Below are 144,179 nucleotides of genomic sequence, written 5' to 3'. Positions count from 1 at the left end.
CGGCTTGTGGTGGAGTGTTCAAGACCATTGTATTACGCATTCAGGTTCTTTAATTGTTATTTAATTTTTAATGTTTTATTCTATTGTTTATTCATATTGCCTGCCTGGAATGAGTCTGTTTATGCATGATATAAATTCTTGTTTATTTAGCATGTCTGGCTAATTTGCCTAGGTATCGGTATGTAAAGTAAGCAGAATAAGGGATCGAGACTGAGTCGGTCTATCTAAACTTAAAATCAAAATCAATCTTTTTATGGTCTCAACTTACAGGTTTAATAACAAGATTTTTTACAAAAGTAAAAGACATAAAGAAGTTAAAATCAATAGAGCGAGAGTTTGAGATTTTAACTGGACAGTGTAAGTTAGGCATTAATTCTAGATCAGGGCGAGAGCAAGTTTTAGAGTTAATTAAATTCTGACCTTTTCCAAAAAGTATTTTTAAAGATTGAATGTGAGGACGAAAGTTAAGCATTTGGATTTAATTATATAACCTAAGTCAACAGAGCGAGAGTTTGAGATAAGGGTGTTTAAAACGGTCAGTATTTTCTTAAAAAGAGTTTCTGCAACTTTATTGTTTTCAAAATATGGTTTTTGACTTAATTATAAGTGACAGCAACATTAATATAAAATCATGGTTTATTCAACAGAGCGAGAGTTTGAGATAGAACCTTTAACCAATAAAGTTAACCGAAACGATTCATTTTAAAACCAAGAAACCGACAAAGACTTGATTCCCTAGTTTTGACGAATTACATACCGATATCCGTTTTATTAATATTTAATCTAGACATTAGTTTAGCTCTTAGTTTTTCCCCAAACAATCAAACATCTTCACCTTAGATTTACGTAGTAACTTTAGATAACGGTATATCGATTCATAAGTCCCTGTGGGATCGATATCTTTTAAAACTACGCGATAGAACTGTGCACTTGCAGTTTGTATCCCATTCTCGACTCACCCAGTCGAGCGATCAGGGAGTCCCATAACAACAATAGCAAGCACCTGATCATTTGCATATACTTGAAGACTATGTCCTGGGTATGACATATTGGGTAAATGAAATATCACCCATTTTTTATGTCCAAACCCCCAAGATTTTGACCAAGCTACCAGGAATTTTATGATGAACATAAAGATCATATACCGATTCGAAGATTAAGAGAGTGTTTTGTAACATCCTTTTTAACCCCACATGCAATTATCAAATATTTTAATTAAAATCACCACCACAAGAGTGTCACACACATCACAAACAAAATCATTCCCCGTTACACGGGTTACAACAAAACACATTAAAGTTAAAAGTAAAAACACATTATAGTAACCCACGATGGACGCCACTAGACTTGTCAAAAAATAGAGGATGTGTGATACCCCTAAGCTACAAGGGGTGACTATAGGCCTTAGTATTTTTCAGGTGGTTTAGGGCTTTCTCAAAATGGCGAGAAACCCTGTTTGGTGGTGTTTACAATGATGAGAGAGCAAGCTCACGTGAGGTGAGAAGCTCTTTAGCTCAATGGTGTATGTCGTGTGTAATACGATTTGTCACTCATAAACCCTAAGGTTGAGGTATTTATATAGGCCTATAATTCAGGGAATTTCAAAGAAGTGGCAACCGCTCCCTCTTGCCTGAGGGATATTGTTGACAATTTATTTTCTAGGGAGTCATGGCTTGACTTCGCACATGCAGTTAGTAAATGGATAAATGGTATTAACTACATGTTGTCCTTAAGGAGAAACCCCATGCCACGTAAAGGATGCATCCTGGGCGACATCTCATAAAAGTGACACTCTTACAAATATATCATTATAAATTATATTAAATAAATTTTACTGTATAAACGCACAAGTAACTTTCTAGTTCCTTATTGAAAATAATAGTGTAACATTCAGCAAAACAATGAGAGTAAAATGCTAATTCATTGACTTAAGGGAGAACGTTGTTGGTAAAAGTTTCATAAAATTTACACTAAACACGTGGCTTCTATATCCCAACAAAATTAATAAGAAAAAATAACCAAAATTAAATATTAATAAATAAAAATGACAGGTATCAAAATTAAATTTATTTAAAATAAAAATGACAGGTATCAAAATTAAATTTATTCAAAATAAAAATGAGACAGAGTTATAAATGCATCAGCATGTATAACTTATATCTATCTTATTTTATAATCAACTATCTCAAATTATGAACGAGTAAAATATAATCACACTACACTTTTATTTAATTCAAATTTTTATCTTTCTCAAATTCTTGTAAACAAAGTAACCACTACCCACATCAACTATATATCTAAGATAAAAAGATATATTTGATCTCTCAATATTACACTTTGCTACTTTAAAAATTACACTTCAAAAAACTCTCAATCTTAATTAATAAACAATAAAAATAATCATAAATACTACTTTCTCCTTATTTGATATTTCTACATCGTTTAAATAAAAAAGAAAATGTAAGAAGACATATTTCGATAGTGATAAATTTTTGGATTGTTCACAGATTATTTGTTAATGATTCATATGTCTGACTCGTTAACTTTTGTTAATTGAAAATATAGTTTTATTGGGTGAGAATATGAACTATGAACGATTTAGAGGGAGGAGGGGGTGAATAGACCTCTCAAATTAAAAATCGTTTCAAAAAATATGTTTATCAAAGTTTCAAAGATAGAGTTTATTTTGCATGACGGAAACAAATTAAGCATAAAAGAGATTATACTTATTGATTGAGAGATTCACAAATGTACTTAAACAATTTATAATATATCAAGTTGGATGAATTAATTACAAAATGAACAAACTAATCGTATTTCAAAATCATTTAATTTCACAAAAAATGTTAAAGAATTATTTTCAATCACACACGAGATTCTCCAATCACAATATTAAGTTTAATAAACATTAAAACACGGTTGAATTATCAATTCTAACAAAAACTACTATTTATATAGATTGCATGATTCGAATAATGTATAAGTTGTGATTCGATTCAAAAGTTCAGACAACTTCTTATTCTTTTCTATTTAGTTTGATTCGATTCACGGAATTTTGTAATTCGAATCACACATTTAAAACCTTAAAAATTAAAAAATTTCAAAGTTGTTTTAAAATTTTACTTGTGATATAAGTTGAATCTATCTCAATCATTTGTGGAACACCCAAAACTAGGGTGACATCTGTTACCGAAAGAATTCCAATTTTGTCAAAGGAAATTGTGAGTTAACATAAACTTAAAATTCTTGAAGATAAGACAGGGACATTAGACAATAATTGTAAAATTGACAAACAAGATAACATGTAAGATATGTTTAATACAATGAGCATGTGATAACTTCTAGCGCACAATAAGCTGATTATACTCAACAAAGTAACTTTTACGATTATGTTTTGTCATTATAGTAATAATTACTTAGTTTTTTCTCTCTCTATAAGTTATGGTTTTCACATTGATTAAATGGTTAAATACTTAAATTCTAAATCTTATTCTTAATTAGAAATAGACTCGAAATTTCTAGAATTTTAAGCCGGTGTTTTAGAATCTTTTAAATTGATTTTTTTACCGAGATAACCTAGTTTTTCGAAAAAAATTCCAAAATACTCCAGTTTTCAGCAAAATTTCCAATCTACCCCACTTTTACGAGGAGACGCCAATTGAATTGACGACTCCTCTTAAATCTTGAATGGAGGCGCCAATTCAATTGGCGACTCCCTTAAAAAAGCCTCAAATGACAAAACGTCCAACATGAAAGTTGTAGATCTTTTCAAGGAAATGAATTTGGACATAAATTTTGCATCATTTGGATTTTTTTATGAGAAAGTTATGGGCAGTTGAAGTTAGACTTCTGAGTTTTTCAACTGTTATCTGACCTATAATGTTTTGTATTATTGCATGTGTTTATTTTAGAATTATGAAATTTTGTCCAACATAACATTTGAAGTAGACATCTCAAATTTTGCAATGCACTTGGTCCCACCTTAAAATAATTAAAAATGAGTGAGTTAGGTCCTTGCGAACTTGACCCAAAATTAGGGTTTCTGTCAAAATGACCTATAATGTTTTGAAACGAATGATGAGCTTCCAAGTTTCAAATGGATTTTTGATGAACATGAAAGTTGTTCATATGGCGACTCAACTTAAAACTTGAATGGAGGCGCCAATTGGATTGGCTAGGGCAGGTGCCCTAGCCAATCCAATTGGCGCCTATGTGTAGGTTTTAAGAGTAGTCGCCAACTCAATTGGCGACTCCCTCATAAAATGCCTTTTTTGTCTTATAAATAGATGCGTTGTGTGACCAATTGTTTCACAACTCATATAATCATTTGGCTATCATGTTTGGTGTTCGTCGCCGATACGATAAGGTGATTTATGCGAGAGACAAACCTCAAATGCTAATGCTGTTTTGGAACATCACCACGTTCGATCAACTGAAGAGGGAGTTGGTTCGATGGTTAGACGGGAAAATACCAGAAGGGGAAAAAATCAGAAGTATTGAGAGACTTGACAGTATCTTTGGTTGGGTGCGAATGAAGACTGATAAGGATGCTAGGGAAATGATGTTCGGTCGAGACGACATTAATTTGATTATTGTAATCAGTTAGAATTATTTATGTTTTTAGATGTTTTGTACTGATGTTTGCTATGAAACTCGTTGTAACAAGAACTTAATGATATATAATGATTGATTGTTACAGAAATACAATGTTACAAAAAGCTTAAGATCTAGATGATGCTCCTTGATTGGGACAGTTGTTTTTGTTGTGTCCTGGTTGACGACAGATACTACATAATCTTATCATTTTATCTGTGGAATCCATCTTTGTTCTGATACGTGTGTTGTTTGGCCTTCCTTTCTTCTTTCTACGCATCTCTTCATTGTGCCAAACAATATCTCCTTCATATGGAGGCCAGTAATCCTCCATTGGTAGTACTGAAAAGCTTTGACTATATACATTCATGATGGTGTTGGCCTTGTACACATCAGATAAATGGGTGTAAGCGTCTTGACGAGTATAAACGCGTGCTGCAATGACATGGGAGCAAGGTATGCGGAAGGCCTGAAATTTTCCACAATCGCACCAACTTCTATGTAGTCTAACAGCGTAGGTTAAACTTGGTCTCCCCTCGTTGTTGCCCATTGTTTCCTGGACGCTGAAATTTTGTCTATGACGGTCAAAGACTGTTACAGCGTGTGTCATAGCTTTGATGCTCTCCTCTTTCATGACCTTCATGCAACAGTCACTGAATACTTGTCCGGACATTAACACTGCACTCCATCTTTCACCTCTGGTTGCGAACATAGAAGCCAACCTATAATAGGTTGATCTTACCAAGGCGGTTATCGACAGATTTCGAATTCCTTTGAAAACCCCGTTCATACATTCCATAATGTTTGTTGTCATGTGGCCCCATCGACAACCACCGTCAAATGCTCTTGTCCACTGCTCTACTGGTATGTTATTTATCCATCTCCCTGCGTCTTCATTAGACAGTCTAATTTCATCATGATAATATTGAAATGACGGTTGAGTTAAAGCATACCCAACATTCACCACCTTCTTGCGAAGATTCTTATCTTTTATAGCACGCATGAAGTTTTGTGCAATGTGTCTGATATAGTAGACATGTGTAGAAGGAGGATCATGCCATCTGTTGTCATGGTTGTTGTAGGCACTCTCAATGGCAGCATGTCTATCAGAAATCAAACATAGATTGGCTTGTGGAGCGACATGCGTTCTGAGATGTCGAAGAAAGAAACCCCATCCACCAGCCGTTTCACCTTCAACAAGAGCAAAGGCAATGGGAAATACATTGTTGTTACCGTCTTGTGCAACCGCCATGAGCAAAGTACCCTTGTATTTTCCGTATAACCAAGTGCCATCAATTTGCAAGATAGGTTTGCAGAAAGCAAAACCTTTGATGCACGGGTCAAATGCCCAAAAGAGACGGTGAAATATTCTATTACCTGTAGCACAGGTTCCGTCTAGCATCATTGCTGGCACTGTCTCCATAATTGCCACAGTTCCTGGGACATATGTTTTTAGTGCCCATAAAAACCGTGGCAATTCCTTGAATGAATCCTCCCAGTTGCCGAAAACCTGTTCAACAACCTTCGTCCTCGCAATCCATGCTTTCTTGTAAGATGGAGTATAATTATATGTTGTTCGGATATGGGATATAATTATACTCACCTTCACTAATGGGTCTTTATTTACCAATGGCAGAATGTCTTGACATATCAAAGTTGTGCTCAGTTTACGGTGATCTTGTTCAACGTTAGTTGCAACGCAACTGTGCGGTGGGTCTATTGAAGCGATCTCCCAAGAGTCATTTTTCTTCTTGTATGACGCAGCCAAACGAAACTTACAAAGCATGTTACGACATTCGATAACATACCTTCTAGAATCAGCGCGTTTCACTGTAAAGTCAGCAAAGTTGTTCATGTGGAATTTTTTGATTGCCAAAACACATTCTTCTTTGGTACAAAACATGTTTCCCACCTTTAATTCGCCTACTGGTCTCGGATACGGATTATAGAAGACACTGTCGGATATTTCATCGTCGTGAAGATCCATATTTGTCATATGTTGAGGAGGATTGTAGGCATGACTAGGAGGTATTGGTGGTGGTTGAGCATCATCTTCATCGTCGTTGTTCAGCATGTGATCAACCTGTATCTCGGTCTCCTCTTCTTCTTCATCAACAACGTCGACTTCTACTTCTGCTTCTGGGTTGAGTTCATCTGACCATTGTGCATCATCTGCATCATCTTCACCAGCTTCATCCTGATCGGTTAGTTGAGACTGTTGAGACGGTATACATGGTTGTAGAGTAATGTACAACTCGATACAATCCATGCCTGAATGTTCATGACTAACAAACATGTTTTCAACATCTTCATCGTCTCGTACCTTAAGGGGGAAAAACTTGCATTGACCATTCTAAAAACATATTGGATTTTGATATGTGATCTTTGACACAATACCTAATCCTATAAAGGATTGTATTCTTTTTTTCAAATGCAAAAAGGTTACATTTCTCTTCATTGTGATTCTAATGGTATCAGTGTTTCGAAAACAAAAACCATGAAGCTCAGACTCAAAAGTTTCACCGTTGCAGTGAACGTTGACACTATATAATGATGAAGATGACATTGTGGAGATGAAAACTATTTTCCTAATGCAGATGAATGTGAGTGAATTGTCTTGGATGTTGATAGTAAGACACTTAAATAGATGGTATCAGTGTCTCACATGCTAGCTAGTTCTGAGATGATGTGTCGGACATTCAAGCTACTTTGAGATAATGTGTCAAGCATGCAAGCTAGTTCTGAGATGATGTGTCTGTCATGCAAGATAGTGTGAGTTGATGTGTCAAGCATGCAAGCTATCAAGAAGTGACTCTTCAGCATGCAGGAGACAAGACAACCACGTGTCTGACATGTAAGCTAGTTCTGAGAGGATGTGTCAGTCATGCAAGACAGTCTGAGTTGATGTGTCAACCATGTAAGCTATCAAGAAGTTAGTCATCAGCACGCAGGAGCCAAGACAGCCACGTGTCAAACAGGTAAGATAGTCAGAGATGATGTGTCAACCATGCAAGCCATCCACAAGTGACTTGTTCCGCATGCAGGAGACAAGACAACCATGTGTCAGACATGCAGATGGTATCGCCAAATGGTTTGGCGCCTCCACTTAATGCTTGTACATGGTCGCCAATTGAAGTGGCGACCCCATGCAATCAGACCTCGAAACCAAGCATTCAGACCTAGCCTTGCATGCATGTCCCTATGGAGGCACCAATTTGAATGGCGACCCCTCTTTAGGATTGTACATGGTCGCCAAATGAGGTGGAGACACCATGCAAACACAAATTTTTGTGCTCTCATCCATTTGTCTATAAATACATCCACTCCTTTAACACTTCTTCCACACCAACATTCTCACTACTTCCTCTACAATACTTCTTTTACAATTTCATCTTCAACAACATCTTCCAATTTTATCTACACCAACTCCCCAACAATATGTCTTTACTCACAATGGGCGAAGCACACAGAGGAACAATTGCAAACATCGCAACATATATAAGTTTTTCTTTTGTTAACTTTTTATCTTTCTTCTTCACCAACCCCATTTTATTTTGAAATAACAACTAAGTTAAGTGTTATATTATTTCTATTATAGGATGTATCCAGGTTTCGAACTCGAGTCCACGAATTTGTCCCAATGGACCCGATGATTCAACCTTATGTTGAACTCGCCGGTTTTGGTCATATTAGCAAGATTATGTCTTGGTCTATAGATAACAAGTTCATTCTAGCCTTATGCGAAAGATGGAGGCCAGAGACACACACATTTTGGTTTCCAACCGGTGAGTGTACCGTGACGTTGGAAGACGTCTACATGCTTTTAGGACTACGAATTGAAGGCAAATCTGTTAATGGTAAGACCAACTATGCAAATTCAATTTGCATGGAGATTTTAGAAACTGATTTGTTACATGATAATGCTAGAGGTCAAGGTATACTACTCTCACGCCTAAAGTCATATTATAATAGTTTATATTTAGATGAGCATTCTACCGAAGATGCTCGAATAATAAAAACTAGGTGTTACATTATGCTGTTATTAGGATCCTTTTTATTTCCCGAAGGTAGTGGTTCTAGAATGCATATTATGTACTTATCTCTACTTAGACATGTAGATAGAATAGGTAGTTACAGTTGGGGATCCGCTTGTCTAGCCTATCTATATAGTTCGTTGTGCAAAAACTCCCACAAAGACACATCTACATTTTCTGGATGTGCTGTTTTGCTACAAGCATGGGGTTGGTCAAGACTACCGTCTCTAGCACCGGTCAATAGCAACCCTTTCATTTTTCCATATGCAAAAAAGTAAGTTGTTTAAATTGCTATATCTTTACTTACTTCCTTAAAGTTTATTACCTCAAACTAATTTTTTTTAACTTTTTGGTGTAGATGGTCGGCACGTGGTATGAGTTACAGCAGATGTCCGAGACACTGTATTACTCAGTATCGCAACCTATTGGATCACCTTCGACCGACAGACGTAAGCTAAATAACTTCATTATTTCGTCATATTATCTTAACTTTTTCTACATTCATTGTAATCCTATCTTCTTTAACATTTCAGTTCATTTGGCGTCCATACCTTAATCTGGATCATGACCATGAGGTCAACGCCGAAGATGCAACCGTATGGACAACATGCACACCGATAATACGGTTCACAACTGTGGAGATGCACAACACCGATCGTGTGAAGCTGCAGTTCGGTATGGTCCAGAATATCCCAGATCCCCCAGCTAGCCTAGGAGAATGGCATATGCGTAAAGTGAACGACCAGTGGAACTTCAACCCTTGGCAAACCTTCGCAAGATCGGAGTGTCGCAAGTGGAAGCACCGTCATGACCATGTCTTAACTGACGCAGTCATGCCAAATGAGGTAAAACCAAGTCGTACTTATATGGCTTGGTACAGATCGGTTGGTTTTCAATTCATCGTCGATGATATGTACCTCTACGACCCACGCCAGACAAGTTACACACAAGAAGGATCAACATCTAACCCCCAACAACATTCTCAACCCGGTTACTCACAACCCCCTATCCGTCAAACTTTCCGTTCCACAAACACACAAACATACAACCAAAACATGCCATTCACCCAACCCCAATACCAAGAACATACCCCATACCACCACCAACAAATTGACCATCAACCTCAGACCGAACATCGCTTCGCACCCACACCTTCACCCTACCAAAGTCGCCTTAGCCAAAACACTAATCGCCCCTCCTCCTACCGTAGCCAAGAAGCCCAAACATCACAAAATCAAAACATCCCACAACCATATCTCTTCCAAACACCCCAACAACCTTTCCAACATTTCCTAGACGCATCATTCACACCCATGTCTCCCTTCAACCGTCCCGGTCGCCCATCCATTAGTCAACCACATCCCAACTTCTCTAGCATGGGTCATGAGCTCAGCTACGCCGCTACACCATCATTGAATACTGAAGACTATGCTGACTTGGCTGAATACCTCAACGGATCTTCTCCTGTAGGAGGTAATGACGCTCCTGGCCCCTCAGATGAACAAACATCGGTGCAGAATCGTCAACGTGGGTTAGGGCTAAGGGTTAGGGTAGCTAGGGGATGTGGGACCGGAGGTCGGTTAGGTGATCCCGGTCATCACCATTAGGTTTCTTTGTGTAAACTCCAAATTTTATTAATATCAAGTCGTATTATATCAAATTTATCTTTCTGTAAACTCCAAACATTAGGTCTCTTTGTCTAAACTCCATTTTGGCAAAATTCACATACACATGTTTTGACTGAAACCCTAATTTTGGGTCAACTATCCAAGAACCTAACTCACTCATTTTTTATGATTTTGAGGTGGGAAAAAGTGAATTGGAAAGTTTGAGATGTCTACTTAAATTTTTATGTTGGACAAAATTTCACAATTCAAAAATAAACACATGTCATAATACAAAACATTATAGGCCACAGAACAATTGAAATGTCAAAGAGTCCAAGTTCAGTTGACCTTACATTTCTAAAAAAAAATACAAATGATGCAAAATTTTAGTCCAAATTCATTGTCTTGAAAAGATATACAACTTTTATGTTGAAGGTTTTGTTATTTGAGAGTTTTATCATTCAAACAGAAGGGCTTGAAGTTGGTCCCTTTTGGCAAAATTCACATACACATGTTTTGACAGAAACCCTAATTTTGGGTCAAGTTCGCAAGGACCTAACTCACTCATTTTTAATTATTTTGAGGTGGGACAAAGTGAATTGGAAAGTTTGAGATGTCTACTTAAATTTTTATGTTGGACAAAATTTCATAATTCAAAAATAAACACATGTCATAATACAAAACATTATAGGCCACATAACAATTGAAATGTCAAAGAGTCCAAGTTCAGGTGCCCTAACCTTTCTAAAAAAAATACAAATGATGCAAAAATTTAGTCCAAATTCATTGTCTTGAAAAGATCTACAACTTTTATGTTGAAGGTTTTGTCATTTGAGGGTTTTATCATTCAAACAGAAGGGCTTGAAGTTGGTCCCTTTTGGCAAAATTCACATACACATGTTTTGACAGAAACCCTAATTTTGGGTCAAGTTCGCAAGGACCTAACTCACTCATTTTTAATTATTTTGAGGTGGGACCAAGTGCATTGGAAAATTTGAGATGTCTACGTCAATTGTTATGTTGGACAAAATTTCATAACTCTAGAAGAAACACATGCGATAATACAAAACATTATAGGTCAGATAACAGTTGAAAAAATCAGAAGTCCAACTTCAACCGCTCATAACTTTCTCATAAAAAATCCAAATGATGCAAACTTTATGTCCAAATTCATTGCCTTGAAAAGATCTACAACTTTCATGTTGGAGGTTTTGTCATTTGAGGCTTTTTAAGGGAGTCGCCAATTGAATTGGCGCCTTCACTTAAAACTTACACATAGGCGCCAATTGGATTGGCTAGGGCATTTCCTCTTGCCAATTGACGCCTCCATTCAAGATTTAAGAGGAGTCGCCAATTCAATTGGCGTCTCCTCCTAAAAATGGGGTAGATTGGGAATTTTACTGAAAACTGAGATATTTTGGAATTTTTTTCGAAAAACTGAATTATCTCGGTAAAAAAACCTTTTAAATTCTTTTTTTTTTTAATTTCAATTCAGAATACTTTACATATTTAACAAATTTACCTTCTAAAATATTGTTTTTTCATTTCTTTTTATTTCTCCGTTCAAGTCTCATAAAATCTCACGTCATTTACATTTCAAATCATTTACATCACCGTACCAATATTTATTTATATGAATAGATATGATTTAGGGTACTATAGTATGTGTTTTAATATCCGTAATTAAATTTTTTTTATACTTAAATTTATATATGTGTTGACATCAACTTTTATATTTGTCTGTGTATTCTATGGATATTTAAGTATCGTTGCTATTACATGTTATTCGCAGTTATAATAAAAATAAATTTATTAATTAAAAAATATTATATTATTTTAAATTTTTAATAAAATTAATAAAAAAATTAAATATTTTATAATTAAATTATAGAATAAACAAACATTTATATTAAAAAGTAAAATAATTTAATTGTGATGTATTTTTTAAAAAGACAAATATATATTTTTTTATAGATGGTTTAAATTAAAAATATTTAAATATATATTATGTGGATATGAGGCAAGTAAATATTAAAATATATATATCTATATTATTAGCCACTTATTTTAATGGACAATTATAATTATATGTGACCGTACCATGTTATAAATTTACCAATTACAAATATTTTTTTTCTATATGCATTAAATATAGACATAATTGTCATCCCTATCCTAAGTGTCTTGAGGCCACTTGTGAAGAAACTTGAAAAATAAAACATTTGTGTCAAAAATACAATTAAAAGAATAAAGTTTAAGTGTTTAATAATGTCGATGCATAATTTTTATTATAAAATTTCTACATCCAGCTCACAAGTTAACATAGTTCTATTTTTTATTTCTGGCTCTTATTTGACCACCATTTTATCTTTTATTCAAACCATTTTTATTTCAGGCTCTTTTTATTTGACCATCATTTTACCTTTTATTCAAACCAAACCTTGAAACATTGTCTTTCCAATTTTGACCATCAATATCTATTATTATTTTTCTAGACGTCCACATGTTCATTGATCAAACATTTATTTGTATATTCAATTTAATTAACTTTTCTTAAAAAAACACATAACTAAATAATAATATAATCTATAAGATGAAATAATAATGATTTATCATAACTATAAAAAGATATTTTGACACCATTTAAATATTTAACATCCTGTATTTATCCTGTGTAGATATAATTTTATTTTTTAATTAGTTTTTTTCTCTTTCATTAAATTAAATTAATAATTATAAATACTTTATTTTTATACTGTGATGAAATAGTTGGCGTCAAATTTTGAATATTCAACTAATACTATTTATAAAAAAAAGAGGAATTATATTTAAATATTTAAAATTACACATCAATACAAACACACGTATAAAAATGAAAGGAGATTGTCTCATCCTTTCAAAAAAATTCAAATTTAAAAAAAAAAAAATCAATGATAGAATGTACACTTTATTCTATCGAGTGAACTTTTCAATTTCAAAAGGTAAAATCCATAATAGACCACAAATTATAGTAATATGGTGTAAGGTGTCCAAATATATTTCCTGTAAAAGAAACTATGACCATAACAACTTTCAATATTATACATATATGATATGATATAATATCCTTTGGTGATTATTATATACATTAAACGAGATGCAATAGATGGGATCTTGAAAGAACGAGCTATTTGTGCGGGAAATTATTAAATTAAGTTCTATTATGCCATAGCATCTCAGTTTAACAACTCCTATAACCACTTCAATTTGTCTTCTAGCTAGACTTTTAATTACTTAATTCAAAAAATTTAAAGGGTAGATCGTGCGTCATGGATAATACATCATATGATTATATGTATGAATACAGCATGCTGTTCTTAGTGAAAACAAGATAAGTTAGTAGAATACAAACTTCAAACCCTATTTCGATGCTTAAGAATATCCGTTCTATCCTACATAAATTATGTTATTTACGTTTAAGTCTGTTTTAAATTCCTGCAAATAATTTTTCATTTTTAGTCATGTGAAAATATCCATTTTCATTATTTTTCGTTGCAATTGTAAATACGTTCTTTTTTATTTTTTATTAATAGTTTTTTTATTGTACAAAGTTTGTTCATATCAAACTTAATTCTTGTTATGTTATAAATAATCTTGTTATATTCATTTAAGTATTTATTTAATTTGAATAACTAAAATTAATATATTATACAATATTTAAAGTATTAAAAATAGCTTTATATATATATATATATATATATATATATATATATATATATATATATATATATATATAATCATAAAGGAATATATCTAAATTTATTGTTATATAATTAATTGTATGTCACGTGTAAATTTGTGAAGATAACATTAATATACAAATAACTAATTGCAACAAAGAAACTTTAGACCGTTTACTTTCAATGTTTTCTGTTTTAAATTTCGTTAGTTGTTGCTATATTCATCTTCAATTTCTTAATTAGAAATTTAAACCAAATATAAATTAAAAAAAAATTGAAAATGTTTTCAAAAGTAAATTTAGCCATAGAAGATTGATTAATTGGTGCGATGACATAAAACTTCTTCAATTTAAATGGAAATCCAATTCAAATCCAACTCTAAAAATGAAACAAATTAATCTCTACAGTTATGATAAATATAATCTTAAATTAGAACATATTTAGTGCGAGAATGTGCTAGCCATGTGCCGTGTTGGCTTCCTTAACGAGAGTCAGAAAAAAATAATTAATATTTTAGGAGAAATAAATGGATCAGAAAAATAAAAGGGATTAATACAATACCTAGAGTCCTTTTAGGAGGCTGTACTAAAAAGTAAGGCCACTTGAATAAATTAATGATGTATAAAAATGATCTAATACAAAAAAAAGCAAAGACAAAATTTAAAAAATAGAGAGCGGGGAAATAAAATATACATCTATAATTGACAAAGCCAAGTTGGAAGTCACATACTATATACTTTAATGCAAGACGTACCATTTGTAGTATATAACAATGAACTCTCTAATCTAAATTTTATTAATAGTATTTTGATGAGACTCTGTCAAAGTAAACTACTGAATAAAATATTCTCATTAGAATAACATGAAAGGGCAGGGCAGTTAACAACGTAAATGTCGGGAAAATTAAGACTATATACGATGTTCCCAACATATCCCAGTGGAGATGCACATTTTTGGCAAGACATTGACCATTTACTCGTCAATATAATCCTACTATCTAATCGAAATTTTTTACTTCATTCTCCAACTTTTATCTTTCTACCTCTATAGTATACACGTTTTGACTAAATTGTTGCCATATAAATGTGTTATTTATTCAAAATTTTAACTTTATTTAGAAAATTTCCAAATTAGCGAGAGAAAATAATATCAATTTTCAAAAGTCAGAAAAGCTACCAAATATCTTATCTCAAAATTATCTGGTACACACATTAAAAAACCGAAAGTCTTACAAATAAATTATTTAGTTTGATGTTTTAAAATTTCACTTCGGAAAAATTTAACAAAAGTTATTTAGTAAAAATAAATAAAATGTCGAATAACTTATCTCATAGTTATCTAAGGTGCACATATTTTTTGGTATTGAATATCTTTGATAATAGACATCTGACTTGAATATATTTTTTTAAATTATTAATGTGTTTTTTGTTTCTTTATGCTAATGGCGCGAACCTAAGTACGTGACGGTCGGATCCTAGTACGTGTGTAGGATGGGGTACTCGATAGGTGATGGTTGACGAGGATAAGCATATATATGCATCTCTATCTGCTTCACATTCGTTAGAATTTTCAGGAGGTTGTACGATACGTCTCTTTTAGTAAAACACTACGCCAAAAAGCGCTTTTAACAGCGCATCTTAGACAGCGCTTTTAAAAGAAAGCGCTGTCTAAGGTTAAAATTAAAAACAAACACGGAAAATGTTCCAAGAAAATAATAAAAGCGCTGTCTAAGGGGGGGGTCTTAGACAGCGCTTTCTAAAAGCGCTGTCTAAGACCCCCCCTTAGACAGCGCTTTTAGAAAGCGCTTATAAATATAGACTTTAGACAGCGCTTTTGGTAAAGCGCTGTCTAAAGTCTTTAAATTAAAAAAAAAATTAAAACCAAAAGCGCTGTCTAAGGGGGGGTTTAGAAAGCGCTTTTGGGAAGCGCTGTCTTAGGCATACCTTAGAAAGCGCTTTACACAAAAGCGCTGTCTAAGGTCTTATTAAAATAAAATTTCAGACCACAAAAGCGCTTTCGTGTTCTGTTCTTTTGTTTTCCCTCTTCACTCACCTCAAAAACTTACGCCATTTCCACAAAAGCGCTTTTGTTTTCCTTCTTCTCAACTCACACAATAACCCTACCTTCTCACTCTCGGCGGCCGTGCTCACGTATTTCTCTCTGGAAACAAACCCTAAATAACTTTGGTACCGGCGGCGCGTATTTCTTCTCACTATACCGGCAACGAAACAAACCCTTCCTTCTCACTGTACCGGCGGTGCTCACGTACTTCACACCTTGGTAAGTCTCTTTCTCAAACCCTAAATAACTTTGGTACCACATGCATGTTGAAGTAGAGGTAATGACTACATTGTATTCATTCTTGCATATGTGAATGTTTATGGTTTGTGAGTGATATTTGATTTTATATAATGTGTTATAGATGAACATTATGTGTGAAAACTCTTGCCCCATTTTATATTTTTCTGTATTTTTCTGTATCACCAATGTTGGTTCTGTTGAAAACTCAGTCATATTTTTCTGTATCACCAATGTTGGTTCTGTATTATGTGTGAAAACTCAGTCATATAAAATGACCCAAATTTTGAGATTTTGAAGTTTATTCTGTTGCCTTAGGGTTGAATGTTGGTTTTGAAGTTGAATCAGTTAGTGTTTAGGGAATTAAAGTGTTAGTTTGAAATATTAGTTAAGTTAGTAAGTTAGTGAAAAGTAGTTAGTTGGTTATTGATAATATGATTGTTAGTTGAGTTGATTCGATAGTTAGCTATGAAACTGTTAATTATGTGTCAGAGACTGTTAGAGATTAATTAGAACAATTTTGTTAGTAGGACTGTTATGAAATTTGAAATGTGATTCAGTTAGTTATTTAGGAAAGTTGGTTAGTCATGTTTGAATTGGCAAATAAAGTTAGTAAGTTAGTTAATATTGAATGGACAAGGTTTATTAGTGTATTTTGAAATCAGTTATTGAAATGCTAATAGGAGTTAAAGTAGTAGTTAGTGTATCAATTTAGTAACTCATGCTAGTCTGAAAAGAACAAGCTACAAAGTTTGGTGACAGGTGAATACTAGTTAGGATGTTAAATGGATTTTGGTGAATGTATTTTGAAATCAATTTGAATGTTCATTGAAACTACTATGGAATAATAGTTTTGACCAGTTGAATGTTCAAAGATACTACCTTAGTTATGTATTTTCGTCTGGATTAATTGTTTACTTAAATAAGTAGGAAAACCATGGATAAAACATGGATCTGTGCCGATCGAATGACCAAAGAGTACGAGAGTGGGGTTTTGGAATTCGTTAAGTATGCTGTTCAACACGCTGAAAACCCCAGACGAATGCATTGTCCTTGCTTGCGTTGTTGTTATATTGGTAAGGTTGACGCACATGGATTGAAATCGCATTTGCTGAGGCATGGAATTGATCAAAGTTATCAGTGTTGGATATTTCATGGTGAGAAAATTAACGAGAATGTTGAATCGAGTGGAAAAAGTAGTACGACCTATGCTTCATACGACAAAGACACGGAAACAAACGATTGTGATCGAGTTGAAGAGATTGTAGAAGCACTGGAAGAAGATCTTCATGATTGTCCTGAAATGTTTGAGAGGATGGTAAGCGATGCTGAGAAACCGTTGTACAAAGGTTGCACTAAATTCTCAAGACTTTCTGCGGTATTAAAGTTGTACAACTTAAAGGCGGGCAATGGATGGTCGGATAAAAGTTTCACAGAGTTGTTGGCCCTTATGAGAGAAATGCTACCGGATGATAATGTTCTTCCTAATCGAACCTATGAGGCAAAAAAAATGTTGTGCTCTATTGGCATGAGCTATGATAAGATACATGCTTGTCCTAACGATTGCATTTTGTTTCGTAACGAATATGCAATGTTAACTGAGTGCCCTAAATGCGGTTTGTCTCGATATAAGAAAAGATTATCTCCCGCAAAAGTCTTATGGTATTTTCCGATAATTCTGAGATTTAGGCGCATGTTTCGTAGTGAAACCGATGCAAGACATCTTACTTGGCATGCAGATGAAAGAATTATTGATGGAATGTATCGGCATCCGGCTGATTCACCACAGTGGTCGAAGATTGATAATGATTATCCTGAGTTTGGATCAGAAGCAAGAAACCTTCGATTGGCATTATCTACTGATGGAATGAACCCACATGGTCTTCAAAGTATCTCACATACCACATGGCCTGTGATTCTTATGATTTATAACCTACCTCCGTGGCTATGTATGAAGCGTAAGTACATGATGTTATCTATGTTAATCTCTGGGCCTAAACAACCAGGGAATGACATAGACGTATACTTGACACCTCTGATCGAAGATTTAAAGATTTTATGGGAGAACGGTGTGGAGGTTTATGATGGATATAGGAAAGAAAGTTTCAATTTGAGGGCGATGTTGTTTGGCACAATTAATGATTTTCCAGCATACGGGAATATCTGGGTATAGCATTAAAGGTCAACGTGCGTGTCCTGTTTGTGAAGACGGAACCGATACGATTCGATTGGAACTTTGCCAGAAGAATGTGTTTCTCGGTCATCGTAGATTCTTACATTCTAAACATCACTACCGTGGGTGGAGAAAAGCATTCAATGGAGACACCGAACATCGTAGAGCTCCACCCGCATTGTCAGGTGAACAAGTTTTTGAAAAGGTGAAAGATGTGCGTACTGAGTTTGGCAAGCCTTTTGCACATAAGATTGTGAAAGGTGGGTGGAAGAAAAGGTCGATATTTTTTGAATTGCCATATTGGAAGTCTTTGTACGTGAGACATTTTCTCGATGTTATGCATATTGAAAAAAACGTATTTGAAAGTGTTATCGGTACATTACTCAATATAAAAGGCAAGTCTAAGGATGGCCTTAAAGCAAGGGAGGACATGTTAAAAATGGGAATGAGAACTGAATTAGCACCCGTGAAGAAAGGAAGACGAACATATCTACCACCTGCTGCTTTTACTTTATCTAGAAAGGAGAAAAAAAATTTGTGTAAGTCTCTGAGTGAAGTTAAGGTTCCAGAAGGATACTCATCTGATATCAGAAGACTTGTTTCTATGAAAGACCTCAAGTTGAAGAATTTGAAGACACATGATTGCCATGTTATAATGGAACATTTTCTACCGATAGGTATACGTTCTATTTTGCCAGAAAAAGTAAGAAGTGCCATAACTAAATTGTGTTTTTTCTTTAGGTCAATTTGTAGTAAGGTGATCGATCCCGAGATCTTACCAACACTACAAAAAGAGATTATAATTACCTTGTGTGAGCTTGAAATGTATTTTCCTCCGTCTTTTTTTGACATAATGGTTCATTTAGTTGTTCATCTTGTGAAAGAGACACAGTTGTGTGGACCAGCTTATATGAGATGGATGTACCCTGCTGAACGGTATATGAAAATATTAAAAGGGTACGTGAAATCCCGAAGTCGACCAGAGGGTTGTATTGTTGAACGATACATTGTTGAAGAAGCTGTTGAGTTTTGTACTGAATATTTGTCTAACGTTCAATCGATTGGACTCCCCAGAGCTCAGATTTTCGACAAAATGGAAGGTAAAAAATTAATTGGGAATAAAATTGTGACAATATCAAGGGATGAACGAGATCAAGTTCATTTGTATGTTCTGCACAATAATAATGAGGTTGAGCCATATGTTGAAATGCACAAGGATGTACTCCGAAGGTTAAATCCGAACAGAAATGAAAATTGGATAGTTATAGAGCACAATCAAAGTTTCATACAATGGTTGAAGGATCATATTTATTTGAAGCGCTCTTCAGATCCTTCTTCGGTAACAGAAAGGTTGAGATGTTTGGCATATGGTCCAAGTTTGCATGTGTTTTCTCATAGCGCATATTCAATTAATGGATACACATTTTATACCAAAGAACAAGATGATAAGAGTACTATGCAAAATAGTGGTGTCACCGTGCTAGCTGAAGCAATGCATATATCAAGTATGAAGGACTTAAACCCCAAATATGCAAATTTGTCATATTTTGGAGTTATTGAGCACATTTGGGTGTTTGATTACGAGAAGTTTCAGATTCCCATCTTTGGTTGCAAGTGGGTGAATAGTAGTGGCATACGAATGGATAAGTTTGGATTTTTGCAAGTTGATCTTACTAGGGTGGGGTACAAAGATGAACCTTTTATTCTAGCATCTCAAGCTAAACAAGTGTTCTATGTGAATGACCCGAAGAGTACAAAATGGTCTATAGTGCTTTTCTCTAACAAAGTGACTGATGATAGCGGTGTCGATCAATGTGATATTGATGTTGAGAATGAGTCACGCATTAGACGGAATGAGTTGAATAGAAATGATGAAGTTGAGGATCTTATACCGGATGAGTCATATATAAGAAACGATCATAATGAGGGAATTTGGATCAATTCATCCGTACGCATTGCTAAGAAACAAGTGATTAATATTCCAACAAAGAAAAGAAAGAGATGTTAGTGACTTAGTAGGTAAATTATCCATGGTTTCTTTATTTTTTGTTTTCATTTGTTTTGATTATAAGTTATATGTGGTAATGCATGATTTCATTATATTTTTGTATTCAATTGCTTTGATTATAAGTTATATCTGATAATGCATGATTTCTTTATTTTTTTGTTTTCAATTGTTTTGATTATAAGTTATATTTGATATTTGATGGTTTCCTTGGTTTATTACAGGTTAGACATGGCTGATGACCAACATGAGGAAGTTAGTAAAGTATCCGCGGAAGAAGAAATTCGAAGAGGCATCACAGTAATGCGAAGGGTGGTCCAAGGAAGATCTCGAGGCATCATACTAGATGTCTCTTGGAACAACCAGGGACAACTTATAGAACCTAATGGGCATACCTTAACTAGTTTCATCGGTGCACTAGTAAGGAATGAAATTCCCATTACATGTGATGATTGGAGAAATAAAGAGTTGAAAGAGTCCAAAGAAAAAATTTGGAGTGAGATAAAGGTACAATCATTTGGCCCTTAATTATACGGTATCAATTATGTTTTTTCAATTACCGATACTAACTATCAATCTGTATGTTTTTCTTAGCGATGTTTTAACATCGAAGAAGAAAGAAGAGGGTTTTGTATGAAATTGGCCGGAAAGCTTCTTAGAGGGTTTCGGACATTTTTATCATCCAAGTTCCTTAAGGATGCGGATGGTAATTTTGTGGATGCGGAGCTTCCTAAAAATATGAAAGTTTGATATCGGCTGAAGAATGGGAAGCTTTCAAATCCAAAAGACAAGACCCGACTTTTCAAAGAATAAGTGCTACAAATCGGGAAAGAGCATCAAGTCCCGCATATCCGTACCGAAAAGGACGTGTCGGATATGGACGCTTAGAACAATCCATGGTAAGTATTTATAAATTGCGAAAATAAATTTGTTCATCATATATTAGTTTTATCTGATCAAATTGTATGACTTAATGTGTAGCTGCAGAAGGAGGAAAGTTCAGAAACATCTCTTCCTGCACATGTTTTGTGGAAGGAAGCCCGTGTGGGCAAATCTGGAGTTCCTCAAGAAGACGTTTTAAACGTATACCAGAAATGTGTAAGTATAACATTTTTTCATTAATTGAATAACATTTTTATACACAAATATTTGACAAGTATACGGTATTCATCTGATTTTTCAGGAGGAGCTATCTCAGTCTCTATCTCCCGATGATACTAAGAGCATACTTAGTCGGGCATTAGATGTCCCTGAGTATTCTGGTCGGGTGAGGGGTAAGGGATTTGGAGTCACTCCGACCTCCCTCAGTGTTAAAAAAGGAAAGGCTCCTAGTAATCGGGAGCTTCATGCAAGATTGGAAGCCATGCAAGCTGAGCTTGATGCATTGAGGAGAGAAAGAGATGCTAGCGCCTCAACGGTATACAAAGATGCTTCGGACAAAAACAGTATCAACTGTACCTTTCAACCGAACATTCCAGAGGTAATTACATATAATTGTCTTAAATTGAACTATTTGCTTAAATTATGTATTTGACATATATACACATTAGCGATTTCTTGTTATTATTGGTTTTAGGGCATTTCCCATTGTCAGCTGTATTTGTCGTCACCATACTATCGGATGGTTGGCAAGGGAAAAGTGCATAACGTTAGCGGAGTATTACTCCACACTAGAGAGCTCCCTGCTGGATGTTTGAAGGTATCAGTTGATATTGCAGTTGACCCGAATGCAGCATTACCATATCCTAGCGATGATTCGGATGCAACAACTGTGCACGAAGCAGTAGGTTCGTTTGTTGCATGGCCGACAAACCTCATATGCGTAGGATATGAGGTATGCTTAAAACTTATGTTAACTTTAATGTGTATATTCAAAGTTTAAAATTTATGCTTAAAATTTTACTTACATATTTTCCTTGATTATGTTAAATAGACTCCCACAAAATCCAAATCAAGAAAAGAGGTAATATACAATTATATGACATATATTCATGGAAGTTGTTACATTCTTAATTTGATCTAACTATTTATATGACATGTAGGTTCAAGAAAATGAGGTTAGCAATGCCTCCGCACAACAAATAAAGGAGGTTAGGAACGCCTCCGCACGGGTAAAAAGTTCTGGTGCTAAGAAGACCGTAGCTAGGAAAAAACCTACCACCAAGTATAGGTCGTGCCTCAGGACATTTATAGAGATGACCGATATACCGACCGGAGGTGTTCGGACTATACATATGGAGGAAGGGATTTTCGGCTTTGATCACGACCAAATGATTGGTAATGAAGACTTCATGCAAGTTTTTGGTCATGAAGAAATCGGCGTCAACGTTGTCAATACATATATTAGGTAAATCCGGTCTACTTTGTTTTATTAATTAAACAACTTATGTTAATGATGTTTACTTTATGTTAATCCGGTTTACTTTATGTTTCAAAAGAGGTGTTAATGATGTTTTTATATTAGGTTTTTGTATGACAAAATGATGCGCCCCAATGATTTGGACGAGTCATTCGGATTCTTAGCACCCGCGAGCATCAACTTAGGTTTAATCTTAAATAGACCGGATACCGTGACGGAGTACGTTCTTCGGATCCTCAATGACAATAAAGATGCGGAGAAGTTGTTTTTTATACCGTTTAATACCGGGTTAGCATTTCATTCTAAATTCATCTATTATAATTATTTTCCAAGTTACCATCTAACATTTGCCTAATCATTACAGTGGACATTGGTTGTTGCTCGCAATCAATCCTATCCGAGAAATTGTGTATTATCTTGACTCGTTAGGAAATGATTGGACAACATACCCGGATATGAAGTTCCTAATTGACACGTAAGTGAGAATGTACAAAATTTTTCTTAGTTTATGTGAATTGTTCTAATTGCTTCATTTTTATTTTATTAGCATCCTACAAGCTTTTCGGGCCCAACGAGATATCCAAACCTCAAGGAGGGGCGCCAACCGCATTACATGGATTAAAGTGGCGGTATATTTTTAATTACCACATTTTTTATTATATTAGTGATGACACTTGATAAAACTTAGGATTTATAATCTATATTTTTTTTTCATGTAGTGTCCTCAACAACGTAATCAAATAGATTGCGGGTATTTCGTGTTGAGGTTTATGCGGGATACTCTTGCTTTGGGCCGATTAGTGATTCCCACCGATGTATGTATTTCTAACTTATGAGTTATTTTTATATTTACACATATCTCATATAATTAAATAGTTGGAATTAATTCAAAATATGTTATATTATTATGTAGTACTTTGAGGAATTCAAGTGTGCATTTTATACAAAGGATCAAGTGGACGAAATCAAAGAGGAGTGGTGTCAATTCATGATAGAGCTCAAAGTTTTTTCATAAATTTGTGTAATTAATGTGTACATTTGTAGTATATGTAATGACTTGTAAATGTGTACATAAATTTGTATATATTTTGATACATTTAAGGCAAAATTGGTTTGAATTGGTATATATATATATATATTTGTTAACCAAAAATTGGTAGAAAAAAGGCCAAAATGGCATGTATAAAATGTGATAACTGTCTGTCAAAATCTGGTTGAAAACAGGTACAAATTCTGGTTTATAAACCTGGAAAAAATGTGGTTTTAAACAAAAGCTTCAAAAATTTTCGTATACATTAGACAACGCTTTTGTAAAAAGCGCTGTCTAAGGGGGGGATTAGAAAGCGCTTTAGGCAAAAGCGCTGTCTAAGGGGGGGGCTTAGACAACGCTTTTTGAAAAGCGCTGTCTAAGCCCCCCCCTTTAGACAGCGCTTTTGCCTAAAGCGCTGTCTAAGGTATACCTAAAAAAATTAAAATAGGGGGGGCTTAGACAGCGCTTTTTGAAAAGCGCTGTCTAAGCCCCCCCCTTTAGACAGCGCTTTTGCCAAAAGCGCTGTCTAAGGTATACCTAAAAAAATTAAAATAGGAGGGTCTTAGAAAGCGCTTTTGGCCAAAGCGCTGTCTAAGGGGGGGGGGGGGGGCTTAGACAGCGCTTTTAAGATTTAAACAAGCGCTGTCTAAACCTTTAGCAGCGGAGGCTTAGACAGCGCTTTAAAGCGCTGTCTAAGGCTAAAAAAAGCGCTGTCTAAGGTCTTGTTTGGCGTAGTGAAAGTACAAACATCATGTTGCTCGTCATTTATGGTTCGGTGAGGTAAGTAAATGTGAGTCACTTTATTTTAAATAATTTTTAATTTTAATTTTATATTATAATATATACTTTAAATTATTTTAGAAGAAAGGTCCGAAGAAATAATTCAATGTTATTGGAGACGAGAGCAAGCTTTTAGGATGAGTTTCACACTGTCTCCCACCTGCGATAGAGAGGTTGTTGAGTGACTCTGATATATCTTCACTCCAGAGAATCAATTTGTCGAGGATAGACCAAAGCATGGTGTCACCATTTACAAAGAGATGACATCCAGGAACATCGTCATTTCACATGTCATCTGGTGAGATGACCATTACATTATATGATGTATCTTGTCTACTTCACCTTCAGATTAGGGGTGAGTTCTAGGCCACACCATGTGTTATTGAAGAATATATTGTTGGTCTTGATGTTGATTTCTTTGGAGTACCATTGGAGGAGACAATAGTACATGTAAATCGTTACATTGTTTCTTATTATAAGCTGGAGTGGATGTATGAGTTATTTACATGTCATCGATCTGCTTCTATATGGGACTATGATGCTAGAGCCTATATGATGATGCCTGTAGGTTGCACCATTTTTTCCAATAATACTTTTATTCTTGTCGAGGCATGGTATTTACTACTATTTAGGGACTTAGTTGGATGTAAGAGATATAGTTTGGGAGCAACTGCGTTGGTCACACACAATATATATATATATATATATATATATATATATATATATATATATATATATATATATATATATATATATATATATATATATATAATATGCTTCAATGTTTATTTACAAGCAACTCGACGAATATCCTAATCTGCTACATATATTTATTTTTATTTAGTTAATTATTTTTTATTGATAATATTAATTTTGTAATAATGTTGGATTCATAAGTATTTTCTAATTGTTGAAAAAATAGGAGAGAATTGGAATGAAACTAATGGTTGTGAACTTTCGCGGGGTATGAGATAGGCATATAAACAAGGAACATTAAATATGGATGAATTGAGACCTATATTACATGAGTTGACACCTGCTGGTGTCATATGGCGCCTATTCTAGAGTCATAAAATGGCGCATCCATTTTATGATATATGTCTGTATATGGGGTGTCTGTATATGGGGTGTCTGAACTGGGGTGACAATTGTTCCATACTTTCCTGACTGATGTATACACTAGTTTGGATTTAAGAAGTATGTTTCACCCCCACCTCCATATTATATGACACATGATATTGATGTTGAGTGGATTGGTTATCATTCCAATGTCTTTGATGTGATCTGCCTGATAGAGGTGGTTACCACTCTATATGTGTACATGGCTTATTTGAAGATTGAGATGCTTGATCAACATACTCATGATATGAAGGATCCATATTCCATTGATTTCTTTCCTTTCTTCTTCACTCTTGCTTGAGTTTTTATTTTTCTAGGTGGTGGGCACATTGAAGTCATAGTGGGGTAAGCAATTTAACAAACCCTACTTTTTAATGCTCTTTTGACAACAATATCCAATGATATGGATCTTTTCCACAATGCATATATTACACTAGTCGTATCCACATATTATCCATCATTTGCATCAAATCTAACTCAACTTCCATGCTTAATTTTCTCCAATGGACATGAACATCATTTATTAGTATCAGTATAACTCTAAGTGTATATCTTACTAAATCACAAGCACAAGGTAACCCATAAGATGTTCTAAGAACACAATTACATATTTTTTTGTTGGTTCCCACATAATCAACCATCAATAACTCTTCAACAATACGACTTAAAGCAACTCGGGATACTGATCCACGTAAATTACCCATAAAATAGACTAGTGCGTGCGGGCTTAACTTCATAAAAACTTTCCTGAAAAGAAGCTTTAATGTTGCTCAATTGCAACTTGAAGTCGCTATTCATAAGATCCCAACATTTTCACAATTCACCTATATTGTTTCCCAACACCTGCTTTAACTTTCAACCAATAGACTCAACCCTAAAATGAAAAAAAAATCAAACTAGCACATAAAAAATACAAACTATAAATATTAATTATACATACTTATTAGTTATGATGTTACCCAAATGTAACACTCGATTGATTCATGCTCCTAAAAATTTATGCTTATGAGGAGTCAACCATGTGTCTTTCACATAATCAATAAATTCAATACAATTAACACATGTCTTCTCAAATTGTTGCAACCGTTGATGATACTCAACCTCATCACGAGTCATTTCTTCTTATGTTTCAGTAAATTGAGGGGTAAAATAATTTTTGAGTTTATTAAATCTAATGTGGATTGCTCATTTCACTAAATCCTATATTGAACATATAACTTCTAAAAATTGGTTAGAAAAATAAATGTATGAAAAATTATGTTATATTTGAAGAACAACTTACATTAATTATAATTTTGAAGTATTCTGCAACTCATTATTCTTCTCACGTTGTGTTATGGTTAAAATCTCCAATATTTCAGGTTCTTTATTCAACACTTCTTTTTCTACTAATTCATTCTTGAAAATTTAGAATTTGATGCTTTAAAAAATGAACAAATACAGAAGAAAGTTGAACAAAGACTAGAAGTATTTGAGAGATTTTAACAATAAAATAACGTAAGATGAATGATGAGTTGCAGAATGTTAGAAAATCATTAATCACTCTAAGATAAGTTTCAGATACAACATAATTTTGTATATGATTATTTCCAAAATCAATTTACTAGGTTATATGTTCAAAATGGTGTTAGTGAAACAAACAATTGATATTAGATATAATAAACTCAACTAGACGTAACAAGATGAGAGTTTCACAAAGAATCACAAAAAACATAATCTCAATATCAATATCAACAACAAAAACAACAAGAAAACGAAAACAACCTCTAGGATTTTGGGTCTTAACAACAAGAACAACAAAATCGAAAAAAACAACATCAATAACAGCAACAAAAACACTAGGGTTTGGGATCTCAACAACAACAACAACAACAACAATAACAACACCAACAACAATATGACAAAAATATTAATAATGATGTTTGACATACCCGGTCTCTGAAGAAGAAGTAAAATAAAATGATATGAATCTCTAAAGAAGAAAAGAGAGTCATAAACACATGACACCTTCATATTGAAGATAATATGTGTTTATGACTCACGTTATTTATGATTCTATTTGTGTTGTTTAGACAAATGAAATTGAATGCTACAAGGTAAAATTATATATATATATATATATATATATATATATATATATATATATATATATATATATATATCAGAGAAACATATTCACCTCGATTGGTAAGAAAACTAAGGTGAAAAATTGCGTACTTTTAAATTAAAAATAAAATATTCAAGAATGCTTCACTTTTAATGAGATAAAAATATAAACTGAGGCTGTTGGAATTCGAAGAATGTACATTGAATATGTTTACCCCTCGGTTTTCCAAATAACCAATGGAGTGTCTAACTCCCTAGAGTGCAAACTATTATTTGGCACTTTTAGAGACACAATGTTACGAGTTAATAAATATAAATATATATATATATATATATATATATATATATATATATATATATATATATATATATATATATATATATATATATATATATATTTAAAACACAGCGTGCATCCAAGTATTTGATATCGACTTTTCAATACATGAAGTAAAATCGTCGTCATGACATGTATTATTTGTAATAGTGAAGAAGTTGTAGAAGGCATAGAAGTATATTGGGTTGAAACACCATTAAAAAAATGGAATTTATGAATATCGAATAAAGAAAACACACAACCCAAACTGAACATACGATAAAGCAAAAGCAAATCGGTTAACAAAAATGTTATATGAGCCAAAACAAACCTCAACCGTTTGAAACAGAACAACTATGAAAATTTATAGAAGGCATAGAAGTTGAACGGTTGGAAACATAATTTTAAATGAATTTTATAAATATTGAATATAGAAAAACACACAAGCAAACTGAACATACAATAAAATAAACCAGTCAAGAATGCATGTGTTTTGAGTCAAATCAAAGCTCAAAGTGTTCTGAGCCAAAGAAAACTCAATGGTTCGAATCCAAAAACCACGACTTACCTTGTATCTTGCAAGGAAAATGATGAAAATCCTGAAACAATTAAGATTCAGTTTCAATGAAAAAGAAAGTACGACGAGTATGCTAAGAAACGAAACAAAAAACAGAAATGAAAAGGTTCTCAAGAATAAAATATGAATCAAAATGAGATAGCAAAGTTCATTTTTTTATCTATTTTGAATGAAGAAAATTTTCTGTGGCTATAACGTTTTTGAGGTTGAATGAAGCAAGCAACAAGAAGAGTGAGAGGATGTGAGTAAAAGTGAGAATGAAAATATTATTCAAATGAAGTTGAAGTTGAAATGGGAACAAGTATTAGAAAGAAGATAAATTGTGGATACACGTGGTAGATGAGGATTAAATATAGAGGTGAAATAAATTGATGATTTGATATCGACTATTTTTACATTTTTAATGTGTAAAATAAATAAAATATATAACTAAGATCATAATATTGAAGCAAGGTGACTAAATTGCCCAAAACTAAACAAATATTAACAATAACAAAAATATTTCCTGATAATGAACAAAAGACTGTTTTTAATACATAAATTATCTATCCACTATAATTACATACCACTGTTAACTCATAACAAATTTTTTCAATTTTTTTCTCCAAAATAACCACATTTAAAAGAGGATGCGCCAGATGAAGCGGCGCATCCCATATGGATGAAGAAGAGGCGACCAATGCATTGGCGCCTGCATTGGTAGCTTCATGAGGAGGCGTCAATGCCTCTGGTGCTTGCATGGTGCCTTAAGAGGAGGCGCCAAAGCCTATGGCGCCTGCATGGTGCCTTAAGAGGAGGCACCTAGCCTCTTGGCGCATGCATTTTATACCTCCTCTGTATAAATACCTCGCCTTGGATGCAATATTTTTCACACAAAATCATCCCCTACTACCATATTTCTCTTATTCAACTCCACTCTCCTTCAACGCATTGTGCTTTAACCATGTCTGTATATATTCAAAAGAGAAATGCTGATGTAATATTTTCTGCCATTGCGTCTCCGATAAAGATTCGTCTCTAGAACACAGATACGTTTGAACGTCTTAATCGGACGTTGAACAGTTGGTTAGATGGAGAAATTGGAGATGGTGAAAGGATTAGAAGAATACAATGGCTTGTGTCCACATTCAATCAAAATGGAGAAGTGCGTGAATGGATGGATATTAAGACCGACCAAGACGCTCGTAGGATGATGCATTACATGTTCAAAATTGTTTTGATGGTTGTAATCGCATATTTCTTGTATTCTAGTTATTTTAATTATTTGTGTTATTGTTTATGTAATGGTATTTTCGTCACAGACTTCTAATATGAAATAAATTTAGTTTTTCATATATTGCAACAGAGGTACATGTGAATTTATCTGGTTGTGCTCGTTCCAACACTATGACAGTTATTACGATTATGACCTGGATGACGACGTGAACTACATAATCTAACCATTTTGTTCGTCGTATACATTTCGGTTCGAATGCGGGTGCTGTTTGGGCGATCCTTTTTCTTCCTTCGCATAACTTCGTTGTGGCAGACGATGTCCCCTTGATATTCTGGCAAGTAATCCTCTTTTTCTACTACAGAAAACTAATTTTATAAACATTTGATAGGCTAGTGACTTTGTAAACATCAGATAGCAAGTAGGATGGATCTATTCAAACCTTTGAACATGCCACAATAGCATGGGAGCAGGGTGTACGAAAGGCTTAGAACTTTCCGCAATTGCACCAACCTCTATCTAGTTCGACTCTGTATTGTCCCATTGGCATGCCCTCATTGTGATCCATGGACTCGACAATACTATACCAACCTTTAGTATGGTCAAACACCGTGACTACGTGTATTTTTTCTTTGGCAGCTTCATGTCTAATGAATTTCATTGAAACATCACTAAACAACTTCCCAGATTGCAACACTGAACTCCATTTGAAATGTCTGCTCTCAAATAACGCCCCTAGCCTGAAATATGTTGCCTGCACCATAGTGGTTATAGGTAGGATATAAATGCCTTTGAAGACAGAGTTCATTGATTCCACAAGCTTTGTTGTCATGTGGCCCCAATATTGACCGTTGTCGTATGCCCTAGTCCACTTCTCCAATGGAATACTATTGATCCATTGTACTGCATCTTCGTTTGACAATCTTATTTCTTCGCGGTAGTGTTTGAAAGAAGGTTCTGATAATGCGTAACCTTCATTAACAACCTTCTTCCCCAACGTTTTATCTTTGATTTCTCGCATGAAATTCTGAGCAATATGTCTAATACAGAAGACATGCGTCAAAGGGGGATTTTGCCAGCCATTATCAATTTTATCATATGCACTGATGATTGAAGGGTGTCTGTCAGAGATCAAACATAAGTTAGGCTTAGGTTCAACGTGCAATCAGAGATTTCTTAGGAAAAAACTCCATCCCTCAGCAGTCTCCCCTTCAGCAAGGGAAAAGGCGATTGGAAAAATGTTGTTGTTGCCATCTTGTGCCATTTCCATCAGTAATGTTCCTTTGTATTTCCCGTACAACCATGTACCATCAATTTGTATAATTGGTTTATAGAAAGAAAAACCTATGATGCATGGTTGATACGCCCAGAAGAGACGGTGGAATATTCCATTTCCAACAGCACACGTCCCGTCTGGTGTATACATGGGCAACGTTTCCAACTTGACAATAGTCCCTGGAGCATACTGTTTTAGAGCCAACAGGTATTTTGGAAGTTGTTTGTAAGACTCCTCCCAATTGCCAAACACTTTTTCAACAGTCTTTGTCCTAGCTATCCATGCCTTCCTATATGATGGAGTGTACTCATACTCTGCCCTAATATGCGAGATTATTGTACTCACCTTTAACGATGGATTGTCGCCAATGACAGACAATATTTCATCGCATGTTAGCTGAGAGCTTAATTTCCGATGATCCTGCATTGGGTTTGTCAGCATGCATGTGTGAACTGGACCCATGGATCCAATCTCCCAAGACTCGCTCATCTTCTGGTACGAAGCTGACAACCTAAAAAGGCAATGCTCATTCGGACGCGCTATTGTAGTCTATCGCAATCCATTGGACCACATTCGACCTAACGATGTAATACTCCTACACAGCTATATTTTATTTTAAAAATACTTATCAAATTATGTATCATCTAATCGTTTCGTATTGTTTTATAGTTTATCTGGAGGCCATATCTGGGTCTTGATCATGATGTGAACCATGACGATGTTGCTGTTTGGACAACAGAGACACCGATTATCTGGTTCACTACTGTGGAAATGCACTAGAATGACCGGGTCAAACTGCAGTTCGGCATGCAACAACATATTTCAGAACCTCCCACATGTTTGGGGAATTGGCATAAAAAAAGAGTTGATGCACATTGGGATTATTCAGACTAGAGAGACTTTGCAAAAGAGATTTGTCGTCAATGGAGGAATCAACGACAACACATCTTAAACGAACCAGTCATCCATGGTGCAAGACCAACTCAACAATATATGGCATGATTTAGGTCGGTAACAACTTAACAATTTGTGTACGAGCCGCGGTATTTGATGGATCCACGCCAACTAGCTTCGTCATCATACGCCCCACAACAATTCCCCGCCCAACACCAATGTCAAACCACCCAAACCCAACAACCAACCTCACAACATCAACCTACCACATACACACAACAACCAAACATCCAACCTCGCAACCCATTTATGCCATTCATCCAACAACCAACCATCCCACGTCACAATCCATTCATGCCACTCACCCAACCACAAAACCAAGAATCAAACCCTACCCACCAACAACAATACGCTGCAACCCCAACAGTTTATAACCCAGATGATTCATATGGGTCACTTCATCGTAGCCCCCAACAAATGACCACTCAAACATCTCATCACCAAAACACACAACCATTATTTAACTATAGTACGTCCCAGGAACCATTGCTCCGTTTTCAAAACGATTCAATGTCTCAATTTGGGCAACTATACCGTCCGCACTCCACCCAACCCCATCGACCTAACTACGATGACATGGGCACCGAACTCCATTACGGAAGCACCATTGGCCAGAGCCTATTCGGATATTGGGAACAAATGATGACACATCTGTCAAATACCGCTGGAACTTCCGCCAGACCTTCACATCAGCCATCATTCGACCAGGTCAGCACACAAAGACCCCAAACACCTTAGGAAAATCGTGGGAGACCTCAGAGACAAACTAACACACCTGGATGTGGAACAGAGGGATGTTTCGATCGGGCGGGTCATTAAATTTTTGTCAATCCCATGTCACATTTATTATATCATGAATAAAAAAATTACTTTTACATTACTTTTTATTATGTGATAAATAAAAAAATTAAAAATTAAAAAAATAAATAAAGGGTGTATGTGCCAGATGAATTGGCGCATACACCACATGTATCATGCAGGCGCCAAAGGCATTGACGCCTCCTTATTAGGACCAATGCAGGCGCCAAGGGTATGACGCCTCCTCATGAGGCTACCAATGCATGCGCTAATGATTTGGGCGTCTCCTCTTGGTCTATTAGGGGTGCGCCGGTTCATCTGGCGCATCCTCTTTTAAATGTGGTTATTTTGGAATTTTTTTTGAAAAAATTATTATTTTGGAATTATTTTTGAAAAAATTGATTATTTAAAAAGATAAATCTGAAAACAAGTATTGAAAAGAAGAGAAATTGTGGATACAAGTTAGATAAAGATTAAATGTAGAGGTGAAATAAATTGATGGTTTGATATAGACTATTTTGACATTTTTAATGTATAAAATAAATAAATTATATAACTAAGATCATAATATCGAAGCAAAGGGGACTAAATTGCCCAAAACTAAATAAATATTAACAATATCAAAAGTATTTCCTGATAATGAACAAAAGATTGTTTTTAATACATAAGTTATGTATCCACTATAATTACATATCACTGTTAATTCATAACTACCCTATTGATATTGTTAGTATTTGTTTAATTTTGGACAATTTAGTCAACTTGCTTAGATCTTATGATCTTAGACAGATAGTTGATGCAACATCAGCAATAGTTGTTGGCTTTCATAGGTTCCACACAAGACTAGATCACTAGCTAAAACACTTATAATCCTTAACGTGTTAGGTTTTGTACGTTTCATCATAAATAAATATTTTTAGTTTATATTTATGGTATTAATGCAAATAATTTAGTAAAAATATTATTATTATTATTTATATTTTTAAATCCGTGTAAGATGATCCTATAGATTTACAAACATATATAGTATATAAGTTTACGATATATTTTTATATCATTTGTTCTTTATGATCTAAGTACTGATTTAAATACTATAAATTTAATTTAATTACTTACCCATACAAAAAAACTCATGTACTATCCATTACTTTTTTATCACCGAGTCTTATTAATTTGAATGGATATATTTTTTGTTGTTTAATTACTTCTTTCAAGATATACATGAATCACATGCTTTGAACTCCCACTCACCTTCCAAAGTAGTAAATTTGAAGTTTAAAAAGAAAATGTTGAAAAGTCTACAAACTACAAAGCACTAAATTAAATTTTATCTTTTGAATACTTGATTGATATACAGATTTTAGAAAAATGATTACTAATTTACAAGTGTGTCCTAAATTAGTACTATTATTATTCACTATTCACATGTGGCAACCACAAGCCGCCCCTATAACCCTATAAATAAAGGCACATTTTGTTTATACACAAGCACAAACTTCAAACACATATAGCTCTAAAATCAGTAAGGGAAAAAATATGAACTCCCTTCGTCTCATAGCCACAGCTCTCTGCTGTGTTGCAATTGTTTCTGGAGGATTAGCTTCCTCCCCAGATGCACAACTTGACCCTAACTTTTACAGTCAAACTTGCCCCAAGTTGCAGTCTATAGTATCTAAAATCTTATCCAAAGTTGCTAAGAAAGATCTCCGAATGCCAGCCAGTCTCATCAGGCTCCACTTTCATGATTGCTTTGTTCAAGTATGTACACTGTACACATACATATATTTCTCCTCATAACTGCTTTTATATATAAGTTATTTTTATAATAAAACTTATTTCTGATTCATACAGGGTTGTGATGCATCCGTTTTGTTGAACAAAACTTCTACTATTGTGACTGAACAAGAAGCCTTTCCAAATATCAATTCCTTAAGAGGTTTAGATGTTATAAATCAGATTAAAACAGCTGTAGAAAAAGATTGTCCCAACACTGTTTCTTGTGCTGATATTCTTACACTTTCTGCTGGAATATCTTCCGTTTTGGTAAATATAATTATTTTCAGTTAACAATAAACGAATTTTCGCATAAAATTATAATAATTTTATTAACAAATTTATGTTCACAGACCGGAGGTCCAGGTTGGTTGGTTCCATTAGGAAGAAGAGATAGTTTAACCGCAAATCAGACTCTTGCTAATAAAAATCTTCCAGGTCCATCTTTCAGTTTAACTGCACTGAAATCTGCTTTTGCTGATCAAGGCCTCACCACACTTGATCTAGTTTCACTCTCAGGTATGTCCATACAGATACCTTTATATTATCGGTTTTTATGATAAACAACAAATTGTGATTCATTACACCACGATGATAATTTCAGGTGCTCATACATTTGGAAGATCACGTTGCTTTTTATTCAGTGATCGATTATACAACTTCAGCAATACTGGAAAGCCTGATCCAACTCTTGATCCAGCTTACTTGAAAGTATTACAAAAACAGTGTCCTCAGAACGGCCCCGGAGATAACCGTGTGAATTTCGATCCAACGACTCCGGATATATTGGACAAGAACTACTACAACAATCTTCAAGGTAAAAAGGGTTTGCTTCAGAGTGATCAAGAATTGTTCTCAACACCAGGTGCAGATACTATTGGCATTGTCAACAATTTTGCCGGTAACCAAATTGCTTTCTTTCAGAATTTTGCGGCTTCGATGATTAAAATGGGAAATATTGGTGTGCTTACGGGAAAGAAAGGTGAAATTAGAAAACAATGTAATTTTGTTAATCAGAAGAAGAAATCATCTGAGTTGGATATTACAACTGTGACTTCTACAGAATCATTTGAGGGGGGTATGGTTAGTTCAATGTAAGTGTTTTGAGGGTTACTTTACTTGAAATAAAGTGATTATAGCTAGGTACTATTGTGCCATAAGCTTTGTGTTACGTGCCTTGTGTTGTTTAAGATAATCTTCTTTTATGTAATGTTTCAATAATATTCACTCTTTCTATTACAACTTACAAGCTCTTGTTCCATAGCATTGATAGAAAGTAAAGTTGTGATTAGAGCGATAATTAATTACTTATTGAAAATAATAATCTAAGATTAGGTGAAACAGTGAGACTAAAATGCTAATTCAATTTGACTTCAGGCAGAGTTGCTGGTAAAAGTTTCATAAAGTTTACATTATACATGTGGCTTCTATGACGAAATACATTTAGTAAGAAAAAAAGGCATCAAAATTAAATATTATTAAAAAAATGAGACAGATCATAAATGCATCAGCATGCATAATTTATACCCCTATATATTCTTATTTTATAGTCAACTCTCTCCTAATGGGGAAGGTATTTTTTCTCATAGGTGTCTGCCTACTTGTCTCCTCAGTCTAAATTGAACTCATTCTTCTATCTTATTAGTCCAATCTTGAGAGATATATCCCAACACTTTTTATTTATTTATTTAGGATAGCTGAATTCATTTTAAAATTATGGTTTTTTCTTGGTAACTCTTGGTTGATAGGTTTTCTTTTTGATAGAATTTATTCAAGCATGTCTCTTTGTTTATTGCTTGTAGCTTAGCTTATCTTCTATGGCATAAGATTTTTAAGTGGTCATTTTTGGGGAGTCTAGGATTCTTTTTGAGAATTTTTTTATATCTTTAAATTCTAAGTTTAATGGTATCAGAGCTTCTGTTATGATTTGACATGATGTGATGTGGACCATTTGGTCGGTCCGTCATTATAATCTATTATATGATTCATCAACAAATGTGAAAGAGTTAGAAGATAAGAGTATTTTTTTATTTGAAGTTGATTTTTAAGTAAATCTTCATTGAACTCTACCTCCTTTTTTTATTAGTTTCAGAACCGTATCATGTGTCTAGACTAGTAGTAGATAAAAAATTCATACCTGCTCCAAGAGGTGTTTTTCAATGATTTTGGTTTGTTAGAGGTTTTTTGTCCTTCTGTTGGTGGGTTTGTTCGTCTAATCTCTAGTCGGGTTTCCTGCTAGATAGTGCTTAGATGAGTGGGTGCTCTTCCAGAGCTTTCTCTTAAGGTGACAGCTCCCTAACCGCAATTCGTCGTTGTTGTATTTTCTCTCCTATTTATCTTTAGACGGATTATGTTCCCTTAACATTTCTTGTATCTTATAATTCTTTTTCCTAGTTTCTTTTTCCTAGTTGTATGGTTTATTCCCAACTTTTTCTTTATATATATATATATATATATATATATATATATATATATATATATATATATATATATATATATATATATATATATATATATTATTTATCTTTTAAAAAATATTTCTTCTATCTGAATCATTAAAATAGTATCACATAACACTTTCATTTAATTCAAATATTTATCCTTCCTAAATTCTCATAAACAAAGTCACCACCATCAACATCCACAAAATAAAACCAAAACAAATATAGATTCTCTCTCTCACGCACAAACACACAGAGAGAGAGAGTAAAAAAGCGTAAAGTAGAGGTCTAAGAAGATACAGTTTAAGGCCCTACAACTGATTTTCAAATTTCATAATGACAAAACAATGATCCGAAACATCTCTAGTAAGGACCCACTAAGCAAGTGTTCCCCAGCAACCCCACCAACCATCAGAATTCAGAATATATTATAGTCTACTAACAATCTCTCTATTAAGTTTGGAATTAAGTAAACTTCCAACCAAACAGAGGGAGATCTAACATATCCATTCGAGATATGAAATAGGAGAAATCAATGCACTCACCAGAACTAGAGGAGTTCGAGGAGCCATTGCAACCTCACATCTCACTAGGATGACAAGTCGAATTGAAATCACATAGGACACACCATATATCATTTCCAAAGATAGACTTGCGCAAACAAAGATAATCCCACATACACCATTTTTCAGCCAGTAAGGGCTTAGAATAGACATTGACCGCAAAGGAAATCATCTTCGAGGCACCCCACTCTAATCAAACTCCAAGAAAACCTGGACCCGAGAAGGAGAAGAGTGACATTCCTTTAGAATTACATCAAATCGAAAGAAGGCCACCACTACTACCTACCGCAGGTTGAAAACTCCACTCATAAAATGAATTTCCTCAAAGGGACTGAACTAGAAGTACCTCACCTATAATGATGCTAAGATAGTTCGCCTCTTGGAAATCTTTGCGGTCATGGAGTCTCGTACAATGATTGAGCAATGGTAGGAGAGTGGTGACTCCCTAGATAAATACCTGAGTAATCTTGAATATTTAGGTGCTTTTAGAGGTATCCTAAGGCATCGTGTGACCTTTACTTATATTCTTGGAGGTCAAATGGCTAAGATTTATCTAGAGGAGTGGAGGAAAAGGTGGGATAAAATCAAGCAACACGTGCGGAAATTGATAGACCTCATAGTGGCCTTAAGGGCCTAATTGCCAAGGGTCAAAGAGACAGGCCAAAGGCCAACCTCTTAACTAAAAAAGCGCCAAGGCCCAAAAGCATGCTGGAGATTCTTTCCTGGCTGCTGGAGGAGAGGTTGTTCTGCCTACCTTAGATGAGGCAGGTGCTCGGAAGTCTCCTGGTGGTGAGGTTCTACCACCCCAATCCTTCGAGTGGACCGACATGGAATCAACATGTTTAATCTTATTCGTAGAATGTATATTTTTTCCTACAAATAAGATAAAATGTGAGAACCTGACAACATTTGTTGATTTCATGTGTAACATGTATGTTTTTTTCCTGCAAATAAGATAAAATGTGAGAACCTGATCCATCGTGTTTAATCACCTCAAAGGGAGGCAAGGATCCCAATATGGGGATCCTACATGTTTAATCACCCAAAAGGGGGACAAAGATCCCTTTACGAGGGTCCAATTTGTCTCACCTATGAGGGTGGTTTAATTTAGTTTCTTGTAAAGAAAAAGGGGAAGACGACAATACAAATGTAAAAATAAAAAACAAAATGAGGAGCTTAATTATAAACCTTTTCCCCGTCACGAGGCACAAGGGAAAATAATGTGTCCCTAGAGAAACAACTTGTCCTTACAAGCATCGGATATACAATACTCTCTTGACAAAAAGTAATAACAATAAAACAAACAAACAATGATAAAGTAAAAATGCATCAAGTCAGATTATATGTTTCGGGAGATGTTAGGGCTCAAGGAAGCTTGTAGTTTAAGCGGCTTGCTGAGTAGGGCACAACCTTATATGATATGATAAGAGGATCTCCTAGGGGAAGAAAGGCAAAAGGTTCGCGGTGTAGGTAACTCTTAATACCACTAGGCATCGAAAAAAGATAATAATTAACGTAGAGACAACGGGGAGCAAGGATCCTGAGCTAAGTTCTCCTCTTATACTCCTTTGAACACTTCAAGGGAGAAGATCTGGAAAGAGTGCACCAATACTCAGTTTGAAGAAGTCGGGATAAAGAATCTCTACCCGGTTAAGGAGTTCTTGAGGAAAAATAAAACAAACTATTTTCACTTCTACAAGAGCCACGTCCACAATACCAACGAGTGATTTCATCTAAAATATGTCATCAAGGAGTTGATCAAAAAAGGCGTCTCACCAAGTACACCCATGAAAGAAAGAAGGAGTCTATAACCCGAGAACATTCGACAAGAAAGAAATGGTATCCTCACAAAGAAAAGTCCCCCTCCAAAAATGCTATTGAAGTGATAGCTGGAGGCAAGGGAAAAGGAGACAACAATAGTGAAGAAAAGAAAGAACGGAAGGGAAAATGTCAGCACATTGCTTCTATCATGGGTTCCCCTTAGAACGAGTAACCATTCTAAAGGAACCATTAAAAGAATAATTGTTGAGTTGATGGTCATTAGCAAGGAAGAATGAGATACTTTAACCAGGAAGTCAGAAAGGCCCATCCTGATATTCCTAGATAGCGAGAGAGTGGATGGGATCTTAAACAAGATATTTCCTCTAGTGATAATAGCCATCATATCCAACTATGGTATGTCTTCATCCTTCTTTCGACCTTCATGTCACTCCTTCAATGACTCTTCAAGCTCTTCTACCCTTTTGCGGGAAGGATCCAATGCCTTATTTTCTTTAGCAAGACCAACCTCCATCGTAGATATTGATGAATGGGAAGAAGTTAAAACTTCATTTCGTTATCACTTCGTATACAATCAATTTCACATTGTTATCTAGTGATCCGTTGTACCCAAAGGCTTATACGACATCTTATATCTCTAAAAATGAGGTAGACGCCCCTCGAAGCTCCTCTAGATACTAATCTTGTTTGACGGCAACGATATTAACAATCTCTTAAAGTGACATTTTTCTCTCAGAAGACCGTCTAGCTAGAATACTTCTTCCTTCCAAGAAGTACCAAGGCCCAAGACGGTCGACGTCTGACATAATAAGCCAAATCCAACAATTCCTCTTGACAAGCATCCTCAACTTTGTTCAAGAAAGAGGAGTAATCTTATTCAGAGATAGAGGCTTGAAACTCCCTAGTCGTTCATGGATCGTGACCCGAGTAACCAAAATTAGAGGGGGCCCTTGTCAAAACTCTTATAGGGGTGGGGATATTTGTACACCTTCTAGGAGAGGGATAACCTGTGGAATCCTCCTCATTTGTTGCATTTTTTCTCACATTTTATCTTATTTGTAGTAAAAAACATACATGTTACACATGGAATCAACAAACGAATTAAAAAAAGATATTCGTCTCACTCACCAAAAATAACCTTCCTAGCCTCTTTTCGAGTAGGCATCCACATGTAGGAGTGTCTCAATGAACCTCTTCAGTAACTTATTCGATTCCGAATCAGGAGGGACAATGCCCCGACATAACCCAATTCCTTGAAGAAGGATATAAACTTCTTCTTTAGAAAAACTTCTTCTTGAGACAAATCATCCATCATAAACATAAGACCCAGAATCAGACAAGAAATGGCTTTGACGCTATAACTTGGAGAATATGTATGAGTTATGGTAAGCCTCCCAGGATCTATGGTGCATATATTAACGTAATATTCTCGTTGAGGGGAGTAACCAGGAAGAACCTATTCTTGAAGTGTTTCACACTATCTGAGTAAACATCGAACATCCTAGTGCATTGCTAAACAGATATGAAGCCCATTCCCTTTGTTAAAGCAACCAAGCTACGATGAGCTTTGAAATGATGGAAGAAGAGTATCAAGGTTGATAATTTTTTCTTATATTTACACCAGTATTTAAAGACTTTATCGTAAGCCCAACTCACCAAGGGTATGAGAGCTTTTACTATGATTTGACATGATGTGGTGTGAACTATTTGGTCGGTCTGCCATTATAATTTATTATATGATTCATTAACAAATGTGAAAGAGTTGGAAGAGAAGAGTATTTTTTTTACTTGGAATTGATTTCTAAGTAGATTTTCATTGAACTCTAACTCCTTTTTTTATTAGCTCCAGAATCCTATCATGTGTCTAGACCGGTAGTAGATTAAGATTCAGACCTGCTCTAAGAGGTATTTTTTAATGATTTTGGTTTTGTTAGAGGTTTCTCCATCCTCCTGTTGGTGGGTCTGATAGTCTAATCTATAGTCGGGTTTCCTGCTGGATAGTGCTTCGATGAGTGAGTGCTCTTCTAGAGCTTTCTCTTCTGGTCACTGCTCCCTAACTGCAATTTCGTCGTTGTTGTATTTTCTCTCCTATTTATCTTTAGACTGATTATGTTCCCTTATCTTGGCACTTCTTGTACCTTATATGATTTGAGAAGAGGAGCTCCTAGAGGAAGAACTTGAAATTTTTTGTGGTGCATGTAACTCCTTATACCACTAGGCCTCGAAAAAAAGACAATAATTAACGAAGAGACAACGGGGGGGCAAGGATCCTAAGACAAGTTCTCCTCTTATACTCCTTTGAACACTTCAAGGGAGAAGATCTGGAAAGAGTGTGCCAATACTCAGTTTGAAGAAGTCAGGATAAAAAACCCTTATCCGATTAAGGAATCCTTGAGGAAAAATAAAACTAACTATTTTCATTTCTACAAGAGTCACGTCCATAATACCAACAAGTGCTTTGATTTAAAATGTGTCATCAAGGAGTTGATAAAAAAAGGCGTCTCACCAAGTACACCCATGAAAGAAAGAAGGAGTCTATAAGCCGAGAAGATTTGGAGAGAAAGAAATGGTCTCCTCACAAATAAAATCCCCCCTCCAAAAAGGATATTGAAGCGATAGCTGGAGGCAAGGGAAAAGGAGACAACAATAGTGAAGAAGAGAAAGACTGAAAGGAAAAATGTCAGCACATTGATATCGAGAAGTTTATGGGGATCCCTATTGACCTATCATCCTATTATGTTTTATATACCGAAACAAATTAAAGTAGAACTTACATATATTTGTAACATTGCTCATACATTTCAAGTTATACAAGAAGTTAAGTTATCAAATTATACATCTTACTAATGATTTAATTGAAACTAATTTACTTAAAATCAATGAGATAAGTTACTACCTTAATTTATGTATAATGTTGAGAAAAAGCTGAAGTGAAACAGTTAAAGCTATATATAAAATAATCAATAGAAAATTTTAACCCAACTTTAGTTGCTAAGTAACAATGACTACTTCAAGTTATTCATTCACACTAAAGCAAGTAATGCAATCCAAAAAGATTAAGAATAATAATATGTGATATATAAATTGCACAATTCTTTATAAAACAACAACTAAATAATTCCAAGCACCATAACAAAATATATATTCATGATAAATTTAAATGAAGTTATCATGCATAGAAAAGATTGAGCCAAAATTGTACCATCATAGTATCATATGTCTCACGAATTTAGAATTAATTCTTACATATATGATGTTAACAAAATAATATAAGGGATCAAAAAGCAAGGACACAATTGTAGAACCACATGATCACTCCTTCTTAAGATGTTTAAATTTCATGGTCGAGTCTTTTGGAGTTAGAAAGTGATATGTAGAAGATCTTCAAACCTAGTTAAAATATCATCCCTCTTAGCACGGTGTACTAGTAAAAAAGTATAGGTGTGTGTGTTTCCCCTACGAAGGGAAGGAACACTCAGAGGTATTAGTATGTATTTATGTTGTATGGTGGTTAAGGTTTTCCCACAGTGTCAAGAAGCCCTGTATGGTGGTATTTGAAGGTGGTTAAAAGGTTCTGGTCACTTAAGCTGAGAGTCATTGTATTGAGTGATGTGCTTAGATATAAACGTATGTGAGTTATGATCTATATGGATTAAGATCTATCCTCTCATATGCTAAGGGTGAGGTATTTATAGAGGCTTTCTTATGACTAGGTTATAGAGTTAGTGGGAGGTTATGCCCTAGATCTCAAGGGAAGACTTAGTCTTCATAGAGTCATGGAGAAAGTGGTCCCCTTTGATTGGCCTTTTAGATGGTTTCACCAAAGTCCAACAATGGGGCTTATCCCTTCATTAGGCTACCAGGTGCTAGTCCGAGGGGAGGATCTCGTCCCTTCTTTGGGCTATCAGGTGTTAACCCTGAGATGACCACTTTCGGGTACCAGGTGCTAGTCTCGGGGAGGCTCTCACCCCTTCTTTGGGATATCAGGCGCTAGCCTTGGGGTGACCAATTTGAGGCTACCATATTCTGGCCCTGGGGTGAGGCTCCCGCCTCTTCTTTGGTCTATCAGATCCTAGCTCTATGGAGACCACTTTTGGACTACAAGTGCTAGCCTTAGAACGACTCCCCCTTCTTTGGGTGCTAACCCCTTTTAGGGTATTTCTTATTAGGATCCAATAAAATATAACACTACATAAGCGTATTGGTGGAGCTGGTTAATGGACTTCAAATTTGGTGAGAAAATGTACTTGGTGGGGAAGACAAGCTGAAGTTTTTAGACTGGCTCAATTGCATACAAATTTCAAAAAATAGTTTTCATTTTCAATTAGTCTGTATATCAATAAAAGGATGTTATGTCTATTTTTGACAATACTAATAAAGAATCATAATTGATAGAGAAGATAAGAAATGAGGACACATACATGGTTGATGTTCATTTTCAATTGGTTTGGATAAAAACTTGTCCAATACAACAAGGTGTGAAGTATGATGTGTACATATGAAGGATGACTAAAAACATACATAGCTTAAGATAATGATTCCTGGATTACTTCATTTGAATTCAAATATTACTTTAAGCTTTTTATAACTTCATCTTCCTAATTGAATTTCACTATTGAGTATTATTGAGAAAATGGTTAATACTTGATTCTAAATGCTAGCTCTCTCCAAGAGCTTGTCAAGGTGTGGCATATATATTTTCCGACGATCCTCCCCGACCTTATCCACAAAAATGAGACATTCAATGAATGTCAAGTTAAAATCAAATAAAATAAATGTTGAAGGTTAATTATTTATTAAACTTGCATGCTTCATGATCTGTGTTAATTCTTCAGTTGCGATTTAAAGAAATGGGATACAATCTTACATTTTTTTTTGCACCATGTGTTATGATAATAATAATTTGTCTCACATGTACTACAAGAAATCCTTCCTCCGTCCGTCGACATAATTTTGTGAGGTGATAAATACATGATAGAAAAAGACAGTTGCGACGTGTTTATCATGTCGCTATAATTTTTTAATATTAAAGAAAAAAAATCAAATATTCAAGTAAAAAAAAAGTAGAATATTATTTTTAAAGAAATGTTGTGATGTGGAAAACACGTCGTAATATCTATTAAAAAAAGAATGTCAAGTTTGAAATGGGTGAGATTTGAATTTTTCAGAAATTCATTTTTGACGTATAAAACACATTGTAAATGAGATTTCAAAATTCAAAAATTAAAGAAGAAAAACATGACTGATCGAATTGATTGTGTATCAGAGTTGACTGACAACTTTATATAGCATCGTTGTATTTATGTCAACAATATTACCGTTGGATGTTGTGACGTGTTATTCACATCGCTGCACAACAATTTTTTTTTAATTTGTGACGTGAATAACACGTCGATGATGTGAATATGTATAAACCACAAACCCACCAATTTCACCTTTTCCTTACTTTTAAGATTTCTTTCTTACTCCATTTTCTCTTCTTCCAACTTCCTTCTTCCACTTTCACTTTCATTCTTCCACCCTCTTCCAAATTAAAATTCCATTTCATTCACCTTAAGTCTTCCTATTTGTATTAAAGATATTATATATAATTTATATGTGATTATTTTTTCATTTTTTTAATATTTATTTTTATCTTGATTTTTCTTTTTAATTGTTGATTTTTTTTAAGATTCAAGATTTGATTAAAACTCAAAAAGATTTGATAAGACAAAAGAATATTATTCAACCTTCGTTGCTTATTCATTGAGATATTTTAACTATTTTAATTTTTTTCTTCAGACTTTAATGTATAAAATCATTAGGTCGTTGGTTGTTGTTGTTTAATATATATGTAGTTGCTTTTAGTTTTTAATATATTTTAAAATCTTATATGTAGTTGCTTTTAAAATAAATTCCGAAATATATTTATATGGTTATCATTAAAAACAAAATATATTTTTTATTATTAAAAACATAATTTCTTTTTAAAACAGAATATATTTTATTTTTATTAAAATAGAATATGTTATTTTATTTTTATTAAAAACAGAATTTGTTATTTTTCATATTAAAATCCGAATATAATATATATTTAATAAAAACAATATATATTTTTTATTCCAAATATTATATTACTAAAAATAATATATTATATTTTATTGAAAACAGTATATTGTATTTTTATTAAAAACATTATAACATGTTTATTAAAAACAGTACATTATATGTTTATTATAAATCTGAATATATTTTTATTTATATTATATTATTATTAAAAACATAATATATATTAAAAACTGTATAATATATGTTTATTAAATATAGTATTAAAAACAGTATTAAAAACAGTTTGAAATAATATATATTAAAAATAGTATTAAAAAGAGAATAATATATCTTCAAAATAGAATAATATATATTAAAAACAGTATAAAAAAGAGAATAATATATCTTCAAAATAGAATAATATATATTAAAAACAGTATTAAAAACAGTTTAGAATAATATATATTAAAAACAGTATTAAAAAGAGAATAATATATATTAAAAACAATATTAAAAGCACCATATATTTTTATTAAAAAAAGTATATTATATGTTAATTAGGAATTATATAATACTAAGAACATTGTATTATATGTTTATTAAAAACAGTATATTATATTTTTATTAAAAACAGTATAATATGTTTATTAAAAAACAGAATAATAAAATTTTTAAACAAAATATTTAATATATTTATTAAAGAGATTAATTATTATGAACTCTGGGTATAAAAAGTTTTACACAATCAATCCATCACAACCATTCATAATTATTACTTTAGATATATTTAAAATAAGAGTCAAATATAATTTAAGATTTGACGGTTATAGTAAAATTTCTTTACACAATTAATGCATTTTAATTATTATTTTTATTAAAAACAGTATTATATATATATTTTTTAAAACAGAATATATTAAAAATAGAATAATATATATTAAAAATAATAATATGTTTATTTAAGACAAAATAGTATGTATAATAGTTATATTATATGTTTAGTAAAATAATAATATATTTATTAAAAACAAAATAGTATGAATTGGTTATTTTTTAAAACATAATAATTGTTTTATTTAAAAATAGAGAATCTGGTTATCTTATGTATTATATGTTATAGGTTTATTATATGTTTTTTTATAAATAAAAAATAATAACTATTTATTAAAAAAATTAAATATTATATATTTATTATATGTTTATTTAAAACAATAATGGAATAACTGTTTATCTTATAGAATATATTATATAAGTTTATTAAAAACAAAATTTTATGAATTTTATTTGTAGTTAATATATTAAGAATAGTTATAAAATTTATTTGTAGTTAATATATTAAGTGAGTATATATTATATAATAAATAGTATAAAATTTATTTTGTATGAAAAGTAATTTGTAGTTAATATAAGTTTATGTTTAAGACTAGTTATTAAGTTTGTTAATACTTGTACAAATAATAGTTTATAGTTATTAAGTTTATCAAAATGACAATGATCATACAAATGTGCAGTATGAATATTAACGGTACTATCGTAATTGGATGCACGATAGGTTGTATCCAAGAAGATGTGCACTTAAGTTAAATTTTGATGAAGAAGTTAAAGGGTTTATCACGTGGACATTTGCTCAAGAATGTTATCGAAGTGAATGAGGAGTAAGATGTCCTTGTCTTAAATGTGAATGTAGACCTATAATTAGTGATCCAGAGGAAGTAGAACATCATTTGAAGAGAAGAGGTTTCATTGAAAATTATTGGGTTTGAACATATAATGGAGAAGAACTGCCGAGTAACATACCAGTGACAGCTAATGTGCATGCCTCAAGTAGTCGATCACATATGGAATATGATGAACAATTCAATTTGATTGATGAGATGGTTGACGATGCCTTTGGGGTGAATGCGACCTATGATGAACCTGAATATTTTGATGGGGAAGAGTTGGCGAATGAGAAAGCGCAAAGATTTTATCAATTGTTGAAAGAAATGAATACACCATTGTTTGAGGGATCGTCAGACTCGAAATTATCAACGTGTGTTAGATTATTGGCCGCTAAGTCAAATTGGAATGTTCCTGCAGCGGGGTATTCGTTACCTTTAGATTTATTGACTAAATCAAAAGTAAATCATACAATTCGAGTCGCCACCGCACTTCTATTTATCCAAAGGAAAGGTTAGAAAGTGAACAAAAACCGAGAAGTTTTATCAAATAAAAAACTAATAAAAATGTTAGAGATCTGGGTAAGGGGGTTGGTTATGCAATGGGAAGGTTTTAAGCACCCAAAACATCCTTAGTACTCTAAGGGAGCCCTTTTCACCAATGTTGTAAGGTAGGTTGGTATTTGTTAAAATATTTATGCAAACATGATTGGGGAGATGAGAAAAGAATATACAAATTTATTTACAATTTTGTGGTTTGAATGGATGAACTCATTGCCTACGTACCATCTTAAAAAAGATTAGGATCAAAATCTCGTAGTTCGGGGTAAAAATTTCAAAGAAGTTGGTGAATTGATTGGCCAAAAGCCTTAAGATCTTTTGTTATCAAAGGGAGAAAACTCAACCTAAAGCCACAAATCCACCATGTGAGGAGAGCTTCAACATACTAGTGAGGGATCCACCCTATAATAAGTATGGAAGACTTATAGTCCAATCACTAAGGATAAAGTAAGATTTACATCAACCACTATGATAACTCAAACCTACTAGCTAATGTTTATGAAAAGCTTTGACACAAATGGTCATTGGAACCACAAAAACAATTGAGTGAGTTGTATTTACAGATGAAAAGTATTCACAAAATAAGGTCAAATTTGACTTAAGGATTCAATTCAAAATAAGTGTTATGAAAAGAGTTTGAAAATCAAAAACATAGTGCTTAGGTTTCTAATTTTTAAAACAATGTTAATGTTTGCACAAAAGTTTGGCTTGGGTTAGAGTGGAGAGAAGAAGAAGAATGGCTAGGTCCTAAACATGCAAAGATGAAGGAAGAGAAATAAAACCACATGGAGTTCCCTTCTTGAGATCATAAAGATGATCCAAGTTGCTCCCATCCTTTGGAATTATCAAGCAATAAGCAAATAACTCAAGCAATCAAGCAAATAACAATCAAGCTCCTAGGAATCTTCCAATGGCTTTTGTATCTCTCACTTTGGATGCTCATGACAATGGTTCTTCTAATTGGCAAGTTTGGATCCCTAGCACACAAGAACACACAAATCAAAAAGTTCCACAATGCAATAGAAAGAATGGACAAGAGTGAGTTTAGAATTAGGGGTCCTTTCAATGTTCATCTTCAAGATTAAGCATTCTAAAGGCATGAGGCCTAGTTGCTCTTTGACAATTTTAGCACTCTAAAGGCATGAGGCCTAGTTGCTCTTCAAACTCCATTAACATAGGTAAGGTCCTAAAATCTAAGTCCTTTGTCCATTTGCATTGGGTTTACACAAACAAAACAAAACAAACACAATAGTATATACACAACAATGTGCTCAAGTGAGCAAAAGACAAATTGCATTAACATAAACATGAGCTCAAGTGAGCAAAGGGAAAAAGCAAATGAAATAATGTACAAGAATATTAAATTGCATTAAAGTAAATTGCAAGAATTAAAAGTCAGTCATTAGTAGTTAGTGTTAGTGTGCCATAAGGCAATTTAGCGCTATGTTAAGCAATCGTAAGTGGACTAATGTAGTAGTCACACCTATCTGAGGCCGGTCAATAAAACTATAGGCAACAAACACAAGTTAGAGACCATGACTAGTAAGACAAGCTCCTACAACTTGCCATGCCAAAAGAAAAGAAGGATGATCTTGTATTGATTTAGGTTTTTTGCTTGACCAAGAAGCAACCTATCCTTAATGCAAAGCAATTCACTTGATCTTTGATCAAGATGAATTTGATTTGAATCAAGGAAGGTTAAGCCTCTCATATGTCAAGGCTAACCACCAATCTTTAACTCATTGATCAAAAAAGCAAAAGAAGAAGAAGAAGAAGAAATGGAAATGTACATAAACGGAATTCAAATGAAATAATCAACACACATTGATCAAACATGAATAGAATCAAAGTCAATCAATGGTAAACAGAGACAAGATGAAGTTTAGAAGTCAAGAAACAAAAATAAAATATTTTTGGCATTTTTGAGAATTAAAATAATACTTGAATTAAAATAAACAAATAAAGGTCAAACTTCAAATCCATTTCAAATCAACTTGGAAAAGTCCAAATGGATCATCCTAAGTTCCACAAGGTCAAACAAATTTTGACAAAAATTTTCATCATTTTTAGAAAACAGAAACTATTTTTAAACAATTAAAAATGAAGAAAATATAACATAATTGAATTAAAATCTCAAATAAATCTCAAATCAATTAAAAATAACCAGAAAAGAGAAAATTCACAAAAAATATTAAATGGCAAAATAAAAAAATATTAAAAATCATTTTCAGAAACTAGAATTAAAAAGGGAAATAATGCAATTGGTCCCATATTTTTTGGATTTAAAATGAAAGAGTTATGAATTTTTGAAATAAAATGAAATAAAGAAAATAAAATGAAATAAATCAGAAATTGCAAAATCCTGGTGCGTTGGATCAAGCTCATTAAATGAGGTGGCACATCAGAGGGATGAGATATGCGCGTGCACGATGGATCAGAGTCAAATGAGAAATACGCTGTATTTAAAATAGTCATAACATTGCATGGCTGAGATTTGATCTGGAAATATCAACCAACTGTCTAGATGCAACCTGGTGTGGTGGACGGTGGTGTACACCACCGTCTTCTCCGGCGAGCAAGCCAGCTCCGGCCAGAGTTGCAGGTTTGCAAAACCTCACCAAAACGTACGATCCTCATATCATTGAAAAGCTGGGGTGATGTACATCACCCCTGTGTCATTGGTTTCTCCTCTAGACTCTCATAGAAGGAGAAATCTGAGATAGAAAATTATGGAGTTCAATCTGAGTTTACTCAATTCATGAAATTAAATACACCAATCAATTGCCTCTTATGAGAGGACTTCAGAGGAACCAACAAACACAAGAAATGAGCAAGATCCAAGGAGATTCGAATGGAAAAAGTTTGAGCAACAACCTTTGAAGTGCAGCTCTACAAGGCACGATCCCTTCCAATTCTTTGATGCAGCTTGGTCTTGAGATGGAAATGAAGCTAGGCTAAGGAATTGGAGTTCAATAATCAACCAAGGAAGTTGAAAGTTGAACTGAAAAATTTGAAGAGAAAATGAAAAATTCCTTTAGGTGAAGGGTGGGATTCCAATTCTGTAGAGTATTATGCGCCTTAAGGTTGGAAATGGATGAAGCTGAGTGTAACACCCTTCTAAAATACCCCAAGTATTTAATTAAAATAATAAAATATCAATCAGAGTAATTATGCCCTGAAGGGTGTCACACAATCATTTCACACCAATCATCAATATATCCTGTCATGCTCATTTATTCAATCAAAATAGGACACTTTTGCATAATTCGCAGCGGATACAAAATAACAACATTCAAATCATGTACTACATTACATGTAAAGTTGTTCAACAACCAAAAGAAAACATAGTAAAACATCCCATCCCGATGTTACATCTACCAGAGCATGACCCACTAAGGACTACACTAGACTCCCAGGACTAGCTTCTATTCAATCACTGCTCGTTACCTGAAAACATAGTTGTAAGGGTGAGTCCTTCAATCGATATAATAAGCATTATAAAATATCATGTAATGCTAAGTAATATAACACATATCATTACCCTAATCAGATTACACATATTCAGCAACGGCAATATCAACTCATAATCATCACCATCATCATACTCAAACTCAAAACAACCATAAAACACACGTATAATATTGGAATACATCCATTCATATTATACGCCATACATACATATATTATGCAATGAGACTCCATGCATGCGGTACCGACTATTCGTGAACATATAGTTCAACCTCACCGACCAAATCCAGGTACGGCTACCAAGCTCACTAGTCCCACTCATTTGAGACCTAGTGACTCACATCACTAATTCCTCACCATGGGAATTAGCTACCACCCCAAGGGCTATGCTATGCACGCTAAATCACCTAGCATGCAAACATCAACAACAATCCACAATAACTCATCACTAATTCCTCACCATGGGAATTAGCTACCACCATAAAGGCCACAACATGCATGCTAATCACCTAGCAATGCTACATCATCAACAACAATTCAAGAATAGATATATGCTCACACTCTAAGCCATAAAACAGTCTATTCACCAATGCACACATAACTGATACATTCACAGCATCACGCATACTATCACACATTAGCAGTATTTTATCACATAAGCATATCATATCATGCCAAATAACAACCACAGTATTAGCACACTCTACTAATACCTATACTACTCAAAACAACGGGAAATGATCCCTAATATATCATACATCATCTGCATTACGTTACTCAGCTGAACAGTTAAAAACTGCACAACAACAGCTCAGGAAAATCACAATCCTGCCCATACGCGTATTGCCTAACCCCATACGCGTATGGCCCATCTCCTGACAAAATCCCATACGCGTAACACCATCTCATACGCGTATGCTACGCGTACCACTTCTCCATACGCGTACCAACAGAGACCAATCTACGTTCAAAACATTATCTTCCTCATCCATACGCGTATTGCCTAGTGCCATACGCGTACCATGCCATCTCATACGCGTATTGCCTAGTGCCATACGCGTATGACCAGAAACCAGACTTCCAGATCTGCTATGGCTTTCTCTGCTACGAGATCTATCCAATTCAACCTTCCACAGTCCAATTTTTCACAATAATTGTTCATATCATCTAACACGAATCATACCCTATTCGATTTCACAAAAATCTAACATTTTTACATCTAATTCCTACGAATTCCTCTCAATCATAACCCAATTTCGTTCATCCAATATTTCACAATTTCATCATAATCATCCAATTCAGAGATCAATCAATGGTTTATCACTACCCATGACATATTATCCCATAATACCCATTAAACGATGATAACCCCCCTTACCTGAGTTAATCCGGCAAATCTCTGAGCTTCAAGCTTTTTCCCTCTTCAACCCTTGTTCTCTGGCTCTCTTTGCCCTTTTCCACTTTTCTGTCTCCTTTTTCCTTTTCACGTGAAAAATAAACCCTTTTACTAAATGGGACCTTTTTCTAACTTCCAACTTTTATTCCAATAAAATAATAACCCAATAACAGTAATTCCAATAATATAAAAATTCCAATTATTTAATTAAATTAATAAATATATTATTAACTCAATTTAAATAATTATCTTATTTTATCGGGGTGTTACAACTCTCCCCCACTAAAAGAGTTTTCGTCCTCGAAAACATACCTCAAGTGAATAACTCAGGATAAGACTCCTTCATCTGACTCTCAAGTTCCCAAGTTACATTGCCACCTGCTGGTCCTCCCCAAGCTACCTTTACCAAAGCAATCTCTTTACCCCGCAACTGCTTCAACTCTCGATCCTCAATCCTCGTAGGTGATGTTTCAACAGTCAGGTTATCTCTCACTTGGACATCATCTACTTGGACCATATGCGACGGATCAGGAATGTACCTCCTCAACTGAGACACATGAAAAACCTCATGCAAATTCGCAAGTGACGGCGGTAAAGCGATACGATAGGCTACCTCTCCTATCCTCTCCAAAATCTGATAAGGACCAATAAATCGAGGTGTCAACTTCTTCGACTTCAAAGCTCGACCAACCCCAGTTATCGGAGTAACACGAAGAAACACATGATCTCCCTCTTGGAACTCAAGTGACTTCCTCCTCTTGTCGTGATAACTCTTCTGACGACTCTGAGCAATTCTCATCTTCTCCTGAATCATCTTAATCTTTTCCGTAGTTTGTTGAACAATCTCCGGTCCAACCACAACACTCTCACCGGATTCATACCAACATAAAGGTGTCCGACATCTCCTACCATACAAAGCTTCAAACGGTGCCATACCAATGCTCGAATGAAAACTATTGTTGTAGGTAAACTCAATCAAAGGTAAGTAACAATCCCAAGCACCTCCTTTTTCCAAAACACAAGCTCTCAAAAGATCCTCTAGTGACTGAATCGTCCTCTCAGTCTGACCATCCGTCTGCGGATGATATGCAGAACTCAATCTCAGCTTAGTTCCCAAAGCCCTCTGCAAACCTTCCCAGAACTTCGATGTAAATCTAGGATCTCTGTCCGAAACAATACTCGACGGAATACCATGCAAACTTACAATCTTCTCAATATACAACTCGGCTAATCTCTCTAACGGATAATCCATTCTGATCGGAATGAAATGAGCCGATTTCGTCAATCTATCAACAATCACCCAAATGGCTTCAAAATTCTTATTTGTCCTCGGCAAACCAGACACAAAATCCATACTGATACTATCCCACTTCCACTCTGGAATAGTCAACGGTTGCATTAGCCCAGACGGCTTCTGATGCTCAATCTTTGACTTCTGACAAGTCAAACAAGAATAAACAAAACTCGCAATTTCTCTTTTCATTCCCGGCCACCAAAATAACTTTTTCAAATCATGATACATCTTCGTAGCTCCAGGATGAATACTCAAGCCACTACGATGTCCTTCCTCCAGGATACTCTTCTTAAGTTCGGTAACATCCGGAATACATACCCGATTACCAAATTTCAAAACACCACTCTCATCAACTCTGAATTCACCACCTTGACCTTGATTCACTAGAGTCAACTTATCAACCAAAAGCACATCGGATTTCTGACCCTCTCTAATCTCATCCAGAATACCACTCGTTAACTTCAACATTCCCAATTTAACATTATTGTGAGTACTCTCACACACCAAACTCAAGTCTCTAAACTGCTCAATTAAATCCAATTCCTTAACCATTAACATAGACATATGCAATGATTTCCGACTCAATGCATCAGCCACCACGTTTGCTTTACCCGGATGGTAATTCAAACCAAAGTCATAATCCTTCAGAAACTCTAACCATCTCCTCTGTCTCATATTCAGCTCTTTCTGATCAAACAAATACTTTAAACTTTTATGGTCACTGAAAACCTCAAATCTTGACCCGTACAAGTAATGTCTCCATAACTTCAGAACAAATACCACGGCTGCCAACTCTAAATCGTGCGTCGGATAGTTCCTCTCATGAACCCTCAGTTGTCTCGAAGCATAAGCTATAACCTGCTTATTCTGCATCAACACACCACCCAAACCCAACAATGAAGCATCACAGAAAACCTCAAATAGTTCTGACGGACTTGGTAATATCAAAATAGGAGCAGTAGTCAACCTTCTCTTTAACTCTTGGAAACCTTCTTCACATTTTGAGTCCCAAACAAACGCTTGCCCCTTTCTAGTCAACATCGTCAACGGTAACGCCAACTTAGAAAATCCCTCAATGAACTTCCTATAATATCCTGCAAGTCCAAGAAAACTTCTTATCTCAGAAACTGACTTCGGAGCTTCCCACTTAGATACCGCTTCTATCTTAGAAGGATCAACAGCAACACCACCTCTTGAAATCACATGACCAAGAAAGCTAATTTCTTCTAACCAAAATTCACACTTAGACAGTTTAGCAAACAACTTCTTTTCTCGTAGAACTCCTAAAACCACTCTCAAATGCTCAACATGCTCTTCTTCAGATTTCGAATACACCAAAATGTCATCAATAAACACCACAACAAACTTGTCTAGGTACGGATGGAAAATCCTATTCATATACTCCATAAATACTCCAGGCGCATTAGTCACACCAAAAGGCATTACAGAATACTCATAATGTCCATACCTTGTTCTGAAAGCAGTCTTCTGAATATCCTCAGTTTTCACACGTATCTGATGATATCCCGATCTCAAATCTATCTTGCTGAACACACTCGCACCAACCAACTGATCCATCAAATCATCAATCCTCGGCAAAGGATACCGATTCTTGATCGTCACTTTATTCAGTTGCCTGTAGTCCACACACAACCTCATAGTACCTTCTTTCTTCTTAACCAATAACACTGGTGCACCCCACGGTGACACACTCGGACGAATAAATTTCTTATCCAACAGATCCTCTAACTGACTCTTCAATTCAGTTAACTCCACAGCAGACATACGGTACGGAGCCATCGATATCGGCCTAGTACCAGGTACCAAATCAATCGAGAACTCAACCTCACGCTCTGGCGGTAATTCATTCACTTCTTCCGGAAACACATCAGGAAAATCACACACCACAGCTAGATCGCAAATCACCAGTTTATCTTTAGCCTCCAAAGTCGCTAACAGCATAAACAACTCTGCCCCATCTGCTACTGCCTCATTCACCTGCCTCGCTGATAGAAACAAACTCTTTCCTTCCTCAATCTCAGGAAAGATCACAGTCTTATCAAAACAGTTGATAGAAACTCGGTTAAACACCAACCAGTTCATACCCAAGATAACATCGATCTGCACTAGTGGAAGACACACTAGGTCCACTCCAAAGTCTCTACCAAAAATACTCAAAGGGCAATCCAAACAAACCGAAGTAGTAGTCACTGAACCCTTCGCAGGAGTATCAATCACCATACTACCACGCATCTCAGATATCTCTAACTTAAGTTTCACAGCACAATCCAAAGATATAAAGGAATGACTAGCACCTGTGTCGATAATAGCTACAAGAGGAAAGCCATTAATATAACACGTACCTCGGATCAAACGATCATCTGCAGAAGTCTCAGAACCCGATAAAGCAAAGACCTTGCCTCCCGACTGATTCTCCTTCTTCGGCTTAGGACACTGCGGACTGATATGACCCACCTCTCCACAGTTGAAACAAGTCATAGTCTTCAACCGGCACTCTGCAGCCAAGTGACCACCCTTGCCACACTTGAAACACTTCTTCTCAGCACTGGTACACTCATGGAAACGATGTCCAGCCTGACCACATCTGTAACACTTGGCAGGGGCACTGGAGTCTCCCCCACTAGGCCTCTTTATCCCACTCTGTCTCTGGAAACCTTTGCCAGCTGCATACGGTTTCCCACGATCATTCTGATTCTTGCCTTTCCTATCAACCCTTTGCTGATAGCTCTCTGCTCTAGCCTTGGAATCCTGTTCAAAAATCCTGCAACAGTCAACCAAATCAGAAAACACTCTGATCCGTTGATACCCAATAGCCTGCTTGATCTCGGGACGCAACCCGTTCTCAAACTTCACACACTTTGAAAATTCCTCATTAGCCTCGTTATAGGGAGTATAATACTTTGACAGCTCTGTGAACTTAGCAGCATACTCAGTAACAGACCTGTTACCCTGTTTCAATTCCAAGAATTCTATCTCTTTCTTTCCTCTGACATCCTCTGGAAAATACTTCCTCAGGAATCTCTCTCTGAACACTGCCCAAGTAATCTCAGCATTCCCAGCAGATTCCAACTCAGTGCGGGTAGCAACCCACCAATCATCTGCTTCCTCTGACAGCATATGCGTACCGAACCTGACCTTCTGGTTATCGGCACACTCAGTCACTCGGAAGATCCTCTCGATCTCCTTCAACCACTTCTGAGCACCATCTGGATCGTATGCTCCCTTGAACATTGGAGGATTGTTCTTCTGGAACTCACTCAGTTGACGAGCAGCTCCCATTCCCACAACATTCAGATTTCCCCCAAGTACTCCAGCTAGCATACCCAGAGCCTCAGCAATTGCAGCATCATCTCTACCTCTTCCAGCCATCTCTATTCTGAAAATCCAACAAGCTAAACAATAAGTACTGATAGGGTTACACAACACCTATCCCGTACAGGGAAAACAGAATAATTACGACTCGACTCGACCGACTATGCTCTGATACCACTAATGTAACACCCTTCTAAAATACCCCAAGTATTTAATTAAAATAATAAAATATCAATCAGAGTAATTATGCCCTGAAGGGTGTCACACAATCATTTCACACCAATCATCAATATATCCTGTCATGCTCATTTATTCAATCAAAATAGGACACTTTTGCATAATTCGCAGCGGATACAAAATAACAACATTCAAATCATGTACTACATTACATGTAAAGTTGTTCAACAACCAAAAGAAAACATAGTAAAACATCCCATCCCGATGTTACATCTACCAGAGCATGACCCATTAAGGACTACACTAGACTCCCAGGACTAGCTTCTATTCAATCACTGCTCGTTACCTGAAAACATAGTTGTAAGGGTGAGTCATTCAATCGATATAATAAGCATTATAAAATATCATGTAATGCTAAGTAATATAACACATATCATTACCCTAATCAGATTACACATATTCAGCAACGGCAATATCAACTCATAATCATCACCATCATCATACTCAAACTCAAAACAACCATAAAACACACGTATAATATTGGAATACATCCATTCATATTATACGCCATACATACATATATTATGCAATGAGACTCCATGCATGCGGTACCGACTATTCATGAACATATAGTTCAACCTCACCGACCAAATCCAGGTACGGCTACCAAGCTCACTAGTCCCACTCATTTGAGACCTAGTGACTCACATCACTAATTCCTCACCATGGGAATTAGCTACCACCCCAAGGGCTATGCTATGCACGCTAAATCACCTAGCATGCAAACATCAACAACAATCCACAATAACTCATCACTAATTCCTCACCATGGGAATTAGCTACCACCATAAAGGCCACAACATGCATGCTAATCACCTAGCAATGCTACATCATCAACAACAATTCAAGAATAGATATATGCTCACACTCTAAGCCATAAAACAGTCTATTCACCAATGCACACATAACTGATACATTCACAGCATCACGCATACTATCACACATCAGCAGTATTTTATCACATAAGCATATCATATCATGCCAAATAACAACCACAGTATTAGCACACTCTACTAATACCTATACTACTCAAAACAACGGGAAATGATCCCTAATATATCATACATCATCTGCATTACGTTACTCAGCTGAACAGTTAAAAATTGCACAACAACAGCTCAGGAAAATCACAATCCTGCCCATACGCGTATTGCCTAACCCCATACGCGTATGGCCCATCTCCTGACAAAATCCCATACGCGTAACACCATCTCATACGCGTATGCTACGCGTACCACTTCTCCATACGCGTACCAACAGAGACCAATCTACGTTCAAAACATTATCTTCCTCATCCATACGCGTATTGCCTAGTGCCATACGCGTACCATGCCATCTCATACGCGTATTGCCTAGTGCCATACGCGTATGACCAGAAACCAGACTTCCAGATCTGCTATGGCTTTCTCTGCTACGAGATCTATCCAATTCAACCTTCCACAGTCCAATTTTTCACAATAATTGTTCATATCATCTAACACGAATCATACCCTATTCGATTTCACAAAAATCTAACATTTTTACATCTAATTCCTACGAATTCCTCTCAATCATAACCCAATTTCGTTCATCCAATATTTCACAATTTCATCATAATCATCCAATTCAGAGATCAATCAATGGTTTATCACTACCCATGACATATTATCCCATAATACCCATTAAACGATGATAAACCCCCCTTACCTGAGTTAATCCGGCAAATCTCTGAGCTTCAAGCTTTTTCCCTCTTCAACCCTTGTTCTCTGGCTCTCTTTGCCCTTTTCCACTTTTCTGTCTCCTTTTTCCTTTTCACGTGAAAAATAAACCCTTTTACTAAATGGGACCTTTTTCTAACTTCCAACTTTTATTCCAATAAAATAATAACCCAATAACAGTAATTCCAATAATATAAAAATTCCAATTATTTAATTAAATTAATAAATATATTATTAACTCAATTTAAATAATTATCTTATTTTATCGGGGTGTTACACTGAGCATCTGTATTTATAGCACAAGGTGATGCAAATCATGGAAAATTCGTGTGCATGTGGAATGAGGGCCTCCATGCATGGGCCTGTACAGGCGAATGGGAGGCCCAAATGCAATTGGTTTAGCATGCTGAAGTCACATAGATCAGGTTTGGACGTGTACATGGCATTGTAATGCAGTGTGCATGAAGTTTTAACAATGTTTCCATAAATGAACATAAATCTTCATCTCTTTGAAAATGCACTTTGCCAAATTGAAACATGGTCATGTGGGTAATGGTTGGAAAGGTCTTGACATGAGGAACAATTGTTATGTTGAACAAAAATCCATTTGGGATTGGGAAATTTATGAAAATAGGCCATGAAGTTCTAGGTGCAAAACATGTGCATGAGAATTTTGCCAAAATGGACCAACTTCAAACCCTTCTGTTTCAGTGATGCAAGCTCCAAATGACAAAACCCTCAACATAAAAGTTGTAAATCTTTTCAATAAAATAAATTTGAAATTAAATTTTTCATCATTTGGAATTTTGATGAGAAAGTTATGGTCACTTGAAGTTGGACTTTTTCAAGATTCAATGGCTTTGGTCCAAAGTGACCTATAATATTTTGTATTATCACATGTGTTTATTTTAGGATTATGAAAATTTATTCAACATAATAAATGAATTAGACATCTTAAACTTTCCAATTCATTTGATACCACCTCAAAATCATGAAAAATGAGTGAGTTAGGTCCTTGGGAAGTTGACCCAAAATTAGGGTTTTAGTCAAAATGACCTGTAATGTTTTGAAATGGATGATGACCTTCCAAGCTTCAAATCAATTTTTGATGAACATGAAAGTTGTTCATATGGTTCTTAAGAATATTTTTTGCTCTTGGGGACATCTTCATTTGACAAACACATCAAAAGTTAGGACTCAGTGGATTTCAAAATAGTCAAATGAATTGACTGATCAACTTCTCAAGTTCAAACTTCAAATCTTGATGAATTGATGATTGAGGACACTCACATAAGCACATATATGCATGAAATGATGCATGAAAGAATTTCCCTTGATTGTATTTGATCATGGGATGAGGTTGCTTCATGAGCAAGGCACAGTCAATGCACAGTTGAATTAGGGTTTCCTTGGGAAACAATCCTCAAACCCTTTGGTTCATCTTGATCAAATTGACAAATTGAAATACTTGGGAGTCATATATGATGATTTATAGCTTTGGGAACCATTGTCATGCTTGTTTTCTCTTTCATCTGGCCATTCTTTGAGCATAGGGGCCTCCTAGGAGCCTTGGATCAAATGCTTGCTTGAGCTACACAACAAACAAAGTTAGTGACATATTTTTGTGCTTTTGGTTAGTGAACAAAAATAAGAAAAGCAATAATATACAATTCAAGCATGCTTGGTGGTCTCAAACCAACTCACACAAGCCCTACCCTAGGGTTAAGGAGCCAATATGTTATGATCCTTGAGGCAAATGCAATGTGCAATGATATGATGCCATGAGGGATCTTAGGGTCAAAATTAGGGTCTTACAGTTCCTGATCGATGTTTGAAATTCTTTGCAAAAATGATATTGGACACGACTCCTACGAAAGACAACTTTTGTCTACAAGTTTTTATGATACAAAAATATTGGTGTCGAAGTTGGGGTTAGAAGTAAGAAAGATTGATTGTTGCATTAGTGGTTGCATGTTGTTTTATGACAATGAGTTTGGTACTAATGATGGAGCGTTAGAGTAATGTAAGTTATGTAAGAGTTCAAGATATAAAGTTCGCAGTAAAGTCATTAATCGTGAGCAAAAACGTGAAGTAGTGAAGTCCATGTTTTATCTTTCGACAATACCAAGGTTAAAAAGAATGTTTGCTTCAATGCACAATGCAAGTCAAATGGCATGGCATCGTACAAATAAAACAAGTTCTGGCACTATGCGACATCCATCTGATGGCGAGGCATGCAAGCACTTTGATTGGATACATTCTGATTTTACTGCAGAACCTAAAAATGTGAGGCTTAGATTATGCTATGATGGTTTTACTCCATATGTCCAAGCGTCGGAAAGTGTATATTCTTGTTGGGCAGTTATTGTAACCCCTTACAACCTCCCCTCTGAGATGTGCATGACAAAACCATACATATTTTTGACTTTCCCCGTTCCAGGTCTGTCGAATCCAAAAGTCGGAATCGATGTGTATTTAAAACCATTGATTGATGATTTGAAGAGGTTGTGGATTAGAAAATGGACTTATGATATATTCTATAAACAAAATTTTACTTTGCGAGATGCCTTGATACTCTCACAACAAGGGAACCAAACAAATAATTCAATGGGGATGATGTGGATGATGATGATGATGATGATGATGATGTGGATGAAGTTATGGATGATGATGTTGATTGATTGATTGATTTATTATTATTTATTTTTAAATATTAATTTTTGTAAAATATTTTGAATTATTTTGAATTTAATCATTTTTAATTGAAATTCATATTTAGAATTTAATTATTAATTAAAATTAATATTTTTAATTGTAAATAAATTTATAAAAAAATTATTATTAATTTTGAATTTTGATTATTTATGAAATATTTTTAAAAATTAAAAATTAGTCTGCATCATGGCCAACACGACGCTAATTAAAAATAATTTTTCAAATTAGTGGCGTAGAAAACACGATGAAAAACTTATTTTTGTGTCGTGAAAATTACGTGGCAAACTTGTCAACATGACCTGCACGTCTATCTTACAATAGAATTGTAGCAAAATTTTGTAACGTGAAAATCATGTCGTTAATGAATGTTTTTTTTATAGTGATTATTCTTTGAGATGTTATTCTTCATGAATTGATTTCCATAACATTCCAAAGTAAACCTCAATAACATTTCAAGTTTCATTGCTTAGAGTGATATTTGCGATCCTTCCCTACCACTGCAAACCATTTTTATTTTCACATCGTCTTGCAGAACTCCAATATGCCGAACCATATAAAATAATATAAATAATGAGGCATATATGATGATCAAATAAAGTAATAAAAGGAAATAGAAGACATGCTTTGAATTGGCAGCAATATACTCCCTCTGTCCCATATTATAAGTAAATTTCTCTTTTTTAGATTAATTAAATAATTAATATATTTAGTCTATATATAGATTAAATACATTAGTTATTTAATTAATCTAGAAAGATGAAATTTGTTTATAATATAGGACGGAGGAAGTAAAATTTACTGATATATTAACGTTATTAAAAGAATCCCTCGAAGATTTGTCATGGATATCAATGAAAAAATTTCCATTGACAAAATCTTCAATATCCTTAGACATGAATTAGTGTGGCAGTATGTCTGGTATATTAGTCTTGCAAATATTAGTTCCTCGAGAAACTTAAGTTTGTTGGAATAAATCTTCAATAAGAATTGATTATTGTATGAAGTCGATATACAGCGTCAACACGAAGAACTCGTTAATATAAAAAATATAGGATACATACTGGATTATATATATTTTATATATTAGTATAATAATACAATTAAGAGCATAATTTGTAAAGAGTTTAAATTAAATTTATGTATATTTAAACTTAGTACTTTTAATTAACGGAAAAAAAATCCACCAAAACAAAATGATATAAATCATATCATATTCACTCCACATTAAAAAAAAAAAACTTAAAATTTGATTCATACATAGACAAGTCAACAATTTCAAGAAATCCCCTGTCATCTAATAAGTCAAACTCATCTCCGGTAACATCCCATATTTTAGTTTTTTCTTGATGATATTTGAAAGTGTTTCTTGATGTGGTGTCATCTTATTTCTCTTCAAAGAACGGATAAATAAATATGTACTCTAATTTCTAAGTATAGAAAAAATGGAATATGAAAAAAATCAGGAATCATTATTGTGTGGTTTTTATATTGGGAAAGTGGAATATGAAAAATAAATTTATTTTTTTTAATTTTAAAATTTTTTGTTGAACACTTCAAAAACGTGTCAAATATATTTTGGGTGTTTGTCGTACACATATCCGTGTCGGATACGTATTCGACGCCACGACCCACCATATGAATGACGTGTTGGAGCTTCATAATCATTTTCCATTGTACATAGTATTAGTATTAGATTCATTAAACTTTTCAATGCAATTTTTAAAATGTATGTTGGGAGTCAACACATAAACTTGATCACCATGAAAAAGTAAATGATTAATTAATCTGTTGGGAAATATTATCTTTCCATCTTGTATTACAAACTCGAAAAATTGTTGACCATTTCTCTCCTTAACAATAGATAGGTCAACAACTCTAATATTTATCTTTTAAACAATAGATAGGTCAACAACTCTAATATTTATCTTTTAAATTTGATTTCCTTTCACCAAATCTCTAATTAGAATAGGTGGCCTTGTCATTGTTGAGAAAAAAAGACTGATGCACAAGTTGTAGAAGAACACTGCGAAATATAAAAAATATTGCAGAAACTGAGATTGTTGAAAAAAGTGTCATTAATAACCATTAGGAAATGATTAAAAGACTGATGCATCACACAATGATTAACACAAGAATCATGAAAAATGATGTCATGTTCAAATTGTAAAAACAACAATTACAAAGAAAATGCTACAAGCAAAAATATGAGATAGATTCAGGCACGGTTTAAATGGCTGAAAATTTTATGACAAAGAAACAGAAAGCTTGGAACTGCAATGGTGTTATCATGGTTATTGTTATGACAAAGAAGATTTCTACATAGGTAAAGATATGAACTTGATAACACAAAGCAAAGTAATTCATCAATGATTGTTAAGATGATAAAGATAACATAAAATCTTGGCAGTAAGAGTGAACATAAAAACGAAAATGCTTAATTATAAAGTAAGTGGTATCATTCAACATGATGAAAAAAAAACGACAAAGTGATGAACATAAAATCACCATAAATACAAAGTAAATATTATGACAAACAAAGTATATGCAGAATGAATATTTATGAAGAAGAAGAAGCAAAGTTATACTATTCAACATGTTTTAAAAAGATACAAACAAAAATATGAGATAGAATTAGGCAAAGTTGAAAAATCAGTAAGTGATAAATAGAAAATTAGGCAAAGAGATGAACATAACATAAAATCTTGAAACTTGTGATAACCATTATATAAAATTAGGAAGTGATAAACATAAACTTGTGCAAACTAAAACAGATGTTGAACAAAATAAAAACATATGCAATAGGGACTTATTCTAAATCATCATATAAATTAGTTATGCATGAGGATAACTTGCATATTCATTCAATAGTGAGAGTGGGAAATATGTAAACCAGGTTTTGATTGTGAGAAAGACAAATAAAATGGTCAAAAGGAAACCTATTCACATTACAAGTTACATATACAAGAGAAATAGAATCAATCATGATCCAAGAATCAAGCTAACTTAATGTATAAGCTACCAATAAGAAAACTAATAAATATAAAATCATGTACTCTAATTACATATGATTTGTGTGGCTAATGACCAGGTACACTGAATTAAGACAATGCATATGGAGGGACCTAGTATAATGTAGCACTATGTGACTTGTCTAACATCCTCCCTCAAACAAAGTTAGTGACATATTTTTGTGCTTTTGGTTAGTGAACAAAAATAAGAAAAACAATAATATACAATTCAAGCATGCTTGGTGGTCTCAAACCAACACACACAAGCCCTACCCTAGGGTTAAGGAGCCAAGATGTTATGATCCTTGAGGCAAATGCAATGTGCAATGATATGATACCATGAGGGATCTTAGGGTCAAAATTAGGGTCTTACAGATGCCTCTATTTAAGGTCATTCTAGCCGGAGATATGAAGGTTAAAATCTTCGTCTCGACGAGGTAGAATGGGCTTAAATAATAACAAAGAGACGAATTTTGGTCCCTAAGAGACCTCATGATGCAAATGTATGTATGCAAAAGTAAAATACTTTGTGGGGATATAAAGGGAAAAATGCGTGAGCAGGTCACGACTTGAAACTTGCTGGGAGACACGAAGGGATTCCATGAAAATAAATCAATGGAAAGACTCGGGCTGACGCAAAGATGCATGTACTGTGGAATATGCCAATACAACAAAACTATCCACAAAGGATACTTCGGATATAAATCCGGACTCAGGTGGGAAATGTCCACAAAGGGACTCAGGCTGGGAAAATCCATAAAGGACTCAGCTGAGGAAACAACAAAATGAGGTATTACTGGTTACTGGGTATTAAGCTCAAGGAGACATGTGATCAAAACACCGGTATAAGGGTGAGAGAACAACATGCTCAGGGGGATTAATATCTAAGACCGGTATAAGGGTGAGAGATATCAATCATCCAAAAACATCTGAGGAAGATCTAAAAAAAGGTATATTTCAACTCAGGAAAATCTGACTCCACAGGTGACAAAGTAATGAACATAAAACCACCATAAATACAAAGTAAATATTATGACAAACAAAGTATATGCAGAATGAATATTTATGAAGAAGAAGAAGAAGCAAAGTTAGTATATTCAACATGTTTTAAAAAGATACAAACAAAAACATGAGATAGAATTAGGCAAAGTTGAAAAATCAGTAAGTGATAAATAGAAACTTAGGCAAAGAGATGAACATAATATAAAATCTTAAGACTTATGATAATCATTATGTAAAATTAGGAAGTGATAAACATAAACCTGTGCAAACCAAAACATATGTTGAACAAAATAAAACATACGCAATAGGGACTTATTCTAAGTCATCGTATAATTTAGTTATGCATGAGGATAACACGCATAAGAACATTCGTTCAGTAGTGAGAGTGGGAAATATGTAAACCAGGTTGTGATGGTGAGAAAGACAAATAGAATGGTCAAAAGAATACTTATTCACATTACAAATCACAATACATATACAAGATAAATATAATCAATTATGATCCAAGAATAAAGCTAACTTAATGTACAAGCTACCAATAAGGAAACTAATAAATACAAAATCATGTACTCTAATTACATATGATTTGTGTAGCTAATAATCAGGTACACTGAATCAAGACAACGCATATGGAGGGACCTGGTATAATGTAGCACTATGTGATTTGTCTAACACCCTCCCTCAAACTTGAGGGTGATGTAATTACTCCAAGTTTGTCTCTTAACTGATTGAATCTTGAGTGAGTGAGAGCTTTGGTTAGGCAATCTGTAACTTGGTCTGCTGAGGGTACATAAGAAATTGTGACTTCATTTTGTAGCACTTTCTCTCTGATATAGTGCACATCAATTTTAATATGTTTAGTTTTAGTATGCATCACTGAATTTGAAGCAAGAGCGTTAACACTTAGATTGTCACACCACATAACAGACTTTCTCAACTGAGGCAATTTTAACTCTTGCATTAGTGAATATATGCAAGTAGTTGCAGTTGCCAAATCTGCTAATGCTCTATATTTTGACTCAATTGATGATCTAGACACTACCTTTTGCTTCCTTGAGGACCAAGAAACTAAAGTTTCACCAAGAAAAACACAGTGTCCTGCAATTTATTTTCTATCATCTATGATTGTTGCCCAATCTACATCTGAAAAACATGTGATGTCTAGATTAATTGATAGTTTAATATGTAGACAATGATCAATGGTGCCTTGAAGATATCTGAAAATTCTTTTTATGTCTTGTCATTGTTCCATTGTAGGAGGACTCATGTACTGGCTCAACTTGCTGACAAAAAAGGTTGTGTCAGATTTTGTGTTGGTTAAATAATGTAGGGTTCCCATGGCTTGTCTGAATAGCGTTGCATCTTTTGTTGGTTCCCCCTCAATGGTAAATTTCCTTCCACTTACCATTGGTGTTGGACATGCAGTGACTTTTTCAAGGTTGAATCTTTTGAGCAAGTCTCTAATGTTCTTGGATTTCTTCAAGTACAAGGCATTATTGTTTCTCTGCACTTCAATTCCCAAAAAGTAATGAAATTGGCCAAGATCTTTTAATGACAACATAATGTAATTATTTGATAAAGGCTTCCAAAAATTTGTTATTGCTACCTGTGATAATGATATCATCAACATAAATGAGGAGAAAAGTTGTGTGATCAGTACCTTTGAGAAGGAATAGTGAAATGTCACTCTTGATGCTCTGAAATCCCCAACTTAACAGTGCATGTTTGAGGCTATGTTTCATACCATAGATTGCATTTGATAGTTTGAAAATGTGATTTGGATGTGTAGAGTTGAGGAACCCCTATGGTTGATGCATGTAGACATGTTCTTTTAGGTAGCCATTGAGAAATGCATTCTTTATGTCTAATTGTCTAATGTCCTAATTGGGATGAACTGTTACTAACAAGATAATTCTAATTGTGATATCCCTTACCATATGGCTGAATGTTTCATCATAGTCTAATCCAAAAGATTGTTGAAAACCCTTAGCAATAAATCTTGCCTTTCTCTTTTCAATGAATCCATCTGCTTTGTACTTGGTTTTGAAGATCCATTTTGAGTCAATAATATTTTATTGGCCTGTGTATGGTACCAAATTCCATGTGTGATTGGACATGAGAGCTTTGTATTCATTGATTCCTTCCAAAGTGGACTAGTGAGTGTCTCCTTCACACTTCTTGGTTCAGTATCTTGCATTTCTAATTCAATGAGACCAATGTAGGGTAATTTTGATTTAAAAATCCTTGCTTTGCTTCTAGTACATATTTTATGAGTTGCGTCAGCTTCATGTTGATCATTGATGTCTCAAATTATCTGATTGTTATTATTGTTTTTCTCAATTGTGTTTTCATTTGATGTCATTATTTTAATGTTTTTTCCTCTAGATTGATTAAGTCACATTCATCTTGAATAATGAGTTGTTGCTGAGTGTCAATACTTGTAGCTGGTGAGATATTATCTTGACTTACAGTTGCTTATGTTTCATTTGTTGGACTCAAATTGTCATCGTCTACACGACATAGATGAAACAAACTATGTAAAAAGTCAGTACTAGATATCTCTTCCAATTGCCATGGACTCAAATTGTCATCATCTTAAAGGCTTCCATGGCTAAATCCATAATCTTAAATGCATTCAACATTAGCATACATCCTCCCAAATTGAAAAGATGTATTGAAGTCTTATAGCAACCTTCCTCAATGGGTTGGATAAAAGGAAACAATGATGGTGTGGCAATGAGAATACCTTCAATGTGTACATGTGGAGCTATTTTTAGAAATGATAAAAATGAGCATATTAACAGTTTCTCTTCATTCCTTGGAAGGGGCAATACTTTGTTGGTTGAATTCACTAGTGCAATCATGGCTATGGAAGTAGCTTTAGACAAGCATTGAGATAAAATATGGATTAAAACTGATTAAGGCTCTCTCCAATCCAAATATTATCCTAAGATCCATCGAGAATCGTTGGTTTAATTTCCTTCATAGAATGTGAAGCTTAAACTTTATGATCAGACACATTTATAGAGAAGACAACATGTGTGCGGATATCCTTGTGATTGATTTAAAAGAAAGAGTATTTATCCATGGCCGATCAACTGCTATTGACTGAAAATGATTATGAAAATGATCAAAAACAACCTTCCTCAAACTATTGACGCAGTCTACCTGAATACCAAGAACTAAAATCTAAATGATAGCATTTGACCTTCTCCAATGGGCGGATCCATTTTTAGAGACACTGTGGCTATAGCCACACCAATTTTTTTCCTTTCATTTTTCATATATATATATATATATATATATATATATATATATATATATATATATATATATATATATATATATATATATATATATATATATATATATATATATATATATAATTAGATCGATCATCAAATCGATGAAAGAAATCAATGGTTTATTATCGAATTACTGTGTCATTGATCAAACCATAGGACTAAACCAATTTAAATCGCATAATTTAATTGAAGAAACCAAATAACTCAATTGAATAAATCAATCTTTATAACAAAAATATAGTTATTAAACCGGTCAAATTAGATGACTGGATCCCTAAATAAATCACGACATCTATCAAATTTCAAAATTTTAAAATATCATAATTTTACAAAATCATTCTTTAAATTTAAATTCTAAACATAATCATTAGACTAAACAAAATAATACAAAATACAAATCAAAATAAATTTCAAACAGAATCTAATTGAAACGTAAATTAAATAACAAAATAAGTGCAATGTCTAATAAATTTAATTTTAAAAAAGAAAAATTATTCCAAAAATAAGTTTTTATTAAGTTCTACTTATATTTTAAAAAACGTCATCGTTTTGTTTGAGGAAATATAACAAGCATTTAATCTGTCCATTTTCCAAAATCGTCGATTCGTTAGTTTTTCTCGATTTTGGTCGGTTCTGGTCGGCTCTCATTGGTTTAATAGTTCATCTGATTCAACAATCAAACTAGATCGATGATCCTTTGGATTCACGATTCGACTGACTAATCTCGTACAATTTTTGAGACATTGTCACCACCTCTCAAGTCTCTGTATCACTTTTATATTTGGTAATTCCTCATATTTGGTAGACGATTTTCATTTATTTTCAATATAATTTAATTCATAATTTATTTTATATTTAGTGAGACCAATATATAATGTTTGAATGCCTCCTTAGCTTCTCCTCGAAGACATAATACCGTCAAAGAATTTCAAATTTATATCTTCCTCTTTTGTAATATGGATTTTGCCATATATACTTGAATGTAATTTAAATATAAAATATTTATGCTGATAAAGGGAGAAATATATACTTTAAAGAAGTGTAATTTTTTTCAATTTTAAACAAGGCCAAGTATATATTTAAACAAATAGACACGTTGTCCCGACACAAAAATAGATTTTAAATTCTGATTGCTGTTATAAATAAAAATTAATTATTTTTAAATGATAATCTTTTTAATATGTCCTTATTTAATTAAAAATATGGAATAGAAGTAATTGAATGAGTTTTTCTGCTAGTAATTAAAAAAGAAAATACACTCCTATAGATTTAACTTTATACAAATTTTAAAAATTAATTATACTTACCTAAAAAATTTAATTACAATAATAACAGTAGTTTATTATAATAGTTACAAAGGTTAATAACGATAAAGAAAGAATTTAATTGGTATTTGAAAACATAAAATAATAAATCAACAATTAATTTCCAATTTTCAGAAAACAAGTGTTTCCATTTTTTTTTTCAATGGTCACTTTCAGACATCAGCTTTCCATCTTTTGACCCCAACTTGTGTTGATCTGTAAAAAGCTTCCAGTTTCATTTCTTTGACTCTTTTTTTTATCATTTTCCAAATGTAGTCTTTTAAAAAGAATCACACATTTTAAACGTGTTTCATTATTACTCACAGTTCAACGTCTTTTGTTATGGTAAAATCATTATTACCGCCTTTAAACATTACTTAAGGTATTTTATAAGACAAAAGTAGATTTTGCATAGATCACACATGATTTGGTTCTTCAATTCATGTCGGTAAGGATTTTATTTTTAATTCATTTTTCTGACTCTTCTGTGGATTTTCTATGAGTGAGAATTGTACGATTGCTGCTGCCCATATTTTTAGAAAAATAGAGTTTCGGTGATTTAGAGTTCAATTAAAAAGTAAATAAAATCAGATGAATAAATGTTTTATTCGGGATTCAATTTTAAACTTTTCTGAATGATTCTACTTTAATTAATAATGTGTAGTAATTTTACAATAGAAAAAATATTAATGCTTTAAGTATTTGATAATTAAACAGTTTAACGATATAATTAAAAAATATAAGTCAAAGACGTAGTAATTAAGAAATTACCCTCCTAAGCTACCTACGATACCTATAACTATATATAAATATATGTCAAAAAGAATTTATATAATATAATATTCACTTTAACGTTATGTATCTCATAATTAAAATGTTATTAAGTAGAGACGGACCAAAAATATACAAAATTTATATATAAATTTGAATAATTAAAAATAAAATCAATAATTTTTGTAAGGATAAATATATTTTTCAAGACAATATTTACCCTTTTGTCTCAAAATAATTGTTACTTTAAATACTAATGCAATATGTTTTTACCGATATATTTATCTATTTTTAAAATTGTTGATTTATAAATATCAACAATTTATTTATATTAATACATAAATATAAATAAATGTTGTTGATCTATTGTCGCACACGAGTCAAAAATGAGTAAATAAAATGTAAGATAAGGAAACGACATTTGAGTCGTATCACAAATACTCTAAGTTAATTTAACTAAAGGAAGAAACGAAAAGGGGGATTTAGGTTTTCGGACAATTGAAAAAAAAAAACGATTACAATTATGAATAACAGATTAATCTATTGGTTCAATAATTTCAGGCTTATCATCGGTTATTATATCATCAATTTCTATTAAATTATAGTGTCGATTAACAAGTGTGATCAATCTTATGTGAATTAGATTTATATTTGTCGCATTAAGCATGACGACTGAAAATCGGATAAAATTAAAGAATAAACTAAGTTAACACGCGAAGTTAAAGAACATGCATCGATCAAATTTTATCAAAACTATTATATGCAACTCGAATTAAGCAAACTAGAATACACAAAACATGATTGAAAGGAATTGAATAAAAATTGATAATATAATAACTTAAAGTCTTGATGAAATTCTGAAATAGTATATTAACCTTGAAGTTTAGTCTGTCATGTAATTCTAATGTTCCCTCTAATTCTTAAAAGTTATCTAGTTTTTTTTTATTCTGAGTTTAGCTTAAATATATAATAAAGGAAACCGGGGCCTAATAGCATCTGATCCGAAAAACATAAAATTCGGCGCAAAACTTATTATTTTACTAAGTCTGAAGGTAAAATAAATTATTCTACCCTCGTGCACTTCGAATCCACTTTTGACTTCAACACGAAACTTATAGCTTATCCTCTCAGCTTTCTAATTTATATTAGAACAAATCAATCCGATTTTCGTAGCTCATGTTATAATCTACAGAGCGAGAAGGTATCAAACTATAGTTTATTCCAAAAATAAGCAACATAAATAAAATCAAAGAAAATTTAAACTTTACTTCAAAAACATATTAAAAGCAATGAAAATAATGCAAAAAGTTATAAAATTGTCTTAGCACAAGGTAAAATATGATATATCAAAATACACTGATCAAATTCTCTCACACTCGAACTTTTACACTCCGAGCAAAACTCTAACTTCAAAATTCAAAACATATTAAAAACAAGAAACCAAAACAAAAACAAAACATAAAATTTAAAATCAAAGTTTTTCAGGATCATAAGGGTGTTAGTAAAATTATCATTCTAAGCTCCAAGAAATATGATGTTAGTGAGTAAATTTCTACGATAATCAAAACAAGTAAGAAGAAAGTTTATCAAAGAGTACATCATAAACAGTATGATCCCCACAAGATAAAATTCTCTCAACTCCCAAGTGTTTAGGTAACTGTTTACACTCAAAGTACATCATAAAAATTAGCATTATCATAAGCTTGAAAATCCTCTAACATCCACAATTGAAATATATGTACACAATAATTAAAAGTACTTTATTTTGGTTGTAACTTGACCAAGGTAAGAGTGAGATATATCCTAAGGGGTACTAGACTAAAATTCAATAGGTCAAAAGAAAATTGAAAGAAACTGCAAGAGTTGAACTAAATAAACTTTCGTTCACTTTCAAACAACAACCTTGCAGCTATTTTTCTTCTTCTTTTTTTCCAGAAGGAATATGTATTGTTATCATTCTTTTTTTTTCTTTTTTTTTTCATTTTCTTCTTCTTCTTCTTTTCTTCTTTTTTTTTCTTTTTTTTTCTGTCAACCTTTGAAACATCACAACTATATTAATTCAACCTCACACAATTCAAAACAAGATTCTTTCAACCCTTGGAATAAGATAATACCATTGTTTTACATTTTTTGGCTTGTAATGAGTTTTAAACAAAGAATGTGATAATAGGCTCAAGGGAATTTTCAAACAAGGGATGATATATTCAGGGTTGTCTTTTTGGCTAACTGACTAAAAAATAAATAAAACAAAAATAAGTTGTCTTTATCATATCAGTGTGCACAAGTAATGAAAAAGCTTCATCAAGAGTCAGTTCAAGTTCCTAGAGACTAACAGACATAGGTGAAACACGCAAGAAATAAAAATATAGATTTTTGAATGTTATCCATTATTATGCTCAAAATCTCACACAAATGATGGACAATTCAACATTTAGTCTTACTTATCATACTAAGAATGCACAAGAAATCAATTATACCACACCACAAGTCTTTAGCCAATAGAACAAAGAAATTACTCACACAACACTTGCAACCCGAAAATCAATGAAAAAACATGCAATTTTTTATATATAAAAAAAACAAGTAAGTAAATGAAAAACAAGAAAACACAAGTAAATGATCCCCACCCACCCACCCACACACTTAAGATACACATTATCATCAATGAAAGAACATAAGTATAAAATAAGAGAGATAGGAAAGAACACACCAGAGGAGTCAAGGTGGATAGATGATCGTATAAACAGTCTTTCCTAATGAGAGCTCTTCTATAGTTTCACCTTCCAATATGGATATCTCATGGAATAACTTGAGGCGGTGTCTATTTACTTTGAAATTTTTATCATTGCCTTTGTTTTTTATTCCAGGATCAAAGGACATTCTTTTATAGGTAAAAGTGTCGAATGGGGAAGTAAAAATGGTCTTCTCTTTGTCCTCTAGTGCAATATAGATATCATTTTTCATAACATCCAAAATCAAGGGGTTAAGGGGTTGCCTCACTTCTTTTGCTTCATCTTCAAGTAAGATCATATGCATACACATGAACCGTCTTATATCAGGAATATCAATCAATGTCCATTCAATTCTCTACTTATGTTCATGCAATAACTGTAACAACTTTTGTTCATGTTCAGATTCAAGTTTAGATGAAATTATTATTGGAATTTTTTATTAAATTTTAAAAACACAGGGAGTGACTTTAGCTCTAAAATAGGTGGTTGCTCAATGAATGGTAAAGTTTCATCAACTTTCTCACTAGAAATCTCACAAAAAATATCAGTAGAAAGATCACTTTGTAAAACAGCTTCAATTTTAGAACAAACTGAACATAGGTGACTATCAGTGCAAATGTCACAAGTATAAGTGTCATCAAAATCCGATAAAGAATGTAAATTAACAAAAAGTGAATCAGGTGAAGCAAATTCTCTTAATGTTCTAATTTGATCAGCGATGATATAATTATCAAATTAACACATAATAAAATAAAATCATAAAGCACTACAATGCAACAATTACGAAAAGGTCCGCAATGTATCTGTTGAGAAAAAGAATGGAAATCTAAGAAATATGAAAATATGACTAAAAATCAAATAAGATAAAATAATGAATTTACAAAAAAAAATTTTTTTTTTAGAATATGAAAATAGAAAATAACTCAAATAAAATTGAAAAGATTTTTTAGGGTAGAAATCCCTTAGAAGTTTCTTCAAAGGAGTAATGTTTGTTGATTTTTTTTTCTGATTTTCTGGAAAAAAAATCGGAGCAATTCAAAACAGTAGCTTAGAGAGTCACCTGATAGACTGAGATACTCACCACTACACTGCAATCCTGAAAATCAATCAACAAAAACAAAAAATCAAAAACAAAAAACAAAAACAAAAACAAAAGAAACAAAAAAAATCTAACAAGACTTTAAACTATGATTCTAAAATTGACTAAAATAAATAGAGAGTCCCCGACAACGACGCCAATTTGATCTACTGTCATAGTCGGGTAAAAAAAAGTAAATAAAGTGTAGAATAAGGAAGTGACACTCGAGTCGTATCACAAGGACTCTAAGTTAATTTAACCAATAGAAGAAACAAAAAGGGGGATTTAGGTTTTCGTACAATTGAAAATAAGGAAAATGATTACAATTATGAATAACAGATTAATCTATTGGTTCGGTAATTTCAAGCTTATCATCGGTTATTATATCATTAATTCTCTAAACGAATTCAATTTCTATTTGATTATAGTATCAATTAACAAGCGTGATCAACACTATATGAATTATATTTCTATTTACCGCATTAAGCATGACAGTCGAAGATGTTGGTGCAAAGGTAGAATGAATGGAAATATTCTATTAAGAATGACGGCTACAAAACATGATAAAAGTTACAATGATTGTCACCCTATTTATAAGCTAAAACTAGGGTTACTAGAATAGGATAAAATACTAAAATACCCTCTAACAAACTTAGGGGCTAAGAAAATGGTACAGCTAATAAATATGAATTACTTCTAATACCATCCCTTAATTCATATTCCATCAAAACTTGTAACACCAATTCCATCCCTTAATCTGAGAAATTGATCAGTCTTGATACCTTTCGTCAAAACATCTGCCAACTGTTTCTGAGTGCTGCAGTGTACAACTTCTAACACTCCCCTCTGAACTTGATGTCTCAGAAAATGATACTTGGTCTCAATGTGCTTGCTTCTCCCATGCAACACTGGGTTTCTGGCAAGATTGATTGCAGACTTGTTGTCAATCATCAGCTTCAGAGGTTTGTTTACTTTAATTTTCAGATCCTGCAATAGATTCAGAATCCACACAGCTTGGCATGCAGTAACAGCACCTGCAATGTATTCAGCTTCACAAGTTGACAACGCCACAACAAGTTGCTTCTTGGAACACCAAGAAATGGGACCTCCCAGAAATTTGAATAAGTACCCAGACATACTTCTTCTGTCAACTCTGTCTCCACACCAATCAGAATCTGAATAACTCAGAAGTTCTGACTCATCCTTTCTTCCAGAAGGAAATAATACTCCATACTTCAGAGTTCCCTTGATATACCTCAGAATCCTGACAGCAGCTTGATAATGGGACCACTTAGGTTTACTCATGAACCTACTAACCATCCCAACTGAATAGCAAATATCAGGTCTGGTATTGCACAAATACCTCAGAGAACCAACCAATTGTTTGAAGGTTGTAGCGTCCACATCCTTTCCATCAGAGTCAGAATCCAGTTTCTGATTTGTATCAGAAGGTGTGACAGCAATCTTACAATTCTTCAGTTCAAATCTCTTCAGAAGTTCTAATTCATACTTGAGCTGATGCAAAATAATACCTTTCTCAGAGTATCTGAACTCCATCCCTAGAAAGTATGTCATTTTGCCTAGATCAGTCATTTCGAATTCATTCATCAGAACTTTCTTGAACTTGGCTATCTCCTGTTCAGAACTTCCAGTCAGCAATATATCATCAACATATAAACATACCAGAGTCATATTTCCTTCAGAAGTATGCTGAACATAGACACCGTACTCCATCTCACATTTCTGAAAGCCTTGCTTCTTGAAAAATGAATCAATCTTCTGATTCCAAGCTCTGGGCGCTTGTTTCAATCCATATAGAGCTTTGTATAATCTGTACACCATCCCTTCCTGATTCTTTTTCACAAATCCAGGAGGTTGTGACACGTAAACTTCTTCTTCTAATGGACCGTTCAGAAATGCAGATTTTACATCTAAATGCATCAGAGGCCAATTCCTATTAGCAGCTATTGCAATCACCATTCTGATTGTTTCATGTCTTGCTACAGGTGCAAACACTTCAGAGTAATCCGGCCCAGGTTTCTGTAGAAATCCTCTGGCTACCAACCTTGCTTTGTGTTTGCCAATTGAACCATCTGGCTTTAACTTCTGCTTGAAAACCCATCTGACGCTGATGGCTTTCTTGTCTTTTGGAAGTTCTGTCAACTTCCAAGTCTTGTTTCTCTCTATAGCATCAAGTTCTTCTTTCATGGCCTTCAGCCAGAGCTTCTGCTTAAGAGCCTCTTCTGTACTTATGGGTTCAGAGTCTACTAACATGGCACACTGAATAACTTCTCCTTCAGAGTCTACTTCAGTGTCTTGCAGCATGTCAAATTCTGCATATCTTCTGGGGATGTTTCTGATTCTTTATGGTCTCTGAACTTGTTCAGAGTCTTGAGCTTCAGAGTTTCTAGCTTCAGATGGTTGACTTCCTCCAGAGCTTTGACCATCTTCAGGGTCTGGCATATTTCCAGAGTCTGAATTGCCACCAGAATCTGGATTACCATCAGAGTCTGGGTCATCAGAGTGTGGATCATCAGAGTCACCTTCATCTTCTGAGTCTTCTCCAGAGTCAGAGTCACTATCAGAATCAGAATCAACGTCAGAGTTTACTCCAACTTCAAAAATTCTTAACTCTGACCTTTCTTCAGAAGGTCTAACATCAGAATCAGATTGAGACTTATCCCAATTCCAAAATTCTAATTCCTTCACAATCACATCTCTGCTGAATTCAATTTTGTTGGTTTCTGGACAATAGAGCTTGTAAGCACCTGTACTGTGGTACCCTATCAGAATCATCACTTTGCTTCTATCATCCAGCTTCTGTCTTCTGGCTTCTGGAACATGTTTATAGCAAACAGAACCAAACACCTTCAGATGACTAACACTTTGCTTATCTCCAGTCCACTTCTATATTGGAACTATTTCCTTCAACTTCTTCGTAGGACATCGGTTGAGTACATACGTTGCAGTGGCAACAGCTTCTCCCTAGAGCTTCTGAGGAAGCTTCTTCTCCTTTAGCATGCTTCTCACCATATCAAGCAAAGTGCAGTTTCTTCTTTCAGTAAGACCATTGTGTTGAGGGGTATAAGGAGCAGTAACCTCATGCTCAATTCCATTCTCCTCACAGAACTTCTTGAACTCTTTGGAGTTGTACTCACCTCCACCGTCAGTTCTAAGAATCTTCAACTTCTGACCACTCTGATTCTTAGCCTTCATTCTGAACTTCTTGAATTCATCAAACACCTCGTGTTTAAACTTAATAAGGGATACCCATGTCATTCTTGTGAATTCATCAACAAATAACACAAAGTATTTATTCCCTCCAATCGATGCTACTGGAAATGGACCACACACATCAGAATGTACAACTCCCAAGGCATGTTTTGCTGTTGGAGCAGTTTCTGACGCAAATGGCAATCGTGGTTGTTTTCCTTCCATGCAAACTTTGCATGACTTTTCAGGCTTCTTAATTGCAGGAATTCCATGTACCAACTTCTTTGAATTCAGATGTTTTAAGCTTCTGAAATTCAAATGACCAAATCTTCTGTGCCACAGCTCACTCTCCTTCTCAGCACTTGTTGCACTAAGACATTCTGAGGCTGCAGTTCTGACATTCACCTTGAATGTTCTATTCCTTCCCTGTTCTGACTCCATAATCAACTTCTGATTGCAGTCATACAACTTCAGAAGATTGTCCTTCATGGTAACTGAAAAACCTTTCTCAATTAATTGTCCCACACTCATCAGATTGCTTCTGATGCCAGGTACATACCACACGTTCTGAATCAATGTTGTTTTCCCATTGTTCAGAATCACTCTGACATTTCCCATACCTTCTGCATTAAGATATTTGTCATCAGCACATCTGATCTTTGTCCTCTTTTCAGAGTCAAAGTCAACCAGCCATTTCTTGTTTCCAGTAAGATGATTTGAACAACCAGTGTCCATATACCACCAGTCTATCAGATCCATATCATCAGATTCAGAGGCCATCAATAGCACAGATTCGTCATCACACTACGCCAAATAAGGGAAAAGAGGGCGCTTATTTTGGCCTATAACAGCGCTTTTAAGCGCCCTCTAAAGTGGCGCTGGCATAGGTAAAGACAGCGCTTTGTTTTCCTGGAGAAAGCGCTGTCTAAAGTGGCCCTTTAAGGGCCACATTATAGTGCGCTTTCAGAAAAAAGCGCCCTCTAGAGTGGTCCATAAAGGGACACCTTAGAGGGCGCTTTCTGGAAAAAGCGCCCTCTAAAGTTGTCAATGTAAAGTGTTTAGAGGGCGCTTTCTGGAAAAAGCGCCCTCTAAAGTTGTCAATGTAAAGTGTTTAGAGGGCGCTTTCTGGACAAAGCGCCCTCTAAAGTTGTCAATGTAAAATGTTTAGAGGGCGCTTCCTACAGAAAGCACCCTCTAAAGTGTTAGTTATTTAAAAAAAAATTGTTTGATAAACAGTGGATATTTAATTGGTAACCTGTTCGCATGCTGCAAAAGTGTAAAATTCATATTGATTTCATCCTTTAATCCAATGTTATACACCATTAATCCATTGATATATACAACATGAATCCATTTATATACAACATTAATCCTCCATATATACAACATAATATATGATTCTTTGATCAACAATATACAACAACATATTCATGATTTAGTAAAAGTACAACAACAATATACAACATATATACAACAACAGCATACAACAACAACATTCCATACATATATGTACAACAATATACAACCTAGCTATATGATTCTTTGATCAACAATGAATTGACACAATTCATCCTTCATTTCATCCAAATGAGCTCTTGAGTAAGATTTGTATTCCTCAAAGTACTACAATTAAGAGAATAAAACATATTCATGATTTAGTAACAAATTAGATGAAATATCCGATAATATTAAAATAAACCCTAAGTTATTATTCCATACCATTTTTGGGATGTCTATACGATTCAACGCAATGATATCTCTCATAAATCTCAATACAAAAAATCCGCAATCGACCGAATTATTTTGCTGAGGACACTATGTAACACCCTTCTAAAATACCCCAAATATTTAATTAAAACAACAAATATATATCAGAGTAGATATGCAATTAAGGGTGTCACACAATCACTTCACACCATTCACCAAAATAACTGTCATGCTCTTTATTTAATCAAAATAAACATTGCATAATTCGCAGCGGATAGAAATCAAATCAATCATGCAAAACATGTAACACATTACATGTAAACTGGTTCAACAACCAACAATAAAACAATTAAAACATCCCTTCCCGATGTTACATCTACCAGAGCATGACCCACTAAGGAACTACACTAGACTCCAAGTACTAGCTCCTACTCAATCACTGCTTGTTACCTGAAAAATAGTTGTAAGGGTGAGTTCCTCAATCGATATAATAAGCATTATAAAATATCATGTAATGTTAAGTAAATTAACACATTTCATCACCCTAATCATATCACACATTCAACAACGGCAACATAAACTCATAATCATACTCATACTCATACTCATACTCAACACAACCACAAAACACACGTATAATATTGGAACACATCCATTCATATTATACGCCATACATACATTATGCAATGAGACTCCATGCATGCGGTACCGACTATTCGTGAACACATAGTTCAACCTCACCGACCAAATCCAGGTACGGCTACCAAGCTCACTAGTCCCACTCATTTGAGACCTAGTGACTCACTCACTAATTCCTCACCATGGGAATTAGCTACCACCCCAAGGGCTATGCTATGCACGCTAAATCACCTAGCATGCAAACATCAACAACAGTCCACAATGACTAACTCACTAATTCCTCACCATGGGAATTAGCTACCACCATAAAGGCCACACTATGCATGCTAAATCACCTAGCATACAACCATCAACAACAATCCACAATGGACATATGCTCACACTCTAAGCCATAAAACAGTCCATCCACAATTACATACATAATATATACATTCACAACATTATGCATATTTTCACACATCATCAGCATATTTATCACATAATCATATCATGTCATGCCAAATAAGTCAATCACAGTATTAGCACCCTCTACTAATACCTATACTACTCAAAACAACGGGAAATGATCCCTACTATATCACACACCGATATAGGCCAACCATCAAATATGTACACAACATTTAAATACCAATTTTCCCACTTTTCAACAGTGTTAACCGGTTAACGCCCTGGGTTAACCGGTTAACGCAGGACATAACACGCTTTCTGGAAAAACTCAACAGTGTTAACCGGTTAACGCCCTGGGTTAACCGGTTAACGCAGGACAGAACACGCTTTATGGCAAAACTCAACAGTGTTAACCGGTTAACGCCCTGGGTTAACCGGTTAACGCAAGACAGACAGCAATTTTTTCCATAATTCAAAACAGTGTTAACCGGTTAACGCCCTGGGTTAACCGGTTAACGCAAGACAGAAAGTTGTCCCTGCGCTAACAGCGAAACGGACACAGAATTCTCCGCATTTTCCACCGTTGGAGGACTTTCGGACCTCCGATTCCGACTCCGTAAAAAGCTATACGTTCGGAAAATCACAACTAACCCAAATACAGATTCAATTACAGTTTTCACATCATCTATTCATCACAATTTTTCAACATTCATAATCCAATTAGGGTCAAATCAACGGCTTATCACTACCCATTACATGTTAACCCATAATACCCATTAAACGACGATAAACCCCCCTTACCTGAGTTAATCCGGCAATCCTTTAGCTTCAAGCTTTTCTCTTCTCCAACCTTCGTTCTCTTGCTCTTCCTCTTTGCCCTTTCTCCACTTCTCTGCCGCTTCTCTGTTTTCACGTGAAAACCCTCTTTACCAAATGAAACTCTTTTTCTTATTCCAACTTATATATTCCAATAATAAAATCCAATAATATTCTAAATTATTTAATTAAATTAATAAATATAATATTAACTTAAATTAAATAATTATCTTATTTTATCGGGGTGTTACAACTCTCCCCCACTAAAAGAGTTTTCGTCCTCGAAAACATACCTCAAGCGAATAACTCGGGATAAGACTCCTTCATCTGACTCTCAAGTTCCCAAGTCACATTGCCACCTGCTGGTCCTCCCCAAGCTACCTTTACCAAAACAATCTCTTTACCCCGCAACTGCTTCAATTCTCGATCCTCGATCCTCATAGGTGATGTTTCAACAGTCAGGTTATCTCTCACCTGTACATCATCTACTTGGACCACATGCGACGGATCAGGAATGTACCTCCTCAACTGAGACACATGAAAAACCTCATGCAAATTCGCAAGTGACGGCGGTAAAGCGATACGATAGGCTACCTCCCCTATCCTCTCCAAAATCTGATAAGGACCAATAAATCGAGGTGTCAACTTCTTCGACTTCAAAGCTCGACCAACCCCAGTTATCGGAGTAACGCGAAGAAACACATGATCTCCCTCTTGAAACTCAAGTGACTTCCTCCTCTTGTCGTGATAACTCTTCTGACGACTCTGAGCAATTCTCATCTTCTCCTGAATCATCTTAATCTTTTCCGTAGTTTGTTGAACAATCTCCGGTCCAACCACAGCACTCTCACCGGACTCATACCAACATAAAGGTGTCCGACATCTCCTACCATACAAAGCTTCAAACGGTGCCATACCAATGCTCGAATGAAAACTATTGTTGTAGGTAAACTCAATCAAAGGTAAATAACAATCCCAAGCACCTCCCTTTTCCAAAACACAAGCCCTCAAAAGATCCTCTAGTGACTGAATCGTCCTCTCAGTCTGACCATCAGTCTGCGGATGATATGCAGAACTCAATCTCAGCTTAGTTCCCATAGCCCTCTGCAAACCTTCCCAGAACTTCGATGTAAATCTAGGATCTCTGTCCGAAACAATACTCGACGGAATACCATGCAAACTTACAATTTTCTCAATATACAATTCAGCAAATCTCTCTAACGGATAATCCATTCTGATCGGAATGAAATGAGCCTATTTTGTCAATCTGTCAACAATCACCCAAATAGCTTCAAAATTCTTAATCGTCCTCGGTAAACCCGAAACAAAATCCATACTGATACTATCCCACTTCCACTCTGGAATAGCCAACGGTTGCATTAGCCCAGACGGCTTCTGATGCTCAATCTTTGACTTCTGACAAGTCAAACAAGAATAAACAAAACTCGCAATTTCTCTTTTCATTCCCGGCCACCAAAATAACTTTTTCAAATCATGATACATCTTCGTAGCTCCAGGATGAATACTCAGGCCACTACGATGTCCTTCCTCAAGAATACTCTTCTTAAGTTCGGTAACATTCGGAATACACACCCGATTACCAAATTTCAAAACACCATTCTCATCAACTCTGAATTCACCACCTTGACCTTGATTCACTAGAGTCAACTTATCAACCAAAAGCACATCGGATTTCTGACCCTCTCTAATCTCATCCAGAATACCACTCGTTAACTTCAACATTCCCAATTTAACACTATTGTGAGTACTCTCACACACCAAACTCAAGTCTCTAAACTGCTCAATTAAATCCAATTCCTTAACCATTAACATAGACATATGTAATGATTTCCGACTCAATGCATCAGCCACTACGTTTGCTTTACCCGGATGGTAATTCAAACCAAAGTCATAATCCTTCAGAAACTCTAACCATCTCCTCTGTCTCATATTCAGCTCTTTCTGATCAAACAAATACTTTAAACTTTTATGGTCACTGAAAACCTCAAATCTTGACCCGTACAAGTAATGCCTCCATAACTTCAGAACAAACACCACAGCTGCCAACTCTAAATCGTGTGTCGGATAGTTCCTCTCATGAACCTTCAGTTGTCTCGAAGCATAAGCTACAACCTGCTTATTCTGCATCAACACACCACCCAAACCCAACAATGAAGCATCACAGTAAACCTCAAATGGTTCTGACGGCCTTGGTAATATCAGAATAGAAGCAGTAGTTAACCTTTTCTTTAACTCTTGGAAACCTTCTTCACATTTTGAGTCCCAAACAAACGTTTGCCCCTTTCTAGTCAACATCGTCAACGGTAACGCCAACTTAGAAAATCCCTCAATGAATTTCCTATAATAACCTGCCAAACCAAGGAAACTTCGAATCTCAGCAACAGACTTAGGAGCTTCCCACTTAGATACCGCTTCTATCTTAGAAGGATCAACAGCAACACCACCTCTTGAAATCACATGACCAAGAAAACTAACTTCTTCTAACCAAAATTCACACTTAGAGAGTTTAGCAAATAACTTCTTTTCTCGTAGAACTCCTAAAACCACTCTCAAATGTTCAGCATGCTCTTCTTCAGATTTCGAATACACCAAAATATCGTCAATAAATACCACAACAAACTTGTCTAGGTACGGATGGAAAATCCTATACATATACTCCATAAATACTCCAGGCGCATTAGTCACACCAAAAGGCATTACAAAATACTCATAGTGTCCATACCTTGTTCTGAAAGCAGTCTTCTGAATATCCTCAGTTTTCACACGTATCTGATGATACCCCGATCTCAAATCTATTTTGCTGAACACACTCGCACCAACCAACTGATCCATCAAATCATCAATCCTCGGCAAAGGATACTGATTCTTGATTGTCACTTTATTCAATTGCCTGTAGTCCACACACAACCTCATAGTACCTTCTTTCTTCTTAACCAATAACACTGTTGCACCCCACGGTGACACACTCGGACGAATAAATTTCTTATCCAACAGATCTTCCAGCTGACTCTTCAATTCAGTTAACTCAACAGCAGACATACGGTACGGAGCCATCGATATCGGCCTAGTACCAGGTACCAAATCAATCGAGAACTCAACTTCACGCTCTGGCGGTAATTCATTCACTTCTTCAGGAAACACATCAGGAAAATCACACACCACGGCTAGATCGCAAATCACCAGTTTATCTTTAGCCTCCAAAGTCGCTAACAGCATAAACAACTCTGCCCCATCTGCTACTGCCTCATTCACCTGCCTTGCTGATAGAAACAAACTCTTTCCTTCCTCAATCTCAGGAAAGATCACAGTCTTATCAAAACAGTTGATATAAACTCGGTTAAACACCAACCAGTTCATACCCAGGATAACATCAATCTGCACTAGTGGAAGACACACAAGGTCCATCCCAAAGTCTCTACCAAAAATACTCAAAGGACAATTCAAACAAACTGAAGTAGTAGTCTGTCATACCCCAAAATTTACCCATCATTTTTCCTGAAAAAAAAAAAAAAAAAAAAAAAAACACGAAAAAAAAAAAACGAAAAAAAAAAAAAAAAAAAAGAAAGAAAAAAAATTTAATTAATTAATTAATTAATTAATTAAATAATTAAAATAAATAAATAAATAAAATATAACAAATTATTTTGGACTTGAGTCTCCCTCATTCCAAGCCCATTACCCACAAAATTAGTCTATAAATACTGAAGTTTCAGACTTGGAGTTACACTTAGAGTTTACACTGGGAGATTCACTGGAGAAAGAAGGAAGAGAAGCAAAACACTCTGAGGTTTCCTTGGAACAAAACCTTGAGGAAAAAGAAAGAGAGAGAACAGAGAAGGACGGATAGAAACTTTGGCATAGGAACCCTGCCAACCCGGAGAATTCAGAATAAAGAAACCCTGAAGGCAGCTCATCCGCCCCGAAGCCATCGCCGCCCAACTCATTCCGATACCACAAGTGGTCAATCCCTTCAACCTTGAATTGGCAAACAGGTTTGCATATCTCTATTGTTTATACTTTCAATTGGCCATATCTACACATATAATGCATCATGATTAAATGTTGATATATAATTTGCTTTCGTATGTGAATTTAAATATGCCTGAATACCCTGAATGTTTGACCATGTTGTTCCTGCGATAAAATGCCATAAAGTTCAAGGTTCCTAACATGGGGCTGTTTTTCTCAAAATTCAAAATCCGTGGCCGTTCGCCTGGCCTTCGCAAGGCGAGGCAGAGGCGAACGAGACAGTACCTGATTTTTCTAGTCTGTTTTTTTTATGTTTTTATCATAGCCATGCATTATTCATCCTATCCTATTTACTGTTGCGATATTTTTCCGGTGTAATCTTCGATTGCACCCTGATTTGGTATTCTGACATGTTTCTTTTTGAGCTTCGAAAAGGTTCACATATCCCAGGAAAAGGTTATTGGCTAGGTATTCCACTTTATTTGTGGGATACCCTTGTGGAGTTTTCACCCTAAATTACCTAATTAATTTTGATGTATTAATTTTAATGTACTAATTTTGATGTATTAATTTTAATGTATTAATTTTAATGTATTAATTTTAATGTATTAATTTTAATGTATTAATTTTAATGTGGGAGAATTCCTCCTAATCACCTAATTAATTGTAAAACTTTGCCTTTGAATAAGTGATCTTGGACCTCTCTTTGTTGCCTTACGATTACGATATTACGGTCATGTCCCGCGAATGTGGGGATACCCTTAGCAAAGACCCTTCGGTTAAATCATCATAAAATAAATTATAGTCCCTCGGATGTTGCATTCGAATATACAATTTTGTCCCTCGATGACCCTCCGATGTTGCCTACGATTAAATGATGATAGCCTCTTCGAATGCTAAGGTATCCTCATAACTGTTGCCTTCAATGACCAATCGATGACCCTACGATGACCCTTTTACATCCAAAGGATAAAACTACTTATTTCTCAATAATAAGGACAGTTTTACCCTCATAAGGATAGGAAATGCCCGTAAAGACCTTGGGTCGGTATAACTCTTAATTGCTGGCTCACAACTTAAAACACTTTTTCGCACCTCACACCTTTCAAAATACCTTTAGAAAATCACCACTTGGTATACATTCATACTAGAATCATTACCGAGTTATATTTTTCTAAACAATTTTCAAAACTAAACGAGATAACCACTTTGTATACATTCATACAAGAATCATTACAAAGTTAAATTCTCTTTTCAAAACAATTTTCCAAACAATTCACAAACACTTTTTTTAGACAAAAATAATATAAGTGATCGAGCAATTAAGAGCCCATGGATAACCATGGATACAAAGGGTGCTAACACCTTCCCTTTGTATAATGTACCTCCCGAACCCAAAATCTAAATTAAGGTCTTTCCTGTTCTTTTCCACCTTTCCTTATTGGATAAAAGAAAAGTCGGTGGCGACTCTTGCTAACCGCGACATTGCGATTAAAACCACAAAAAGTCCAGTTCACCGTATGACAGTTCTGCTTGGGGACTCTACTGGGGAAAATAAATCCCCATCTACTGATTGGAGATATTCGTGTTGAGGACCCTTTCTCGGCTGGGGGTTCTGATTTCTGTCTGATGGTAGAGATATTCAACAGAGCCTGGCTGGGGATGGATGAGATGATCAATCTGTCTGATGATGCCGACCTCTGTTGGGGAATAGCTGGCTGTGCCGGGGAATACTGCCAACTTCTTCTGGGGAAAAAAACAGGCTTGCTGGGGGGAAGAGAATTGGTAGTGGATTCATTGGAAGCATGATTAGACCTTTTCCTTGATCCTGAAGTAGGGTAGTAATTGCTATTGCTATTCTATGCATGTATTTTGGTAAACATTGGTCATATTCAAATGCACATATTAATTCAAATTAAATCAATGGACATTTACGCAACCAAAACAGAAAAGTAAAAAACAAAAGCATCTTTTTTGAAAGAGGGTTGTATTGATTTTTGAAAGAAGGCCTATAAACAGGCAAATTGTGTACAAGGAGACAGAAATCCTAGTAAGAGGAAATTGTCAAAAACAAAGAGAAAGCTATGCAGAAAAACTCCTATTGATTTTAAGTCTACTACTGCCATTATGTCTTCAAGCATCTCATCCCCTGCTGTCGGATAGAAGTGATTGGCTTGGTCAGTCCCTTGAACTTGGATGAAAGTTGACTGAGAACGGGACATAGTCATACGCTTTAATCCCTAATTTTTGCCTGGACCGCCTTTTCAGGTTTTCAGTCCACCAGGATACCCTTTTTTGCCCAAGCCACCTTTTCAGGTTTTCGACTTGCCGGGTGTACATTTTTTTATATATATCCCTAATTTTTGCCCGAACCCTTTTGGTTCGCCGGGATGCCCTTACTTTTGCCTAGATACGTCGATCTAGCGGGTCTTTTTCATGCGCAGTATTTTTTAACTATGTCCGCGTTCACGGGATGCGGGAAATCTTCGCCATCCACTGTAGCAAGTATCATGGCTCCACCAGAGAATACCTTCCTAACTACAAATGGCCCTTTGTACGTGGGAGTCCATTTGCCTCTGGGATCAGTTTGCGGTAGCACGATACGCTTGATTACCAAGTCGCCAATTTGATACACTTGTCGCTTGACCCTTTCGTTGAATGCCTGGGTCATGCGTTTCTGATATATCTGCCTATGACAAACAGCCGCGAGTCTCTTCAATCAAATTTATCTGATCGAGTCGAGTCTGAATCCGTTCCTCTTCATCTAAGCCCGCCTCTTTCATGATTCTTAGCGAGGGAATCTGAACTTCCACTGGTAAGATGGCTTCCATTCCATAGACTAAAGAGAACGGAGTTGCCCCTGTCGAAGTGCGTACTGAAGTGCGATAGTCATGAAAAGCAAATGGTAACATCTCATGCCAGTCTTTGTACATTACTGTCATCTTTTGTATAAGCTTCTGGACATTGTTAGCAGCCTCCACGGCGCCGTTCATCCTTGGCCGGTACGGAGAAGAATTAGAGTGTTTTATTTTGAACCGCGTGCAGAGTGCAGTAACCATCTTGTTGTTCAAATTAGCACTATTATCAGCGATAACTCTTTCAGGAGACAACAAGTTTCTCGAATAGATATTTGATAGAACCCATCTTAGAAATCAATAAAGTGGTATGATTCAACATGTACTGTCTTAGTCGGCGAGCAGCCCAAGCCAAAGCGCAGCAAGCTTTCTCGAGCTATGAGTATCTTGTTTCACAGTCGGTACCTTTTGCTAAGGCGGTATATGGCATGCTCTTTTCGACCAGACTCGTCATGTTTCCCCAACACACCTCATTGGATTTTCTAACACGGTCAAATACATGATTAGAGGTCTTCCTTCAACTGGTGGTGTCAGAATTGGAGGTTCTTGGAGACACTTCTTGATTTTATCAAAAGTTTCCTGACATTCATCATCTCTTGACTGTCCTCAGTAATTTGAAGATAGGTTTGCAAGTAGCAGTCAAGTAGGATATAAACCGGGCAATGTAATTCAAGTGCCCCAAGAGGCTTCTGACTTCTTTCTTGTCTACTTTTAGTACTCAGATCGACAGTTTCAATTGACTCCTCATGCGGCTGTATAGTCCTTTCTTCTTTCAGTAACAGTCTGGCAAGTTCTTCAGGTACTTCACAATCTTCCTCACTTCCATCTTCGGCTTGGTAGATCGGATTTTCGAAGTCATAATGAACAGTAGCAGAACTATTATCAACAGGATCCAAAGTGGATGTGGATACGCAATTTGTTACGTGAGTGTGTGCAAGAAAGCATAGCTTATTTGAAAAATGACAGGAAAGATAAAGAGCGCAATATTTGAATGCAAAAAGTCCATTGATTTATTGAATATGAATATGCTTATGAGAATGACAAAACATTTAACCAAATTTGATACATTGAATAAACAACAAACAATTACTCCTGACTAAAGGAAGTTGGAATAGTGTCTTCAGCCTTCCAATTATCCAAGTTGCAATCGCTATTCACATCTTCTACAGCATTAACAGTCTTGTCATGATCGGGCATAGGAGCAGTGATGACTTTAGGAATATCCAGAGGATCAAATTCAAATTCCCCAGCGTCGATCATATCCTGAATCTTGTTCTTCAGCGACCAGCAATCATTCGTATCATGCCCGGGGCTATCGGAGTGATAGGCACACCTGGCGTTGGGATTATAACGAGGAGAAGTAGTGTTGGGTTTTGCAGGAGGATCTCTGAGGGTAATTAAATTTACTTTTAGCATACCCTGCAGTGCTTGTGCTAAAGTCATATTGATCTTCGTAAACTGCCTTCTTCCCGGGTTAATGTGCCTCACAAATTTCTTGTCCTTTTTCTTCTTGAGCAAGAGAGTCCTTAGTTCCTCCTGCCCCTTGGATAAGTTCAAGATCATCTCCTGGAGTTGAGCATTCTGAGCCTGGAGATCTTTGACAGTTTGTTCGAGGTCCATTTTTCTGTTTGAAGGAAAACCGTGAGAATACTGATCCTTTTAGAGTACCTGTTATGCAATGTCATGTTATGCTATGCAATGTATGAAATGTTTTCAAGGACTTTTGGAATTTAATTTTGCATAAACTACCAAAAAAGAAAGCCACTTTTATTAATAATATTTGATTAATATTCATTATAATAAGAAGTAAAATACAATAAAAGCTCAGGTCTCCCAGGGACGACTTCTTTTTGGGCGAAGATATGTATTGAGTCTTTGTTCCTCATTAAGCTGGCCGGTGAGCTCTAACACCTTCTTCCTTGTAGCACAGAACTGGGCTTCAAAAGTATCCCTTTCCTCTCTCAACTGGATCCAGGACTTCTTTAACTCTTCAACATCGGTAGGCATATCTGGATAAGGAACGATCTGAGGAGTACCTCCTTCAGCTTCTGGTTCAACAATCAGTGGTCCGACTGCCAGATATGGCATGACAAGTTCACGAGCTCTTGTGCGGACCCATCTGAGATAAGGTTCCATAGGAATAGAGTTTTTCTGTCCTAAAGTACTTCTTTTCACCATGCCCCAAGCTCGCACAAATCTTTGACGGAGACCTTGGGAATCGTTATCATAGTCAAACACCGTGCCTTGTATAATTATTTCAGTGGTTTAGAAAAGATTCCGAGGTCCGAAAAAGTTGCCGCAGCTTTACACATGACAAAGTCAGATATTGAAGCTAATTGGGTAACAAGAAGTGGAGTTAAGGGTTTACTTGCCAAATTTCTGATGAATAAGGCCCGAGAATTCTTAAAAGTCATGAATGTCCATGCTTTCGAGGAGATTCTAGCATTACTAATCTATGGTTTGGTGTTATTCCCTAATCCAGATCAATTCATAGATATGAATGCTATTCAGATATTTCTCGCTCGTAACCCTGTGCCTACCTTGCTCGGCGACATTCTGCATTCCCTTCACACTCGTACTATGAAGAGGCAAGGGACTCTCATGTGCTGCATACCTTTGTTATCCAGGTGGTTTATTTCGCACCTTCCTCAGTCAGTCTTGAAGAATGAGCAAAGTTTGAGATGGTCTCAAAGGATAATGTCGCTCTCCCACTCAGACATCCGTTGGTGTCCTCATTTCAAAGAAAACAATATCATCATTGACCGTTGTGGAGAATTCCCTAATGTACCACTCATGGGGATAAGAGGAGGTATTACTTATAATCCTGCTTTAGCCCTACGTCAGTTTGGTTGTGCTCGAAGAGATGGTCCACATGAAATAATTATACAAGGCACGGTGTTTGACTATGATAACGATTCCCAAGGTCTCCGTCAAAGATTTGTGCGAGCTTGGGGCATGGTGAAAAGAAGTAGTTTAGGACAGATAAACTCTATTCCTATGGAACCTTATCTCAGATGGGTCCGCACAAGAGCTCGTGAACTTGTCATGCCATATCTGGCAGTCGGACCACTGATTGTTGAACCAGAAGCTGAAGGAGGTACTCCTCAGATCGTTCCTTATCCAGATATGCCTACCGATGTTGAAGAGTTAAAGAAGTCCTGGATCCAGTTGAGAGAGGAAAGGGATACTTTTGAAGCCCAGTTCTGTGCTACAAGGAAGAAGGTGTTAGAGCTCACCGGCCAGCTTAATGAGGAACGAAGACTCAATACATATCTTCGCCCAAAAAGAAGCCGTCCCTGGGAGACCTGAGCTTTTATTGTATTTTACTTCTTATTATAATGAATATTAATCAAATATTATTAATAAAAGTGGCTTTCTTTTTTGGTAGTTTATGCAAAATTAAATTCCAAAAGTCCTTGAAAACATTTCATACATTGCATAGCATAACATGACATTGCATAACAGGTACTCTAAAAGGATCAGTATTCTCACGGTTTTCCTTCAAACAGAAAAATGGACCTCGAACAAACTGTCAAAGATCTCCAGGCTCAGAATGCTCAACTCCAGGAGATGATCTTGAACTTATCCAAGGGGCAGGAGGAACTAAGGACTCTCTTGCTCAAGAAGAAAAAGGACAAGAAATTTGTGAGGCACATTAACCCGGGAAGAAGGCAGTTTACGAAGATCAATATGACTTTAGCACAAGCACTGCAGGGTATGCTAAAAGTAAATTTAATTACCCTCAGAGATCCTCCTGCAAAACCCAACACTACTTCTCCTCGTTATAATCCCAACGCCAGGTGTGCCTATCACTCCGATAGCCCCGGGCATGATACGAATGATTGCTGGTCGCTGAAGAACAAGATTCAGGATATGATCGACGCTGGGGAATTTGAATTTGATCCTCTGGATATTCCTAAAGTCATCACTGCTCCTATGCCCGATCATGACAAGATTGTTAATGCTGTAGAAGATGTGAATAGCGATTGCAACTTGGATAATTGGAAGGCTGAAGACACTATTCCAACTTCCTTTAGTCAGGAGTAATTGTTTGTTGTTTATTCAATGTATCAAATTTGGTTAAATGTTTTGTCATTCTCATAAGCATATTCATATTCAATAAATCAATGGACTTTTTGCATTCAAATATTGCGCTCTTTATCTTTCCTGTCATTTTTCAAATAAGCTATGCTTTCTTGCACACACTCACGTAACAAATTGCGTATCCACATCCACTCTGGATCCTGTTGATAATAGTTCTGCTACTGTTCATTATGACTTCGAAAATCCGATCTACCAAGCCGAAGATGGAAGTGAGGAAGATTGTGAAGTACCTGAAGAACTTGCCAGACTGTTACTGAAAGAAGAAAGGACTATACAGCCGCATGAGGAGTCAATTGAAACTGTCGATCTGAGTACTAAAAGTAGACAAGAAAGAAGTCAGAAGCCTCTTGGGACACTTGAATTACATTGCCCGATTTATATCCTACTTGACTGCTACTTGCAAACCTATCTTCAAATTACTGAGGACAGTCAAGAGATGATGAATGTCAGGAAACTTTTGATAAAATCAAGAAGTGTCTCCAAGAACCTCCAATTCTGACACCACCAGTTGAAGGAAGACCTCTAATCATGTATTTGACCGTGTTAGAAAATCCAATGAGGTGTGTTGGGGCAACATGACGAGTCTGGTCGAAAAGAGCATGCCATATACCGCCTTAGCAAAAGGTACCGACTGTGAAACAAGATACTCATAGCTCGAGAAAGCTTGCTGCGCTTTGGCTTGGGCTGCTCGCCGACTAAGACAGTACATGTTGAATCATACCACTTTATTGATTTCTAAGATGGGTTCTATCAAATATCTATTCGAGAAACTTGTTGTCTCCTGAAAGAGTTATCGCTGATAATAGTGCTAATTTGAACAACAAGATGGTTACTGCACTCTGCACGCGGTTCAAAATAAAACACTCTAATTCTTCTTCGTACCGGCCAAGGATGAACGGCGCCGTGGAGGCTGCTAACAATGTCCAGAAGCTTATACAAAAGATGACAGTAATGTACAAAGACTGGCATGAGATGTTACCATTTGCTTTTCATGACTATCGCACTTCAGTACGCACTTCGACAGGGGCAGCTCCGTTCTCTTTAGTCTATGGAATGGAAGCCATCTTACCAGTGGAAGTTCAGATTCCCTCGCTAAGAATCATGAAAGAGGCGGGCTTAGATGAAGAGGAACGGATTCAGACTCGACTCGATCAGATAAATTTGATTGAAGAGACTCGCGGCTGTTTGTCATAGGCAGATATATCAGAAACGCATGACCCAGGCATTCAACGAAAGGGTCAAGCGACAAGTGTATCAAATTGGCGACTTGGTAATCAAGCGTATCGTGCTACCGCAAACTGATCCCAGAGGCAAATGGACTCACACGTACAAAGGGCCATTTGTAGTTAGGAAGGTATTCTCTGGTGGAGCCATGATACTTGCTACAGTGGATGGCGAAGATTTCCCGCATCCCGTGAACGCGGACATAGTTAAAAAATACTACGCATGAAAAAGACCCGCTAGATCGACGTATCTAGGCAAAAGTAAGGGCATCCCGGCGAACCAAAAGGGTTCGGGCAAAAATTAGGGATATATATAAAAAAATGTACACCCGGCAAGTCGAAAACCTGAAAAGGTGGCTTGGGCAAAAAAGGGTATCCTGGTGGACTGAAAACCTGAAAAGGCGGTCCAGGCAAAAATTAGGGATTAAAGCGTATGACTATGTCCCGTTCTCAGTCAACTTTCATCCAAGTTCAAGGGACTGACCAAGCCAATCACTTCTATCCGACAGTAGGGGATGAGATGCTTGAAGACATAATGGCAGTAGTAGACTTAAAATCAATAGGACTTTTTCTGCATAGCTTTCTCTTTGTTTTTGACAATTTCCTCTTACTAGGATTTCTGTCTCCTTGTACACAATTTGCCTGTTTATAGGCCTTCTTTCAAAAATCAATACAACCCTCTTTCAAAAAAGATGCTTTTGTTTTTTACTTTTCTGTTTTGTTTGCGTAAACGTCCATTGATTTAATTTGAATTAATATGTGCATTTGAATATGACCAATGTTTACCAAAATACATGCATAGAATAGCAATAGCAATTACTACCCTACTTCAGGATCAAGGAAAAGGTCTAATCATGCTTCCAATGAATCCACTACCAATTCTCTTCCCCCCAGCAAGCCTGTTTTTTTTTTCCCAGAAGAAGTTGGCAGTATTCCCCGGCACAGCCAGCTATTCCCCAACAGAGGTCGGCATCATCAGACAGACTGATCATCTCATCCATCCCCAGCCAGGCTCTGTTGAATATCTCTACCATCAGACAGAAATCAGAACCCCCAGCCGAGAAAGGGTCCTCAACACGAATATCTCCAATCGGTACATGGGGATTTATTTTCCCCAATAGAGTCCCCAAGCAGAACTTCTCATACGCATAACTCATTCATTGCATCATTTCACAGCATACGCATGCATACAACATTCGCATTTATTTTCGAAAGCATAAAACATCTCATGCATCATGACATGGCATAAAGCTAACTTTTCTTTGCAGGTTAATTATCCTCCTGATATAGTCAAAGTAAAGGGCTCATTCAGGCAGACGCCTTTATCAATCACAGACAAGATTCAGATACATATTCCATATGCAATTCATGGGAACATTCATTCTGACAACACTTCGATATCCTCCTAGCGATGGCATCTTTAAGCCCATCCCAGACATTTATTGCAAGTACAACGTATACAGATACAGCCTAACATACGGTTCATTCTGATTCAGCTCAACATATGACTCCTTCAACTCAGATACGATCTAGCATACGATCCATTCTGACCTTCTTCAACTCAGATACGATCTAACAGACGATCCATTCTGACTCAGATACGATCTAGCGTACGATCCATTCTGACCTTCTTCAACTCAGATACGATCTAACAGACGATCCATTCTGACCCTCAACAACTCAGATACGATCTAGCGTACGATCCATTCTGACCTTCTTCAACTCAAGTACAGTCTAATGCACGACTAAGTTAGACCTTCATCTGACCAGATGCTACCTTCGGACAGGTACATTTCTGGATGGTAGTCCAGTATACGGCTACTCCCTTTCCCAGATGCTACCTTCGGACAGGTACATTTCTGAATGGTAGTCTAGTATACGGCTACTCCCTTTCCCAGATGCTACCTTCGGACAGGTACATTTCTGGATGGTAGTCCAGTATACGGCTACTCCCTTTCCCAGATGCTACCTTCGGACAGGTACATTTCTGGATGGTAGTCTAGTATACGGCTACTCCCTTTCCCAGATGCTACCTTCGGACAGGTACATTTCTGGATGGTAGTCCAGTATACGGCTACTCCCTTTCCCAGATGCTACCTTCGGACAGGTACATTTCTGGATGGTAGTCTAGTATACGGCTACTCCCTTTCCCAGATGCTACCTTCGGACAGGTACATTTCTGGATGGTAGTCCAGTATACGGCTACTCCCTTTCCCAGATGCTACCTTCGGACAGGTACATTTCTGGATGGTAGTCCAGTATACGGCTACTCCCTTTCCCAGATGCTACCTTCGGACAGGTACATTTCTGGATGGTAGTCCAGTATACAGCTACTCCCTTACTCAGATGCTACCTTCGGACAGGTACATTTCTGAATGGTAGTCTAGTATGCGGCTACTCCCTTTCCCAGATGCTACCTTCGGACAGGTACATTTCTGGATGGTAGTCTAGTATACGGCTACTCCCTTTCCCAGATGCTACCTTCGGACAGGTACATTTCTGGATGGTAGTCCAGTATGCGGCTACTCCCTTTCCCAGATGCTACCTTCGGACAGGTACATTTCTGGATGGTAGTCTAGTATACGGCTACTCCCTTTCCCAGATGCTACCTTCGGACAGGTACATTTCTGGATGGTAGTCCAGTATACGGCTACTCCCTTTCCCAGATGCTACCTTCGGACAGGTACATTTCTGGATGGTAGTCCAGTATACAGCTACTCCCTTTCTCAGATGCTACCTTCGGACAGGTACATTTCTGAATGGTAGTCTAATATACGGCTACTCCCTTTCCTAGATGCTACCTTCGGACAGGTACATTTCTGGATGGTAGTCCAGTATACGGCTACTCCCTTTCTCAGATGCTACCTTCGGACAGGTACATTTCTGGATGGTAGTCCAGTATACGGCTACTCCCTTTCTCAGATGCTACCTTCGGACAGGTACATTTCTGAATGGTAGTCTAGTATGCGGCTACTCCCTTTCCCAGATGCTACCTTCGGACAGGTACATTTCTGGATGGTAGTCTAGTATACGGCTACTCCCTTTCCCAGATGCTACCTTCGGACAGGTACATTTCTGGATGGTAGTCCAGTATACGGCTACTCCCTTTCCCAGATGCTACCTTCGGACAGGTACATTTCTGGATGGTAGTCCAGTATACAGCTACTCCCTTATTCAGATGCTACCTTCGGACAGGTACATTTCTGAATGGTAGTCTAGTATGCGGCTACTCCCTTTCCCAGATGCTACCTTCGGACAGGTACATTTCTGGATGGTAGTCCAGTATACGGCTACTCCCTTTCCCAGATGCTACCTTCGGACAGGTACATTTCTGGATGGTAGTCTAGTATACGGCTACTCCCTTTCCCAGATGCTACCTTCGGACAGGTACATTTCTGGATGGTAGTCCAGTATACGGCTACTCCCTTTCTCAGATGCTACCTTCAGACAGGTACATTTCTGAATGGTAGTCTAGTATACGGCTACTCCCTTACTCAGATGCTACCTAGTGTACGGTACATTTCTGAAGTGTAGTCTAGTGTACGACTACTCCCTTTTACCATCAGATTCAGCCTACTAGACGACTCATTCTGCAACTCAGATTCGATTTAATGTACGATCCATTCTGAGCTCCAGCAACTCCAATGCGGTCTAACGTACGACCCATTCAGATCCTCAACTACTCAGATGCTACCTAGTGTACGGTACATTTCTGAAGTGTAGTCTAGTGTACGACTACCCCTTTCATCATCAGATTCAGCCTAACGGACGGCTCTCTCTTCAACTCAGATACGATCTAGCGTATGGTCCATTCTGATCCTTTATCCCCAACAGCATATGACACACTCCGACTCCCCAGCGAAGTCGGCAGCCTAATGGATGACTCATTATTCGGTCTAATGTACGACCCAGTGTGGCACCCATGTCTTCAAATTGGCCTAATGTACGGCTCGATCTGAAGCTTTCGTCATCAAACCTCCCGGATGGCATCTTTAAGCCCATCTCCATCAAGACCAACTGTCGATCCTCAAGTGCAAATTTTTGGGGCATTCTAGTGTTCAATAATCTTCCACCTCCTGACCACGAATGGCATACACGCCATCCTAACTCTCTCGGTTCAAGAATATTGAACAGGGGCAGCTGTCATACCCCAAAATTTACCCATCATTTTTCCTGAAAAAAAAAAAATAAATTAATTAATTAATTAATTAATTAATTAATTAATTAATTAATTAAATAATTAAAATAAAATATAACAAATTATTTTGGACTTGGGTCTCCCTCATTCCAAGCCCATTACCCACAAAACTAGTCTATAAATACTGAAGTTTCAGTAGGGGAGTTGGACTTAGAGTTTACACTGGGAGATTCACTGGAGAAAGAAGGAAGAGAAGCAAAACACTCTGAGGTTTCCTTGGAACAAAACCTTGAGGAAAAAGAAAGAGAGAGAACAGAGAAGGACGGATAGAAACTTTGGCATAGGAACCCTGCCAACCCGGAGAATTCAGAATAAAGAAACCCTGAAGGCAGCTCATCCGCCCCGAAGCCATCGCCGCCCAATTCCCGCCGCCTAACTCATTCCGATACCACAAGTGGTCAATCCCTTCAACCTTGAATTGGCAAACAGGTTTGCGTATCTCTATTGTTTATACTTTCAATTGGCCATATCTACACATATAATGCATCATGATTAAATGTTGATATATAATTTGCTTTCGTATGTGAATTTAAATATGCCTGAATACCCTGAATGTTTGACCATGCTGTTCCTGTGATAAAATGCCATAAAGTTCAAGGTTCCTAACATGGGGCTGTTTTTCTCAAAATTCAAAATCCGTGGCCGTTCGCCTGGCCTTCGCTAGGCGAGGCAGAGGCGAACGAGACAGTACCTGATTTTTCTAGTCTGTTTTTTTTATGTTTTTATCATAGCCATGCATTATTCATCCTATCCTATTTACTGTTGCGATATTTTTCCGGTGTAATCTTCGATTGCACCCTGATTTGGTATTCTGACATGTTTCTTTTTGAGCTTCGAAAAGGTTCACATATCCCAGGAAAAGGTTATTGGCTAGGTATTCCACTTTATTTGTGGGATACCCTTGTGGAGTTTTCACCCTAAATTACCTAATTAATTTTGATGTATTAATTTTAATGTATTAATTTTAATGTATTAATTTTAATGTATTAATTTTAATGTATTAATTTTAATGTGGGAGAATTCCTCCTAATCACCTAATTAATTGTAAAACTTTGCCTTTGAATAAGTGATCTTGGACCTCTCTTTGTTGCCTTACGATTACGATATTACGGTCATGTCCCGCGAATGTGGGGATACCCTTAGCAAAGACCCTTCGGTTAAATCATCATAAAATAAATTATAGTCCCTCGGATGTTGCCTTCGAATATACAATTTTGTCCCTCGATGACCCTCCGATGTTGCCTACGATTAAATGATGATAGTCCCTTCGAATGCTAAGGTATCCTCATAACTGTTGCCTTCAATGACCAATCGATGACCCTACGATGACCCTTTTACATCCAAAGGATAAAACTACTTATTTCTCAATAATAAGGACAGTTTTACCCTCATAAGGATAGGAAATGCCCGTAAAGACCTTGGGTCGGTATAACTCTTAATTGCTGGCTCACAACTTAAAACACTTTTTCGCACCTCACACCTTTCAAAATACCTTTAGAAAATCACCACTTGGTATACATTCATACTAGAATCATTACCGAGTTATATTTTTCTAAACAATTTTCAAAACTAAACGAGATAACCACTTTGTATACATTCATACAAGAATCATTACAAAGTTAAATTCTCTTTTCAAAACAATTTTCCAAACAATTCACAAACACTTTTTTTAGACAAAAATAATATAAGTGATCGAGCAATTAAGAGCCCATGGATAACCATGGATACAAAGGGTGCTAACACCTTCCCTTTGTATAATGTACCTCCCGAACCCAAAATCTAAATTAAGGTCTTTCCTGTTCTTTTCCACCTTTCCTTATTGGATAAAAGAAAAGTCGGTGGCGACTCTTGCTAACCGCGACATTGCGATTAAAACCACAAAAAGTCCAGTTCACCGTATGACAGAACTGGCGACTCTGCTGGGGAATATTTAAAAAGAGAGGTTACCTTAAAAACAAGATCACTTATTCAATTTGTCTGATTTATTTTTAAGGGATTGCTTGGGTATGTTATGCTTGAGTGAAAGATCCTACACCCGGATCTAGTGTACCTTAGGTAAGTAGCAAGAGATCATCGCGACTGTCCGGCGTATACTGGAATGGTCAAAATGATGGCTACGGTTAATGTGGCACTTTGGATGTCCTGATGTTCCTCATGTTAGTTGAGGAAATATTTGGCATTCGCGTGGTGTCATAAAAGCATTAACCAGACCTTTAGAACCCTAATTGACTCATCCTGGCCATTAGAAAGTAGTGAGATAACTGGCTTCGGTTCCGACTGGAGTTGGTTGAGACTCGATACTACACTCTTTGAGATTGGACTTTAGGGAAGCTTCGGTCAACCACTTGGTGTTGCACTGAAGTGGACTTAAGGAAAGGTCAATGATTTGAGATCCTTCTAGAACCCGGTTACTATTCTAAGACAGGTTGAACCCACCAAACTTCAGTGGGGAGGGTACTTACCTATGGAACTCATGCAAGCCTTAAAACCTAGGAATGATTGTTGTATGACTTGCTTATGCTTGTTATTTGTTTAATATCATAATATCATAACATCATAACATCATAACATCATAACATTATGACATTGCACTAATCACTTCGAGGACTTAGGGATTTAACTTGGCTCTATTTTGTAAGGCTATGGCTCCCAGGAAGACTATCCGGATAAATTTTGTAGTCATCTCTCCTCAACTCAAGGATTTAGTGTCAGAACTTCCTGATCAGGCTCAGTTCGTCAAAAAGCATGGTTCTCTCCTCGATTTGGTTACCACTGGTTTCAAAGAAGATATGATGAGAGTCCTATTCCAGTTCTTCGATCCTAAACATCATTGCTTCACATTCCCAGATTATCAGTTGGTGCCCACATTAGAAGAATTTTCCCAGCTGCTTGGGATACCTATTCTTGATCAAATACCTTTCAGTGGTTTAGAAAAGATTCCGAGGTCCGAAAAAGTTGCCGCAGCTTTACACATGACAAAGTCAGATATTGAAGCTAATTGGGTAACAAGAAGTGGAGTTAAGGGTTTACTTGCCAAATTTCTGATGAATAAGGCCCGAGAATTCTTAAAAGTCATGAATGTCCATGCTTTCGAGGAGATTCTAGCATTACTAATCTATGGTTTGGTGTTATTCCCTAATCCAGATCAATTCATAGATATGAATGCTATTCAGATATTTCTCGCTCGTAACCCTGTGCCTACCTTGCTCGGCGACATTCTGCATTCCCTTCACACTCGTACTATGAAGAGGCAAGGGACTCTCATGTGCTGCATACCTTTTTTATCCAGGTGGTTTATTTCGCACCTTCCTCAGTCAGTCTTGAAGAATGAGCAAAGTTTGAGATGGTCTCAAAGGATAATGTCGCTCTCCCACTCAGACATCCGTTGGTGTCCTCATTTCAAAGAAAACAATATCATCATTGACCGTTGTGGAGAATTCCCTAATGTACCACTCATGGGGATAAGAGGAGGTATTACTTATAATCCTGCTTTAGCCCTACGTCAGTTTGGTTGTGCTCGAAGAGATGGTCCACATGAAATAATTATACAAGGCACGGTGTTTGACTATGATAACGATTCCCAAGGTCTCCGTCAAAGATTTGTGCGAGCTTGGGGCATGGTGAAAAGAAGTACTTTAGGACAGAAAAACTCTATTCCTATGGAACCTTATCTCAGATGGGTCCGCACAAGAGCTCGTGAACTTGTCATGCCATATCTGGCAGTCGGACCACTGATTGTTGAACCAGAAGCTGAAGGAGGTACTCCTCAGATCGTTCCTTATCCAGATATGCCTACCGATGTTGAAGAGTTAAAGAAGTCCTGGATCCAGTTGAGAGAGGAAAGGGATACTTTTGAAGCCCAGTTCGGTGCTACAAGGAAGAAGGTGTTAGAGCTCACCGGCCAGCTTAATGAGGAACGAAGACTCAATACATATCTTCGCCCAAAAAGAAGCCGTCCCTGGGAGACCTGAGCTTTTATTGTATTTTACTTCTTATTATAATGAATATTAATCAAATATTATTAATAAAAGTGGCTTTCTTTTTTGGTAGTTTATGCAAAATTAAATTCCAAAAGTCCTTGAAAACATTTCATACATTGCATAGCATAACATGACATTGCATAACAGGTACTCTAAAAGGATCAGTATTCTCACGGTTTTCCTTCAAACAGAAAAATGGACCTCGAACAAACTGTCAAAGATCTCCAGGCTCAGAATGCTCAACTCCAGGAGATGATCTTGAACTTATCCAAGGGGCAGGAGGAACTAAAGACTCTCTTGCTCAAGAAGAAAAAGGACAAGAAATCTGTGAGGCACATTAACCCGGGAAGAAGGCAGTTTACGAAGATCAATATGACTTTAGCACAAGCACTGCAGGGTATGCTAAAAGTAAATTTAATTACCCTCAGAGATCCTCCTGCAAAACCCAACACTACTTCTCCTCGTTATAATCCCAACGCCAGGTGTGCCTATCACTCCGATAGCCCCGGGCATGATACGAATGATTGCTGGTCGCTGAAGAACAAGATTCAGGATATGATCGACGCTGGGGAATTTGAATTTGATCCTCTGGATATTCCTAAAGTCATCACTGCTCCTATGCCCGATCATGACAAGACTGTTAATGCTGTAGAAGATGTGAATAGCGATTGCAACTTGGATAATTGGAAGGCTGAAGACACTATTCCAACTTCCTTTAGTCAGGAGTAATTGTTTGTTGTTTATTCAATGTATCAAATTTGGTTAAATGTTTTGTCATTCTCATAAGCATATTCATATTCAATAAATCAATGGACTTTTTGCATTCAAATATTGCGCTCTTTATCTTTCCTGTCATTTTTCAAATAAGCTATGCTTTCTTGCACACACTCACGTAACAAATTGCGTATCCACATCCACTCTGGATCCTGTTGATAATAGTTCTGCTACTGTTCATTATGACTTCGAAAATCCGATCTACCAAGCCGAAGATGGAAGTGAGGAAGATTGTGAAGTACCTGAAGAACTTGCCAGACTGTTACTGAAAGAAGAAAGGACTATACAGCCGCATGAGGAGTCAATTGAAACTGTCGATCTGAGTACTAAAAGTAGACAAGAAAGAAGTCAGAAGCCTCTTGGGGCACTTGAATTACATTGCCCGGTTTATATCCTACTTGACTGCTACTTGCAAACCTATCTTCAAATTACTGAGGACAGTCAAGAGATGATGAATGTCAGGAAACTTTTGATAAAATCAAGAAGTGTCTCCAAGAACCTCCAATTCTGACACCACCAGTTGAAGGAAGACCTCTAATCATGTATTTGACCGTGTTAGAAAATCCAATGAGGTGTGTTGGGGCAACATGACGAGTCTGGTCGAAAAGAGCATGCCATATACCGCCTTAGCAAAAGGTACCGACTGTGAAACAAGATACTCATAGCTCGAGAAAGCTTGCTGCGCTTTGGCTTGGGCTGCTCGCCGACTAAGACAGTACATGTTGAATCATACCACTTTATTGATTTCTAAGATGGGTTCTATCAAATATCTATTCGAGAAACTTGTTGTCTCCTGAAAGAGTTATCGCTGATAATAGTGCTAATTTGAACAGCAAGATGGTTACTGCACTCTGCACACGGTTCAAAATAAAACACTCTAATTCTTCTCCGTACCGGCCAAGGATGAACGGCGCCGTGGAGGCTGCTAACAATGTCCAGAAGCTTATACAAAAGATGACAGTAATGTACAAAGACTGGCATGAGATGTTACCATTTGCTTTTCATGACTATCGCACTTCAGTACGCACTTCGACAGGGGCAGCTCCGTTCTCTTTAGTCTATGGAATGGAAGCCATCTTACCAGTGGAAGTTCAGATTCCCTCGCTAAGAATCATGAAAGAGGCGGGCTTAGATGAAGAGGAACGGATTCAGACTCGACTCGATCAGATAAATTTGATTGAAGAGACTCGCGGCTGTTTGTCATAGGCAGATATATCAGAAACGCATGACCCAGGCATTCAACGAAAGGGTCAAGCGACAAGTGTATCAAATTGGCGACTTGGTAATCAAGCGTATCGTGCTACCGCAAACTGATCCCAGAGGCAAATGGACTCCCACGTACAAAGGGCCATTTGTAGTTAGGAAGGTATTCTCTGGTGGAGCCATGATACTTGCTACAGTGGATGGCGAAGATTTCCCGCATCCCGTGAACGCGGACATAGTTAAAAAATACTACGCATGAAAAAGACCCGCTAGATCGACGTATCTAGGCAAAAGTAAGGGCATCCCGGCGAACCAAAAGGGTTCGGGCAAAAATTAGGGATATATATAAAAAAATGTACACCCGGCAAGTCGAAAACCTGAAAAGGTGGCTTGGGCAAAAAAGGGTATCCTGGTGGACTGAAAACCTGAAAAGGCGGTCCAGGCAAAAATTAGGGATTAAAGCGTATGACTATGTCCCGTTCTCAGTCAACTTTCATCCAAGTTCAAGGGACTGACCAAGCCAATCACTTCTATCCGACAGTAGGGGATGAGATGCTTGAAGACATAATGGCAGTAGTAGACTTAAAATCAATAGGACTTTTTCTGCATAGCTTTCTCTTTGTTTTTGACAATTTCCTCTTACTAGGATTTCTGTCTCCTTGTACACAATTTGCCTGTTTATAGGCCTTCTTTCAAAAATCAATACAACCCTCTTTCAAAAAAGATGCTTTTGTTTTTTACTTTTCTGTTTTGTTTGCGTAAACGTCCATTGATTTAATTTGAATTAATATGTGCATTTGAATATGACCAATGTTTACCAAAATACATGCATAGAATAGCAATAGCAATTACTACCCTACTTCAGGATCAAGGAAAAGGTCTAATCATGCTTCCAATGAATCCACTACCAATTCTCTTCCCCCCAGCAAGCCTGTTTTTTTTTCCCCAGAAGAAGTTGGCAGTATTCCCCGGCACAGCCAGCTATTCCCCAACAGAGGTCGGCATCATCAGACAGACTGATCATCTCATCCATCCCCAACCAGGCTCTGTTGAATATCTCTACCATCAGACAGAAATCAGAACCCCCAGCCGAGAAAGGGTCCTCAACACGAATATCTCCAATCGGTAGATGGGGATTTATTTTCCCCAGTAGAGTCCCCAAGCAGAACTTCTCATACGCATAACTCATTCATTGCATCATTTCACAGCATACGCATGCATACAACATTCGCATTTATTTTCGAAAGCATAAAACATCTCATGCATCATGACATGGCATAAAGCTAACTTTTCTTTGCAGGTTAATTATCCTCCTGATATAGTCAAAGTAAAAGGCTCATTCAGGCAGACGCCTTTATCAATCACAGACAAGATTCAGATACATATTCCATATGCAATTCATGGGAACATTCATTCTGACAACACTTCGATATCCTCCTAGCGATGGCATCTTTAAGCCCATCCCAGACATTTATTGCAAGTACAACGTATACAGATACAGCCTAACATACGGTTCATTCTGATTCAGCTCAACATATGACTCCTTCAACTCAGATACGATCTAGCATACGATCCATTCTGACCTTCTTCAACTCAGATACGATCTAACAGACGATCCATTCTGACCCTCAACAACTCAGATACGATCTAGCGTACGATCCATTCTGACCTTCTTCAACTCAAGTACAGTCTAATGCACGACCAAGTTAGACCTTCATCTGACCAGATGCTACCTTCGGACAGGTACATTTCTGGATGGTAGTCCAGTATACGGCTACTCCCTTTCCCAGATGCTACCTTCGGACAGGTACATTTCTGGATGGTAGTCTAGTATACGGCTACTCCCTTTCTCAGATGCTACCTTCGGACAGGTACATTTCTGAATGGTAGTCTAGTATACGGCTACTCCCTTTCCCAGATGCTACCTTCGGACAGGTACATTTCTGGATGGTAGTCCATTATACGGCTACTCCCTTTCCCAGATGCTACCTTCGGACAGGTACATTTCTGGATGGTAGTCTAGTATACGGCTACTCCCTTTCCCAGATGCTACCTTCGGACAGGTACATTTCTGGATGGTAGTCCAGTATACGGCTACTCCCTTTCCCAGATGCTACCTTCGGACAGGTACATTTCTGGATGGTAGTCTAGTATGCGGCTACTCCCTTTCCCAGATGCTACCTTCGGACAGGTACATTTCTGGATGGTAGTCCAGTATACGGCTACTCCCTTTCCCAGATGCTACCTTCGGACAGGTACATTTCTGGATGGTAGTCTAGTATACGGCTACTCCCTTTCCCAGATGCTACCTTCGGACAGGTACATTTCTGGATGGTAGTCCAGTATACGGCTACTCCCTTTCCCAGATGCTACCTTCGGACAGGTACATTTCTGGATGGTAGTCCAGTATACAGCTACTCCCTTTCTCAGATGCTACCTTCGGACAGGTACATTTCTGAATGGTAGTCTAATATACGGCTACTCCCTTTCCCAGATGCTACCTTCGGACAGGTACATTTCTGGATGGTAGTCTAGTATACGGCTACTCCCTTTCTCAGATGCTACCTTCGGACAGGTACATTTCTGGATGGTAGTCCAGTATACGGCTACTCCCTTTCTCAGATGCTACCTTCGGACAGGTACATTTCTGAATGGTAGTCTAGTATGCGGCTACTCCCTTTCCCAGATGCTACCTTCGGACAGGTACATTTCTGGATGGTAGTCTAGTATACGGCTACTCCCTTTCCCAGATGCTACCTTCGGACAGGTACATTTCTGGATGGTAGTCCAGTATACGGCTACTCCCTTTCCCAGATGCTACCTTCGGACAGGTACATTTCTGGATGGTAGTCCAGTATACAGCTACTCCCTTACTCAGATGCTACCTTCGGACAGGTACATTTCTGAATGGTAGTCTAGTATGCGGCTACTCCCTTTCCCAGATGCTACCTTCGGACAGGTACATTTCTGGATGGTAGTCCAGTATACGGCTACTCCCTTTCCCAGATGCTACCTTCGGACAGGTACATTTCTGGATGGTAGTCTAGTATACGGCTACTCCCTTTCCCAGATGCTACCTTCGGACAGGTACATTTCTGGATGGTAGTCCAGTATACGGCTACTCCCTTTCTCAGATGCTACCTTCAGACAGGTACATTTCTGAATGGTAGTCTAGTATACGGCTACTCCCTTACTCAGATGCTACCTAGTGTACGGTACATTTCTGAAGTGTAGTCTAGTGTACGACTACTCCCTTTTACCATCAGATTCAGCCTACTGGACGGCTCATTCTGCAACTCAGATTCGATTTAATGTACGATCCATTCTGAGCTCCAGCAACTCCAATGCGGTCTAACGTACGACCCATTCGGATCCTCAACTACTCAGATGCTACCTAGTGTACGGTACATTTCTGAAGTGTAGTCTAGTGTACGACTACCCCTTTCATCATCAGATTCAGCCTAACGGAGGACTCTCTCTTCAACTCAGATACGATCTAGCGTATGGTCCATTCTGATCCTTTATCCCCAACAGCATATGACACACTCCGACTCCCTAGCGAAGTCGGCAGCCTAATGGATGACTCATTATTCGGTCTAATGTACGACCCAGTGTGGCACCCATGTCTTCAAATTGGCCTAATGTACGGCTCGATCTGAAGCTTTCGTCATCAAACCTCCTGGATGGCATCTTTAAGCCCATCTCCATCAAGACCAACTGTCGATCCTCAAGTGCAAATTTTTGGGGCATTCTAGTGTTCAATAATCTTCCACCTCCAGACCACGAATGGCATACACGCCATCCTAACTCTCTCGGTTCAAGAATATTGAACAGGGGCAGCTGTCATACCCTAAAATTTACCCATCATTTTTCCTGGAAAAAAAAAAAAAAAACGAAAAAAAAGAAAAAAAAAAAGAAAAAAAAATTAATTAATTAATTAATTAATTAATTAATTAATTAATTAAATAATTAAAATAAATAAATAAATAAAATATAACAAATTATTTTGGACTTGGGTCTCCCTCATTCCAAGCCCATTACCCACAAAATTAGTCTATAAATACTGAAGTTTCAGACTTGGAGTTACACTTAGAGTTTACACTGGGAGATTCACTGGAGAAAGAAGGAAGAGAAGCAAAACACTCTGAGGTTTCCTTGGAACAAAACCTTGAGGAAAAAGAAAGAGAGAGAACAGAGAAGGACGGATAGAAACTTTGGCATAGGAACCCTGCCAACCCGGAGAATTCAGAATAAAGAAACCCTGAAGGCAGCTCATCCGCCCCGAAGCCATCGCCGCCCAATTCCCGCCGCCTAACTCATTCCGATACCACAAGTGGTCAATCCCTTCAACCTTGAATTGGCAAACAGGTTTGCATATCTCTATTGTTTATACTTTCAATTGGCCATATCTACACATATAATGCATCATGATTAAATGTTGATATATAATTTGCTTTCGTATGTGAATTTAAATATGCCTGAATACCCTGAATGTTTGACCATGCTGTTCCTGTGATAAAATGCCATAAAGTTCAAGGTTCCTAACATGGGGCTGTTTTTCTCAAAATTCAAAATCCGTGGCCGTTCGCCTGGCCTTCGCTAGGCGAGGCAGAGGCGAACGAGACAGTACCTGATTTTTCTAGTCTGTTTTTTTTATGTTTTTATCATAGCCATGCATTATTCATCCTATCCTATTTACTGTTGCGATATTTTTCCGGTGTAATCTTCGATTGCACCCTGATTTGGTATTCTGACATGTTTCTTTTTTAGCTTCGAAAAGGTTCACATATCCCAGGAAAAGGTTATTGGCTAGGTATTCCACTTTATTTGTGGGATACCCTTGTGGAGTTTTCACCCTAAATTACCTAATTAATTTTGATGTATTAATTTTAATGTATTAATTTTAATGTATTAATTTTAATGTATTAATTTTAATGTATTAATTTTAATGTGGGAGAATTCCTCCTAATCACCTAATTAATTGTAAAACTTTGCCTTTGAATAAGTGATCTTGGACCTCTCTTTGTTGCCTTACGATTACGATATTACGGTCATGTCCCGCGAATGTGGGGATACCCTTAGCAAAGACCCTTCGGTTAAATCATCATAAAATAAATTATAGTCCCTCGGATGTTGCCTTCGAATATACAATTTTGTCCCTCGATGACCCTCCGATGTTGCCTACGATTAAATGATGATAGTCCCTTCGAATGCTAAGGTATCCTCATAACTGTTGCCTTTAATGACCAATCGATGACCCTACGATGACCCTTTTACATCCAAAGGATAAAACTACTTATTTCTCAATAATAAGGACAGTTTTACCCTCATAAGGATAGGAAATGCCCGTAAAGACCTTGGGTCGGTATAACTCTTAATTGCTGGCTCACAACTTAAAACACTTTTTCGCACCTCACACCTTTCAAAATACCTTTAGAAAATCACCACTTGGTATACATTCATACTAGAATCATTACCGAGTTATATTTTTCTAAACAATTTTCAAAACTAAACGAGATAACCACTTTGTATACATTCATACAAGAATCATTACAAAGTTAAATTCTCTTTTCAAAACAATTTTCCAAACAATTCACAAACACTTTTTTTAGACAAAAATAATATAAGTGATCGAGCAATTAAGAGCCCATGGATAACCATGGATACAAAGGGTGCTAACACCTTCCCTTTGTATAATGTACCTCCCGAACCCAAAATCTAAATTAAGGTCTTTCCTGTTCTTTTCCACCTTTCCTTATTGGATAAAAGAAAAGTCGGTGGCGACTCTTGCTAACCGCGACATTGCGATTAAAACCACAAAAAGTCCAGTTCACCGTATGACAGAACTGGCGACTCTGCTGGGGAATATTTAAAAAGAGAGGTTACCTTAAAAACAAGATCACTTATTCAATTTGTCTGATTTATTTTTAAGGGATTGCTTGGGTATGTTATGCTTGAGTGAAAGATCCTACACCCGGATCTAGTGTATCTTAGGTAAGTAGCAAGAGATCATCGCGACTGTCCGGCGTATACTGGAATGGTCAAAATGATGGCTACGGTTAATGTGGCACTTTGGATGTCCTGATGTTCCTCATGTTAGTTGAGGAAATATTTGGCATTCGCGTGGTGTCATAAAAGCATTAACCAGACCTTTAGAACCCTAATTGACTCATCCTGGCCATTAGAAAGTAGTGAGATAACTGGCTTCGGTTCCGACTGGAGTTGGTTGAGACTCGATAACCAGACCATCAAATATGTACACAACATTTAAATACCAATTTTCCCACTTTTCAACAGTGTTAACCGGTTAACGCCTTGGGTTAACCGGTTAACGCAGGACATAACACGCTTTCTGGCAAAACTCAACAGTGTTAACCGGTTAACGCCCTGGGTTAACCGGTTAACGCAGGACAGAACACGCTTTCTGGCAAAACTCAACAGTGTTAACCGGTTAACGCCCTGGGTTAACCGGTTAACGCAAGACAGACATCAATTTTTTCCATAATTCAAAACAGTGTTAACCGGTTAACGCCCTGGGTTAACCGGTTAACGCAAGACAGAAAGTTGTCCCTGCGCTAACAGCGAAACGGACGCAGAATTCTCCGCATTTTCCACCGTTGGAGGACTTTCGGACCTCCGATTCCGACTCCGTAAAAAGCTATACGTTCGGAAAATCACAACTAACCCAAATACAGATTCAATTACAGTTTTCACATCATCTATTCATCACAATTTTTCAACATTCATAATCCAATTAGGGTCAAATCAACGGCTTATCACTACCCATTACATGTTAACCCATAATACCCATTAAACGACGATAAACCCCCCTTACCTGAGTTAATCCGGCAATCCTTTAGCTTCAAGCTTTTCTCTTCTCCAACCTTCGTTCTCTTGCTCTTCCTCTTTGCCCTTTCTCCACTTCTCTGCCGCTTCTTTGTTTTCACGTGAAAACCCTCTTTACCAAATGAAACTCTTTTTCTTATTCCAACTTATATATTCCAATAATAAAATCCAATAATATTCTAAATTATTTAATTAAATTAATAAATATAATATTAACTTAAATTAAATAATTATCTTATTTTATCGGGGTGTTACACACTACACAGAAAAACAAACAATATATATATAGTTAATTTCTTACAAACACTATTATAAGCAAAAAAACAAACACTATTATAAGCAAAAATAAGATACTTAATATATACCTGAACTCTGATCCAGGTAATGTCCTTCCTATTGCGATAATTCTTTTTCGATCTAAATTTTATTATTGCCCTAACAAAATAAAAACGTATATTGAGATCAATCTGACAGACATAATTAAATATACAAATACACACGAATATTTAGGGGAATTTCACTTACGCGTCAACCGTCTTCTTCATACTCGGATATTTACTCCAATCACCCGATAACGAATCGAGATAATACACTATTAGTCTCGAAAGATCCATAGCAACCAACACCCAGTGACCACTGTAAAATAAAACAAAAATTTAGATGAATGAAAATTTTCTACGTAAAAGATATACATAGATTAGAATGAAATTATTAGAAAGAAAATCTAACCCGTTGCCAGAATTAAACGGTAAAAAATACAAACTGGGTGTAGTATTATCGCCGGCCGCCATGAATCTATCGACTAGATCATTCTTTACGGATGTTGGATTTTTCGTTATTAACGTTGCGTTGATACGGGAAGCAACAATAAAATTGAAACGGTTACACAATTCAGTTCCCCGCAGCAATGTTACATACATATACCTTAAATAGAAACATAATAAACATTAGACTACTCATTGAAATGTGTAAATAAATTGTTCAACTAAGTAAATTATAGATTGATCGGAGTACCATATGTATGTATGAATGACAGCGATGCCCAATTCGTCGTGTTCAAAAAGTTGTTGCATGTCCTCCTTTGCAATTATTTCGAAATGAGCAGCTCCGAAAACACCTTCATCAAAATCTATACTACGAATGGCCCCGTGCATAATATCGGACTCATTCACCATTTTCTCAAGACGCATCATAATTTGAGATTTTGTCCCGGACGTCGTTGGAGGAATATCGTTACCAGCTTTTTTCAACTTTCGACCGGGAACCTAAAAATTCATATAAATTAAATCATGACTTTTTGTGATGCAACAGAATCGTTGCGTATATAATTCAATAGGTATATATATTTGTACCTCTTTTAGAGATGCAACTGACTCGATGCGTCTTGAAATCCCTTTACCAGCTTTATGCGTGGGTCTTGTAGGAGTCTAACATTACCATGTAATAAGGATTGATTAAATATCATAATTGTAGCTGAATTGAAATGTGAATACTAAAGATTCATAATCATTTAGAACATATATACCTCGGCATTTGGGAAAATTAGATCTGACGGCCATCCAACAAAGGATCCGACTGCTTCTCGTATCAACGTTGTCTCTGAAACAACGTCAGGTAATGGTAGAAGCGCGTCGGTATCTAATACAAGGTCAACCGAAACTTTCATATATCCCACCGGGAGGGGATTATGGTGAAGTAATTCACCCGAAGTGTTGTGCACTTTTCCCTTGTCAACCATGCGATAAGTTGGTGACGATAGATACAGCTGACAAGGTGAAATGCCCTAAACCAATAATAAATGTTATTGTTAACGTGTATATGTGTCAAGTAAAAAAGTGTTATTTTAATTTCATAATAACATATATAATTACCTCGGGAAATTTCGGTTGACAATTGATACTAGCTCGGTCACTAGTATCTTTTGCCTCGGAGGCGCACCTTTCCTCTCTATACCTTGCATTCTCGTTTTGCAGTTGGAGTACTTGTGCCCTTAACTCCGCCAAGGTCTCCATCACCTCTTTGTTGGTAGGATTTTTTGTTTTTGGTTTTTTATAAAATGACGACGGAGTCACACCAAAACCCTTACCCCTCACACGACCGGAATACTCAGGAACATTTAGTACTCGACTAAGTACGCTCCTGCAATCCTGGACCTCGGTTGAAGGTAAGGTTTGGGATAAAGTCTCCTGAAATATTATTAGAGGAGATTAAAAATGAATTATATGTCTAACAAAATTTTCGATATAATTAAAGAAATAATGTTACATATACTTACACATTCGTCATAAACAGTTTGGACCGCTTCAACGACAGCCCCATCCTTCCCAACCCGAGCAGCCTTCCATAATACGTGCTCCGGAAGAGATGTTGCGTCACTTTTCTCCTCGGCTAGCTACACATTGAATTAGATTATAAGATCATCAATTATAACATATTGTGACAATGTATAAGCTCATAGCATTTGAATATACTCACAATTCTTTGTTGTAACCGTGCATATCCCGTACGCCCTTTTTTGTACGGATACGCGGGTTTTGATGCCCTTTTCCGATTTATGTCGCTTACTTCCTGGATAAAAAAGTTTAAGGCATATTAGAACCAAGTAACTTAACAATTGTATAATACCATAATTAATAGACATTACATGGAATTTTTCGTTTCTTCGTTTGGCGACAAAGTTAATCCATTCATCGGCTGAAATAATCTCGGCATACTTCATTGGCCGTTTTGCTTCAACAAATTTTCCTTCCTCATCCTTGAGAAATTTGTTGGACAAAAAGGATCGAAATCCTCGGAGTCTTTTTCCGGCCAATTGAATACAATATTTTTGCCGGCTTTCATCGATGTGAAAGGATCTCTAAAAAACATACACATGGAGTGTGTTATTATAAAGTAATATTATAACAATATATGGTCAACAAATAGTCAACAAAAAAAACATATAACAATATATGGTAAGTACCTGTATCTCCGACCATATTTTTTCTTTGCCAACCTTCAAGTCCGGACTTCTCCAATTATCACATGTAATCGGAATATGTTGTCGAACAAGGAAACCAATGTAACTTGCCAACATTGAACCGTTAGGCTCAATTAGTTGGTCTTCAGCACTCCAATGTACTTCAAATTTTACACCCTTGTCTCTTGCACGAATGATTGACTTCATAACAGTCAATCCTCGTTTGATTTCTTTTTCAACATTGTTACGTGATCCATTCGCGTCATGGGTATCGTCTTGGTTAGCCATTTTATCTGTAATATAGAAATGATTCAATAAGACCCAAGTAAGACAATGATTCAATACATGAACACATTCATATACCTTCCATTTCTCTCATGTTACAACAATCTAAACTCTTTTTTTTTTTTATCATTATTGAATACAAACTCACACACACCTACTGCATGCAAAAGACCAATGCAAACTTATGGTGTTTGGAACATGAACAAACTTGCATCCATAATCATCAAACTTCCAAGCACAAGCTCAAACACACTTCAAATGATATCAGTTTTCAATCAGAAATAAAAAACTCAGTTTGCCCTAAACAACATTAATCAACATAATGCAAAAAATGTAAAACTAAGTTTAGAAAATGCCCTAATCAAACACATGAAGAAAGTGAACGGTAACGATGGAGAAGAGAAATACCTTCAAGGTGACGGTAACGATGGAGAAGAAAGTGAACAGTGACGGTGGACGTGAACGTGAACGCAGCAGCAGAAAAAGGCGACGGCGACGATGACGGTGAGGGAGGGAGAACGAACGGAGGACGAGAGTAATCGCAGTAGAGAGAAAACCCAGTTACGTAAACGAAATAGCTTATAGAGAGGGAAAATAAAGAGACATGCAGTATATGTTATAATTTTAATGTTTACTAAAGGGGACCTTAGAGGGCGCTTTTGTAAAAAAAGCGCCCTCTAAAGGGGGCCTAAGAGGGCGCTTCTGAAAGCGCTCTCTAAGGCTTTCCAAAAGCGCCTTCTAAACTGGAAATGTACATGGACTTAGAGAGCGCTTTTTTAAAAGCGCCCTCTAAGGGTAACCTTAGAGGGCGCTTTCACCAAAGCGCCCTCTATTGTTGTCCCTCCATTTCCTCATTATTTTTTTTTGGCTTCACTTTAGAGGGCGCTTTGTTACAGAAGCGCCCTCTAAAGGGGGCCTAAGAGGGCGCTTCTAAAAGCGCTCTCTAAGGCTTTCCAAAAGTGCCTTATAAACTGGAAATGTACATGGACATAGAGAGCGCTTTTTTAAAAGCGCCCTCTAAGGTTACCCTTAGAGGGCGCTTTCAATAAAGCGTCCTCTATTGGTGTCCCTCCATTTCCTCATTATTTTTTCGCTTCACTTTAGAGTGCGCTTTGTTACAAAAGCGCCCTCTAAAGTGCGCTGTCTATTCCAATAGTATGCTCCTTATTTTTTCTCTTCACTTTAGAGTGCGCTTTTGTAATAAAGCGCCCTCTAAGGGGCGCTATCTATTCCAGTTTTTGGCGTAGTGTCAGAACTTCTGGCTATATTTGCTTCTTCTGATTTTCTCTCCTTGTTTGACCAACAGTCTCTAGCAAAGTGACCAAACTTCTTACAACAGTAACATTGGATCTTCTTCTTGTCATACTTCTCTTTTCCCTTCTGAGTATTCTTTTGTCTATCAGAGGTTAAGCTTTCTGACTTCTGACCACCATCAGATCTTCTCCTGGCTTCTGACTGCTTCTGATACCTCCTATCAGAAGTTGCTTTCAGAGCCTGCTGCTCTACTTCCCTTTCAGAAGTTCTCTCAGTCAAACGCAACTCTTGCGCTTCTAGACTGCTCTGCAGCTCTTCAATTCTCATGGTGCTCAGATCTTTGGAATGTTCTATTGCTACCACAATGTAATCAAATTGAGAGGTAAGGGATCTCAATACCTTCTCCATGATTGTTTCTTCAGAAAGATTTTCTCCACACGCTTTCATCTCATTAGTGAAGGAGAATTGCGGTCCAAAACGCAGCGGAAATAAAAATTTCTCCTTTAGAGATCCTTACGAATGGTCATGATCAGTGATAGAATATTTACCTCTTGTGACGGTTGAAACATTTGGTGCAGATCTCTTGTGACGATCAAAACCTTTGATGCAAATCCACGAAGCGATCACGAACGTTGAACGATGACAACGTCTCTACTCAGTCCACACGAACGGGTTTCTTCAATCTCAGTGCTAGCTGGTACGAATGAAGGCTTTGAGTGAGAGAGAGAGAGAGAGTGATAGAAAACGAAAATAATGCAACCGCAAATTTTTGCTTCTGCACAAGGGTTCTATTTATAGAACCACTTGTGTGGGCTTCAAGCTAAAAGCCCACTTAAGTGTATTTTGGCCCATATCTTATAACATGCCCAAAATCACTTAAGCTCATGGTACCTTACCATATTTCGTATTCTACTCAAGTACATCGTACCTTACGATGCTCTATAACTCACTTAAGGGCACCGTACCTTACGGTATTCCTTAGTTACTCTATCTCTCATCAATCCGTCCTTTGTGTGTGACCCTGTAGGTTTTCGTGACGTTGGTAATTATATTAAATCACGCATTTAACATAATAAACAGTGAGCGGTATCTAGCAACACATCACTGCTACCCAAGACACGAAAATGTCATGTGATCTGACAATTCCTTCTATGATAATACTTATGTGTATAATTACCCTTTTGCCCTTTGTCATACGGTGAACTGACTTTTTGTGTTTTTTAATCGCAATGTCGCGGTTAGCAAGAGTCGCCACCGACTTTTCTTTTATCCAATTAGGAAAGGTGGAAAAGAACAGGAAAGACCTTAATTTAGATTTTGGGTTCGGGAGGTACATTATACAAAGGGAAGGTGTTAGCACCCTTTGTATCCATGGTTATCCATGGGCTCTTAATTGCTCAATCATTTATGTTTTTCTAGTTTGAAAAAGTGGTTGAGAGATGTGTAGGAAATGTTTTGAAAAGGAGAATTTAACTTTGTAATGATTCTTGAATGAATGTATACAAAGTGGTTATCTCGTTTAGTTTTGAAAATAGTTTAGAAAAATATAACTCGGCAATGATCCTGGTACGGATGTATGCTAAGTGGTGATTTTCTAAAAGATATTTGGAAAAGTGTGAAGTGTGAAAAGTATCTTAGGTTATGAATGAGCAATTAAGGGTTATACCTGTCCGAGGTCTTTCCGGGCATTTCCTATCCTTATGAGGGTAAAACTGTCCTTACTATTGAGAAGTAAGTAGTTTTATCCTTTGGATGTAAAAGGGTCATCATAGGGTCATCGATTGGTCATTGAAGGCAACAGTTGTGAGGATACCTTAGCATTCGAAGGGACTATCATCATTTAATCGTAGGCTACACCGAAGGGTCATCGAGGGACAAAGGCAACATTCGAGGGACTATGATGATTTAACCGAAGGGTCTTTGCTAAGTGCATCCCCACATTCGCGGGACATGACCGTAATACCATAATCGTAGGGTAACAAAGAGAGGTCCGAGATCACTTATTTAAAGGCAAAGTTTTACAATTAATTAGGTAACCGTAATCAAGTAGGTAATTAGGTCCATATTAAAATCAATACATTAAGATCAATTAAGCCATTAGGGTGGATCTTCGCCATGAAATGAATACATTAAAATCAATTGAGTAATTCAGGGTGAATCTCCATAAGGATCTCCCACACATAAAGTGGGATACCTAGCCGGCCGTTTCCTCGGGAATATGTAAACCTTTGCACAATTCAACACACGGGTTAGAGCATCAAAGTAAAGTACAATTGAAAATTGCACTACAACACAACAGTCATAATCTCAGGCCAAATGATGCAGAATTATAATAAATCTTGGTTAGATAGACATAAGGCATAATAGAAAAGAAACAAAGTAGCCACTGTCCCGTTCGCCTCTGCTTCGCCTGGCGAAGGCTCGGCGAATGCTCGCTACAGGCTCGCTTAGCGATATGCTAGCGAGCGGCCACGGGTTTGGAGTTTGACAGCAGCATGACCTCCGGAAACCTGAACTTGTATGGCACTTGATTACAGGAATAGCATGGACAAACATTCATGATATTCAAGCATATTTAAATTCGCATGTGAAATCCAATTACATATTCGAAACTTCAATCATGATGCTTTATGTATATAGAGATTACCGATTAAAAGTATAAAACAATAGTGACGCGCAAACCTGCTTGCAACTAAGTTGCTATGTTGAAGAGACTTATCGCTTTTGGCATCGGATGGAGTTGGGCGGCGGTAGCTTCGGAGCGGAGGAGCGGCCTTCAGGGTTTCTTCACTCGGAACTCTCTAAAGTAGCCTCCAGGGTTTCTGTGCCAGGGTTTCCGTCCGTCTTTCCCTATCCCTTTTCGTGACTGAAGCTTGGCTATTTATAATGCTCTTGTTGTGACCTAATGGGCTCAGAATGAAGCCCGAAAATTCTGATGTCTGCCAGCTTCGCTAGGCGAGCGTGTAGCGAACGTTCGCTAGGCGAGCGTGCAGCGAACGTTCGCTAGGCGAAGGATTTGCTCGCCTAGCGAGCAGGCCAGTTTGGGCCATTTTCTGGATTGGGCCACTCGTGAGCTGGGCCTTTGTTCCTTTAAGATCAGTGTCATAAAAATGAGTCGGAGTGCCCTGAAAAATGTCTTGAAATATTAATGGGCAAATTTTGGGGTATGACACCCTTATGTCTATATTGAACACAAGGCATAGACCGTGTCATCCTTGTCCAGTTCAATATTGGGCCCATAGACATTTATCCTGTTATGCAGGATGGGCAAATTCCATCTAGGTCACTCATGTCCCTCAGCATGCTTTGTGGAGTACCCATCAACTGTCTTTATGGTTATCCAGTTACGGACAACGTTGGATCAGCAATAAAGCACTCGACTCTACATCTAGGATCCATAGTGGTTTCAGGTCGAAGAGTGGAATACACTATTATCACCATAAGAATAACTTATGACACCTTGCATAACTTTCTATATAGTATTCTCATAGCGGGTCAATCCGGTATAAATATTACTCCTAATATCCATACCTATGTTTAAGACTTGATAACTCTTTATCCATGATCCATGAGATGTGATCATCAGTCTACAAACATAATAGTCTTAATGCTTTAATGTTATCCCACTTCATACTAAAGCTCGACTACGGATACTTTAGGAATAGTGTCCTTATGTTTAATGTGTTCTCATGATTAAGTCACACTTAATACATTAAACGGACTATCTATTCCAAGGACTTTATTAATCAACCATAATAAAGAGAATGCCTTTTATTATTAATAAATAATTCGATACAAGTACCAAAAAGTATTGGCCTCTAGGGCTTACACCAACAATTAGTGATCAGAATCACTCTGGAGATGTATTCAGAAACTTTCTCATTATTCTTCATGTTGAGATTCTCATATTGCTTTCTCAAGGACTGAAGCTTCACCTTCTTCACTGATGCGTCACCACCATAACATCTAACCAGTGTGTCCCACGCAGCCTTTGCTGTCGTTGAATCTGCAATCTTCTCAAACACATTTACATCAACACATTGATGAATGAAGAACAATGCTTTCTGATCCTTCTTCCTTACTTCCTTCTGCGCGTTTTTCTGTTCATCCGTCGCATCTGCTGCTACCGGAACATAACCATCAGTGACAAGATCTAGAACATCTTGAGCACCGAACAGTACACGCATTTGGATCATCCAACGATTCCAGTTTTTACCGTCAAATACTGGAAGTTTGGTGTTCATGTTGTCGTTTCCGTTCATCTTTCTACCTTGCACAGTACACTCAGATTTCTCACACAGTGTTTCCCAACCCACAGAATTAAAATTCTGATCAGATTTTGTTCAAGATTCAACACGAATCTAAGAATCAAAATCAAACACACAAGACCTCACGTTCACTCGTGTTTCCCGTGTTTCCCAATGAATCCGAACCGGAGCTCTAGATACCAATTGTTGGTGCAAAGGTAGAATGAATGGAAATATTCTATTAAGAATGACGGCTACAAAACATGATAAAAGTTACAATGATTGTCACCCTATTTATAAGCTAAAACTAGGGTTACTAGAATAGGATAAAATACTAAAATACCCTCTAACAAATTTAGGGGCTAAGAAAATGGTACAGCTAATAAATATGAATTACTTCTAATAGAAGATAGGACAAAGTTAACTAATAAGCTAAGTTAACATGCGAAGTTATCGATCAAATTTAATCAAAAATATTATATGCAACTAGAATTAAGCAAACAAGAATACACAAAACGGGATTGAAAGGAATTGAATAAAAACTGATAATATAATAACCTCAATTGATGAAATTTTGAAACAGTAGACTAACCTTGAAGTTTAGTCGACCATGCAATCCTAACGCTCCCTCTAATTCCTAAAATTTGTTTAGTTTTTTTATTATGAGTTTAGCTTAAATATATAATAAAGAAAATCAGGCCCTAATAGCATCCGACCCGAGAAATATAAAATTCGGTCCAAAACTTGTTATTTTACTAAGTTTGGAGATAAAACAAATTATTCTACCCTTCTGCATTTCGAAACAGCTCTTGACTTCAACACGAAACTTATAGCTTATCCTCTCAACTTTCCAATTTAGATTAGAACACATCAATCTGATTCTTGTAGCTCATGTTATAACCTGATGAGCGAGAAGGTATCAAACTATAGTTTATTTCAAAAATAAGCAACATAAATAAAATCAAAGCCAATTTAAACTTTACTTCAAAAAATATTAAAAGCAATGAAAATAATGCAAAAAATTATAAAATTATCTTAGAACAAAGTAAGATATGGTATATTAAAATACATTGATGAGTTGCCTATTGATATTAAACATGTAATGTATAATTTATCCCATTTAATTTAACTAAAACTTATCCATTGAACTATAATATATTTAATTATTGAGGTTCTCTTCCCTAAATTATTCTGCTAACTAATAAGAGTATTTTAAAATATAATATTAATTTCATCTTTAAAATTTATTCAATTAATCTTTTCTTAAATTTTATATACAACCTAAATTGACATTTTATTTGATACATAACCATAACTGTTCTATTATATTTCCAAAACAACAAATCATCTTTTACTACCCTTCAATTTGTTCATTCAAACGTATAAAAGAATTGTATAATAATAATATGTGAATGTTATTATTTTTAAATAACTCAAGTGCTAGTGGGCCACTGCCTACAACTATTATTATTATTATTATTATTATTATTATTATTATTATTATTATTATTATTATTATTATTATTATTATCTTTAACTCGAGTTTATTTTAATTATTTAATTTTTAAAAAGATCAGTTTGATCATTTATCTCTTCAAATTGAGTCAAATAAGTCATTTTCGTCTAGTTTTAAGAAAAGGTATCTATTTTTGCTTGTGTAACATCCTTGTTGGCATTTGTTCATCACCATCTTCGTTTTTTCGATGTTTGTTTCCATTTCTTCTATCCTTTGAATCCTAAATGAAATTAGGGCATAAATCTCCTTGAGTTATCACAATTGCTTTCTCTTATGCCAATTACCACCCTGAAATCGCAAAACTTGTAAAAATGAGTTATAGGTGTTGTTCATCCATAGGAAAAGGGAAGAGTCTTGAGAGTATTAATTCTAAGGTTTACAGAAGTTTCAATATTCGATGGAGACCAATTTGTTGTTGTAGAGACATTAATATTCTTCGCAGGGCAACAACCGTTAACAACAATGACAAGCAATTATGGGGAATGTCCATATTTTAAGGTAAGATTTCATACTTATTCATCATTATCGAAAAATTATAGGAAACTATAGTTGGTTAAACATTTTTGTTTGGAATCTTAACCTAAACATGACTCTACACAAATTTGGTATGAGTTCTTTGATTGATTTTATGAAGAAGTGGAAGATGAGAAGGACCAATTTATGATGAAGAAAAAATGGAGGTTGGAAAAATTAACAAAAGAAAATGAGGAGCATATGGATAACCTTGAAAAACTCAATGTCGCAGTTGAGGAACAAAAACAAGATTTGTTGGAACTTGAAGTTGATATGAAGAACATTATGAAGTGGAAGAAATTTTGGAAGATATTGTTGTTTCTTGTTTTCATCGTTTTAATAGTCAAGATGTTTTAAATGTAATTATGAATCAATACAATGGAATTATAAGTTGAATGCAAATAGAATTACGTAGCAGGACTTGTTTTCCAATGGAATTATGTTGAATTCAAATGGAATTTATGTATTAGTTTTATTTTATACCAAAATTATGTTAAATTCATATGAAAATTATGTTGCATTAGTACTTGTTTTGTATCAATATTTGTTTTCAATGGAATTATGTTGAATCCAAATGAAAGTTATGTTGAATCCAAATTTATGTACCGATTTTTAAGTTGAATTTTTCATTTTTTAAGTTGAATGTACCAAAAAAATTTAGTATGTACTAGTATTTTCATCACTATGTATCAGTTTACCATGTTGTATACCAGAGTTTACACCATGTTGTATACCAGAGTCTACACCAGGTTGTATACCGGAGTTTAGACAATGTTGTATACTAGAGTTTGTATTTGTATGTTTAATGTAGCCGTTTTGTATATACCATAATTATTTTGTTCATAACCATTCATTAAAATTCAACAAAGATTCGGTTGTGTAAAATACCACCTTGTTCAAACAGACATACAAAAGGAACTATGCTTGTTCAAATAGACATACAAAAGAAGTAAACATTAAACATCCAACAAATATCACAAATAAACTACATTATCTTCTTTTTTGGTGCGGTCCTCTTTGTTGGAGCAGTCTAGCTTGTTGTTGAACCAATTGCATTCTTTACTGAACTTATTCTGGTTGTTAGACCTTGGGTAACACCAGATGATGATACCTTCCTAACAGTCAACTTCTTTGGCCTCCCTTGATTGGCTGAGATGTCTGACAAACTTGACTTGCCTGAGTTATAGGTGTAGGTTGACTAGCTTATTGAGTTTGTTGACTATCACTAGCACTACCATGAGTTTGTTCATTAGCCCTAGCTTGACTGTCTTAAACTGGTTGAGTAGTTGGTGTTATCTTACAAGTAGACTTATTGTGACATGTCTGCTTGCACCTACTACACCTAACAATCAACCAGATTCTTCTCATTTTACGATATGAGCCATTAATTTCTCCTTGCTCAAGATTCCTCCTCTTCCTTAGTCTTCCTAGCATTTTTGTGTACTTTGGTGGTTTAACATCTAGATATTCTATCCTGACCCACGGATTTAAGCCATTGATAGGATAAATCACAAGATTGTAGATTGCGTGATACCGTAATTTCTTGTAATATTATGGGATGTAGTCATCTACTCTGAGATTCCCACTATTCATGGATAATATTGCATGAACAAATGGAAGGCATGTGCGTTCCTATTTTATGAAAGAGCACATATATTCTTTCTAGATGACAAAAAACTTTATTGTTGGATTTCCAATGTGCCTAACCTAAAAAATGTGTTCAACTAACATCCCATAACACATTGATCTGAATCAGTTTGACATTCTAATGTATCAAAATTTACTAATGAACAAAAAGCATTATACATTTACCTTGCAATCTATAAGTTAGTGTATATGTTGGTTTTCTAAACTTTCTTCTTATTATTGGGTAAAACATCCCCATCACTTAAGTATGGAAATCACATTCTATTACCTGCCAAATTCTCCATAAGGTAGGTTCTGATTTCTTCTGGAAGAGTCACCAATGGTCTAACCCTTGATTCAATGATAACAATATTAAATGCCCCAGACATGTTGTTAAGAGCAGAGTCACATTTTAATTGTGTCCTAAAATATGATTTACTCCAAAATCTAGGTGGTGTCTTCATCATATGTTTAAAATACTCTTTATTGACCATTCTTATTCCCTTCATTTATCTTTTTCATGCTTGTGGATAAGTTGATTTGGCAGCCTTCCATATAATTTCATTCAACAACTTTTTAGGATACTTATTCCTAAAGTTGTTATACAAGTGCCTCATACAAAATCTTTGCTCAACATTAGGTAGTAGCTCATCCATTCCAAATAATAGACCATGTAATACAAACATTAGGTAGTAACATAACACAAATATAACATAAATAAAAGACATGAAAACTTAACACAAATATAACATACCTTTTGTTGATCATAAATGAATGTGTAGGAAAGACATTCATTCCTACCTCTAAGATCATAAATTAGAAGCTCCAAAAACCATGTGCAACTATCTTTTGTTTTCCCCTCCAACATAGTAAAATTTATCGGTAGCATCTGATCATTAGGATCTCTACCACTTGTTTCCAAAATCTATCCTCCATAAAAATACTTTTAAAAAGCATCCATCAATACCAATGGCACGCCTACACAACTTGAAACTCTTCTTACTCGTAACATAACATATGCACAATTTTAGGAAATTGGGACTTCTATCATCAATTCCTTCTTACATGGGGTTGGACATTTAAATTGACTGTTGACCCATAATAAGTTCTTAGGATTTCATGACAATAGCCATAAATTCTCGTGTAATCCTCTAGGAATGAACCATGAACCATGTCACTAGTTACAATTCTTTCCCTAAATGCCTTTGTCGTGTTGGCCTTTACATTCCATTTCCCTTGTGCCTTTTTATTTATATCCTTAATCTTCATTCTAAGATTATTTTTTAAGGAATTTTAAATCTTCTTACTTAACTATTTTATAATCATCATCTTGATATTATAATCTCTACTACAAGTATGGTTGTTAATTACTTTTCTAAGTCTCCAACCCTCTTTACATCTAACCCTAACCTTTTTTTTGTCATTTTTTGTGAACTTGAGGTTCACCAGATTGGACAACATATGTTGGTATTACTTCCTTAAACTCATTTTTGGTACTAAAATATGTTCCTAACTCCCATTTATAATTTTCCATGTCTTTCTGCAACTTGGACATTGGATACTTCTTCTTGGTTGCTCCACTACTCCCTTCACTTTCACACCCACTTTCCAACTCTTCACTCACATTTTCACTCCCCTTAGATTCTTCCTTATATTCTTCCAATTTATGTTTATTTTTGTGCTAGTTCCCTCTTGAGAATTGTCATAGTTAATTAGATTACCAATTTCATCTTCCAGATAATCATCAATCTCATATGAGTCATAAAAAGCAATTTTCAAAGCACTATCATAATTAAAACTCTCACCCTCACTGTCATCTGAGCTTACATCAACATTCGTCACACGTGTATTACCAACATATGTCTCTAATACATAGACGAGGTAACGAAGGACATCATGATAAATTGCCACCAACCCCCTCGACTTTAGAACCGAGGGAATAGTTAAAATCGTCATTGGTTTGATCCCTAACAATAACTTTTTTATATTTTTAAAACTAACGCCACATACCTCTCGGTTTACGACCAAAATCGAGGGGAAAAATATTTTTTATAAAATACTCATTACATTGTTTACAATGAATATTAATAAATTAATTTGTTTACAAACTACATTGTTTATACATAATATTACATTGTTTACACACAATATTACATTGTTTACATAGAATATTAAAGTAAAAATATATAAAATTTTGAATTTGATTCATCATCATCACTGCCACTGAAGATCAAATGCTAGAGTACTTTCTTTGATTGACAACATAGGAAGGTTATTCCAAAAATACAACAACAACATCAACACCATAATGTTAGATAGATTGCAAGAGGAGAAAACATGCTTTGTTCAAGATAGAAAAACAACATACAACACATAACATTGAAGATTTTTTCTGTGTTGTAATCCATATAAAATATGATGCGTACGAGTTTGGAGCGGCTACATATAAGTTAGGTTTAGGGTAAAATCTGAATAACAGGTATTTTTATAGTAAAATTTGATTATCTAATATCTCGATTATTATAGAAACTGAAGGAATAGATAATTAATTTACAAATAAAAACAAAAGAAAAAGAAAGACACCACTTTTAAAGAAATAAAAACATAAATATCATTTGCTGGAATTCGAAGCATGTCATGAAATATTTTCCCCCTCGGTTATATTCAGAAACCGAGGGAATATGTGGTTTTTTTTTAAAACATGGCGCATCTTGGCATAATACCTCGATTTTTTGTTAGGTAAGGTAAAAACTTTGTCATGAAATGTATTATTTGTAGTAGTGAAGGTTCATTTTTACATGAACACCAAATAACATTGAAACCTTAAAATCCTAACACTAGGAAAAGATAAAACCGTAAAATCTGAAACAAATAACAAAGAAAACGGATACTAACTGTTGTCAGCAATGATTCTTCAATGACATTTACACACTCGTGTTTTCTAGATAACGGTTTAACCACCTTCTATTTCTCCTACACTCCCTGTCTCCTTTGATTACAAAATCACATTCACTCCTTGTCTCCTTCGATTATGATTTCTTCTTTAATCGTTGTCTCCTTCGAATTCGCCTTCTTTTGTCTGCTAGGGTTTTGTTAGAACGAAAATGGTTGAGTTGTAACAAATTTTACTTAGCCATTCCATTTTATCTTAAGTTTATCTTCACATCAGCTACTTAATCTCTACATCAATGACTAATCTCCACATCAACACCATGTGTTTCAAATGTGGGTATTTAATTTGACTTTGACTAGCAAATTTAACATAAATAACCAATGTGGCACGCTATGAAGAGATAAATGATCAAACTATTTTTTAAAAGTTAAAAAATTAAAATAGATCCCAAGTGAAAGATAAAAAAACAAAAATAAATTGATTACGCCTTATTATTATTATTATTATTATTATTATTATTATTATTATTATTATTATTATTATTATTATTATTATTATTAATTTTTTTTAGGTTACATTGACAAAACAAAAATACTCATGGTAATGTGAAGCTACTTATAAGCAAACAAGTATAATTCACTATCACTATTTTTTATATTATACTGAATGATAATGGATTAGGTGCCTTTATTTTGGCTACTTTATAGATGGTATTTTTGTTTAAATGCACTAGACAGGTTTGAAATCCCACTCACCTTCCAAAGTAATTTTAATTTAAAGTAAAAAAAGAAAAAAGTTGTAAAGTTTAAAAAGCAGTGATTTATTAATTATATTTTGAGTACTTGATATATAGATAATAGAAAAAGTGATTACTAATTTACAAGTGTGTCTTAAATATATCGATGTAATATAACATTAGTATTATTCACATGGCAACCACAAGCCGCTCATAGACATGTCATGAGCCTATAAATAAAGCCACATTTTCTGCATACTCAATCACATATAGCTCTAATATCAGTGGGGAAAATATGAACTCCCTTCGTCTCATAGCCACAGCTCTCTGCTGTTTAACAGTTCTGTTTGGAGGATTAACTTTCTCCTCAGATGCACAACTTGACCCTAATTTTTACAGTCAAACTTGCCCCCAGTTGCAGGCTATAGTATCTCAAGTCTTATCCAAAGTTGCTAAGAACGACCCCCGAATGCCTGCTAGTCTCATCAGGCTCCACTTTCATGACTGCTTTGTTCAAGTATGTACACATACATATATTTCTCCTGATAAGTAACAACTTTTATATATAAGTTATTTTTATAATAAAACTTATTTCTGTTTCATACAGGGTTGTGATGCATCCGTTTTGTTGAACAAAACTTCTACTATTGTGACTGAACAAGAAGCCTTTCCAAATATCAAATCCTTAAGAGGTTTAGATGTTATAAATCAGATTAAAACAGCTGTAGAAAGTGCTTGTCCAAACAAAGTTTCTTGTGCTGATATTCTTACACTTTCTGCTGGAATATCTTCCGTTTTGGTAAATATAATTATTTTCAGCTAACAACAAACGAATTTTCGCATAAAATTATAATGATTTTATTAAAAAATTTATGTTCACAGACCGGAGGTACAGGTTGGTTGGTTCCATTAGGAAGAAGAGATAGTTTAACGGCAAATCAAACTCTGGCTAATCAAAACCTTCCAGGTCCATCTTTCAGCTTAACTGAACTGAAATCTGCTTTTGCTGATCAAGGCCTCACCACACTTGATCTAGTTTCACTCTCAGGTATGTCGATAACTATTTTTATGATAAAGAAAAAATTGTGATCTACACCACGACAACCGCAATCTTTGTTACAACACCTATAATATATGATAATTTCAGGTGCACATTCATTTGGAAGATCACGTTGCTTTTTATTCTCTGACCGATTATTCAACTTCAACAACACTGGAAAACCTGATCCAACTCTTGATCCAACTTACTTAAAAGTATTACAAAAACAGTGTCCTCAAAACGGGGCCGGAGATAACCGTGTCAATTTCGATCCAACGACTCCTGATATATTGGACAAAAACTACTACAACAATCTTCAAGTTAAAAAGGGTTTGCTTCAAAGTGATCAAGAATTGTTCTCAACACCAGGTGCAGATACTATTGGCATTGTCAACAATTTTGCCAATAACCAAAATGCTTTCTTTCAGAATTTTGCGACTTCGATGATTAAAATGGGAAATATTGGTGTGCTTACGGGAAAGAAAGGTGAAATTAGAAAACAATGCAATTTTGTTAATACAAAGAAGAAATCATCTGAGTTGGATATTACTGCCGTGACCTCTACAGAATCATTTGAGGGGGGTGTGGTTAGTTCCATGTAAGTGTTTTTGAGGGTTACTTTAGTTGAAATAAAGAAGTGATCATAGCTAGGTACTTTTGTGCCATAAGCTTTGTGTTATGTGCCTTGTGCGTGTAAGATAATCTTCTTTTATGTAATGTTTTCAATAATATCCACTCTCTCTATTACAAGCTCTTGTTCCTTAGGATTGATAGAAAGTAAAGATATGATTAGCACGATAATATATTACTTATTGAAAATAATAGTCTAAGATTAGGTAAAACAGTGAGACAAATGCTAATCAAATTTGACTTGAGGGAGAGTGGTGTTGGTAAAGTTTACATTAAACATGTGGCTTCTATGACCAAACACATTTAGTAAGAAAAAAATATCAAAATTAAATATTATTATTAAAAATAAAAATGAGATAGAGCCATAAATGTAAATGCATCATCATGCATAGGGATATCAATTTGCATTTGTTAATGGAAATTTCTGGGGAGATTATTTGTGTGGAGCTCCGAAGTCGGTGAATTTTTTTTCGTGAGGACAGGGATGGAGGAAAAAGTTCTCCCGATGACACTTCAGGGTGGGGATTGGGAAAGTATCATTTGCCCCGCAGATTCCCCGATGACACTTCAAGGTGGGGATTGGGAAAGTACCACATGCGCCGTGGATTCCTTGATCCCGACCATATTATTTAACTTTTATATATAATATATTATATATTATATAATTTTGCATTATATAATAAGGAGTTATCAATGAATCATTTTTTTTATTTTTTTTGTTTAATTGTATAATGCATTATTTCACTACCCAAGTACCCAACCTTATAAAAGTGCATCAATTAGATACACTGTAGACATTCTCTTATTCTTTTTTTCTCAATTCTCTTTGCCTCCTCTATGGTAATTACTCTTCGACTTTACTATACTTCAATTAGTAATATGTTTTTCATTCAATTAGTAACCTGTTTTTCATTCAATTAGTAAATCAGTAGTTATGCTTTCATAACTACAAGTGTCTTTGTTTTTTTTTTGTTATTTATACAAGATGTATTTTTTTAAAAAGGAAAAATATATCTTTTTTGAAAAGAGAAAAGCAACGAAATACTAGTGTCATAGTTCTTATCGAAAAATATAGAAATTTTTTTAAGACTCGTTCTCCGTGGATTTCCGATTCTCCATGGGGATATGTGTGGATGGGGATGGAGAATAATATTTCCCCGTGGCGGGGAAAGGGGATGGGGATGGAAAAAATATTAGGGGACGGGGCGGGAGTGGGGAAACATCCTTCACACATTCTCTGTCCCGTTAACATCCTTAATCATGCATAATTTATAGTACTATATTTTTATTTTATAGTCAAATTAAAATCCAATCACACAACACTTTCATTTAATTCAAATCTTTATTTTTCTCAAATTATCATAAACAAAGTCACCACCATCCAACCCAAGAGCGAGGCCTTCCAATTTAACCAGAAATCCTGGATTCGAACCGGATCCTGGACACGCAGTAGTGTTAAATTTCTTTAGAGAGAGCTTTGCCGCCTATTATAGTCCTTCCCGATTCAATGGATTAGTCTTTATAATTGTGCGTAGAGAATATCTGATTTCTAACCGAAAAAAAGTCACCAATAGAGTGAGGAAAAAAGAGAGAATCCAAAAAATAGAGAGAAGCAGAAATTAAATTGAATTTTTTTACATAAATGATATAATTAAATAAATAATATTTTATTAAAATCAAATATAAAATATTATTTATAAATAAAATAAAAATTATTTGATTATTCAATCTATTAAAATATAAAAAAAATTAATTTGAATTAACAAAAAATGATTATATTTATGTTCAGAGCATATATATTTTATAGTATATATTAGTAAACTGGGTAATGTACAATAAGTCTTTTAGAAAATTGGGTTGAGTCTTTTATGTCGGGTTCTTTACGTGAAGAAGTGGAAAAGTTTTCGGGAACATGCGCATTAAATGCTAGGCTTATCATTGAGGCGATTCATAGGATTTCCTTACACATTTCCATAGATTCATAGGCTGGGACATGGCGGTTCCACTAGATTACTCGAGTGCACTCAAGTGCCATTGCATTTCAAGGAGAGATCTGACTGTTTCTTTTCATATTTCCATTTTCTTCATTCTATGTCGTTGATTTATCTGTCTTGCTTTAGTATATAAGGATGACTTTGGTCTTTTAAATAATTTTCGCCCCCTCTTGCAAACTAAGACATACTTTTCCTATGTGTGAATTCTTTCCACCTTTTCTAGCTCCGACGACTTTTGATTCCATTGTCTTCTCTTTCTGTCTGAGTTTTGCGTTCTCTAATTCACCATCATCTCAATATTTCACTTGTTTTTAACTATTTCTTCGCTTCATTTCCTTCTCAAGTACCATTTCTCATCCTCTTTCTTGCACTTTGTTGTTTTTATTCTTCTGCTCTTATAATGGCCAACATGAGGAATATACCTATAAACATGGTAAGAAAAACCTGATAGTGGTGACTTTTCATTATTCATTAGGATTGAAAACCCAAATATTCCAAAATGTTGGCTCATTAGAGGTTAATTGACCCAACCCCAATCTTATCATGCTTAGCGATAATTCTGGGTCTGGTATGAGTTCTAATGAAGATGGTGATAAACCCTTTAGCAACTCTTCCAACGAGAGTACATGTGAGTCTTTTAAAAAGGGTGGGTGGGTGGACTATGATACTTCGTCTATAATGGTTGTAGTTGCTGATACTTCTTATTATATTTGACCTCTTTCGAATTCTAACATAATTGCTCGAGATAAACTAAGGACATGTTTCTTCGCGATATCTTTTAGGACGGCGAATGGATGGAACTCTACTAACATAGAGGTTAGAAATCATATTGGTTTTTGAAACCATTATGCGGTTCTTGACCAACATTATCAATTTTATGACAATTAGGCATACATGGTTTGCCTAGATCGTGGAGGCTCGATCCTACCTCCTGATGTTGGAGACTACTGTTGGATGGATGCAAACTTATTGGGGATTATTCCCTACTATAGAAGTTCTGGTAGGTAGGAAGAGGCCTTCACTAATGTGGGTCCATTTTCTGACTGTTCGATTTCTCGTGTTGAAGCAGATAAAAGGACATGTAGCTCTTTTGAAGGGTGTTATATTCCCTCCTATGACTGTTTGTTCTCTAGGGTGAAACTTAGACTACCTCTTAATGAATTTGAGCAGGAGGTTATCATGCATTTAAGGATTACCCTCTATAATCTACATCTAGTGGCTTATGCCTTCATCAAGATATTATAGTATTGGTGTAAATATCGGGATCAATAGACTTCTTTCAATATCTTCTCTAACGTCTTCGTTGTGAATCGTACTTTGGTAAAGTGAGACTGCGAACAATTTTGGCATCGCCGCATCAAGTAAAAAGCGTATTTTGTGTCTATCTTGGTAGTTGGAAATTTATTAAGGATCGTTACTTTCTAGTGACCCTGTCGCATCTCGAAAAATACGATTCCTGGCGATGATCGCGGAAAACTTACGTTCGAACAGAGTCGCCACCGAACTTTATTTATCCCAATGAAGGAATAGGAAAATATCGATAAAACCTTTAGGAAATGGAATAATGGTCGTCGCAACCATATTCGGGTTCGGGAGTGGATTACGTAAGGGGAAGTTATTAGCGCCCCTTACATCCGTTGTACTCAACGGGAACCTTTTAGTTCTAATGTGCGTTTCGAGTGTTAATTTATGTTTGTTTGTTATCTTTAGGTTATAAAATTATTAAAAATAGAAATGGATGAGAACCTCAAAAAGGGAAAGGGGAGGTTTTTTATTAGTGTGCTCGCGAAGATATAACAATCTCCTGCCTACGTATCCTTATGGTATAATAAGGAAATCAGAGCATTCGTAGTTCGGGGAACTACGGTTGGTTGGTGTCTTTTAATGAACAACTGTTTAGATCGCATCCTAAAGGCTAAACGTTGGCTTGTCTACTCTCGGCGGAGGCTTAAGCATTAGTTTGTTGTGCGTATCAGAAAGGATTAAATAGCGTTCTTTTTGAAAAGAGTTTTGATCACACGAGGGTGAAAAGTCAGATTAATATGTTGGATATTTTGTTTGACTGGTTGTGTTGAGATATTTTGGTTGGATGACGATTACTTGGATGGTCGAGTAAGACAACTCGTATCCTAATAGTCGGGAAAGGGAGTAGAAAACTCTAGACCACTTTCTTTTTCATCCTCAATTATGGAAAGGATTTGAATGAGGGTTAAGGTATTTTAAACGGATGACGAATACTCGGATAACCGAGTAAGACAACTCGTATCCTAATAATCGGGAAAGGAAATAGAAGACTCTAGACCGCTTTCTGTTTCATCTGAGTGATTATGAAAATTGGTTTGTGTATGGTTGACGTATTTTAGAATGAAAGACAAGTACTTGAATGACTGAGTAAGACAACTCATATCCAAGCATTTGAGAAGAGGAGTTGAAAGCTCAAAACCATCTCCTTTTTCGTATAGTTTGTTAAGAAAATGATTTGATTAAGTTGTATGATTGTGAAAAAATGACAATTGTTCGACTGACCGAGTAAGAGAACTCGTATTCAAACAATTGAGGAGTGAAGTTGAAAACTCAAAGTCGACTCCCTTTTCATTTAGCTTAATGTGAAAATAATTTGATTTAGTCGGGTTTGGAAGTTTGTAGAGGAACGACAATTATTTGACTAGCCAAGTAAGAGAACTTGTATTCAAATAGTCGAGGAGAAAAATTGAAGACTCAAAGTTATCTCCCTTTCGGTTTCTTGTTATAAAAGGATTTTATTTGTTTGTACTTAAATGATTTAGAAATGACGACCATTTGACTAACCGAGTAAGAAAACTTGTATTCAAATAATCGAGGAGAGGAGTTGAAAACTCAAAACCATCCCCCTTTTCATTTTCAAATGAAGTGTTGTTTAGATGTGATTAGGTATTTTAATTTAACTTTCGATGTCGGATCGAGGTTTTAAAATTTGCATTCTTGTGAATGAATTGAATTTATTTAGTGAATAATCCATCTAATCGATTAATTTATACCGAATAGGTCTCATTGTAAGAAGGCCCAAGAGTAAGCCATGTGAGGTTGATGGCGATGCTTTTACAAGCGCTCGACTTACATAGGTGTTTTGAAAATAGGCTCGACTTTGAATCGAGAAGTATGTGATTTATTTTGAAATCGGCTCGGATTATTTTAAAATCGATGAAAGCGACGTGATTTTGTCACGATTATAACATATCATTTCGTGTACACTCAAGGTTCAATATAAACGAATAGATATAGAATAATCATGCACATACACTCCTTAAGATAAATAAACATCTAAATTATGAAGGTCATTTGTGATTCTATAATCAATTAATTACTTGAATATTTAACGAATTATTTTATTTTAGTTAAATAATAAGTAGTAATAAGAAAAAGTGAATATAACCAAATAATTAAATATTAATAATGATAACAACCATATAATTGTGTATTTACCTTTTTAAAAAAATTAATAATAATAATAATAGTAATATAATTACATATTTACTATATATATATAAAAAAATAATATTAACAATAGTGTAATTATAATTTCGAAAATAAAATAAAATAATATTAACAATAGTATAATTATAATTTCGAACAAATAAAATAAATAAACCAAAGTGGTGGCACACACAATTTTTCATAAAAAAAATGAGTAATTACTTACATTTAACTAATAAATAGTGATAATGATAGTAAACTTAATTAATTAATTAAATAGTAAATAATTCTTTTATTATATGACTATGATAATAAGATTTTAGCAAAACAAATAAAAATCATGCTTGAATCAAATAAATTTAAATAAAACCTATGCTAACACAAAAAAAGAAATAAAATGGACCATGAAATGTCTCTTAAGCCCACTAGGGCGTATGGCACCAGGAAAAGGAAATGAGCTTTTTTAAGCAAACAAAGCCCAAATGGGGCGCATGCTGGTAGTCGCCTGGGGGTGCTGATAGTGAAAATAAAAAACATAGCAAAAAAGAAGAGGAATACGAGCCCAAATATACACAGCCCATGAAGGGTTTGGTCAACCTTGTTGACCCAGGGGCTCATCTTTTGGACGGTGACAAGTGTCCAGGGTTGGTGACACTTGTCACCGCCAACTCACCAAACCAAACACGGTTATTCTAAAACAAAAATAGGGAGAATGAATCGTCATTCTTCAATTTCCACTCTCTCTCTCTTCAAACTTCCTACCCTAAAAAATGCTTTGTACAGAGCGTCTCTCTCTCTCTGACCTCTTCGTCGGAGAAGAGAGCGGCGGGCGGCCGTCTGTGACGGCGCCGCCTCCATCTCGCGGTGGTTTAGCCGCCCAAAACTCTACCCCACCTAAAACACAACCTCTGAGTTCGAATCCAGGCTCAGATTTCCGAAAAAAAACACCCCCACTCGTCCAGATCTTGAATCTCAAACGTAAACCTAACTTTTAACCAAAACAACAACAACCACAGTTCGAAGCAAACAAAGAATGAGGGCTTCGCATGCATTAAGGACTCGGTCACAAAGGCAATGCGAAACGCGAGGAAGAGAAACCAACCTGGAACTTAGTCCGACGGATGCGCTTCCAATGAAATCAGGTAGACGAACTCTCCTTCGTAACTTCCTTCCTCTGTTTTCGTTTTTAGGGATTTTAGAAAAATTATGTGTTGTTGTTCTGGGTTTGGAAAAAATATTGCTCTGTAATCTCGTGTTTTTTCTTTAGGGTTTTTAGAAAAATTCTTGTTGTTAACCTTTTAGGGCTTTAAGAAATATTGCTCTGTATTCTTGTTGTTAACTTCTCATCAATCCTTTTATGAAGAATTTCTTAAGTCTTAAAAAAACTCCCCTTTTTCAATTTGTCTCATCCCAGATTATGTGGGATTTGATTTCTGTTGATTTATTCTTGTTTTAGACCAATTTTGACGTGCTTTTTGGATGTTCAAGTTAGCCTTTTGGATAAAGTATTAAACTGAGTAATTTATTTAGTTGTTTTTCAATTCTTTAAGTGCTTTTGAAAAATGCTTTTTAATTAAGCTGTTTTTTCTCTTTGTAGGTTACAGGTGAATTGACTTGATGGAATGGAAGGTGGCTGCTCCAAGACAACAATTTTGAGGCGCGACCAAGTCCAAGGAAGGTCCAATGGTCACCTGGCTTTGGTCCCTAGAATCCTGTTTCCAACAGCAGCACTCTTTCATTTAGTTAAAATGTAATTACTTAGGTTTTTTTAAGACAAATATGTGTTTGGACTATTTGTAACCTGTTGGATTTGAAGTCTAATAGCCGTTAACAACTATGTATTCAACATGATTTTAATATTATTTCAAACAATTTCTCCATATTAATTTCATGCTATCTTATGTATGTATGTAGAACTTTTATGTATGAAAATAAAACAGACCTTGGAAATGGATTAGTGAATTCAAATATTTGAATGCACCTCTTTAATCATGTCCTAACGAAGTAGGTGTATGAATGTGAATGGATTTATAAAGTTCAAAGTGCATTCTTAACCAAGCATGAACAAGTAGCATGAAACAAATCTAATTCAAAATGTATGGAGTTATAAAGTTCAAAGTGCATTCTTAACCAAGCATGAACAAATAGCATGAAATAAATCTAAAAAAATGTATGGTATGTACGAAGTGAAAAGATGATGATTATGAATGTGGTTGACTTATGATTGAAAATTTCCATGGAAAGCTTGAAAAGAATTGAATCATTACTTGTATAAGACAATGGGATGTGCATTGATTTATGAAAAGAAAGTGAATGGTCTAGCATATTATGAAGTGTAGTTTGGCCTAGAATTGTTTTTTTTAATAACTATGATACATAAAGCATGTTGATTTTGTCAACAAATGTGATGGAATTATATAAGGTGGAATGTGTAAATGGACTAGTAAATAGTGATCATAGAAATAATAACATGGCTCTTAATACTTACTAATAAGAAAATAGATTTTGGATTAGTAATGTAAAAATATTCAAACCACATTTTAGATTATGAACACACTTATGCAAATGGGTCTTTGAAACAAAGAGATCTCATGGGTAAACCACAAATGGCGGGACAAAATTGGGGTATGACAGCTGCCCCTATTTAATTACCTCAAACCGATAAGTGATAATGACAGTAGTCTTTACGCATTCACGGTGGGAGATAATTAAATACAAGAAGACCCAAATTTTGTCCTAGGAAATGAAAGGAAGAAAATACAGGAAGAAAATGCGGTGAGAAATAGCCAAAGACATTATCCCACGGTAAAATGGAACAATCGAGACTTTCTAGGAGTCGTTAGAACAGTATCTTGGACGTCATAGTCGAGATATGTTAGCAATGGAATGACATCCCTAGCTAAATCTCTAGATTTTTCAGGATGCTAGAGCAGTATAAAGAAAATCTAACATGAGACTCTTCATATCGATGAAGCAACATCTCAACAGTAAAAGTGAGATTCTTTGTATCGAGTCGAAGCAACATCTTATATGATAGAATTAAGATGTTCTAGCAAGGGAAAGATACCTTAATTGAATCTAAGACTCTCCGAGGATATTAGAGCAGTATCTCTAAAAAAAATCTGAAATGAGACTCTTCATATTGATGAAGCAGTATCTCGAACAGTAAAAAGTGAGATTCTGTGTATCGGGTCGAAACAACATCTTATATGATAGATATAAGATATTCCGAATGAGGGAATGGTACCTTAATTGAATATAAGACTCTTCGAGGATACTTAGAGCAGTATCTCAAACAGAGAAATGAGATTCTTCAGATAAATGAACCAGTATCTCGAATATTCGTCTGTTGGGGGAATTTTAAGAAAAGACTCCTTTTGAGGGAGATTTACTATAAATGCTCTGCAGGGGAAAAGCTCATAAGAGTCTTTTTAGGGTAACCTCTGCTTGGGGAGCAATGATTGTAAAGAAAAATGCTGGAAATATCATTTTTAATCATAAAGTTGAACAATGATTTGCTGAGAAATAATTCTACGAGCACATGCAGGGAAATAACTTTATTTGGAAATGAGAAATGTCTGAGATATACATGAATGACCTTGGATCCTGATATTTTATGTTTGATTCTCGTATGATGTTCCACTTTAGGTGGGAATACCATGCATGGGATGATGCATGAGATGCATGCAAGTATGCAATTTGTTGGGGATATTTGGTTGTGCATGTAGGAATGCAAATGATTTTTGTTTAGTTGAAATTCCCATTTTGTGGGAGTGTTATGCATAAGTATGATGATGATTCATATGACTGTGTTTTTTTTAATTTTCTGTTTGGTAGGAAAACCATGTATGGATGATTCGTGTGATGCATGTGGGAATGCAACTGGGTAATTGGATGTTTTTGTAGGGTTTAATTCTTGATTGCCAATGAGGTTGGACTTTAAATGGGAACTGCCAGATAAGAACTGGTGAAGAAGATTGAACTGCCAAATGAGGACAGAACTTGAAGGATATGTTACAAGACGAGAATTGGGGAAAATAATTAAAATGTCAGACGGGACTGAATTTGTTTTTGTTTGTCAGACGGGAACTGACTTTTAAAGTAGGCTACCATACGAGAACTGGTGAAAATAATTGACTACCAGACGAGAACTAGTATCGGAATAGGTGACCTACCAGACGAGAACTGGTATTAAGAGATAATTAACCAGACGAGAACTGGTATTAAGAGATAATTTACCAGACGAGAACTGGTATTAAGAGATGATTTACCAGACGAGAACTGGTATTAAGAGATAATTTACCAGACGAGAACTGGTATTTGGCAAATGATTTGTCGTACAAGAACTGATTTTTGATATAGTTTGCCAGACGGGAACTGGACCTTGGAATAAATTGCCAGATGAGAACTGGACTTTGAAATAAATTGCCAGACGGGAACTGGGCTTTGAAGTAAATTGCCAGACGGGAACTGATTTTTCTAAAAAAGGTTTGCTAGATGGGAACTGGGCTTTTGAAATAAGTTGCCAGACGGGAACTGGTCTTTTAAATAAGTTTCCAGACGAGAAACTGGACTTTGAAATGGCCAAGCGATGTTGGGCTTTGGTGTCAGATTTTGTGTTTCAAGGCCTTTTGATGCCAAGTTCATGTTATGGGGTTAGACCCGATGAATTTTATGATATGCATGGTTTTATCTTAGAGCAAAGTGACATGACTATTGCATGATGATGATTTATGTAATGATTTACAGGTTTTCAAAATGCCCCTGCGTGGGTATTGGAAGGGAAGGTTCTTTCCAGAAAGGCTTCTATCTGTCAAAAGGTTATTTTATGGGGTGATAGTGTGATTCCCCGACACTCATCTTAAACTCTGCAGTTGATGACGTGTGAAAAAGCTTTCCCTTGAACAGCTTGAAGTCAGGGAGATGACTTGCTCCTGTATGGCTCATCTTGCCCCAATGTGATGGGTTTATGCAAAATGTTTACCTCGAAAGGATTTTGAAAGCAATTGTACCATAATTTGGAGATGGACTGCCCCAGAATTTTGATCCATGAAAGGATTTATCCTTGGTTAATCGACTCTTGGAGTGGTTGACTTTTCTGTGCTCTTGAGGTAGCTTGCCCCGATATGAGCGTTGAAGCGACTTAACTCACCCTAACTGAACATTGAAGGGGTCTTCCCCTAGCCAACAGAACCTCTAGGTGATCTGCCCCTAGTTAATAGAGTCCTGAGATGATTTGCTTTGGATCAACTGATTCTTGAAATGATTTGCACATTTATTAACAGATGTTGGAGACTGTTTAAGACTGGCCAATTCTTGGAGTAATCTTCCTATGATCAACTGATGTTTAGGTGGCATGCACCTGATTCGTGGGTTATGAGGTAGTCTTGATTCGGGTTAGCACCAACGAATGTCCAAGTTCCTCTAATTGTTCCTTATTATTGGAATTTCCCTGACGTCAAGTACTGACTTGCAGTTAAAATTGCTTGTTCAGAAATGGTAATTTTAATGCGATACTCATGCAAGTTTTGAAAAGAATTTATTTGAATGATGTGATAATGTGTGACGAGTGGACCATTTGAATCCAAACGCAATGATGATTTAACAATGCGAAGGATACAACAAGAAGATTTTACCAAAGTAAAAGATTAGCACATTTTTAGGAGTCAATTTACGCAACCTTGCTGTAGTATGCTTTCGGAATAAACCCTACTTTAATTAGGTCTTTTAAGGGTTGTAACGTGGTTTGGTTCACGGTTATCGAAACAAAGGATATGAGGCTCAAAATTGTTTTTGTACCCACCCTTTTTCTTGACGAACTCCAGTCCTATGCTCAGTTAATTCGCCATACACATTCAACTTTTAAGAGTTTGCAGGTGTAAGATCTCTTGAAATGACAGACACTTTATTTTGCTCTTCATGGATATTGGTGACCCTTTGATTCTTGATATGGTGGTCACTAAATCTTGTTTTATTTTGTTGAGGGTTTTCGTGACCTCCTTTGATTTTTGTTTTGATCCCTAACTTTTGCATGGACCGCTTGTTGAAGCTTTGATCCATCAGGATTGCCCCAGTTTTTACCTAAGTCTTCTTTTAGAGTATCGACTTGGCGGGCTTTTTATTGATTCCCTTTTTTAGAATGTGACTGCCAAGTCATTGGTCATTGAAGAACAACCGTCATAACTTTTTGATTTTTCAAGGTTCCTTCGACACTTTAGGATGTGTGCGAAGAATGTCATGTAGTTGATCCACACATTGGATATTTTATCTTGTGATTTGAATGCATAGTCAGATTAACTGAACACTACCCTTCCCCAGGTTTAATGTAAGGTTTTTTAGATCCGAAAGAAACTCCTACTTCAGGCTCGAAGTGGTTGACTAGGGATTAACTCCTTATCTCTCCAGTGTTTGGGAATTTGAAATAATGCATGTACATCATCAGCAAGATTTTATCCGAAAGCATATAGTCAGCAATTATGGGTAACTTGTTTTCGTCATCCTCCCTCAAATCTTTGCTAAAACAAAGGTTATGATAAAGAAAAGTGAATGGGTGAAACAGTGATGTATTTTTGTTTTTGATATAAGAGAAGAAAAATGAGCGAATGCGAGATAATTAACTCAAAACATGCATCATTACTTCATCAATATTACCATTAAAAACAACAATGTTTAAACACAAGCAGCTTTTAACAACAAAGAAACTACAAGTGCAAAAATAGACACAAATCAGTCCAACGATTGCCAGTGTTGAGGATGTCTTCCTTTTTTGATGAAACTATCATAGTTTCCACAAGTTGGTCTAGCTGATTTTTCATCGAGTCCACATCTCCTCCCAATGCAATATGACTTTGCTCCAACGGATCCATAATCTTTCAAGAGCTACTTCAAGTCTGATATGAGTATCGGGAAATCAACTGCAGGCTTTGGACGAAGGGTGGATGAGTTTTTTTGTATATATTTTGTATGAAAGGTGATATGCAATGCATGACGATTGCAAATGCAATGATATGTGTATGAGTTGTAGTGACATGTTCAGGATCACAGGTTCAAAGTGTTTTCAGATGGATCAAAATAACGGGTAAATGACAGGTATCTCTGATTAATGGAACCCCATGGGTAGGCTCTACAGTTGGTAGGTTCCCAGAGTCATGGATATTTCTTGAGGACGTCACTGCCGTGACGAAGACTCGTCGGACAATAGTATCCTTAAGAAGATCTCGTCTAGGTGAGGTCTTTGTATTATCCCAACAAGGAAAACTCCATGAGGATTCTACTACACGACTCTCGAGTCCAGGGTTCTAACAAGGTTCTCAGAGTCAGAGATCGAGGTTGGAAATATTACTGTAAGATAGTAATACGTCCAAGGGATCTCATCTGATTGGGGATTTCGTATTAACCCAACAAGTCTGAAACTTCGTAGGTTAATACTACATAACCGCCAGATATAGTGGGTTAAAAGGTCCCTAGAGTCATTGATCCATCTTGAGAATACTATCGTCGTGACGAAAACTCGTCGGGCAATAATATCTCAAGAGAATCTCCTCTAGGCGGGGTCTTCGTATCTTCCCAACAAGGAAGACTCCTTGTGGGCGTCCACTATGCAACCACCAACTTAATCTTATGGTTTTTCTCAGACTCGGGTAGAGAGCCTATCTCACAAAGTATCACCAATCAGAGAACCCCAATAATACATAACCAATAAAACACCAGACAATAATTATGACAGCAACAAAATAAATAACAAACAAGTAAACAAAATTAACACACCATACATCAACTAAACTAAATTAGGCTTTTCTCTCTTTTGCTTGGAGCTATTCCCCAGCAGAGTCGCCATCTGTCGCATCTCAAAAAATACGATTCCTCGCGATGATCGCGGAAAATTTTCGTTCGAACAGAGTCGCCACCGAACTTTATTTATCCCAATGAAGGAATAGGAAAATATCGATAAAACCTTTAGGAAATGGAATAATGGTCATCGCAACCATATTCGGGTTCGGGAGTGGATTACGTAAGGGGAAGGTATTAGCGCCCCTTACGTCCGTTGTACTCAACGAGAACCTTTTAGTTCTAATGTGTGTTTCGAGTGTTAATTTATGTTTGTTTGTTATCTTTAGGTTATAAAATTATTAAAAATAGAAATGGATGAGAACCTTAGAAAGGGAAAGGGGAGGTTTTTTATTAGTGTGCTCGCGAAGATACAACAATCTCCTGCCTACGTATCCTTATGGTATAATAAGGAAATCAGAGCATTCGTAGTTCGGGGAACTACGGTTGGTTGGTGTCTTTTAATGAACGACTGTTTAGATCGCATCCTAAAGGCTAAACGTTGGCTTGTCTACTCTCGGCGGAGGCTTATGCATTAGTTTGTTGTGCGTATCAGAAAGGATTAAATAGCGTTCTTTTTCAAAAGAGATTTGATCACACGAGGGTGATAAGTCGGATTAATATGTTGGATATTTTGTTTGACTGGTTGTGTTGAGATATTTTTGTTGGATGACGATTACTCGGATGGTCGAGTAAGACAACTCGTATCCTAATAGTCGGGAAAGGGAGTAGAAAACTCTAGACCACTTTCTTTTTCATCCTCAATTATGGAAAGGATTTGAATGAGGGTTAAGGTATTTTAAACGGATGACGAATACTCGGATAACCGAGTAAGACAACTCGTATCCTAATAATCGGGAAAGGGAATAGAAGACTCTATATCGCTTTCTGTTTCATCTGAGTGATTATGAAAATTGGTTTGTGTATGGTTGACGTATTTTAGAATGAAAGACAAGTACTTGAATGACTGAGTAAGACAACTCATATCCAAGCATTTGAGAAGAGGAGTTGAAAGCTCAAAACCATCTCCTTTTTCGTATAGTTTGTTAAGAAAATGATTTGATTAAGTTGTATGATTGTGAAAAAATGAAAATTGTTCGACTGACCGAGTAAGAGAACTCGTATTCAAACAATTGAGGAGTGAAGTTGAAAACTCAAAGTCGACTCCCTTTTCATTTAGCTTAATGTGAAAATAATTTGATTTAGTCGGGTTTGGAAGTTTGTAGAGGAACGACAATTATTTGACTAGCCAAGTAAGAGAACGTGTATTCAAATAGTCGAGGAGAAAAATTGAAGACTCAAAGTTATCTCCCTTTCGGTTTCTTGTTATAAAAGGATTTTATTTTTTTGTACTTAAATGATTTAGAAATGACGACCATTTGACTAACCGAGTAAGAAAACTCGTATTCAAGTAATCGAGGAGAGGAGTTGAAAACCCCAAACCATCCCCCTTTTCATTTTCAAATGAAGTGTTGTTTAGATGTGATTAGGTATTTTCATTTAACTTTCGATGTCGGATCGAGGTTTTAAAATTTGCATTCTTGTGAATGAATTGAATTTATTTAGTGAATAATCCATCTAATCGATTAATTTATACCGAGTAGGTCTCATTGTAAGAAGGCCCAAGAGTAAGTCATGTGAGGTTGATGGCGATGCTTTTACAAGCGCTCGACTTACATAGGTGTTTTGAAAATGGGCTCGACTTTGAATCGAGAAGTATGTGATTTATTTTGAAATCGGCTCAGATTATTTTAAAATCGATGAAAGCGACGTGATTTTGTCACGATTATAACATATCATTTCGTGTACACTCAAGGTTCAATATAAACGAATAAATAAAGAATAATCATGCACATACACTCCTTAAGATAAATAAACATCTAAATTATGAAGGTCATTTGTGATTCTATAATCAATTAATTACTTGAATGTTTAACGAATTATTTTATTTTAGTTAAATAATAAGTAGTAATAAGAAAAAGTGAATATAACCAAATAATTAAATATTAATAATGATAACAACCATATAATTGTGTATTTATCTTTTTTTTTTTTAAATTAATAATAATATAGTAATATAATTACATATTTACTATATATATAAAAAAAATATTAACAATAGTGTAATTATAATTTCGAAAATAAAATAAAATAATATTAACAATAGTATAAT

The 144,179-nt window shown here is 35.8% G+C and overlaps 1 protein-coding gene across 2 annotated transcripts; it reads left to right on the top strand.

Annotated features, from left to right (window-relative positions):
- Positions 1–34,438: 34,438 nt before the first annotated feature.
- LOC127075601 (peroxidase E5) lies at positions 34,439–128,852 on the top strand. Of its 2 annotated transcripts, XM_051017063.1 has the most exons (5): positions 34,439–34,715; positions 34,809–35,000; positions 35,084–35,249; positions 35,335–35,595; positions 128,472–128,852. In XM_051017063.1, the coding sequence occupies exons 1-5, from the start codon at positions 34,494–34,496 to the stop codon at positions 128,702–128,704; spliced, it is 1,074 nt and encodes a 357-aa protein (XP_050873020.1). In that variant the 5' UTR covers positions 34,439–34,493; the 3' UTR covers positions 128,705–128,852. The 2 variants fall into 2 exon arrangements, with proteins under 2 accessions (XP_050873020.1, XP_050873013.1); XM_051017056.1 differs by lacking the exons at positions 34,439–34,715; positions 34,809–35,000; positions 35,084–35,249; positions 35,335–35,595 and adding exons at positions 127,304–127,580; positions 127,671–127,862; positions 127,946–128,111 and having other exon boundaries at positions 128,211–128,852.
- The last annotated feature ends 15,327 nt before the right edge of the window (positions 128,853–144,179 follow it).

Source organism: Lathyrus oleraceus, chromosome 1 (assembly GCF_024323335.1).
Source record: "Lathyrus oleraceus cultivar Zhongwan6 chromosome 1, CAAS_Psat_ZW6_1.0, whole genome shotgun sequence".
NCBI lineage: Eukaryota > Viridiplantae > Streptophyta > Magnoliopsida > Fabales > Fabaceae > Lathyrus > Lathyrus oleraceus.
Note: the sequence above shows the minus strand (reverse complement) of the source record. Positions and strands in the feature narration are given on the sequence as shown.

What these genes read in the sequence shown, in the direction of transcription:
- LOC127075601 (XM_051017063.1), top strand. Translation starts at nt 34,494, where the DNA reads ATGAACTCCCTTCGTCTCATAGCCACAGCTCTCTGCTGTGTTGCAATT. An exon ending in TTCATGATTGCTTTGTTCAA is followed by an intron (nt 34,716 to 34,808) that starts GTATGTACACTG and finishes TGATTCATACAG; the next exon opens with GGTTGTGATGCATCCGTTTT. An exon ending in CTGGAATATCTTCCGTTTTG is followed by an intron (nt 35,001 to 35,083) that starts GTAAATATAATT and finishes TTATGTTCACAG; the next exon opens with ACCGGAGGTCCAGGTTGGTT.